Raw genomic sequence first — 140042 nt, 5'->3', positions numbered from 1 at the left:
CCACTGGCCATCGGGCGGTGCCATTGGTCCCACAGGCTGACCTCACTGCCCAGGCCCGCGGAGCCCTTCCTGGGGTCACATTCCGCGCTGAAGAGCCCCTCTCCAAGGTCTTGGTTGGCGCCAATGTCTTTTTAGGAACCAAGGGTCTAATTTTAGTGTCCCAGCCTTCGACACCTTCCCGAAATAGCTCCCTGTTTTCCCTCTTGTCCCTGCGCCTTCCTTGGAGAAGGTGAACCCCCTGCGTCCCCGTGATCTGGGCTGGTGAGCGCAGGCCCACAGCCTTGTATGGGTCTCGGTGGAGGGACTCATGTCCCGGTGGCCTGTTCCCGGTGACCCGACCCAGAGGGCTCTTCTCAAGCAGGGCAGCTCAGTGCCCACTAGGCCAGGGGTCCCACACTCAGGGGCCAAGCTTTGACATGATCAGAGGGACGAATGATCAAACACCTATAGGAGCCAGCTGGGTAGCGTAAGGAGGGAAGCAAGCCAGGTGACAAACAGGACCTGACCTTTGACCTAGGTGTTGAGGATGTCACAGGGCTGTGGGGACCCAGAGAAACTTGTCTGAAAGAGCAGTTCAGCCTGCCTGAGCGCTGTCTTGAGAGGGGCACCTCTACTGTCAGATGTGGAAGTAAATTCAAAATCTGCTGTAAAAACCTGATCTTTTAATCTTGGCCAAAAATTATTATTATTATTATTATTATTTTTTACTGCTGAGAGCTTCTAACAAAACATGTCTGCAGGCCATATCCAGCTATGGAGAGGGCTGGGGAGGCAGCATTTGCTGTGAGATTATGCTTTTCTTGTTTACAAAGTGCATTGTCTTGTGTAATTGTCACCCCGACCCTGTGAGCAGACTGGGCAGGTCTGCTGTGTCCATCTGACAGATTAGGGAAACTGAGGCCCACACGAGTGAAGCACTTGGTAAGTGTCACACAGCAATGGCAGAAGAAGGACTCAAACACAGGTCTCTCTGATTCCCAAGGGGTGCGGGCTGTGCGGGGAGGGAAGGGGTGCAGCTGCCTGTGGGAATGGGGGCGACTGTCTGCACTTTTGCACAGCTGACCCCACCCTGTTACCTGAACCCCCAGTTCCCTGCTCTCAGCACCCCGAGAAGAGCTAAAGGCGGAGATAAGGTTGCCGAGGTGCTGATGGGGCATGTGACACGAAGATTTTTGCAGCTTCAAAGATGGCTCCCACCCTCCCCATCTGGCTGGAGGAATGCAGAAGAGAAGGTCAGGTGATAGGGTGTCCGTGATGGGCAGATTCCAGTGTCAATCCCAGGGGCTCCATGCTGAGACCTGCCTCACTTCCAAGGCCACCTCCCCATCCGTGGGTTTTCTGGGTCTGACCAGCCCTGGCTCCTCACCCTCCAAAGGGTCCTACATCACTGGGTATTGCCTGCCTCTTGGGATCCCACAACCCTGAGATCCCAGGTGCCTTCAATTGGACTCATCCATTCCATAAGACAGGAGCAAACACGTTTGCTGTGAATCCTGTCTTTGAGACCAGATGGCATTTCTAGTGCCCTAAAGGAGACCCCAGAGAAGCTACTTGGGACCCCACCAGCTCAACCCACCAATACGAGAGGCTCCAGCCTCTGAATACCCAAGACACAAACACTTCGGAAACATCTGTTTCCCTGGCTCTGGACTCGTGGCTCTCTGCCCACTGCTCCCAAGGGTAATCACTCACTGCCGCTCCCCGGGCGAGGGTCTGTCACGGGTCCTGCCACTCTCCTGCTCTCCTCGCTGGGGGCTCTGGCCGGCCCCTGACATTCTGCTGTCCCTGCTGGGAAACATGCCCTAAGAACCACAGGTTTACCAGTGGGGCCAACCCAGCCTTTCCAAGGGAACTAAACTGAATCCCCACATCTAGGACTGGGTTTTGTTGTTTTTTAAAGAAATCCCTGATCTTTTATATATTTTAACTTCACATGTTAACATTATGATGTTTGCCTTGCCAGGCTTTTTCTAGAAAGCAATGATTTTTGAAGTAGCATTTTCCCTCCAGGCTGTTGTGAAAGAAGTAAGAGTTACTGGAAAATCAAGGTGATGCACCCAGGTCTCCCAAAGTGGGGACAGACGCTAGTGTGGCCGTTAGTGGGCTTGAGGAAGCAGTTTCTGGGACTTTCCTTGCCTGGCCCCTCAATTCTATCTTAGCAGGAGCCCAGTTCTATACTGGCTCAGGGGACAGCAATAGAGTAGTAAGAAATACAGGCCCATGCTGGGCTCTGACTGCTGACAGGGTCACCCACACGAGGCCTGCAGATGGAGAGAGAACCAGCACTCGCCGATGACCTATAACGATTTGGTGCTTTTACATGCTGACCCATTTAATCCTGATGCTAACCGGAGCATTATTACCCCATTTTACTGGTGACTAAACTGAGGCTCAGAGAGTTGAAGCAAGTTGCCCACAGTCACACAGCCCTTAACATCAGAGCTGGGATTTGAACTGAGGTCTGTGTAACTGCAAAGTCTATGCCTTTTCAAGGCACCGGGCATGACTCTCAGGGGAGACAGGGTGAGTTTGGCTCTGAGTGCTATGCAGCTGATCCCAGACCAGAAGGGAGACAAGCCCTCCTGCACTTTCTAGGAATGCCCACACAAGGACTAAAATTTCATATGAGAGTTTCCCTGCCTGGTCTGCTGGCCTGGGGCTGAGCCACTGCCCTGTGTTCTCACATCTGGCCGGCCTGCTACTTCCCGAAGCAAGGGCGAAACGGGCACCTCTGTCACCCAGGTGAAGAGAGACCTTTCAGCGCCACCTGCTGGAGATATGTAGCAGCATCTCCAGCGGACCCTGCATCCCCAAAGCATGTCATCATCCCTGGTCGCTTGAAGGAATTGAGGGTGAGATATGAAGGAAGGCAGGGAGTAGGGCCAGGCTGCCTCTCAGGAGATTAGTCCTATACTTGACCCTATAAACAGGTGTGGGTATTCCTCCTGCCAGAACTTCAGAAAGCTGCACCTGGAGCTAAAGGTAGGCGCCTGACCTTGCAAGGATAGATGGATGGATGGATGATAGATGGAGGCGTATCAGCTGCTGAGGGCCAGACTAGGAGGAAGGTTGGCTAATTGCTGTATCATGGAAACAAGGCAATTTTCTGCAATTTTCTGAACAATGCCCTGGCTTTTTGGGTCCAGAGAGAAGATTGGACAGGCCAGCTGGAGCCTCATGTCATCTCTATTTCTGATCAGCCTGAAATTTTCACAACAATCATGACTATTATTGAGCCTGTGGCCACTGCCACTATAAACCTCCCCTATCTTCCCTCTCCCAGCCTAAGTGTCCACAGAGCTTCCGCTGAGGGGGGTCTGGGGTGACTGGCCTCAGGAACCCAGGAGAAGCAGGCAGCTCAGCCCTAGGGAGGGAAAGGAAGAGATCCAGGCTGTTCCCCATAGCTAACATCTATCAAGCATGTCCTTTGTGTCAAATCCTGTGCCCACACACAACACACAGGGTCACATTGACCATGGCTGTGACCAGTGAGGGAGGAAGTTCATAACCAGAGTAAGACATCAGCGTCCACAGCCCTCTGCCTAGATGGAGGTCTCCAGGACCCAGTCCTCCTGACCACCTTCCGCTGTTCAGGCCACAAAAGGAGAAGCATGGTTGGAGTGGTTAAGCGGGCAGCCTCCAGAGCCAGACTGCCTGTCCTGGTCATCACCGATCAACAGTGTGATCTTGAGCAAGTTACTTAACCTCTCTGAGCCCCATTTTCCCTATCTCTGATATAGAGGTTGTAACAGCACATACCCAGGGCTCCTGATCCCCTAGCTGGCACAGCCAAGTGTCAATTCTGACTGGTGACTGTGTCATATGGTTGTTACATTATTTTTCTATTATAAAAATGTCAAACATCATAAAAGTGGAGAACATACTATATAAGAATGCCCACAAATCCATCATCATCATTCTGCCATATATCACCTGATCCTTTTGTTATTGTTAAAGCATTATACACATAGAAAATGTTCTTACTGAAAGAAACATACATAAAGTAGACATCTTGATGGATTTTTCAGTGAATCAGATCAAAATATAGACCATTTCCAGCTGCCCCACCTCCACCCTGAAGTCCCTCTCATGGCCCTTCCCAGACATGGGTAATCACCATACTGACCTCTGTCATCATTGATTAGTTTTGCCTATTGGGGGAATTTATAAAAATGGAATCACCCAGTGCGTACTCTTTTGTGCCTGTCTTCTTATTTTCGGCATCAAGTTGGGAAGATTCATCCACATAGTCGTGTGTTCTGTGGTTCTTTCTCATTGTGTTTACATTTATGAATGTATCACAATTTATCCATTCTAATGTTCACGGACATTTGGGATATTTTCTGTTATAATTCTGCTGTAGACGCTCTTGTCCATGTCTTTTGGTACATAGGTATACACACACTTTTTTTTGGTTATGCACCTAGGAGTGGAAATACTGGATCATAGGACATGTACATGTCCAGCCTCATTAGATGCTTCCATATAGTTTTTCTTTTACATAAATTTATTTTATTTATTTCTGGCTGCATTGGGTCTTCGGTGCTGTGCACAGGCTTTCTCTAGCTGCGGTGAGCGGGGTCTACTCTTTGTTGCGGTGTGTGGGCCTCTCGGGCCTCTCATTGTGGTGGCTTCTCCTGTTGTGGAGCATGAGCTCCAGGCGCACGGGCTTCAGCAGTTGTGGCACGCGGGCTCAGTAGTTGTGTCGCGGGCTCTAGAGTGCAGGCTCAGTAGCTGTGGCACACGGGCTTAGTTGCTCCGCGGCATGTGGGATCTTCCCGGACCAGGGCTCGAACCCGTGTCCCCTGCATTGGCAGGCAGATTCTCAACCACTGCGCCACCAGGGGAGCCCCATATAGTTTTTCAAAGTGATTGCATCCCTTGTCACTCTCTCCTGCAGTATATGAGACTTGTTCCACATTCTCACCAACACTTGGTTTTGTCAGTTTTTAAACATTTTATCAGGAATTCCCTGGCAGTCCAGTGGTTAGGACTCAGGGCTTTCACTGCTGGGTATAAATAAACAAACAAACAAACACACATTTTATCCATTCTGGTAGGCGCACAATGGTATCTCATTGCAAAATGATCTTAATTTGCGTATCTCTTATGACTAAAAACATTGAGCACTTTTCATATCCTCTTTTGTGAAGTACCTGTTCATGCTTTTTGCCCATCTTTCTAGTAGACTGTCATTTCCTTATTGATCGGTAGGAGTACTTTATATATTCTGGATAAAAATCCTTTGTTCAATATATGCATTGATGCATTGCAACTGTCTTCTCCCACTTAGTGGTTTACCTTGTAACTCTCTTAATGATGTCGAAGCAGATCTTAACTTTAATGTAGTCCAGTTTATTGCTCTTTTCCTTTACGGAAAAGTGTTTTTAGACTCCTGTTTGAGAAATCTTTCAAGGTCGTGAAATACTCTCCTAGTTTTTCTTTTCGAAGATTTATTGTTTTACCTTGACTTGTAAGTCTATGGTCCACTTGGAATTGGTCTCTGTGTATAGTGTAAGACAGGTGTCAAGGTTCTTTTTCTCCATTTGGATGTCCAGTTGACACAGCACCATCTATTAAAAAATAACATTAGTTGACTAATATATGTGACTCTTGTACATCAGGTGACTGTATATACGTGGTTCTATTTCTGGACTTACTATTTTGTTCCATTTGACCATCCTTGCTCCAATACCACACTATTTTAATTTCTGTCAGTGATAATAACTTTAACATAAAAAGCTTTACTTTAGCCAATACCATAGTCCTCACCAACATTTGGAGATGTAAATACTTTTTAATTTTAGTTATTCTAAAGGGTGCTATTTCATTGTGGTTTAATTTTCACTGTCCTGATGAGAGATGATGTTGAGCACATTTTACATGCTTACTGGGCATTCATATATCTTCTTTGGGGAAGTGTCCATCCAAGTCCTTTGCCCATTTTTTCTTGGGTTCTGCTTTTATACATGGATTTCTAGAATTTCCTTATATAGTCTGCATACAAGTGCTTTTCTAGATGTATGCATTGTGAATATTATCACCCTGTCTGTGGCTTGCTTTTTCATTTTCTTATTTTCATTTTCATTGACTTAATGAGCAGAAGTTTCACTGTTGGTGGAATACGAACTATCTATTTTCTTTTCTATTTAATGCTTTTTGCTTATCTCTACAAGTGGTTTTGCCTATGCCAAGGTCATGAAGATATTCTATGTTTTCTTCTGGAAATGTTATGGTTATACCTTTTATAGTTAAGTTTATAACCTATATTAATCCCCACTTTGGGGTTAATTTGCTCTTCTTTTTCTAGCTTCTTAAGATGGAAACATAGAATATTTATTTTTAAATGTTTCATTTAAAGCTACAAAATTCCTTCTAAGGACTACTTTAGCTTCATCCCACAAGTTTTGATGTGTTAGTTTTTATTATCACTGACATTGCAAAATAGCTCTTTTTTTTTTTTAAATGAAAGTTGGCTTGAAGCACAATACTTTTTTTTTTTTTATTTTTTTTTATTTTTGGCTGTGTTGGGTCTTCGTTTCTGTGCGAGGGCTTTCTCTAGTTGCAGCAAGCGGGGGCCACTCTTCATCGCGGTGTGTGGGCCTCTCACTATCGCGGCCTCTCTTGTTGGGAGCACAGGCTCCAGACGCGCAGGCTCAGTAGTTGTGGCTCACAGGCCTAGTTGCTCTGCGGCATGTGGGATCTTCCCAGACCAGGGCTCGAACCCGTGTCCCCTGCATTGGCAGGCAGACCCTCAACCACTGCGCCAGGGAAGCCCTGCAAAATAGCTCTTAATTTCCCTTTTGATTTCTTCTTTGGATCATGGGTTATTTAGAAGGATAATGTTTAATTATCAAATATTTAGGGCTTTTCTAGATAAGTTATTTGTTTTGATTTCTAATTTAATTCTCTTGTGGTCAGACAACATATTCTGTAAGATTTTAGTGTTCTTCCTTTAGTTCTGTCAGTTTTTGCTTCACTGTACTTTGAAACTCTGTTATTAGGTGCATAATCATTTAGGATTGTTATGTCTTCCAAATAAATTACACTTTTATCATTATGAACTATCCTACTTATCTCTGGTAATATTCCACGTCTTAAAATATACATTGTTTCATATTACTACAACCACACAAGCTTTATAATGCTTACTAATACATAATTTTCCATCCTTTTAGTTTCAACTATTTGTGTCCTTATATTTAAAGTATATTACTTACAGCAGCACGAAGCTGAGTCTTACTGTTTTTATCCTATTGGATAACCTCTGGCCTTTACTTGGAAGATTTCATTCATTTAGATTTAATGTGATTACTGATATGGTTGAGTTTAAGTGTAGCATCTTGCTATTTGTTTTCTATTTATTCTACTTCTTCTTTGTTACTCTTTTCCTGACTTCTTTTAGGCTAATTGAATAATTTTACATTGCATCTTATTTCTTTTGCTAGTTTTTTAGCTATACCTTTTTATATTAGGGATTATAATATGCATTATTGATTTTCCAGAGTGTACCTAGAATAAATATCTTACCACTTCAGGTAAAAAGTAAATACTTTAGGGCTTCCCTGGTGGCACAGTGGTTAAGAATCTGCCTGCCAATGCAGGGGACACAGGTTTGAGCCCTAGTCCGGGAAGATCCCACATGCCGCAGAGCAGCTAAGCCCATGCACCACAACTACTGAACCTGTGCTCTAGAGCCCGCGTGCCCCAACTACTGAAGCCCACACACCTAGAGCCCGTGCTCCACAACAAGAGAAGCCACCGCACCACAATGAAGAGTAGCCCTGCTCAACGCAACTAGAGAAAGCCCGCGTGCAGCAATGAAGACACACTGCAACCAAAACTAAAATAAATAAATAAATTTAAAATTTATTTAAAAAAAAAAAAGTAAATACTTTAAAACAGTATAATTCCATTTAACCTCCTCCTTTGTGCTATCAATGTTATATTCTACCTATGTTATAAACTCCCAAATACAAAATCACTATTTTTGTTTTAAACAGTAGTCTTTTAAAGAGATTAAGGAAATTAAAGATAGTTTTATATTTAGCCATGTGTTTACCATTTCTGGTGCTCTCCATTCCCCCATGAATGTCAGTTTCCACCTTGTATCATTCCTTTCAGCCTGAAGTACTTGCTTTAGAATATCTTGTCATGCAGTTCTGCTGGAGACAGATTGTCTCAACTCTTTTTTTGTGTGTCTGAAACAGTCTTTATTTCACCCCTGTATTTGAAGGATATCTTAGCTGGACATAGAATTTTACATTCACAGGTGTTTTTTTTTTCTTTCAGCACTTTAATGTGGACATTCCATTGTCTTCTAGCCTCTGTTGTTTCTGATGAGAAGCCAGTCATCAGTCTATATTCAAATTCCCCCAGTTATCTCCAGAATGACTTTTTATCATTGTTTAGTTCAAATCAAGACCCAAAAAGGACCCTCATATTGCATTTTGTAATAATGGATTTTTTTAGTCCCTTGTAATCAACGGCTTTTGTTTCCTGACACCGTGTGTATGATTGTGTGTGAGTGCGTGTGTGTGATTTTTGAAGGACTGGATCAATTGTCCTAAGGAATGTCCTCATAGTGAATGTGTCTGAATTCTCCCCTCATGGTAGGTACTGCTTCCTCCAAATTTAATTTGTTCTTATATCCCCTAAGCTTCTTGTAAACTGGACATCAGATCTGCAAGCCTGATTAGATTCAGGTGTGTCATTTTAGTATTTTATATTGTCTGACATTAATTATATTGAACAAAATCTCTCCATCTACCTCATAGGGGTGGCAGGGGGATTAAAGGATCATAAAGCGTTTCTCAGCACCTAGCTTAGAGCAAGTGAACATAAATGTTAGCTAGTGTCATTATTATCATTCAGTCAGTTATGCCACTGGTTATGCTGCTGACAGCCCATTGGTTACATCCAGACTACAGCTGTATCTGGTCTTATTTTTTAGTTTTGAATTAATCCTCAATGCTTTTTTTTTTTTTGGCTGCATCAGGTCTTAGTTGCAGCATGCAGGATCTTCATTGAGGCATGCAGGATCTTCCGTTGCAGCACCCGGGCTTCTCTCTAGTTGTGGTGTGCAGGTTTTCTCTTCTCTAGTTGTGGCGCGCAGGCTCCAGGGATCATGGGCTCTGTAGTTGTGGCGCGTGGGTTCTGGAGCTCACGGGCTCTGTAGTTTGTGGCACACAGTCTCTCTAGTTGTGGCGTGCGAGCTCAGTAGTTGTGGCACTTGGATTTACCTGCCCCGTGGCACGTGGGATCTTAGTTCCCTGACCAGGGATCCAACCCGCGTCCCCTGCATTGGAAGGCGGATTCTTTACCACTGGACCACCAGGGAAGTCCCTCTCAATGTTTTTTGAAGCACTGGAAATTTTATATAAAATTCTAAATTTATGGCTTCTCTGGGAAAATGAGACGTGGCAACGCTCGGTCTCTCTTTCTGCATAGCCTTGATCGGCTGGAGCTGAAGCACGGATGCTTCCCCCAGAGGGCGCCCACTCACCCCAGTTGATAGTCACTGCCTCTCAGTCTATGTGGGTTTGTAATTCCTGGTGCGAGCTCACCCCGTCTCTTGTCTGAAGAGCTGGGACCGTTTCTGAGGTCCTTCTCCTGTAGGTTCAGTACGCTGGTACTCTGGTCTTCAGAGAGGCTGTGACTCCACTGCTGAGAAGAGTTCCATTTCAATTCAGCAGATGTTCATTGGGTCCTTTAACCACCCAATTAAAACAGCAAAAGCCATTCTCAGCCCCCATTCTGTCAACATCCCAGGGCTCTCCAAAGGGTTCTACAATTACTATCAAGGGCCAAGTGAGCTAACCCTTGGGAAAAAAATTTGACTCCATGCTCGTGCTAAAAAATGGGCAAAACTACCGGTTGACCAAAGGTGGGGAAATAGGAAGGACTTGCTATGATTCATATAATTCATTCCTGTGTATAAAAGAAGACCAAGATAGAAGTGGCGTGAGCATCATGGTGGCGTGAGTTGCTCTCTCTGTCTCTCCCCTTCAATCTACAACCAGTAAAACATCCACAATTCAACACAGGTGTCTCTGCCCAACTCACCAGGATACCCGAGAACTCCACACATTTGTACATCTAACAGCGGGTGGGCTGGAACACACAGAGGAGGTGGAACTGGGGGAACAGTGGAGGTGACACCTGCAGTCCCAGACTCCCAGCTGCGGCAGCTGAGTCTGCAGCCCCCCGAGAACCCAGTAGCCAGAGGGGAGGTGGTGCACACAACTCCAGCCTCCTGGCTATAGCAGCTCCCATGGCCACAGATAACTGGGCAGCAGTGAGGTCTGTGAACCCATCTCTCTGGCTGTAGAGGCATCCATGACTCTGACCCCCTGTCCCCACCCACCGCGGTGAAGCCTGAACCCGACGGACAAGGTATATGCAACCCTGGCTCCCTCCTCCTTCCCCTTTCAACTGCAGTGTAGCCTGCAACTCAGGAGGTCCTGGACTAAACACCTACCGTCCTGGTGCCCCAGACAGTGATGCCAGTGACACCAGCAGCAGCAAGGCGCCAACAACCCCTAGAGGCACAAGCAGCACTAATGATGGCACTAGGTAACACCTATGACAGAGGCCGTGGAGGGTGGAAAGTGCTGACTCTCAAATATAACCAGAGGGAGCGTCGCTAAGAGAACCCAAAAAAGTGTGCTATAGCGCCACCTACTGGAAAACTAAAGAAAGGCCTCTAATTTCTAATCCATTGAATTGTTAGAATGAATTTTTTTTTTAAAGCTTTACTTTAAAAAGAAAGGTAGGGCTTCCCTGATGGTGCAGTGGATAAGAATCTGCCTGCCAATGCAGGGGACACAGGTTCTATCCCTGGTCTGGGAAGATCCCACATGCCGCGGAGCAACTAAGCCCGTGTGCCACAATTACTGAGCTTGTGCTCTAGAGCCCGTGAGCCACAACTACTGAGCCTGCGTGCCACAACTACTGAAGCCCACGTGCCTAGAGCCCGTGCTCCACAACAAGAGAAGCCACCGCAATGATAAGCCCGCGCACCGCAACGAAGAGTAGCCCCCGCTCTCCACAACTAGAGAAAGCCCGCGCGCAGCAAAGAAGACCCAAGGCAACCAAAAATAAATAAATAAATAAAAGAAAAGTATTCATTACTTCAAATGTGTCAGCAGAGGGACAACTCACCAAGTACCATGAAGAAGCACAGTAACTCTATGTCACGAAAAGAAAATGACAATTCTCCAGAAAACAAACGTAAAGCCACAGAATATTGTGATCTACCTGATAAAAAAGATATTCAATGGTGGCGCAGTGGTTAAGAATCCGCCTGCCAATGCAGGGGACACGGGTTCAAAGCCCTGGTCCGGGAAGATGCCGCATGCCGTGGAGCAACTAAGCCCGTGCGCCACAGCTACTGAGCCTGCGCTCTAGAGCCCGGGAGTCACAACTACTGAAGCCCGGGGGCTCGAGCACCTAGAGCCCGCGCTCTGCAACAAAAGAAGCCACTGCAATGAGAAACCTGCGCACCGCAACGAAGAGTAGCCCCCGCTGGCCGCAACTAGAAAAAGCTCGCATGCAGCAATGAAGACCCAACGCAGCCAAAAATAAATTTATTTTTTAAAAAACGATATTCAAAATACCTCTCATGAAGAAACTCAACAAACCACAAGAAAACTCAGAAAGGCAGTTCAGTGAGCTAAGAAATAAAATTAATGAACAGAAGTGATACTTTACTAAAGAGATTGAAACTCTAGGGAGTTCCCTGGCAGTCCAGTGGTTAGGACTCCGAGCTTTCACTGCTGAGAGCGCAGGTTCAATCCCTGGTCAGGGAACTAAGATCCCACAAGCCCTGTGGTGAGGCCAAAAGAGAGAGAGAGAGAGAGAGAGAGAGAGAGAGAGAGAGAGAGAATGAAACTCTGTAAAAGAACCAAACAGAAATTCTGGGGCTGAAGAACTCAATAAATGAGATGAAGAATGCATTAGAAAGCATTGGAAATAGAGCAGACCACATGGAAGAGAGAATTAGTGAGCTCAAAGATAGAAATTTAGAAATAACACCGGTAGAAGAGGAAAAAGTGGACCCACCAGGTCATCTGCCTGGAGGAGACACTGCTGGACGGCAGGGATATTGAATAATATCCTCTGAACTGAGAAGGAACTTCGAGACTGAAAAACAGAGCCGGTAACTCCATAAAGTGCAATTATGAAGTTTATTGTGGGTAACTGACATACAGGCAGGAGATGATCCAGAGGCATTTGCAGCTATACTCAGCACCGCCAAAAGGGATATTTAAAGGGGCCAAAGCTAAAAATAGAACCTGACCACTACGGAAGAAGCACGTCTGCACCAACAGGAACCAGGAGCTATTCCTCCCCCCGGGGACCATTATTCCTCGAGAGCCATCAACCACCTGCATCAGCAAAATGCATTCTTCCAGTTTTCGTAGCAGATGAAGGCAAGGATTAAAGTTGGTCAGGAACTTATCTGGCTCGGGTGCATTCCTGGTGAGTAGGTTAAATCTCAGTCATGCAGAAAGGGCACTGCGGTCCCAAGATGGAGCTGACAAAACGGAGTCAGTGTGATTCAGCCACACAGATAGCCACCGGCCATCCGGGGTGACAGGGCCAAGGAGGCTGGCCACCAGTACCACGCTGCCCTTCAGGCTGACAGAGACAGGAAGACAAGGCTGCCCCTAGACAGGGGCCAGGGGAGGGATAGGTTGACATCCACCCTCCAGAAAGCCTGAAGTTGCTCAGAAACTACCAAAGCATAGACACAGGGGGTGGCAGCATGGTACCAAGGCGCCACACCACTTGGGGGCAGCTGCCACTGCCAGGCCTGGAGGAGGAATGTCAGGGCCACCATGGCAGCCAAGTCAGGGCCGGTCTTCAGAGCTGTGAGCAATTCCTTCTGGTCTTTCAGGAGCCGAAGCAGCTCAGAGATGGCACCTGAGAAGAGCAAGCTGGGCTCAGGGGCCTGACTCCAAGGGCACGCTGGGGTGCCTGCTGCCGTCTCCACGTGTTGCTTGCAGACTAAGCCTGGTTTCCCCTCACACTAGGCATGGTGGGCCCATATCCTGCCCAGTTCCACCTGACAGAGGGCCTCCATCCTCTGAGCATCAACCCGTCCAGGACCAGGGCTCAGCATCACCCAGGGCATCCCAGCAGCAGAGGGCCTGCTCTGCTTGGAGGAAGCAGATCAGCAAGGCTCGGAGGACGTGCCTGCAGGACAGAGCCCTCACTGGCCTGGTCCATGGCTGCCATTGCCCAAGGCAGGTCCAATATGACAGCCCCCATCAAGGCCACCGGAGAAACTGCACAGGTGGCCAGAATCCTCCACATCTGGCTGGCTCCAGGGATGAAAAGGAGGCACTGGGGCTGGAAAGCCCCACCGAGATGCCCAGGGATGGGCTGCTGGACACCTCACTGAGGCCAGGGGTCCAGGAGTGGAAGGAGGGGGAGCTAACAATTTTACAGTAGTTTCCAGGGAGGACAAGGATTCATGGGAAAGTCAAGGCCCCACATGAGAGTCAGCAGGGGTCCTGGACCCAGGACTATATCCAAGGTGATGGCCCTGACCAAGTTATATTTCCTCATCTGCAAATCCCTAATGATGACAGCAGTTATCCCATTAAGTTGTGAGAATTAAATGAAAGGATGTGGGTAGAGCCCATGGGAGGGGCTCAATAAATGGGAATCTTTACATTATGACTGAGGGAGGGTAGTGTCATGGTTAGGGGCATGGACTCTGGAGAGAGTCTCCTGGGTTCAAATCCAGGCTCTGCTACTTACTACATGTGGGCTTTCACCCCTCTGTGCCTGTTTCCTCATTTGTTTGTTTGTTTGTTAATATTTATTTATTTGGCTGCGTCAGGTCTTAGTCGCAACATGCAGGATCTTTCATTGCAGCGTGCGGGCTCTTTGTTGCGGCGCATGGGCTTCTCTCTAGTTGTGGCTCCTGAGCTCAGTAGTTGTGGCACGCGGGCTTAGTTGCCCCGCGGCATGTGGGATATTAGTTCCCCGACCAGGGATCGAACCCATGTCCTCTGCATTGGAAGGCAGATTCTTTACCACTGGACCACCAGGGAAGTCCCCCGTTTCCTCATATGTAAAGTGAGGATGGTAAGAATAGTGACAAACACATAGGGTTGATTTAAGGATTATAAGAGTGAAAATAACTAAAGATAATTAACACTCATATGGTCATCCCAGTATCAGCTCTTCTCTCTTGGTCTGAGGGTGATTACCAGCAACAAATTTCTAGTATTAGCCCTTCCTTTTCTCAAGCCATCTTCTGAAAAATGCAGAGGAATTCTCTTATCTATGACTAAACCAAATATAAATAGGAAAGTAAATCTACTACAGAGTCACAGCATGCACCCCCAAGCCAAGCCAAAACGATGTAAATTCCCTGAAGTTTTTGTTTTGCCCACTCTATCACTGTGGATGATGAGAAGTTAACTGGGTTAGTAGGCAGGAGCTTGGGTGGGCGCCGGGAGTGAGAAAGCAATGAAGCAGGAGGAAGCCGCCTTCTCCTGGATGCCCAGGGTCTAAGCCCGACTGTGAGAAGCGCAGGGGCAGCTACGGAAGGAGGGCCACCCCCACCCCTTCCCTCACACCCAGCAGCGCAAGGTTCATTCCAGAGACTTGAACTCTGCAGATTTAGGGGCCACCTGGGGTGAGGGCTTCACCTAATTATCTGCAGCCAGCAGGTCTACGGGAGGGCTGACTGGGGGAATCTTGGCTGTCCTGGTCTATATTCTGGCTCAGAGCCCTGTGGAGCGATGGAAGCCGGGGAGAGCGTGGAAACTGGTCGAGGCTGCGCTTGAAAAAGGGGACACCTCTGGGAAGGACCAGGGAGGTTGGAGGCTCAAGGACTCCAGCCTCTCACCTGCTCTGGGCTCGGCTTCCCCTTAGGGTGTCCTTGACGCCCTCCTCTTCCCTCCGTTCTTCCTTCCTTGCCTCCCTCCCCGTCGGGCAGTGGAGACCCTTCGCTTCTGTCTGGGCTGGGCCAAGCGTGTCGGGGAGAGCGGGTCCTCCCCTGCCCTGACTCGAAACCGCACACCTGTCTTGGCCGCCGGGCGGCGGAAAATGAGGACCTGTCTGGATCCGAGGGCGGCTCCTGTCCGCGGTGCTGAAATGCGGCACCCGCTACAGGCCCGGCCAAAGCATCTGCCCTGCGCGCTCCCGGAGGCCCCCTGCCCTCCATGAAGCCCCCGTGTAGGATTTGTGGTGCGGAATTCATGGCTCGTCTCTCAGCCTCTGTCCTTACGTGATCAAATCCTGCTTTCTGTCCCCTAAAATTGTCCCTAGTGCTTTCTGGGGATCTCTCTGGGCAGACATCGCAGGCTGGCCCGTTTGCTCATTATTTGCACCTCTGTCTTACACTCCACGCCACCTCCCAACTCCGCCCCCCACTGTTTTTTTGGGGGGACACTGACGTTTCCCACCCTTAACCGGGCTTTTTTTCTGATTGTAAAAGTAACTCTTGGGACTTCCCTGATGGTGCAGTGGTTAAGACTCCTTGCTCCCAACGCAGGGGGCCTGGGTTCGATCCCTGGTCAGGGAACTAGATCCCACATGCATGCTGCAACTAAGAGTTCACATGCCACGACTAAGGAGGCCCCGTGCTGCAACTGAGGAGCCTGCCTGCTGCAACTAAGACCCAGTGTAACCAAATGGATAAATAAATAATTTTTTTTAAAAAAAATCATGTTATTTAAAAAACCCTCTTATTTATTGCCAGGAATAAATTGTTTATTATTAATATTTTTATGTTTACTCTTAAGCCTTTTATAGGCACACACATCTTTTTTTCTACCTAACTGGAATATACTTTTGTATCTTTCTTTTCTACCAAATAAATTGTAAACATATTCATACATCATTACACATTCTTTGGAGAAAAACATTTTAATGGCTTCAAAATAGTCCAATTTATGGAGCTACCACAATTTAGTTAATTGCTTATTGCTAGATGTTCATATCACTTCCAATTTTATTTTCATTGTAAAAAGTGCATTTTTCCACACATATATTTTTCTACATTTCTGTTCCCTTAAAATATATTCCCAAATGTGAAATTGTTGACTTGAAGTATATGAACTTTTAAAATACTCTTTTTAAGACTCTTGATAACCAAGTGACATTCTTTTTTAAAATTTATTTATTTATTTATTTTTGGCTGTGTTGGGTCTTCGTTGCTGCATGTAGGCTTTCTCTAGTTGCAGATTCTTAACTACTGCGCCACCAGGGAAGCCCACCTGTGCTTTCTTAATAGCCATTTTCTCTACCAGTTGTTGACTGCAAGGCCCTGGGTGAGCTACTTCATGTCTCTGTTCAAACGTTTTTTCTGCATCTATTGGTATGATGATGTGATTTTTCTTCTTTAGCCTGTCGATGTGATGGACTAAATGAATTGATTTTCAAATATTGAACCAGCCTTGCATACCTGGGATAAATCCCACTTGGTTGTGGCGTATAATTCTTTTTATATATTGTGGGATTCAATTTGCTATTTTTTTAATATTTATTTTTTATTATTATTATTTTTTGGTTGCGTCGGGTCTTACTTGAGGCAGGCGGGCTCCTTAGTTGCAGCTTGTGGGCTTCTTAGTTGTGGCATGTGAACTCAGTTGTGGCACACATGTGGGATCTAGTTCCCTGACCAGGGATCAAACCCGGGCCCCCTGCATTGGGAGCGTGGAGTCTTAACCATTGCGCCACCAGGGAAGTCCCAATTTGCTATTAATTTGTTGAGGATTTTTGCATCTATATTCATGAGACATATTTGCCTGTAGTTTTCTTTTCTTGTAGTGTCTTTGTCTGGTTTTAGTATTAGGGTAATTCTAGCCTCATAGAATGAATTAGGAAGAATTCTCATCTATCCTCTGAAAGAAATTGTAGAGAATTGGTATAATTTCTTCCTTAAATGTTTGGTAGAAGTCACCAGTGAATGTATCTGTGCCCTGTGCTTTCTGCTTTGGAAGGTTATTAATTATTGATTCCATTTCTTTAATAGATATAGACCTATTCAGATTGTCTACTTCTTCTTATGCAATTTTGGAGGATTGTATCTTTCAAGGAGTAGGTTCATTTCATCTAGGTTATCAAATTTGTGAGCACAGAGTTATTTATAATATTCCTTTATTATCCTTTTAATGTCCAAGGATAAAAGGAACTGTAATGGTGTCAAAAAATAGGATGTCCCATCTCCCAGCTGCTTTCAATATTGTACTGGGAGTCCTGGTTAGTGCAATATGATGAAAAGGAAATTAAAGGTATACAGATTTGAGAATTCCCTGGCAGTCCAGTGGTTCGGACTCTGTGCTTTCACTGCCGAGGGCATGGGTTCAATCCCTGGTCAGGAAACTAAGATCCCACAAGCCGTGAAGCATGGCCAAAAAAAAAAAAGGTATACAGATTTGGAATGAAGAAATAAAACTGTCCTTTTCCACAGATGACATGATTATCTATGAAGAAAATCCAAATAATTTACAAAAAAAATCACCTCCTGGAACTGAAAAGCAATTATAACAAGGTTGTGGGATAAAAGGTAAATATATTAATACAAAAGTCAATCAATTTCCTATATGCCAGCAATGAACAAGTGGAATCTGAAATTAAAAACACATTACCATCAAGAGAAAGAGAAGACAAGCCACAGACTTGGAGAGAATATTTGCAAAAGACATATCTGACAAAGAACTATTATCCAAAATATACAAAGAACTCTTCAAACACAATAAGAAAACAACCCCACAGGCAACAAAAGCAAACACAGACAAGTAGGACTACATCAAACTAAAAAGTTTCTGCATAGCAAAGGAAGCAATCAACAGAGTGAGAAGGCAACCTACAGAATGGGGAAAATATTTGCAAATTATATGTATATGATAAGGAATTAATATCCAAAATGTATAAGGAACTCCTATAACTCAATGGCAAAAAAACAAAAAAGATAAAAAATGAGCAAAGGACTTGAATAGACATTTCTCCAAAAACATACCAATGGCCAACAGGGGTATGAAAAGATGTTCAACATCTCTAATCATCAGGGAAATACAAATCAAAACCACAATGTGTGGGACTTCCCTGGCGGTACAGTGGTTAAGACTCTGCGCTACCAATGCAGGGGGTGAGGGTTCCATCCCTGGTTGAGGAACAAAGATCCCACATGCTGCACGGTGCGGCCAAAAAAAAAAAAAACCCACAATGTGATGTTATCACACACCTATTCAGATGGCTATTATCAAAAAATCAAAAAATAAGAAGTGTTGGCAATGAAAAACTGGAACCCTTGTACACTGTTGGTGGGAATGTAAAATGGTGCAGCCACTATGGGAAACAGGATGGATGTTCCTTAAAAAATTAAAAAGTAATACTATCATATGTTCCAGCAATCCCATTTCTGGGTATTTATTAAAAAAATTGAAATCAGGATATCAAAGAGTTATACACACTCCCATGTTCATTGCAGCATTACTCACAATAGCCAAAATGTGTAAACAACATAAATGTCCACTGATGGATGAATAGAGAAATGTGGCATATCCACACAATGGAATATTACTCAGCCTTTAAAAAGAAGGAAATCCTGCTAAATGTAACAACATGGCTGACCCTTAAGAACATTATGCTGAGTGAAATGAGTCAGTCATTGCATAATTCCTCTTATGTGAAGTATCTAATATAGTCAAATTCATAGAGGCAGAGAGTAGAATGGTGGTTGCTAGGGGTTGGGGGAGGGAGACATGGGGAGTTGTTATTCAATGGGTATAACATTTCATTGTGCAGGATGAATAAGTTCTAGAGATCTGCTGAGTAGCATTTTGCCTATAGTTTAAGTGTATTGTACACTTAAAATGTTTTAAGAGAGTGTATCTCACAATAACTGTTCCTACTGCAAAAGAAAGAGAGAGAGAGAAAAGGAAGGAAGGAAGGAAGGAAAGAAGGAAGGAAGGAAGGAAGGAAGGGGAGGAGGAAAAAGAAAGAAAAAAGAAAGAGAAAGAAAGACAGAAAGAAAGAGAGAGAGAGAAAAGGAAGGAAGGAAGGGGAGGAGGAAAAAGAAAAAAGAAAGAGAAAGAAAGACAGAAAGAAAGAAAGAAAATGAACATTCAGATTAAAAAATGGGCAAAAGACTTGAACAGACACCTCACCAAAGAAGATATACAGACAGAAAGTAAGCATATGAAAAGATGTTCAATATCATATGTCATCAGAGTTGCAAATTAAAACAAAGAAATATCACTACAACCTATTAAAATGGTCAAAATTCAGAACACTGACAACACCAAATGATGGTGAGGATGTGGAGCAATAGGAACTTTCATTCGTTATTGGTGGGAATGTAAAATTTTACAAACACTTCGGAAGTCAGTTTGGTAGTTTCTTACAAAACTAAATAAAGTCTTACCATGTGATCCAGCAGCTGCACTCCTTGGTGTCTACCCAAAGGAGTTAAGAACTTATTTCCACACAAAAATCTTCCTGTGAGTGTTTATAGCAGCTTTATTCATAGTTGCCAAAATCTGGAAGTAACCAAGATGTTTTTCAATAGTTGAGTGTATAAATAAACCACGGTACATCTGACAATGGAATATTATTCGGCACTAAAAAGAAATGAGCTAGCAAGCCATTAAAAGACATGGAAGAAACTTAAATGCACATTGTTAAGTTTTAAAAAGTCAATCTGAAAGTCTACATCCTGCAAAATTCCAACTGTATGACATCGTGGAAAAGGAAAAACTATAGAGACCGTAAAAAGGTCAGTGCTTGCCAGGGGTTAAGGAGGAAGGAAGGATGAATAGGTAGAGCACAGGGGATTTTTAGGGTGGTAAAACTACCCTGTATGATACTACGATGGTAGATAAGTGTCCTTATACTTTCGTCAAAACCCATAGAATATACAACACCAAGAGTGAACCCTGATGTAAACTAGGGGTTTTCGATGGTAATGATGTGTCAGCGTAGGTTCATAGATCATAACAAATGTGCCACTCTGCTTGGAGACGTTGATAGTGGGGAAGGTTGCAGGGAGGTGGGCAAGGGTCTATAGGAACTCTCCGTACTTCCTGCTCAGTTTTGCTGTGAGCCTAAAACTGCTCTAAAAAATAAAGTTTGTTAATTTTTAAAAATCTAACGAACAATTTCACACCAATAAATTTAAGAACATAGACAAAATGGATACATTTCTAGAAAAATATAAAGTGCTGAAACTGGCATAAGAAAAATTAATACGTTTCTGTACATTAATAGCCAATAAAAAAATTGATATGAGGATCAAAAACCTTCCATCCCCAAAGCCTCAAGCCAAAATGGTCATAGATAAGTTCCACCAAACTTTTCAGGAGTATTTATCTCCTATCTTATACCAGCTGTTCCAGTCATTTGGAAAAATACAAAATTAGATTCATACCTGACACCATACACCAGAATAAACTTCAAACACACCAAAGATCTAAATGTTTAAAAAAATGAAACCATATAAGTACTAGAAGAAACTATGAGCGAATTCTTTTTATAATATGCATGAGGAAGCCCTTTCTAACTATGACTCAAAATCTAGAAAAAAAATAAATGATTGATAATTTGACTCCATTTTTAAAAAATACTTTTGCTCTGCAAAAATGAAAATCAGAAAGAAAATATTAGCAACTTACCTGGCAGATAGAGGACTAATATCCTTAATATATAAAGAGCTCTTTAAACTTACGGGGAAAATCTTTCCCTTCTGCGATATGCAGCTGCAAGATGGTAGTGCAAGTTTCCAAGAAAAATTAACTGAAAATGCACGCAAAAAGGGGTAGACAAATGGCCCTTAAACATATGAAAAGATGCTCATCTTTACTTTAAGAAAGAGAAATGAAAATTAGAACTATATTGGGGGACTTCCCTGGTGGCACAGTGGTTAAGAATCTGCCTGCCAATGCAGGGGACACGGGTTCGACCCCTCGTCCGGGAAGATCCCACATGCCATGGAGCAACTAAGCCCGTGCGCCACAACTACTGAGCCTGCACTCTAGAGCCCACGAGCCACAACTACTGAGCCCACGTGCCACAACTACTGAAGCCCATGAGTCTAGAGCCCGTGCTCCGCAAGAAGAGAAGCCACCGAAATGAGAAGCCCGCACACGGCAACCAAGAGTAGCCCCCGCTCGCCGCAGCTACAGAAAGCTGGCGCGCAGCAACGAAGACCCAATGCAGCCATAAATAAATAAATAAATAAATTTTTAAAAATAAATAAATAAAATAAAGGCCTTTCTATCACTTAAAAAAATGTATGGAATCTAAAAGATTAAAAAAAAAAACAAAACATCAAGATACCATTTCTCACCTATTAAACGGGCAGAACTTCTCGACAATGTCCTATTGGCAGCTCCTAGTGGCCACCTGCACTTCTTGGCTCATGGCCCCTTCCTCCATCTTCAGAGCACATCACTGCAATCTCTGCTTCTACGTTCTCCTGTTCTGTGGTCAAATCCCACTCTGATGCCTCCTTATAAGGACCATCTCAAGATGTTTAGTGTAAGCACATCTGCAAAGTCTCTTTTGCCACATAAGGAATTAGGACCTAGGTATCTTTGGGGGCCATTATTCAGCCTCCCACACCCACAACTGTCCATTCTAGAGTCAAAATCAGGGTACAGGGATTGGAAGATGTAATGGAGGCTGCTAATTTTCTACCTTGAGCCGCTTGCCCTACTTTTACCTGGGCACTGTGGTGTACTCAAAAAATGGGTTGTGGGACTTCCCTGGTGGCACAGTGGTTAAGAATCCGCCTGCCAACGCAGGGGACATGTGTTCAAGCCTTGATCCGGGAAGATCCCACATGCCGCAGAGCAACTAAGCCCGTGCGCCACAACTACTGAGCCTGCACTCTAGAGCCTGTGAGCCACAATTACTGAAGCCCGCGTGCCTAGAGCCCGTGCTCCGCAACAAGTGAAGCCACCGCAATGAGAAGCCCGCGCACCTCAACGAAGAGTAGCCCCCGCTCGCTGCAACTAGAGAAAGCCTGTGCGCAGCAACGAAGACCCAATGCAGCCAAAAATTTAAATAATTAATTAACTAATTAATTAATTTAAAAATGGGTTGTTATACAGCAGATAAAATGCATGACCTGGAAATAGGTCTACAGATATACCCGCACAAATCAATATTGAAAACATAAATGTTGCATGAAAAAGGCATGTTGCAGAAGGATGGATCAAATATATTATAAACCTGAATTTTAAAAACACAAGATCAAAGTTTTTTGTGTTTGGAGGACCCACCTCAGCTTTACTGGAGAGGAAGCAAATGCAGGTTTCAACTGTATAAAAACAGACCTAAAGCATATTTGGAGAAATGTTGACATCTCTTAAATTCAGGTGTCAGATGCACCTTCATTTGTTACAATTTTCTGTGGAGTTAGAAGTATTTCGTGATTTTTTTTAGTACTACTGTTGTTAATTTGTTTCCGCTTTATTGATGTATAATTGACAAATAAAATTGTAAGATATCTAAAGTGTATGTTGCATTAATTTGAAATACATATACATTGCTAAAGGATTCCTCCCATCCAGTTAATTAACAAATCTATCAACTTACATATTTATATTTTCTTGCATGTGTGAGAACATTTAAGTTCTACTCTCTTAGCAAATTTCCATTATACAATACAGTGTTATCAACTATAGTCACCATGTTATACCTTATTTTTTTTACAGCTGAAAGTTTATAACCTTTTACCAAACTCTCCCTATTTCCCCCACCTCCCAGCCCTGGCAACCACTTTTCTACTCTCTGTTTCTATGAGTTTGACTTTATTTTTTTAAGATTCCACATATAAATGATACCATGCAGTATGTATTATATCTGTCTGTCTCTGACTGGCTTATGTCACTTATCATAATGCCTTCAAGTTTCACCCATGCTGTTGCAAATGGGAAGATTTCACTCTTCTTTATGTCTGAGTAGTATTCCACTATCTCTCTCTCTCTCTCTCTCTCTCTCTCTCTCTCTCTCTCTCTCTCTCTCTATCTATCTATATTCCATTATATATATATATATAAAACACATCCTTTTTATCCATTCATCTGTTGGTGGACACTTAGGTTGTTTCCATGTCTTGGCTATTGTAATAATGCTGCGATGAACATAACGGTGTATATATCTTTTCAAATGAGTGATTTAGTCTTCCTCAGATAAATACCCAGAAGTGGAATTGCTGGGTCATGTGGTAGTTTTCATTTTCATTTTTTGATTTAATTTTGGCCTCTCCTCCTACCTCTTTGGAGCAGGTCCTCAGAGCTATCTGAGGAGCTATTTCCCAGGCTGCAGTCCTCAGTAAGGTCCCTGAATAACGCTGAAAACCACAACTCTTTTTGTTTTTTGGTTTTGGGGATTTTTTTGGCCATGCCGTATGTGGGATCTCAGTTCCCCTGAAAATCGCAACCCTCGATTGTGCATTTTTCATTCTGTTGACAAGGGGCAGATACTGACCAGCTGGTAGATTTGGGGGTGGGAAGATAAGGCTCCTGCTCTCTCAGTGAAACCCTTGGGAGGTCATGGGCTGAGAGTGAGTCAGGGATGGGGGGCGTGAAGGTGAGAGGAGAAAGTTTAAAAGGGGCATACTGGGGGTGGGACAGCCAGAGAAATGTCCAGAAAAACTGAGGCCCTCCTCCGAGTTTTGTTCAATCGTCTGACATTTCCAGCAGTTCAGCCGCCCCAGAGCAGATGCTGAAAAGGCAGAGGGTGGGGTCTTCCCAGCTGAGGACGTTGGAGGGAACTTGGGGCAGGCAGGAGGAGGAGGTTGGAGGAACGGGCTCCATCAACGCCAGTCTTTGGGGTGGAGGGATCACCATGCTCCCCCTTCCCTCCTTTCCTTCTGCTACCTAGGACTTGGGGTCCTTCCTCTAACCGGAAGTCAGCTACCGCCCCCTCCCCATTTCCCACCCCAACCTCATCTATTGTTTTTCTTTTTCTTTTTAAAATGTTTATTGAAGTATAGTTGATTTTCCATGTTGTTTAATTTCTGCTGTACATCAAAGCGACTCAGTTATACATATATATATTCTTGTTCATCTTCTTTTCCATTATGGTTTATCACGGGATATTGGATATAGTTCCCTGCGCTGTACAGTAGGACCTTGTTTACTTCCCCTCTCCTGCGTCTTCATCCTCTCCCTCTGCGCTGCCTCCTCCCCAGCAAAGTTTGAACCCCTTTAACACTCTCCTGATGCCGAAGAAAGAAAAAGTCCTCCTCTAACCTCACACGCCTTCCGGCCGGTCTCCCTGGAACCTTCACTCTCCACCCCACTCACTCCCTCATCAACTCCCCACAGTGGGGCTTCTATCACTTCCACTCCCTGAAAACGCCTCTGGTCAAGGTCACTGATTTCCGTCCCGTGACATCCACTGGCCCTTACAGTCCCCACCTTAATTGACCTCGGGTGGACCTTTAACACAACTGACTGCTCCCTTCTGCCCTTGATTTCTCGGTGGTCCCCACTCCTGGTCTTCCTTCTGCCTCCCTGGCCTCTTCCTAATGACCTTCACATGCTTCTCCTGCTGCATCACCTCCCCTCAATGCCACCACCCACTAAGGATTTCCTTAGAATTTTTTCTCTCCTCGACTTTGACCCTTTCCCAGGCCTTGCCCCCCATCCAGGCCACTGTACTTCTCTCTGCTTTAATTCTCAGGCTCCTAATTAGCTTCCCCAAACCTCCTTGCTTTCCAACAATAGCCACACTTTAACCAGAGTGGTTGTCCAACAGTGTTTCTCAACCCAGCTGGCATCACACTCACCTGGAGGGCTTGTTAAAACCCAGCTGCTGGGCCCTACTCTCAGTTTCAGATTCAGTGGGTCTTGGAGTAGGACCCAAGAACCTGCATCTCTAACATGTACCCAGGTGACACTGATCTGCTGGTCCCAGGACCACTGTGTTAAAAAGCTAATCTGATCATGTATTCATTTTTAAAGCTCTTCACTGCCTCCCCACTGTCCTCAGGGTAAATCCAAGCTCTTAGCTGGCACTGATGGCCATCTGGTTACTTGCCCTCTCAGCACTGTGCCTCCCTGCCCGGAATACCCTCACCATCCAGCTCCTGTTCTGTCCAGATGTCATCTTCTGCTATCAGCGCTCATCACTGACACCTGGCTCCCCATCACACTGAGCACGCCTTGAAGATGAAATATTACAGTTACCCCTCTATCCCTAGAGGCCGGCACAGGGTTGAACACAGTGTTCAATAAATTTTTGTTGAATGAATGAAGATAATTATTTCAAGCTTTTAAATTTTTATTTTATTTTATTCTATTTTATTTTATTTAACTCCAAGAGAAATTTTTACTTGTAATGCCACCTGTAAAACAGACTTTTTCTAGCTGGATCAGCCTCACCTCACTATCCCTGTTAAGTCTCGCCTCCGTTCTGCCCCCTGGCGGTAGTCTCGGTCCCAGCACAAGATGAATGAACTATTTGAGGTATTTCCGGAAACCGGAGCGTATAGACTGAGATTTTCATTTGCATATCCAGAATGCATTGCACCCAGGACAAATATTCGACTTAAAAATGACTAGAGTCTCCTTCTTTCTTTAACTATTTTTTCCCAGAAGTGAGAATTCTTTCATAGAATTGTCTGGGAAAAAAGCAGATGTGAATAACTCTTTCAGTTAAATAATCACCGTTACTGTGTTGGGGGTAGCAGTTACCCGAGGAATGCGTGCCGCCTAAGGAGAAACATACTCTGGTTTCTCTTCAGATCGTATAAATCTTTCGCCTTTTACTAAAGATTTCCGTGGAGAGGAACAATTCTGAGTTTTTATCCAATTTTTTGAGGTCTTGCATTAGCAAGGCCAATGATGATGTTTAAAAATAGAATTTCAGTTTTGGTTTCATTAGTTGGGTAGTTTCACGTTTGTTACATTTCGTGCACTGTCTTTTTTTTCTATGCCGTAGTTGGTTGTTATTTTTTAAACAAGTACTAGTCTCAGAACATTGGTTTTAGTATACGTCTGAAAATAAATAGGGTAAGAGAGGTGTCCAAGTTCTGAAAGTGGAGTAGTTGCTTTGTTGAAGTCAAAGGACTGTTTCTGTTTGCGTTCCTTAGTTGCTTATGAGTGTTTAGTGCTCCTAGCGGGAGAAAGAGTTTCTTTGAAGTTGTGGTGTTAAGGCGAATCGACGCCCCGGAATTCAATAATGGCCGTCAGCGGGGTTAGTTGCCCCACGTTACATAGAATTTTAGTGTCGCGACCAAGAACCTAAGCCGCTGTACCCCGCATTAAAAGGGAGATTCTTAGCCGCTGGACAGCGAAAAAAATCTTTTAAAAATTTTGTTCAGAAATAAGTGTAAGCGCGGATTCGTTTTTGTTCCTACACCGTGTTTGTAAGTGTTGCTGTTCTATTCTCATGAGATAATTTAGCTCTGGAACAGACACTTTCTCATTTGCTAAAAATACCACTCAAGAAGGACGTTTGCTCACGGTTGTAACGGATTGGATGAAACTCTAGCGGAAATGACCATTTCAACCGACCAGAGTGGCCAGAACTCAGCTTTCTGAGCACGCGTAGCTGCGAAGTAGGCTGGGAAATGTAGTATTTTCTCTAGGCAGCCGTGACTTTTGCGTAGATCGTAAGAGGGAGAAACTGAATACGGCGGGAAGGAAACTAGCAGTGTCTGCCCTAGTAAAGAAGGGAGGGAATCCATTCGCACGTTTCTTTCTTACAAGTTCCTTCCTTGGGTTTCGTTTTCTTGCCTCCCAGGCTGCTCCCTGTGGCCAGCTGTCCCATCCGTGTACAAGGAACTTCTCGGAGGCTGTAACGCGGCTGTGGGACCACCTCTTCCCAGGCCCTTTTGATGTTCTCTTGTGTAGAGAACCAGAACCCCAGGCTCCAGCAGTTGTCCACCGTCTACCCCTGCCCACTGGGGCGGCTAGCGTTCTTGTCCCCCTAGAAACGGTGCTTTCTTCACGACGAGACCTGGTCACTGAGAACGAAATACTGGTGACAGTGCTTTCTTGCACTCTGAAGGCTGAGTGTGTATCTAAAGTAGGGGTTTTAACTTGTTTGTTGTTCACTTTCGGCAAAAGCAGCAATCCAGAGTAACGAGCACGCCGAGCAGCCAGAGAACTAGATATTATGTGCTTCCGGGTGAAAGAGCACGCTGCTTCCGTGAAGTAGTCTGGCCGGGGAAAATCGAACTTGAATCTGCTTAAGACTAGATCTGACCACTAGTTGACAGAACAGCAGAGCACAGTCGAGCTTGTCTGCATTTCTGCGGGGATGGATGCACTTAGCAAGTCCTGGCTGCGAGGAGCTTTTCAGGGCAAACCACCAGATTTCTTCAACAAATAAATTACTGGAAGAAATGAGAGAGGGAGATAAAAAGGGAATCTATATATTGAAAGAGAGTTAAAAGAACCCATCTCACCAAGCAGAACTTACTGGGATCCTGGTTTAAACAGACACTATTTTCAGAACTTCTTACATTTATAAGATGTCTTCTTTTTTCAATCTGACCAGATATTTGATGATATTAAGGAATTACTGAAGGGTTTGGGGTATGATTATCATATTGTGGTAATGTTTTTTGTTTTAACCTCCTTATACTTAAAAGTACCTACAGGCATATCTACAATATAAACTTTTTTGGGGGGGGCACACCACACAGCTTGTGGGATCTTGGTTCCCTGACCAGGGATGGAACCCACGCTTTCAGCAGTGAGAGCGTGGAGTCCTAACCACTGGACTGCCAGGGAATTCCCCGGAAATATCTACAGATGAAATGCTATTATATCTTGGATTTGCTTCAAAATAATGAGTGCAAAAAAAAGCCCCACCCCCAAATAAAAAAACAAAGACAAAAATAAAATTTTGTTTATGTGATGGTTGTTGGACTCGGTAACCAGCACACGGAGGTTCTTTATACTATTAGGTCTACTTTTGTGTATGTTAAACATGGTTCATAATTTAAAAGTTTTGAATATATATATTTATTTATTTATTTATTTATTTTAATTTTTTGGCCTCACCACTCGGCTTGTGAGATCCTAATTCCCCGACCAGGGATCGAACCCAGGCCCCCTACAGTGGAAGCATGGAGTCCTAACCACTGGACCGCCAGGGAATTCCCTGAATACATTTTAAAAACAACTTTGCGGTTGGTAACATATGCACTTCTTCATTAATAGATCAAATATTGGTATCTAGTCACGACGAACGTGAGCAATATTTCAAGATGCCTGCCACCACTGGGCGTGTCATGACTGCATCTGTAATTTCTATTTGTGACAATGATGCAAATGCCAAAGTTAATCATGGAAGGAAATGCTGAATTTCAGTTGGAGGTTAACGAAAATAAAGATTTTTTCCAATCCAATTTCGCAGACCCCCTGAATTCTGTTCAGGGACCCAAGGTTTAGAAGTCCTGATCTGCATTCCCTTGCCTCCAGGCACATAATACAAACAATTCCCCCTTGCATGGGGAGAAGGTTTTGAATTTATCAAAGCACCTTCACACAGAGTCATTTATTTCATGGGAATTCCTAACCATCTTTCTGAAGTTGGAAGGTGTTACTAGACCCATTTTACAGGTGGGAACCTAGAGTGTAACACTTAACCCACTTGTTTGAGGTTACACAATGATAATGACAGAGCTGGAGACAGAACCCAGGTCCCCTAACTCCCAGCCCACTCCCCACTCTTTCGCATCCAGCTCCCAGCTCCAGAAATGCTGCTTAGTTAACTTTTCTTGAAGTTTTCTTTTGAGAGAAGCCACAGCCTTTCTCCTGAGCTCACCTGTCCTGCGTTTGGTCATCTCTCAGGACCCCCTTGAACAGTCACATTGATTCCTGTGGTGCTCGCGGGCAACCAGGAGCTCTGATTTCCAGCACTCTCCTTCACATACTAGCAGAGGTGATAATTAACCTGCCACTGGGAGAGTGTCAGTCCTGCAAGGTGGTCAGTGACCTCTGGCAAGTCTCTTTCACTGTGTCTCAGTTTCTACTTTTGTAAAACAGGATGATTAACTGTCCTCCTTGGTCTTGGAGGAAGCTGTAAAGATTGGCTAAAATTATGACAGTAACTAGGGGAGAGTAAGTGATTAATCCTCGGGAGAAATTATTACCTATAATGTTATCATTGCCATGAGTTAGGGCCAGAGCCCACCTACCCCTTGCCTTTACAGGTCAATGAGGTGGAACCATAAATCCCAACTCTCTAAGCTTATTACCTACTTTTTTTCCCTTCCTGGATTCTATGCTCCAGACAAACTGAAGTATTACTGTCCATTGCCTCTTTAAACTTCCCCGTTTCTGTATGTCTACTCGTGTTCTGCCCACTGCCTGGACGGTCCTCTCCCACACCTTAACCTAGGGAACACTCATCATCCTCCAGGAAGCCATCCCTGACCCTCCAGTGGAGGTTAGATGTGCCAGCCCCATACTCCACAGCCCCGATCGCAGTATAATTGTCCATTTTCTTATCTGTCTGTCTCCCCTTTAGACTGTGCATTCCTCCAGCTCAGGGTCTGTATCTGACCTCTTTCCAGTCAACAAGGTTACTAAGGGGATTTGGTCAAATACAGGGACTGAGAACCCCACATCAGATAAATGGGTTTGGAAATAAGTACAGTCCACCTAAAGTCCTGCCCAGAGAGACTTCTGGATGAAAAAACAACAACATTCCTGATCAGAAGAGATTGGTGCAGGACTACCCTGGTGATGCAGTGGTTAAGAATCCGCCTGCCAATGCAGGGGACACGGGTTCGAGCCCTGGTCCGGGAAGATCCCACATGCCGCGGAGCAACTAAGCCCATGCGCCACAACTACTGAGCCTGCGCTCTAGAGCCTGCAAGCCACAACTACTGAGACTGCATGCCACAACTACTGAAGCCCGCGCACCTAGAGCCCGTGCTCCGCAACAAGAGAAGCCACCGCAATGAGAGGCCCGCACACCGCAATGAAGACCCAACGCAGCCCAAAAATAAATAAATAAAATTTAAAAAAAAAAAGAAAAAGAAGAGACTGGTGCAGCTCTGGGCAAATAGGCGAGTGGCTATTTCCAAAATGTGTCCACCGTGACTTGGGCAAGTAGTGGGAGCCTCTAGTTTTGGAGCTAGCAGACCTGGGACACATCCCAGACTCCACAAATTGTGTGACTTTCGCCTAGTGCCTTATCACCTCGGAGCCTCACTTTCCTCATCTGTAAAATGGGAATAAAGCTTGCCCTACAGGGTATACTGGAGAGCTGTGCTTTGCTGCCAAGCATCTACTTCCCCTCCTTCCTGACAAGAGTACCCCAAATTTCCTTTGGGGAACCACTCCTCTCCTATTATTCTCTGTTCAATGGTTTGAGATTGACCCAATGCCTAGCTCTGAGGTGGCCTGAATGGTCTAACCTAATTAATATATCCCTTGCACCCTGGTCACCGTGATTGGCTCAGGGATGGGCTGTCCAATCAGAGGTGAACCTCGGCACTTTGGGTAGGAATGCTGGGACTCAGACTCTGATGTCCTGGTTAGGAGGGCAAAAGGCTTATGATAACTGTGGCCATTTTGTTTCCACAAGGGTAGCCAATCTGAGGATGGAAGCCAATCTATAGGAAGCAGAGCTAAGAGATGGATCCTACTGAAATTATTTGAGTCCTGGATCAGGCCATTCCTGAAGCTCTTCCTGGACTATACTGTTATGGAACCAGTACTTTTCCTTTTGTTTAAGCCAGTTATAATTAAGTTTTCTGTCACTTGCAACCCCCTTTGTTTTAACTGAAACACAAGGATTGAATGACATAATGCATACAGACACAATTCAACATCTTTAAACATCTACCCTGTGCCAGGCATTGTAGTCTCTGGCCATCCAGAGTCAAAGACAGGTATAGCCACTGCCTTCACAGAACCTGAGCTAGTGGGGAAGTGCCAAGAACACAGACGATGTTCATCAATCGTAACCATTCCCCCTTTGTCACCCAAGGGCTGGACGGATGCATGGCCTGCTAGAAGATTCGCAATGAACTTTTTTTTTTTTTTTTTTTTGGCCTCGCTGCGCGGCATGCAGGATGTGAAATGTGGGATCTTAGTTCCCTGACCAGGGATCAAACCCATGCCCCCTGCAGTGGAAGCGCAGAGTCTTAACCACTGGACCGCCAGGGAAATCCCAAAGATTCACAATGAACATTTACTGAGTCAAATGATTTATTTGAAGCTTCCATCAGCCAAAGTCCAGAGGAGAGGCTCCCAGGAAGCACGATTTTGAGACTAGGTAGCTTGTTCATGGCGAGGCTGTTTGCTCAGCTCAGCTGAGATGGGCCTCCTTTCTGCAAGGGAACAAGTGCCCCTCAGCAAGTGAGGTGATCCACCCAATCACCAGACCCCTAAGCAGATGGCCAGAGGTCAGACCACTGCTGCTTCTTGGGGGTGGGGTGGGGGGCTGAAAACAAGACCCCAAAGTCTTATCTTCTTCTTAAGGGGTTTTTTAAAGGTCAGGAATCCTGTTAAGAATCTGAGGAAAGCTACAGAAACTCTCCTCATGGAAAAAAAAGTACATACATTTTGCAATTCCAGGGGTTCATAAGTCACTTGAAGCCAGGTTACGGACCCTTGAGCAAAAAAAACTCTAAGGTTTTTTTAATCTAAGACACTACGAATGTCTGGATTTTTGGCTTATCACCCTTGAAAAGTTCCATTCCTCCACTGGAAGAATATGACTGTCTTAGTCCGTTTGGGCTCCTACAGCAGAATACCACACACTGGGTGGCCTATAAACAACAGAAATCTATTTCTCACAGTTCTGGAGGCTGGAAGTCTGCGAACAGGGTGCCGGCGTGGTCAGATTCTGATGAGAGCCCTCTTCTGGGCTGGAGATAGCTGTCGTCTCTCTGCGTCCTCACACGGCAGGGAGAGGACTAGAGAGCTCCCTGGGGTCTCTTGTATAACGGCACTAATCCCATTCATGAGGGCTCCACCCTCATAATCTATTCACCTCCCAGAGGCCCCACCTTCAAACACCATCACATTGGGGGTTAGGCTTCAACATGTGAATCAGTCCGTAACAACACCCACAGGAGAATCCAACTTCCTCTTGGAAAAACCCTCCAGAGGAGCCACAGACCTCCTGGTTAGTGTCTTAACCCGAAGCAAAACTTGTGTGCAGGTAGTTTATTTAGGAAGAAATCCCAGGGGACAGCAGAGGGAGGCTGGGGGAGGGTAAAATGGAGGGAGGGAAATTGAATCAAGGGTGTCTTCCCAAGTTCTTCACCACTGTGGGCAGTGGGGGGCCTGATCTTCCCGTCTGAGGAGCCGTGTAGAATGTGTCACAGAACTGTCCGCCCAGGGGATGGTGGAGGGAGCACTGGTCCACTGGCTCCATCTCTCATGGGAGAAGGGCTGCCCCTAGCAGTGATATCCTTGGCCTGCTTTGAGGCTACACACATGCTGAGTGCAGAGCAGCTTCCTGAAGGTCAGAGAGAAGGTGAGGTCAGATGCTGCCAGGAACCCGCACCTGGAAAGAGCTGGTGGCTGCAACCACGGCAGGAGTGAAAGGTGGCCTGAGAGGACATGAGATGGGGCACGAGAGGCCAAGGTGCCCGTAGGTTTTCAGGGAGTTAATACATTTCCAAACCAACTTTTCAGCTGTTGGGAAGTGCTGGGTAGTATGCAATTCCATACCAGGTGTCTACCCCTGAAAAGCAACTTGACCAAGCCTCTTTGTGCATCCAGCCCAAGAAGAAAGCTCCAGTGCATTACTGGACCGTGAGAGGCAGACCCACTGGAGTTAGTGCATGGCCTGCTCCCAAATGAGGCTGAACTGGAGGCACTGCAGAGGCTCACGGCAGACGCCCAGCCACTTTCAGAGTGGGCTGATGTCATCCCAGAGGGCAGGAGCAAATGCATTACCCACCCCATCCTGCGGGACCCATCAGAGAAGTGTGTGGGGAGAGAGCATGGGGAGAAACAGAGTGTAGGGGCTGAGAGAGAGGCTGGGCTGACAGCGAGCCCCAGTTTGCATCCCAGCCTGGGCTGCTCGGCCTTGAGCACGTTTCCTCATCTCTCAAATTGGAATCTTAACCCTTAGCGACCTCCTCCCTGCATGAGGCCATGTTGATGTAAAATACCTAACACACGTGCTCGCTTCAATGACCTATAATTTGCAAGTATTCGTCTACTGAAATTCTAGTCGTTGGCTCGGTATTCTCCAGGCACAGGTACGTGGGTTTGTGTTTACATGTACGGGAGCCCACACCATGCCTGGTTCCAAGTTAACAGGGTGAGTGGGAGCCATGAAGCGCCGCTCCTGTGGTCAAGTAACTTCCAGTTGAATGCAATGACTAGAGGGCATGTCACGCCATACACCACAGCCCACCTCACCCCCTGCCAGCCAAGGGCCCCTGGCCAGAAGGGTGAGGCACCCTCAGAGCAGGGGTGGAAGGCGCACAGGACTGGAGCGACAGCAAACCAGAGCAACTTGTAGAAGAGCCTGAAACCCTTGTGTACTTTCTCTCCCAGCCACCTGCGGGGGCCGGACACTCGGCAACTTGGCAAGCAAACCTGGCTTCCTGCTGAGTCAGGCTGCCCATCTGGGAAGCCAGGGAAACCACCAAGACACTAAGGTGATGGTGCACACTCAGCCTGGCCCCTCTTTGCTCCATTCTCCCCACAAAGGAAGGACTCAGACCTTAGCTTCGAGAACAATCTGCAGGAGGTCCACTCAGGGTTTTTCCTGCCCCCAGTCCTATGGGCAGCAAAACCGGGGCAGGCAACTCTCTTTAGGGCAGGCAGGGGGAGAGGCACTGCAGCAGGAAGGGGCCAGGGTAATGCTCCTCGAGCAGCCCACTCAGCTGGGACATGCAGCAATCCCCCAGGTGGGCAGCACGGGGGCCACCTCCACAGCCTCTGAGTGGGCTCCTCTGAAGAGGAGAGGACATGGGAAAAGAATATTGTCACCACGGTGGGGTCTTTGCTTCGGACTCTACCCAAAAGCCTGGTGACCGAGGAAGGTCCGATGTCTCCAGAGGTCTCAACCACACGCAAACCGGTCGTGGAGGTTTGAAAGAGATTTATTTAAAAACAGAACACACAAAAAAGCTTTGGTATTCCAAAACCCAACAATCATCATCACTAGAAAGTTAAACACCTCCCCTAAAGCCCAGAGGTACAAAACCACAGATCTCCATAGGCTCATGATAAGAAAGACGCAATGTGCAAACCCGAGGGTGACGGAGACCCACCCCCTCCACGGAGGCGGCATGCGGGCCTCCAAACCTCCCGAGGTGGTGCATATTGGAAATCACTGCCAAGATTCACTACCGAGAGTGGATGCAAAAGCCATCCAGCAAAATCTCAACAATAAATTAAAAATTCATTCAAGAAAGAACACATTAAATTAGGAAAAGAACACATTTTTTCCTAGACAAGTCTTTTCAAAAGAGGGTCTATTTCCTGGGACAGAAGAAAGGGGGAAAGTGGAAAGAGTGAGTTCAATTTCAAGTATTTTCCGTATAGGTTCATTTTATTGAGTCGAAAGCTTACAAAAAGTCCACCAGCCCCTCCCCTCCCGCTCCCCGATGCAAACTCCTGAACATCCACACGCACTTCCGAGTCACTGGTGTCCCCCAACAAGGCACAAAAGGCTGGGTGCTTTCCAAGGATCCCTTGTTCGCAGCAGCAGGACTTTCAGTGCTGGGTGTCTTGTGCAAGTGGTGACTGAAAGCAGGACTGATGCCACTCAGACACTGGGATCTTCCTGTTCAATCAACAAGACAGGTCGTTACTGCTCACGCCAACCCCGGTAGACAGCTACAGCAATCTCAAGGGAAGCAGGCGATGGAGACACCCTGCTGGCACCCCACCCAGGCTCCGAGCCCGCCTTGCTGACAGCGCTTGGCCCAGGGACGGGCTAGAGCTGCCACAGACTCGGGGGCCCAGGTGCCTCCTTAGGCGGGTGCGGCGAGTTCACGGGCTCTGCTCTGGCCAGGCCCGGCTGGAGGGGCGGGCAGACGACACTGGGCAGGACCTGCGAAGGCAGCTTGGCCTGTACCCCTGATCATCTGGGAACCACGGGTGAATGGGGATACGCCAGATTAAGAGCAGAGAAGCCCACCACCTAGCAGGGAGAAGCGGCTCGCCCGCCTGCTTAGCAGAGGCTGCCAGATCCATGCGATGCAAATGCAGCCCCTGCCCTGTGACGGCCACCCGGGAAGGCGGCCTGCACATTTCCCTTTGATCTGACTTTCCGGGTTCTTCACGCTTGAGGAGCTCAGACCTGCCTCTGGCCCTTCTCCCACTCCTTCAGGTCAAGTGCTACTTCCTTCTCCAAACCAGAAGCCACAGAGCCCATTTCTCCTGAGTCCTGGCTCTTTAAAGAGTGGGAGCACAGAGCTGGAGCTTAACGTACCCTCCACCCCACTACACTAGACTCGGGACAGAACGCAAGGCCAGGGTCCCGGGCTCTGGAGGCGCAGTGGCTTTATACCTTACTCCTGAAGAGGGGCTTGGCGCCAGGCCCACAGTACTCGTTGTAGATGAGCTTGAATAGGAAGAGGTGGAAGAGGGTGATGAGGGAGGCCACGCTGAACCAGAAGAGGAAGGGCAGCCCGGGGTCCTGCTGGGCCATGTGCTCGTCGTGGGCCAGGATGGCCTTGAGGTGCAGCGTGTGCCGCAGGTCCTGCAGGTGCGTGAGGTCGGTGGAGATGTAGAGCAGCGGTGTGATGGGCTGCGTCACCATGACCGAGAAGGTGTGGCCCTGGGGCGCCGAGGTCAGCTCCACAGGCTCGTCCAGGCAGCCCGCTTCGCAGGCATAGATCTTGACGAGCTGGCCGCGGGACTCCACAGACACGTGCAGGTACGGCTTGCCCTCGGGGTCCGCGAGCACGGCCAGGTTGATGTGGTCATTCTTGTAGCGGATGCCATGCAGGGCGTAGCTGTTGTGCAGCACGTCGGGGTCGGCCTGGAACTGGAGGTGGTTCTCGGTGAACTGCAGGCCGCCGAAGCTGAGCACCATGCCCTGCAGGATGCCCGGGGCGCCCGCCCGCACCAGCCCCTTGCAGCCGCGCTTCTGCAGGGTCAGCCTCCACAGGTCCCAGAGCTGCAGGATCTGCTGGATGGAGGACAGGCGGCCCGGCCAGAGGTTCCCGGCGTGCATGGTGGCGTGGCCGCTGAAGCAGTGATCTTCGTAGTTGAGTGTCGACTCCATCTGGTCCCGCTCCCTGTGGCTCAGGTCGGGGCTGAGCAACGGTGCTGGGGAGCAGGAGAGCATGTAGTACAGCGTCAGGTTCACGGTCAGGCCTGATGGAGTGTGGGCATCGGTGATCTTCTTCATTTCCACACCTGTAACACCACAGAGGTTGTACATTAAGGAGGAACGGCATGACCAAGAGGCTGAGGTTATGAAACAAAGCCCAAGAGCAGCAGAGACACGAAGCTTTTGTCCTTAGGGATGAAAACAGCAGCTCCAGTCTCCCACGAGTACGGGAGAACGGCATCCTGCCTGGCTTCCTCACGTGACCACCTTGAGCCCTCTGGGCCTGAAACTGAAAATCCTGCCAGTGGGGCTCCTGCCAGAGCCCAGAAGAACACAGATTTAGTCAAGCCTAGGGCGCCAAGTAAAAAAGCCAGTTCCCCGACTCCAAGAACTGTCATCAACGCCCTGGCCAGTCGTGGGCTGCTTCTCTCTCACCGGGCCTGCAGCTTTAAACAACATTTGAGCACAGGATTGCCCAGATTTGTATGAGCTCTCGACTCAGCTCACCGCCCACGTGGTGTCTCAAGCTGGATGTCTGACAGGCATTTGGAAACTGACAAGGTTTGAATCCTTGCAGCCCCATGCTAATCCTTCCCTAAATCATCTCCAGACACCCGCTGGAGCCCTCCCCGCAAATCCAGGAGTCACCCTCAAGTTCTCACTCCCCACAGCCAGTCCACAGAACGCCCCGGTGGCTCCAGCTGCAAAAGTATCCGACTCATCCACCTCTGCTTCCACGGTCACAGCTCTGGTCCCAGCCACCGTCCTCTCACCTGGGCTCCGGCCAAAACCTCTTATCTGGTCTCCCCACTCTACCTCCCCCTCTCCCCCACACTGTCTACACTCTGACACAGCGGCACCGGGACCTTTAAAAATGTGCACCGGGTAGTGCCTCCACCCTGCCTCCCACCTCACTTAGAATAAAATTCACTGTCCTCACCAAGGCCCCAAGGCCCTTTACTCTCTCTCTGGCCACTGCCACCCTCCCCTTGCTCACTACCTGCCAGCCACAGTGGCCACTCAACCAAGCCCGCCCCTGCCTCAGGGCCTCTGCCCTGCTGGCTCCCTCCAGACCACCACACAGCGCTTCTTCTAGCTGTGTAGGCCTCAGCTTCTGCGATTCCTGCTCAGAGAGGCCTCCCTGACACTCTTAGCCCCACCCACTGCAGTCACTCACCCCCAAGCACATATTCTTATCTTTTCTCCTTAAAACGCTTGTGCCTAAAAAGCTATCTCGCTTTTTTTATCCAAATTTTCGCTTTCTAATGTCTGTCTTCCGCCCGCCCAGAATTTAAGGACCATGAGAACAGGGACTTTGTTCTGTTTGCTTCCGTATGCCCCATGTGAAGAACACTTTCTGGCAGAAGCATTCGATAAATACTTGACTAAATTAAAGACTCTTTGAGCAACTAAGTTTAGGATTTAGACAACTAGAACCCTGGAAACCAAAATCTCTTAATCTCTCTCTCCTCTACACTAGGATTTCCTTTTCTTAAGCAGTCAACGGGGCGAAGGAGTTTTCATTTGACAGGAGCATCCCACCTGCTGAAGAGATTCCACTACCCCCACCCCCCATGAAAAAGCTGCAGCCACAACAGCGAGGCCACAGCTCAGGCTACCGGGAGTCATGTCAAGAAGCCCATGCCTGTCACCAGCCAGAACTGTGGGGAACTGAGTTAAGAATCCCGGGATCGGGCTTCCCTCGTGGCTCAGTGGTTAAGAATCCGCCTGCCAATGCAAGGGACACGGGTTCGAGCCCTGGTCCCGGAAGATCCCACATGCCGCGGAGTAACTAAGTCCGTACGCCAGAACTACTGAGCCTACACTCTAGAGTCCGCGAGCCACAACTACTGAGCCCACGTGCCACAACTACTGAAGCCCGCGCGCCTAGAGACCGTGCTCTGCAACAAGAGAAACCCGTGCACCGCAATGAAGAGTAGCCCTCGCTCACCACAACTAGAGAAAGCACGCGTGCAGCAGCGAAGACCCAACGCAGCCAAAAATAAATAAGCACATTTAAAAAAAAAAAAAAAAAAAGAATCCCGAGATCGGCCAGGCCTCTGGCTTATCTTTTACCAATTGACCTCCCAAACCACGCTGCTCAAATAAGGCTTCAGCCACAAGAACGAGTAACAATAAGACCTGCCCTTCACACTCCTCTTTCACGACAATCTCATAAAAGTCCTCTGAGGTAGGTGCTACTGTTATTATTGAACACAAGCCCAGAGAGAGTAGGGTTCAAGGTCACACAGCTACTAAGTGGTGGAGCAAGAGTCAGCCCCAGATCAAACGCCAAGCCCAAGTTTGAACCACCCCGGGACCCCGCCCTTCAGTGTCACCTCTGCAGACTTTGCAGGGGCATCTCCAGGGTGGACCGTGCTCACCCTGGTGCAAGGTGTGGACGGTGGACCAAGCACTCGCCAGGCCTCACCTGGGCTGAAGAGCTGGGCCCAGAGGCGCTGGTGGTCCTGAAGCAGCTCTGCCGCCGGCATCTCCAAGAGCTCCAGCATTTCCTTCCGTGCCAAGTCCTGGAGCACCTTGAGCTCCTTGCCTGCTTTGCTTTTGAGCACCTGGGGGTTAAGAGGGCCGGAGACGTGCACCACCCACAGCACAGTCTCGTCCAGCTGCGTCTTGGGAGCCACTTGGAGACGGTTCACTAACTTCTTGGCGGCCACCACCAGCAGGTGCACCAGCCCCGTGGGAAAAGGCGGGGACCGGCCCGAGTAGAGGAGAAATTGATGGTCTCCGACCTTCTCCAGGGTGCTGGTGAAAGCCTTGGGGACCGGGCCGGCAGTGGGCCCGACAGTCTGCAGCGCGGCCACGCGTTCCGTGGGGTTGTTGAGCTGGATGCGCTGCAGATAGACGTGGGGTCGGCCCCGGTGCGCCAGGAAGTCCTCTTGCAGCAGCACGCAGTCTCGGCCGGATCCCGTGACGAGGCCGGAGGCCGAGGCGGGGCCCGGGCCGGCGGCCGCAGGGCCGGGACCCGGAGTCCCGAGCTGCAGGCAGCGCACCCGCCGCAGCAGCCCTTCCCGCAGCAGCAACACTGACTCTCCAGCTTCAGAGAGCGCGCTCAGCGGGCGCAGCTGCACGAAGGGCACGAAGTCCGGCGCCACGGCGGGCTCCCGCTCCCCAGGGGTCACCCACAGCCGGTTGGCGACCACGTCCAGGGCCAGGAAGCCGTTGGCCACCAGGGCCGGCACTCCGGGGCCCAGCGGTACAGCCTCGCCCCGCTCCCGCAGGCCGCGCCACGCGCGGGTGGCTGCCTCCAGACAGGCAGAGGGCTCGGCGGCGCCCGGCTCACCGCGGGGCCAAGGCAGCAGCTGCAGACCGCCCGCCGCCCGCCGCGCCCCGGAGCCCGCGAACCACAGAAGCAGCACCAGGAGGCCGAGCAGGCAGAGTAGGCGGCGGGCCCAGCTGCTCGACAGCAGTCCCGGCAGCCCCTTAAGCCGCTGCTGCAGCCACATCGGGCCGCCAGGCGCGGGCGCGGCGCGGGGGCGGCCGCCGGGCCCGCCGCCCAGCCCACCGGCCCGGCCGCCCGCGCCTCACTCCCGGGCCCGGACCGCGGCGCCCACCCCAGCCCCCGTCACAGGCGCCGCGGCAGCCGCCACAGCCGCTTCCTCCTCCTTCTCGATTGCCTCCGGCCGTCAAACGACGCGGGCCGTCAAGCGCCGCCTACTCTTTTGCGACAGATGGAAAAGGGGAGGGCGGAGGGAGGGGAGAGGGGCGGGCCCGGGAGAAGGAGGCGGGGCCACAGCGAGGAGGGGGCGGGCACCGCCGGGGTTTGGACCACCAGTTCTCGCGCCTGCAAAGTCCAGTCCAGAAGAGGAGAGGGGTCTGCGGAGCACTGGAAGCGGCCAATTCATGGAAAACAAAAACAAAAACGAAAAAACCCACCGCGCTAGCTAAACCGAACACGTGTTGGGCCCCATTCGCTACTAATGGATTCAACAGCCCCAAGATTTTTTAAAAATAATTTTAAAACTTTTTTTCTGTGAAAATGATCCTCACTGCAAAAAAAATAAAAGACTTAGAACTGTACACAACAGTACCCCCCAAAAAAAGAAAGAAAGAAAAAGAAAAGAAAGTAAGCACTGTCAACCAGACTTCCTAGGATATATTTTGTTGACAACTCTTCCAGACCTGTCTGGCTGCATGTACAGCATATGGGACACAAATCAGGCCCAGGACTGTCCATTTCTCTACCACACCAAGTCGTCTTCTTGATGTCAACCGTGAGTCTTAACTTATTAAATAACATAAAACTCCAAAGTCTCATGCTTTGAAAATGCTTTTAAATTGTGTATTATCAATGCAAAAGACAAATTTTGTTTTGTTTCTGGGGAAAAAATTCAATCTGAGCACAGGGGCAGACAATGGGGCGATTGTTTCCACTTTAGTTTCAGGACATTCCAAAGCCAGACAGACAGTGCTTCCCAGTTGTTGAAAATTAAACGGTCATTTGAGGTGGCTTCTTGTGGGCTGTGAGCAGACACATGTGTGTTTGCCAAGTCTTAGGGCCAGCACCCTATAAGAAGGCAGCTGTCCAGGTGATCCTACAGTATGCTTACCTTCTTTTTTTTCTTTTTTAAGATCATTATCAAAACATACACACAAAATTTTTAATTTCCCCAGGATTTCACAAACCCCACAGAATAACTTCATGGATGTGCAGGAATCCATAACCTACAGTTAGAGAGATAGGATCCATCCAAGCCCCTCAGGGAGGGAGAAACACTTGGGAGGCACAGTGAGATGAGAGCAAAGGACTAAACCAGGCTTGATCCCACCTGTGAAATGGGGATGACCAGAGAAACTGCCTCTCAGGTTTCTGAGGAATAAGTAAGTTAAGGCAAAGCAAGCAAGGTGCAAGCAAGGCAAAGCAAGCGAGGTGCATGACATGGGGTAAGTACACAGTAAATGTAAACCCACATAATTATTTTTCGCTATTACGAATGTCTGTGTAATAGACATATACCTTGGCCTACTTCTGAGACTGCTTCTGGGGGAGGAATTCCTGGAAGTCGATTCCTACGTTAAAGAGAAGTTTCATGCTGGTGCTCTTAACTCCCTTACCACTCTCAAAAGCCCCAGGGGAGGGAATCACAGCCCACGATCAGCAACACAGCCACAACAAAACCAGGAGGTCAAGAGTAAGGACACTGGCGTGAGGCTGCCGGGGTTTTGAATCTTGGCCTTGCTGCTTGCTAGCAAGTCAGCTAACTTCCTTGGGCCTTGGTTTCTCCATCCATAAAATGGGGATCATGAGACAGAGTAGGATTACTCTGAGACTTAAGTTAGATAAACAAGTTAAACATTTAGCATACTGCCTGGCTTAAAATAACCATTCATTATTTAATTTATTTTTACTAGGAAACAGGAAACACATGTACATGACACAAAATTCAACCTATACGAAAGGGTGAAGAGCGGCCATTAAGTCTTCCTCTTTCCTGGAGCCCCAGCTAGTCAGTTCCTCTTCCCAGATGCAACCACTGCTTCCTGTTCCTTGGATGCTCTTCCAGAAATTCTATTCACTTACAGATATATAGCCATATAGACAGAGACCTATATTTTTCCCTTCACAGAAATTGTAGCATATTATATACTCTTGCATATTACTTTTTTCATTTAAGGGAACAGCTTGGAAATTCCATTATTATTATTATTATTATTATCATCATCATCAAAGGGGATAGGTGCCGGTGGGACTAGCTGATGGGTGTAAAGGGGGAGGAGGCTGAGAATCGGCTGGCAGCACAGAACGTGGCTGTCCACTGAGGCCATCGCTCTTCCTCGGGTCAAGAAAGGAAATGGTAAAAATGGAGAAAAGCAGAGGATGAAAGGGAGAAAAGCCCCTTGTGGCACCAGACCACTACCCTCCAGTCCAGCTATCCTTTCTGCTTCCCAGAAAAGCAGAGTCCTGTGCCTTTAACTGTGCACAACACGTGCAGCACGTACCCTGAGTAATATCTAGGCAGCAGCCACCCCTGGTTAAAGAGACAAGTCCTCCTTTTGGATGAAGCTTGGACCGAGTTCAAGTTCCAGCAATTTGGTGAAGGGTGGCAGGCAGGCTTCACCAGGGTGAATCCTTTCTCCAGGGGAGGCCAGCAGCCTCCAAGATTGATTCCCCCTCCTGATTTGCAATGACTCTGGGAACTCCACTGCCCAAGGATTTTTTTCCATCCATAGTATGTCACCATTGAGGTTCTCCTTGGGCCCGAGCAAAAGGGAAGTTAGAGCCGGTTTCCAAAGTCGCCTCCCTTACTGTGGTCCCCCATCAGCTGTGTGACTTCGAGGAAGTTGCTTCACATCTCTGAGCCCCGGTTTCCTTATTTCACAAATGGGGGCAATACTGCCTAACTGGCAGGGCTGTGGGGAGCATGGCATAAGCCAGAGCTTTGAAAATTGAGCCAGTCAACACATGCTCCTTCTCTTCCCCTCTGCTTATCCCTCCATTTCCTCCTCAAAGGAGCTGAAATTTCAGTCTGCATCCTCCTGAATTCAAAAACATCCGGTGGATTCTGGCACCATGTCCTGTCCCCAGCTGCATAAACACCCCGCCCTAGGTCCCAGGTCCCAGCTGGGTGGCAGAGGCCCTGGATTGCACTCATGCCTCTTCCCTTTACTTGCCTTTCGAATTTGAGCTTGCTGTTGGGTCCCCCTGGGCCTTACTTCTACCATCTTTACCATGAGTAAATCTCTGTTCAGTGAGATGATTTCCCAGGTTCCCAGGGATTGTACCTATCAACTAAAAAGAACATGTGTTGGCTTTGTTTGGATTGTACAAATAGTATATATTCATTGTAAAATGATAGTAAAAACAATGAAAAATATAAATAAGAAAATAAAAACTACCTGGCAATAACACACACACACACATTCCCACAAGTTGGAAATAATGACTGTAAATATTTGGCTGTCATTTTCTTTTAGCATCATCTCTATGCATTGTATCTGTAAGGATATATTTTTGCTGAGTGGCGTCATACAGTATATACTGCTTTTCCCATGTAACATCATGTCAGTAGTGCATTACCCTGGCTGAAGCAGTCTTCAGAGTACTGCTGATTTCTCTTTTCCCCAGGACCTAGCATGGCCTGCTTTATGTTGTTCATTGATAATCATGACATTCCTCCTCCCTCTGCCCTTTCCCCCTGTGAGTGGGGAACCCCCTGCCCACCCAGGGTTGTACCCACTACCCACTCCTCTGGAGCCTAACCTCCTGGAAAGGATCTCCCTTTGAGGGTCTCTTCCAAGGATGAAAATTGTTGTTGTTGTTTTCCCAGAGATGGCTGCCTCTAGCTGACATCTGCTCCAGGAACCCTTGTTCTAGAAACCCTTGATTTGTTTTTTGAAGACCCACATCTGTGAAGAGACCTTAAACAACTTCTTTCTTCCTTCCTTCCTTCCTTCATCCCTCCTTCCTTCATCCCTCCTTCCCTCCCTCCCTCACTTTCTTCTCTCTCTCTCTTATTCATTCATTCATCCATTCACTCAACAATGCGACCTCAGGAACAAGACCTTCCTTGTCTCAGAGGTTCCCTTTGCCTCCCAGGGACAAAAAGGCAGATTAAGTGAGTCCCTTTTTGCGGGGCGGTGATGCGCTTTCTGCACTTGCAGCAGCCAGGAGGGTCTCGGCAGGCATGTGGATGCCTCTGAACACATTCCTGCCAGGCCTCGCCTGCTCCAGGCTCAGACCCTCACGCCCAAGGCTTTGGACAAGGGCGAATGAAATCTGAATAGCTGAGATTTACTGAGGGCTTATCAAGGGGCTGTTCTAAGGGCACTGCAGGTAACAATGTCATTAACCCGTGCAAGGCCCAACGCATAGATACCATTATAAACCCCACTTTCCAGAGAGGAAACCGAGGCTCACGTTTATTGATACCATCAAGGCTTGGCGCGGGGTCCGGGGTATAGAAATTGTTGCCTCGCCCCCGTCTCCCCTCCTCTTTCCGGTCGGAGTGAAGCCCCCGGAGACGGGAGGGAGGAGGACGGCGGCGGAAGGACCCGGGAGCCGCAGGGACGGGCCCGCAGGGAGCTGCCCGGACTCGGAGAGGCCGCGGGTTCGGGCGAGTCTGCAGGAAACCCTTCCCCCCGGCAGCGCGGCGCGACACCGCCCCCGGGGCGGGCCCAGTGCGTGGCAGCGGGATCAGCGGCCCCGTCGGGAAGTTTCCAGTCTGCGAGCGAGCGCCGCTGGACACGCCGGACGTTCCCAGACCCGGACCATGCGGCTCCAGTTGCTCCTGGCCCCGCTGGGCTGGCTGCTGCTGGTCGAAACGAAGGGTGATGCCAAGCCGGAGGGTGAGGGCTCCGGGCCGGGGGCGGGAGGGGGGGATCCGGGGCCGGAGGTGGGGCGGGGGGGATGGGGGCAGGTGGGCTGGTCTGGGGGCTGCCTCCGTTAGGACCGGCCTGTAGGGGAGGCCTGGGCTTCCGAGGGGTTCTGGGTTCAGGCCAGTTGTCCACTGAATCAGTGGTGACTTGGACAAGGCACTTCCCCTCTTAGTGTTGCGTTTCCCACTTTTCGGGCAGCTGGAGGGGAGGAACGGCCCAAGTCCCGTTCAGTACCCAGAGGGTCAAATAATAATAGCACTCATAATAATAAGGACCATAACTACCCTTTGTGGAGCACTGGCTATGAGTCAGACGTCAATTAAGCAGGATCCTAACCTTCGGAAGTGCATCCTTCTATCATTTCCATTTTCCAGCTGGGCAAACTGAGGCTCCAGAGTTGATTCACTTGCCCAAGGTCACACCGCTTGTGGGCTTTGAAATCAGGATTCACACCTAGGCCTCATAACTATGGAGTGAGGGGCACCTGGGCGGGGTGGGGGCCAGAAGGGGTGGCTCACATCACAGAGCCGTTTGTACTTTCACCCGTGTCCTCAGTGGTCTGCTCTGCCCCTGCCAGGTGGGTCTTACTCTCCCCGGGTTGCACATGAGGAAACTGAGGCCCAGACAGGTGTAGTGACTGCCCAGGGGGATCCAGCTTTGGAGTGGTGGTTCTCAGATCTGCTGGACTCCGGGTCTAGTGCTTTTTCTACAACCCCAAGGCAGATTGGATTTCAAAGTGTGTCCCACTATGCTGAGCGGGTGCTACTCTCCTCCCCAGCCCTCCCTGGACCACCTGCAGGTCCGCCCAGTCAGCATCTGAGAGCCCCAGGAGGACACAGACCACTGGCAGTCCCAGCGAAGCAGGGCCAGACTGACCACACCCTCCATCATCCCCCGTTCCCCTTGGCCCACTCTTCTAGAGAAACTGGGAACCAGAGTGGGGCAGGATGGTAGTTTAGCAGACCCTTGGGCCAGGAAAAGGGATGGGAACCACCATTTCTTGAGTACTTCCTTTGTGCCAGGTTCTGCCCAAGGCCATGCGTCTCCCGTGGTAAAGCAGTGGTGCTTAATCTCCATGAGGCTTGGTGTTCTAGCCTGCAAAACAGGCGTGATGATACCTCCGTCCTAGAGCTCTTGACAAGGATTCCGTGGGATGAGGCCTGTTGGTGAGAGTTCAGCTCAATGCCCAGCCCATAAAGGCATTTTCTTTCTTGGCCCAGCGCTGCCAGCTTTCCCGGAGTATCCCAGCAGGGCAGTAAGACAGGTCAAAAAATCCAGTGAGGGAGGTGCTAAGCACAGGGCTGGGCTGGTGGTGTGTGCAAAGGTCCTGTGGCCTGGGTCCAGTTGCTGGCCTTTTTTCCCCCTGGGCCTCTCTTCCCTCTGCTTCTGCTGATGTAGGCTCCCTCCACCCCAGACCATCCCAGGAGAGAAACTCCAGCTGCCCAGGGAGGTGATGAAGCCCAGGGAGGTGAGTTGGAGGGACCAAACTGATGACAAGGCTTCAGGTGCCCTGACCCCTAGCAGGCGATGGGAGGGGACAGAGTAGACACAAGGCAGCCCCCACAGAGGGTACAGGATTCAGGGTGTTGCTCAGATAATCCAGGTAAAGTACCTAGTAGATAGTAAGCGGGTCCCCAGGCATGTGGCGAAAGTCAGGCCGCTCTCAAGTTTGAGGCCCTGTGCTTCCCTTGCTCCATTCAGACCCTTTTGATACATAAGGAATCATTAGCCTCATTTTGCAGATAGGAAGCCTGAGACCCTAAACGGTTAAACACCTGGTCTCAGGTTGCCACAGCTGATTGGAAGTGGCATCACTGACTGGGACTCAGACCCTCTGCTCATTCCTGCTGACCCCTACCTCCAGATGGGGGGGCAGGTGTTGCTGGGAGATGCTGCCTGGGGAAGTCTGCCCACCTGTCCCAGACCCAGGTGGTTGGGACCCCTCAGCCTGCTGGCCAAGGAGGCAGCATAGGATGGTAGTTTTTCCTACAGGCCTTGCCCAAGCTGCCCACTGGCGTCAGTGCCCTGCCCTGGGGGGCCCCCAGACTGATGTGGGGGACAGAAAAAGGCCTTCAACAAAGCAGCATCCAAACAAGCAAATTTGCACAGAGCTGAGGGGGCGGGAGAGTCCAGGTGCAACATGGTCCGTCCTTCTTTTTGTAGTTGCTTCTAGCTGAGCCCCCCCTCTCTCCCTGGGCCCATGCCTTTCTCTGCAGGCCTTCATCTGGCCACGGAGAGGGAAGGACCAGCCTGAGCCCGATGGCCGCTGAGATCTGAGACTCCAGGGATGCCGGCCGGGCTTGGGTGGGAGCTTCAGGTCGTGCTGTTCCGCCGCAGGAAATGGAGAAGCAGGCAGACCCAGCTGGTTGTGTGTGTGTCAGGGCGGGGGAGTCTGAGGAGACCTGAGGTGGCAGAAATGAGTGGGAGGCCAGACCTGGGGAAGAGGCAGGGTTGGCTCCAGCCCTGGGAATCCCCATCTCCTGGCTTCCGTTCCAGCCCCAGATGGGTGTGGGGGATGGGAGAGGAGCTTCATTCATTCCCACCTCCCCAGAGAGCAGACTGGGTGTGTCATGACCGTGCCTTGGGAGCCAAGGCCACACACTGACCATCCACCCCCTTGCCTGGACCGGCACTGCTTGGGGAGAGGAGGTGGCATCTGAAGGAGCACGGCCGAACAGGGCCTGAGTCCTCAGCCTTCTCTTAGGATCCCAGAGAGATGTCTGCACTCCCCGCAAGGCCCCCGTGCCCCACCCCCCCGACTCCCCATCATTCTCACTCTCAGGAAGGCAGCTCCTCTCCATCCCTGCCCTCCAGGGCAGCACTTTAGTTCCCCGACCAGGGATTGAACCCGGGCCCTTGTCAGTAAAAGCGCAGAGTCCTAACCACTCCTGGACCCCCAAGGAATTCCCTGGTACTATTGTTATTACTCCCATTTTACAGATAAGAAAACAGAGGCACAGAGAGGCTAAGTTACTCTCCCAGCAATCTGTGGCAGTTTGCCACTCCACTCTGCTCTGTGGTTTGTCTCTGCTGACCCCGGATCATGGGTCATCCATCTGGGGAAACCACTGCTGGACTTTGAGCAGCAGGTCAGGGGGACCAAGAGCCCTGTATGTCGGGCCTCACGTGGGCCCTGGCCTCAGCCCAAGGCAGCTGGCTGGACCAGACAGAAAGCAGGTGGGCGGGGCCCTGGGCCACGTTGTCACCCTGTAGGCTGCCCAGAGCTCTGGCTGTGCAGTGAGTTGGGAAGAGACCTCACCCAGTGACTGGAGCGGGTGCCCACACTGGGGAGGCCTGAGAGAAGGTGGCTGGAAATGCTGGATTCAGTCTACAGCTGGGATTCCCAGCATTCCGGGATGTTGGACGGGGAAACAGTGCGGTGAAGGGCATGGGCATTTGGAATTCCAGCTCATTTCCTTCTCACTTCGAGGTCCTGTGACCTCGAGGTTATATAGCCTCTCTGTGCCTCAGTTTCCTCACCTGTAGAAGGGGGGGTAGAAATATCACCTATCACACAGGGTGTTGATGGTTAAATTTGACAATGAATGTAACACGCTTCACAAGGTGCATGGCATCTAGATAAGGCTCAACAGTGCTAGCGCTTACTAGTCATCTCCACAGGGCTCCTGAAGGCCAGACACTGCACCTGAGGCCCAAGTCACACTCAGTCCGAGTCCTGGGGAGGGGGAGGGACACCAAGGAAATAGAGACGTGGGCCTGGCCTGGCAAAGGGAGGAGCAAGTTTGTACTGGTACTTCACCTGCTGTGCACACGGAGACGGGCCGAGGACTGACTGGGTAAGGGGATGAGATTGAGGAGGGCTTCCTGGAGGAAGTGGCCTGGGGCCTTTTCAGGGGAAGGAGCAAGTTTTGCAGGCAGGACAAAGGAATGGGGTGCCGGCTGGGTTCAGCGACGCAGTTTCATGGGGGTGTTGAGGGGTGATGCCAGGGTCCCTTAGGGGAGGGACCTGCCTTGAGTTCTTTTGCTGTGAACCACCTCCCAGGCCCCTGCATTGGAGCCCAGAGTCAGAGGACCAAGGGATGTGTTGGACCAGCGGTTTCTAAATGTGGCTGACATCAGAAATCACCAGGGAAATGTAGGACAAATCCAGACTCCTGGGTCCATCTCAGATCTCTGGTCCTGGGGCCCAAGAATGTGGATTTCACAACCTCCCCTGTGATGCGGATATGCAGGCAGGTTTGGGGCCCTCTGCGCTGGGGGATTTTGTGGGGTCCTTGGCTAGGAGAGTGGGCGTTGTGTTGCCCAAGGAACCCAGGATATGTTAAGGCGCCATTGCAAGCACCTGGCAGGAAAACTGAGCGGAGACAGGCTGGGCAGGAGGAAGGGGGCATGTGGGGAGGGTCCAGCATGGCCTGAGCTGGTCAGTCTCATTAGACAGATGGAGACGGACGCCTGGCCACGTCCCAGGCCTGAGCGGTGCATGCAGAGGTTAAGAGAGGGGATTCTGGGTCCAGGTGTCTGTGTCCAAATCATGGTGCTGCCACTTCATGGCTCCCTTGGGCAGGTTACCGTGTCAGAGTCTTGGGTTCCTCACTTCCCCTCCCCCACTTCCTGACTTCAGGAGCCCTGGTCCAATGGAGAATCCAGAATCTCACATAGATACACACGCTGGCTTTTTCCATCCATGAAATGTGACACTCTTCCTGTCCCCAGCAGCCCCTGTTGTCGACAAGAGGGCCTCAGAGCTGGGGCTCTGGCTCTCCTTGCCTGAGGGCAGACTTAACCATCCTGGCAGGAGTTGGGGGGAGCCCTTCCCCAAGTGTGAGCAGCACCCCTCTTTCCTGGACCCCAGGGTCAGATGGTGAGGCCTCCCCTCTCCACATCTGCCTAGTGAATCCACCCGCTTCTGCCCCAGGTCTCTGGACCCACCCGCAGCGGATTCTTGCCAATCCTGGCTGGGCCACCTGGCACCAACCCCTTGCTCTGGGACCAGCAGCCTGCCCCTCGGCTCAGCCAGCTCTGTCAGGCTGGACTCCTTTGTTCTTTTACCCCAGGCTCCTCCTGACTTCCTGGGGAGGTCGAGGTGGGAGGGCCTTACCTGCCTGTGCTAGCCTGGCCACTTGGTGAGTCTGTTCACCCAGAAAAGTGTTAAGACCTGGACCCCAGGGAAGTAAGGCTCACCCAGTGAAACAATGATGGGCGCTGCAAAGTGGGGTCCTGCCCTCTGCCCAGAGAGAGGTCAGGAGAAATCCAAGAAGGCTTCATAGAGGTGGTGGCAGGGAAGAAGTGTCACTGGCCCTGGGACCTGGAGGAAGGTTAGAGAAAGAGCAGAGAGAGGGAGCCCTGGCAGGAGGGAGGAGCCCTGGCAGGAGGGAGGAGCCCAGCCAGGAGGAGGGCCCACTCAATGGAGGGAATGAGTGTGTCACCAGGCCAATCAGTGGAGGCCTTGAATGCCAGAGCAAGGCGTTTGCCTCTCAGTAATAAGCACCAATAATAGCTTAGTGTGTGCCAGCATCCCAACAAGGATTTTACAGGCCTGATCTCATTTAATTAGTCCAGCAGCCCTGGGAAGTAGGTACTACTACTATCCCTATTTTACAAGGGGGAAACCAGCTAAGAAGGGTCAAGGACTTGCCCAAGGTCACATAGTTGGTGAGGAGTAGAGCTAGGAGCCTAACCAGGCCAGCTACAGGGAATTTTTTTTTTTTCCTCTCCTGTGCAGCGCAGCTTGTGGGATCTCAGGTCCCCGACCAGGGATTGAACCAGGGCCTCAGCAGTGAAAGCCCGAAATCCTAACCACTAGGCCACCAGGGGACTCCCAGAGCCTTCACTTCTCATAGAACACAGCCTCAAAGTATGGTCTGGGAGGGGCTTCTTCAGGGCTCCCAGAGATGGCATCTGGGAGTGTTTCCAGCAGGTTCTGTTGCAGAGGCGAAGCCACACTACAGAGCCCAGAGAGGTCCCTTGTTAAAAAGGTAGCATAGCCACTCTGGCCAAAGGCCAGGATTTCAAGTCAGTTTCCACTGCAGGCCAGCTCTTATTGGTTCTCACAGTGCTGGGAGAATCCAAGGCCAAGTGAGGCTCAGCAAGAAAGTCTGTTGGGATTGATTAGCAATGTCTTCCCTGAGTGCAGGCATGGAGAGCTGTGATTGTTGCCAGGCTAATGTCTGATATTGGCCAGAGAGGTCCTCCTGTTGTTCAGCATTCAGAGCGAATCCCTTCCTCTGCTCCTAAATCCAGAGAGACCGAGTCTCACGATGCGAGGTGCAGACACCTCTGCTCTGGGTACTTCCTGCCACATTGGTCAGTTACCAGATGAACGGAGCCCTGAAGGAGAATTGGGAGACGCAGGTTATGTCCCAGCTCTGTCATTAACCAGCTGAGTGATCTTAGGTGTGTCTCTTCCTACCTGGGCCCTGGGCCCTTGTCTATAATGGGTTGACATGAAGATACATCCTGTGGGATTTGACACATCCCGCTGGGCACGGTCATCCACTCCTGCTGTCACCTCTCTTCATCCTTCATTCCCTTCTCTGTCCCTAGACAACCTTTTGGTCCTCACGGTGGCCACAAAGGAGACTGAGGGGTTCCGACGCTTCAAGCGCTCAGCCCAGTTCTTCAACTACAAGATCCAGGTAAGGGGCTCCCCAGGTGGGGCAGAGATAGCCGATGGGTGGTGGGAGAGTCCAGGAGCTGGATGTCTGCCTTTCCCAAACTGACTTGGACCCAAAGGGAAATCTTCTGGAAAAGTAAGATGGGAAGAACATAAGCAAAGTCTAGGAGGTGCTGGAGATAGAGGGTGTGTGGAAGGTGAGACTCGAGAGGTATGTGGGAGTGCTCACGTTAGTGCATAAGACTCACCGGGGGACCTGTGGCTAGTTTAGAGAGTAGGGCCTGGGGATCAGCATTTCCACAAGGCCTCCCAGGTGATTTGGGGATGCCCTTGTCTGGATATCTTACCTGTATAAACACTGCTGTAAAGAAACACAAGCTAACGCCATGTCCATCGGTGGCATGGATTTCATGTCCTGTGCATGCAGTCTGTGGGGCTGAGCCCTGCAGGGAGAGATTTCTCCATTTCACTGAGTGTGCTGAGTGCCTCCTTGTGTCGGGTACCGTGGTTGGCACTGGGGACAGAATGATGGACGAGACAGACCAGGGCACTGCCTACACAGCTTGCAATCTAGTGGCTTTAAGCCAGAAAGAAAGTGTATTAGTTTGTGGCTTCCCTGGTGGCGCAGTGGTTAAGAATTCGCCTGCCAATGGACGGGACAGGGGTTCAAGCCCCAGTCCAGGAAGATCCCACATGTCGCGGAGCAGCTAAGCCCGTGCGCCACAACTACTGGAGCCTGCGCACCTAGAGCCCATGCTTCGCAACAAGAGAAGCCACTGCAATGAGAAGCCCGCATACCGCAATGAAGAGTTGCCCCCGCTCGCCACAACTAGAGAAAGCCCGTGCGCAGGAACAAAGACCCAACGCAGCCAAAAATAAATAAATTAAATAAATAAAATTTAAAAAATTCATTATAAGAAAGTGTATTAGTTTACATAAATGGGACTTGAGGCAGAGGGTTGCTTCAGGCATAGCTGGATCTAGGAGTTCAAGCAGCATGGTAAGGGCCTTGTCTTTCCATCTCTAGGCCCTGTTCGTTTTCATTTGCAGACATGCTCTCTCTACATGGTGGCAGGATGACAACCAGCCATAGACCCACATGCCCCAGCTTCACAACCTCAGCAGAACAAGACAACCTTTCCTTACCTTTAACAGAACAGTCCCAGGGAAGACTCTGATAGGCCCTACTTGGGTTACATGCTCAAACTCATGGCTCTGGGAGAGATGGGAGACTGATTGGCCAGCCATGGTCACATGACCACACCAGGAGCCTGCTCAGCCACACATATGTCTTAGAATGGTTTCCCACGGGGAGGGGAGGAGGTGCTGGACACAGACAGAAGCAAAGATGTGCACTGCCCAGGTGGGGTTGGAAATTGAGCTGGCCAGATTTTTCTTTACCAAAAGCTCATGTTAAGGGGCCTTTCTCTGCAGGCGCTGGGGCTGGGGGAGGACTGGCATGGGGAGAAGGAGATGTCGGCAGGTGGAGGGCTGAAGGTTCGACTACTGAAGAAAGCCCTGGAGAAGCACGCAGACAAGGAGAACCTGGTCATTCTCTTCACAGACAGGTAGGCAGCTGGGAGGTAGAAGAATATTCTAGAATGAGGCCCTGCCAGGACATCAGGGATGAGGGGGGGTTACTCTAGCTAAGGTTGCCTGCAGTTTTAAGGGGTCTATGAACCCCAGAAAAGACCCATGTCCACTCTTGGTGAAAAGATGGGTGGGGGGACCTGCCCAGGTATGGTGAACTATGCTTTGAGTGTGAGATGGGCATAGATTATGGGGACCACGTCTCTGCCCAGGAAGGGGGTGGAAATGTGGTGGGCAGGGGCAAAGGCAACAGGGCAGATCCATCTCCCAGATGTGGCCTGGGGCTGGCGTGGGAGGAGGGGGAGAGCCTTGATCCCTGGTCTCCTCCTGCCTGTACCCTCCTGAGCCCCTGCCTCCCTCTCCCCCGCCCCTTCTCCCCCCTGTTCACCTTTGCCCTGCCCTGTCTTCTCCCGGCTCTGGCCACAGCTACGACGTGCTGTTTGCCTCGGGGCCCCGAGAGCTCCTGAAGAAGTTCCGGCAGGCCAGGAGCCAGGTGGTCTTCTCTGCCGAGGAGCTCATCTACCCAGACCGCAGGCTGGAGGCCAAGTACCCGGTGGTATCTGACGGCAAGAGGTTCCTGGGCTCTGGAGGTGAGGAGCCCGGGTGCGGAGTGTGTGGCAGGCTGGGCAGGCTCCAGAGGGGTCCATCTGCTGCCTGGGTGAGGATCCCCCCTGGCTTGACATCCCATGCGGATGGCTCACAGGTCCTGAATGCAGAATGTCCTCAGTAGAACTCCTGATTTTTTAACTCTTAAATCAGCTTCTCTGCAATCTTCCTTGTCTCATTCAATAGCCCCCCATCTGCACAGGGCAAAACAGGGAGTCACCCCTGATTCCTCCCTTGCCTTCCCGCACCGTAGTCCATCAGCAGGTCACATCACTCCCAATTCAAAAGATCTCTGGAATCTGCCCTCTCATGTCCATGCCCCTTGCCGCTGCCTCATGGGGCCCCTGGCATAGGCAGTAGTCTCCTAACTGCTCTGCCAGCCTCCACCCTCGCCCCTTGCAGTCCATTCTCCACCCAGCAGCCAGATGCGAGTCTACACACATCACTCAGTGACTTCCTACTGCACGGAGAATAAAATCCATATTTTATTCTGGATTCCTCTGTCCAGCCACAGAAGGGGGATCCGCCCCCAGGGACCACGTTTCCCCATCGGCCAAGAGAGTTAGCACAGTCCAGATGGCCTGGCCCTGGCCCAGGGGTAGAGGTGTCTCCTAGGGCAGGGCCCTCCCTGGCTGCCCACCTTCTCCTTTTTCTCTTCCCTTCTCACCAGTCTGCACTGTAGCCTGGGGGCTGTGTGGGCCTTACCCTCTAAGCCCTCCTGTACTGTGTGACCTTGTCTCAGCCTCTGCCCTTCTCTGGGTCAAGTTTCTCAGATAACTGTAGAAAAGGGGCTCCAAGCCTATGCCCCACCAACCCTGCTCTCCTGGGCTTCTGATCTAATTCATTTATTCACCACCAGTGTGGTGCCCAGGACCTGAGCTGGTGCAGCTTAATGGACAGCACTGATTTTTCTCTCTGGGCTCAGTGGGAACTTGTCACCAAGTGGCATTAACTGGCAGGCTGTTTCCAACCTGTAGACATCACCTCTTCTCAATCCAGGAGGGCTTCTGAGAGGAAGCAGGGCTTATGGGTAAGGCAGTGGGAGGTGGATGAGAGGGGAGGCTGGGAAGAGGCCCCTGGCTTAGAGGCCGGAAGCTAAGTGTCTGTCTCTGTGTGTCCCCCACCCCCAGGCTTTATCGGTTATGCCCCGAACCTCAGCAAACTGGTGGCCGAGTGGGAGGGTCAAGACAGTGACAGTGACCAGCTCTTTTACACCAAGATCTTCTTGGACCCGGAGAAGAGGGTAAGAGGCAGTGGGTGGGACTGTGGGATCTTGACGCTGGATTCCCCCAGACCAGGCTGCACTGGGAGCAGCCCCTGCCCCCGAGGCCTGACCCCCTGGGTTGGGCATTGACACTCCATTTGTCTATTCTTCGATTCACTCATTTATTCAGCAGGTATTTATTGAGTGCCTGTGGTGTGTGAGACACTGTCAGGTGTAGGGCAGGGATATGGCAATGAACAAGACAGCTGGGGTCTCTGCCCTCATGGACCTTCAAGCTGGGGACACAAGGAATTTACAGCCTCGTGTCAGGTGGTGAGGATGGTCATGAAAGGAACTGACAGGCTGAGCTGCCCCTGCCCAACCCTACCTGGAGGGTTTCTAGGGGGCTGATGTGATCTTGGCTGGACCTGGGCCCCAGAAGCTAGGCCTCTCAGCCTGTCTCAAGGCAGGGATCATTGGGGAATTCCCTGGTGGTCCAGTGGTTAGGACTCTGCACTTTCATTGCCGAGGGTGTGGGTTCAATCCCTGGTTGGGGAACTAAGATCCCTCAAGCCACGTGGCAAGGCCAAAAAAAAAAACGCAGAGATCACTGAGGGGAATGGAAGCAGTAGAACTGGGCCAGTGTAGCCCCAAAGCCAGCCAGTGTCCTCTGGGCAGGCAGGAAATTTAGGGAGCCCTTGAGGGGGGTCAATATTCCTGGATTCTTCCCTGCTTACCCCCCCAACCCCTGTTTATTCTGTGCTGCGTGATGTAGGGTAACTCACTTTCCCTCTCTGGGCCTCCATTTTTGTTATCCATGAAATAATGAAATGAAGCAATTGGACTTGTGCAGTGGAAACTGTGAACTTGATCTTTAGTTAGCTCAGTCCTTCCTCCTCCTTCCCCTTTGCCTCCAGTGACATTGCTAGCAGAAGCCCATGGTCGAAAACAAAACAGTGGACCTGTTCTCTGCGGGATGAAGGCTGAGCCTAGAGTGTCACTTGGCCTGGCCTAGGGCTCCATGAGACACAGTCAGATCTCGAAGAGGCAGCATTATTCAGTGAACGTGGACCTCAGGGCCAGGCTGCCAGGCTCAGATGCCAGCTTAGCCAATTACTAAGTGTGTGACCTTGAGCAAGTTATCCAACCTCTCTGTGCCTTGTTTGTTTGTTTTAAAATTTTATTTATTTATTTACTTATTTGGCTGCGTTGGGTCTTCACTGCTGCACACGGGCTTTCTCTAGTTGCGGCGAGCGGGGGCTACTCTTCGTTGTGGTGCGAGGGCTTCTCATTGCCGTGGCTTCTCTTATTGTGGAGCATGGGCTCTAGGCACGCAGGCTCCAGTAGTTGTGGCACGCGGGCTCAGTAGTTGTGGCTCACGGGCTCTAGAGCGCAGGCTCAGTAGTTGTGGTGCACGGGCTTAGTTGCTCCGCGGCATGTGGGATCTTCCTGGAGCGGGACTCAAACCCGTGTCCCCTGCGTTGGCAGGCGGATTCTTAACCACTGCGCCACCAGGGAAGTCCGTGTGCCTTGTTTTTAAATCTATGAGGGTGTTGTGTGGATTAAATTAATGTACATATAATACTTAGGATGTGATTGGCACATAGTAAAGTGCTAAACAAGCATTTGTTATTACTGTGGTTGTTGTAGTTGAACCAGCTGTTTCCTTAGATTCCTTCCAGTTCTGAGGGTCCCTGGTTCTCTGTGAATAGAGCCACTAGACTAGTAGATCCCAGGGGCTTGGCCACTGGCTGGCCTTCCCAGGGCTCCCAGCTGCCCTGATGTGACAGGGCACATCAGTGGGTGTGGGGAAAGGAAGTGGTAGAAGTGGGAGGACAGACTCCCCACACTGGGTGATGGAGCCTTGTCCTCTGCCAGGGCCTGTCCCTGCTGCAGCCTGGTGCCCTCTTTCCTGCAGGAGGGGATCAATATCACCCTGGACCACCGTTGCCGTATCTTCCAGAATCTGGATGGAGCCTTGGGTGAGCAGCCCCGACGGGGAGGGGGATCCTGAGAGGAGTGGTAAGGAGATGAGGGTTCCAGGCAGGGCCTGAGCTGAGGAGGTTCCTCTCGGGTTGTTGTGCTGGGATGTCGCCCACGTCATCCCCAGGTCCCCAGAGACCACCTGGATGTCCTCTGGGGGCAGAGCTGTGTCTCTCTGGGGGTGGAGAAAGGAGGGCTAGGAGGTCATTCCAGAGAGCCTGCCGGACACCAAGGCTCAGCCTGGGAGGAGCTGGGTGATGCACTCAGCGGGTACCTGATCCCTGCCCTGCATACCTGGTCTTTAGAGGTGAGCCTGCTTCACCTCCTTCCCGTGCCCTCCCACCTCCCAGGTGAAGACTTCCTGGGCTGGGGGCAGGGAGTTGATGGATGACAGAGGCCAGAAGCAGAGAGGCCACTTGGCCCTTGAAACCACAAATGCTCTTGGCCTGGTTCTGTCGGTGGCTGGTGATGACATTGCTTTGCCACTATCTTGCTGGGTGACCTCAGGCAGGACACACACACACACCCCTCAGGCCTCAGTTTTCCCATGCTTAGAAAAGAGAATTTGGGCCAGATCATTGACTGGTGATTTAATGGGGTAAATGGACCCCTTTGAGAATCTGAGGAGAGCTCTAGCTCCCCTCCCAGGGAGGTGCAGAAGCATTGCACGCTTTGGCCTGTGGGTTCTGGGAGTTTGTGAACCTAGGTTAAGAAGCTGGGTTCAGACCACCTCTTAGGTGGATCAGGAGCTTGCACAGAGGGGCTCCCATCACATGATCACCCACCACAAAAGGCCTCCCAGCCCGGTATCTTCTCAGGCCTCTGGGTAAAGGCCCTTCTGCCTTTCATAACTGTCAGGCAAGGCAGCGTCCTACCCGCTGTCTTACGTGCAGACTGACCAGGTCAGAGCTTGGGTATTGGGACCCTACTGCAGGGGCTTTTTCCACCGGGACAGGATCTGTCCCTGCCCGACCCAGGCCTCCCTGCTGGTTGAAGTACACCTGGAGCTGGGACGTTTCAGGTCTTTGCTTGCTCCCATCCTCTGCTTCCGGCTCTAATAAGTAATCACAACAAACAGTAGGGGTTGCCATGGATTCCATGCTTACCACGTGCCAGGCGTGGTGCTAAGTACTCGCAGGACACGGAATCCTCCCGCTCTAACCCCCATTTTACAGATGAGGAAACTGAGGCTCAGAGAGGTGAAGTGACTAGCCCAGGGCCTCACTGGGGGAGACTTCAGATTCTAGCCCATCCTGTCAGCCCTGGAGCTTGGCCTGTGGGCCTGATGCTGGACAGGTCTCTGCTTTCTGCCCCCCAGATGAGGTGGTGCTCAAGTTTGAAATGGGCCAAGTGAGAGCAAGGAACCTGGCTTACGACACCCTCCCAGTCCTGATTCATGGCAATGGGCCTACCAAGGTAGGGAGGGGCCCCAGCTCCCGGGGGAGAGTGGGATGGGGGTCCAGAATCCCAATTGTGCTCCCACTGTGACACCACCGCTTCTCCTTGGGGTCAGGGCCACCCACCTGGGACCCACTCATTGCCTCTGACCTCACATCTGAGTGCAGTGTGGTGCCTTCTCTCCTTACTCTGGTGGTTGGTGGTGCCCTGTCCATCTCTGCTGGACCACAAAGGAGGCTCCTGTCCCTATCCAGGCCCAGACTGGGCTGCCCTGAGTCATCTGTACTCTGCCACTCCCAGGCAGGCTTGTTTCTACATTCAACAAACATCGATTGAATGTCTGTACCAGGGCATGAGACCTCGCCAGCCCTGAACAGGACAGACTGTTCCCTGCGCTCCCAGAGCTACAGAAGGGGCGGGGGAGCAGGCCAGACCCAGCTGGCCCCTGGGGAACGGGCCCCGGGATCACAGCACATTTCTTGGAGTGTGGTCCTTGACCACCCTGGTCAGAATCACATGGGCGGGAGGGGAAGGAGAGGGTGTTAAAATGCAGATTTCCTGATGCCACCCAAGAGCTGCTCATTTGGAGTGTCTGCAGGGGTGGGGCTCAGGAATCTGCATTTTACAAGCTCCCAGGAGATCCAAAGACAAAGAAGCACCAGAGTGCTGAATCCTCCCGCGGAGCAGCTTTGGTGATCTCCAGGGGGACGGACATGCTCTCCAAGTCCCACCCCAAATAAAGCCACATTCCTGGCCCCTTAGGGGAGGCTGGGGTGCAGGCCCACAAGGGGCCCAGGGAGATGTGACTTGTTGGTTGGGGGGGGCGGGGTGGGGGCTGAGTCTGTTTCCTCTCAGACCCCCCCGTCTCCCCACAGCTGCAGCTGAACTACCTGGGCAACTACATCCCACGCTTCTGGACCTTTGAGACGGGATGTGCTGTGTGTGATGAGGGCCTGCACAGCCTCAAGGGCATCGGGGTGAGGCTGCTGGACCCCGGGGTTCCGTCCCTCGGGGAGGGGAGGATGGTGGATTCTGGAGACTCTGTTGTCTTTGGTGGGAGGTAAAGGAGTCAACTCCCTGTCTGGGGTTCCATCCTCCTCCTCCTCACCCACACACCTCCTCCTGGAAACCTTCTCAGACTACACGCTCCAGCTTCCCCCAGATGCCTGTGTTCCAGTTTCTTCTGCCTGGTCCTTCAGGTGCTCCTGCAGCCTTCTCCCCATCCCACGAAACTTACTCCTCATTTAAGGCCCGCTTCAGACCCCATGCCAGCCAAGCTCTCCCGACGGCGTGCTGTCAACCCGTCCTCGCTCCAAGTCTGGGCTCACGCTGCTCTCTTCCCCGGCAGGGACAGCCTCCTGCTTCTTCCCTGCCGGTCCCTGCCTCTGCCATCTGCACATCCTGCTCGGAGCGCCCCGGCCCAGGCCCCTTTCCTGCTAAGTCCGCAAGCGTCTGCCTGTGTGGCTCCAGATCCCTCAGGCCATCCTCGGGGCTCAGTGATGGCGCAGTGGCTGGACATCGCCGGACTCTTGTGCCGCCCTCTCCCCATGCAGGATGAAGCTCTGCCCACGGTCCTGGTTGGCGTGTTCATCGAACAGCCCACGCCGTTCCTGTCCCTGTTCTTCCAGCGGCTCCTGCGCCTCCATTACCCCCGGAAACGGCTGCGGCTTTTCATTCACAGCCATGTGAGTAGCAGGCACTTGGTGGGGTCGCCGTGTGGCTTGGGTCAAGGGCTCAGCCTCATAAGACCTGAGACCTCTGAGGAACTGACTGAACCAGGGTTGTCTGGGCCAAACGGAAGTGGGCAGTGGGCTGTATCCCCAGTCGCTGGGTTGACTCTGGAGTCAGACTGGCTGGGTTTGAACCCCAACATCACTGCTTATATTAGCTGTGTGACCTTGGGCATGTTATTCAACCTCTCTGGGCTTCAGTTTTCTCATCTCTTAGGTCTATTAGATAGGGATGATGTTAGTGCAGGCCACGGAGAATTGCTGCAAGGGTTAAACAAGTTGCATAGTAGGTGCTCTCAGCTGATGTCATTGTCATTGTTTCCCTTCCTGCTCCTGGCTGTCTTTCCTGATTTGATCTGGTGATAGTCAAATTGGTTTTCATTCTTTGAGTACCTTCTGAGGAATCGGGGAGGGCCTGGAGGCCTGCTACTTTGTGGCTAGCAGGACTAGCTCCCTCCCTTGCCTCCCTCTCCTTCCCAGCCAGTTAAAGTCCCACCTCTCAGCTTTTGCTGAGAGAAGCCAGATACGCTCTCCAAATTCTACCTGCTGTTAAGGCTCCTTGTCTTCCCTAGAGTCTTCTCAGCTGCCCCGTCTAGGGTCACCCCTTTCCGAGACCTCTCGGCCCTGTCTGCACCCCACCCCCAGGGACCTGTGGTCCCCCACTCAGATCAGCTCTGCGTGGGTCACAGACATTCATTCAACTGTGCCACCTGGAAACAGGAGGAGGGTGTAGGCCCTGCCCTGGGGAGGCTCCCAGCTTCCCTGGAGACATCAAACCTCACACGCATGAACTGTGACTTTGTATAGGAAAAGAGAACTGTTCCAGGCAGTCTTTGAGGACCTACTTTGTGCTCTGACTTGTTGACTCCTTGCAGTGACCCCGTGAGGGAGCCATGATCGCCCTCCCATTTTACAAAGGAGGAAACTGAAGCTGAGACGGGTGAAGTGACTTGTCCAAGTTCATGCAGCTAATCAGAGCAGAGCTGGACTTCTCTCTGAACCCTGGGTTTGTTTTTAAACACCCTGCTCTTTCCGCTTCCCGGTGCAGGGGCTCCAGGTATAAAGTGTTTTTCAAAGTGCACTTTGAAGATCGCCTGGAGCGTTTTAGAGCAAAGCAGACCCCTGGGCCACACCCTGGGCCAGCGGAATCAGCGACTATGGCTGTGCGGCTTGTGGGGTGAGGGGCACTGTCCTGGTGACAGAGGCTCTTAAGAGGCCTGTGGGCCTGGCCTGGTCAGAGGAGGATGGTCAAAGGATGGTCCAGGAAGGGCACTCCGGGCAGAAGGTCTGGCGTGGGCAGAGTTCTGGGGATAGGAAAGCAGATGGCCAGGGATGCTCCAGGCATGACGGAGAGCAGCCTGCAATAGCAGAAGGTGCTGTGGTCCCTGGGGTGAAGCCTCACCCTCCCCCTCCATCCCCTCACCCCCAGGAGCAGCAACATGAGACTCAGGTGGAGCAGTTCCTGGCAGAGCATGGCAGCGAGTACCAGTCTGTGAAACTGCTGGGCCCCGAGGTGCGGGTGGCGAACGCGGACGCCAGGAACATGGGCGTGTGAGTTGGGGGTCGCGGCAGAGGGGCTGCAGTATCAGGAGCACCAGGCGGGGAGACAGGTTCAGAAGGCTGTGTGGTCTCCAGCAAGTCCTGCCCCTCTCTGGGCCTCAGTGTTCCCATCTCTCAAATGGGGAAATAGTTGAGCCAACCTCGGTGCTCCTGGGAGGGGCTGAGCACTGTCATTTGGATTCAGGAAGCAAATGACAGAAAGAGGAAGGACTGGAGGGCCAGAGTAGATAAATGCTGACAATTAGAGAAACAATCTCTGATTTTTTTTTTCCTTTATCATTAAAACGAACAAGTAATTTGTGTTGACTATAAAAGAATTAGAAAGTCCAGATCCGAGACTGGCAATTTTTTTATAAAGGACTAGCTAGTAAGTCTGTGTAAATTGGCTTTGTGGGCTCGGCCGTGACCACTCAGCCCGGCTATTGGAGCACGAATGAGCGTGGCAGTGCTCCAATAACATTTTATTTATCAACACTGAAATTAGAATTTCATAGGATTTTCACGTGACTTCTTTTGATTTTTGTTTTCCCCAACCATTTAAAAATGTAAAACTGTTCTTACAGACTTGTGGGATGGGGTGGGGAGGGATGGATTGGGAGTTTGGGATTAGCAGATGCAAGCTATTATCTATAAGATGGATAAACAACAAGGTCCTACTGTATAGCACAGGGAACTATATTCAATATCCTGCGATAAACCATAATGGAAAAGAATATGAAAAAGAATGTGTGTGTGTATGTATATATATGTATATATATGTATAACTGAATGACATTGCTGTATAGCAGGAATTAACACAACATTGTAAATCAACTATACTTCAATAAAATAAATTTAAAAAACCCAGCAAACCGTTCTTAGCTCATGAGCTAACCAGGCAGTGGGCTAGATTTGGACTGTGGCCCGTAGTTTGCTGAGCCCGGCACCAGATAAACAAAAAGAACATAGATTTTTTTTTTTTTTAATTTAACTATTGTTGACTTAACAATATTGTGGTAATTTCAGGTGTACAGCTTCAGATTCTTTTCCATTATAGGTTATTATAAGATAGCGAATATCGTTCTCTGTGCTGGACAGTAAATCCTTGTTGTTTATTTTATATGTAGTGGTTTGTATCTGTTAATCCCATACGCCTAATCTATCTCTCCCCCTCCCCTTTCCCCTTTGGTAACCATAAATTTGTTTTCTATGTCTGTGAGTCTATTTCTGTTTTGTAAATAAGTTGGTTTGTATTATTTTTTTGGAATCCACGCATAAGTGATATCCTATCACATTTGTCTTTCTCTGTCTGAGTTACTTTACTTAGTATGAGATTTTTAAGGCTTTGGGTACAAGTTGCCAAACTATCCTCCAGAAAGGCAGAACCGGTTTACCCATAGCCCCGGGCAGTGTAGGCACCTGTCTGTGGGCCTGCTCTCGCCAGTAGCAAGGTTTTCAGGGCACTAGACACCACTTGCCAGGCGCTGGGCCTTGTCTTGACAGCTCCGCAGCCCAGGGGTTGGGTCTCGGAGTTGGGAGGGACCTGGAGGTGGCTGGTCCCAGCCTGCAGCGGGGCCGGCCTGAGCTCCCTAAAGACCCTTGGCTGGTACCTGGTGATCACAGATATGGGCAATGGTTGGGGACTGCAGCCTCGGGGTAGCTCTGGGATCCTGGGTGGGGAGGCTGGCGCCAGAACCCTGTCCCTGCTGACCCTGTGTCCCCCTCCCTGCAGGGACTTGTGCCGGCAGGACCGTGGCTGCACCTACTACTTCAGCGTGGATGCCGATGTGGCCCTGACCGAGCCCCAAACCCTGCAGCTGCTAATTGAGCAGAACAGGTGAGGCTTGGGTGGGCTGTGCCTGCTGGAAAAGCAGGCCCTCGGAGCCAGGGCTCACGATGCCCCTGGGCCTGGGGTGGGAGCCCCTCCCCTGCCTTTCTCCTCCTCCCCCGCCTTGGCCTCACCTATGACCCCAGGCTTTTCCCAGCCTGGCTACCTTGGTCTAGGACGTTCCCCACCTCCCGGCTACAAGACCCCAGCCTCACCCCCCAACTCCCATCCCCGCAACCCCCCACCCCAGCCTTTCCTGGCTGCCCTGTGGGAGGGAGCTGGCACCAGATGGGCCAGACCCGGCTCCAGGCCCTACCCTAGAGAGGTGCTTGCAGGGTGAAGGCACTCTCCCTCCCCTTCCCCATACCTGGGTCTGCCCCAACCTCCCCGTGGCAGAGGGACTCCCTCTGAGGTGCTTCCTTCCCCAGGAATGTCATCGCCCCATTGATGACCCGCCACGGGAGGCTGTGGTCGAACTTCTGGGGGACACTGAGTGCAGATGGCTACTACGCCCGCTCCGAGGACTACGTGGACATTGTGCAGGGGCGGCGTGTGTGAGTACCTGCAGGATGGGGGGGACCCTCATCTGTCTTCCTCTTAGCCTCACAGCACTGCCCTCCCCAGTATTCCTGTCCTGTTGCTCTCAAATTCCTGTTTAACTGAAGAAAGGAAGACTGCAGTCAGACACACAGAAGGACTTCCTGATAGTTATCCTGGGCCCATGTGCCCAGGGTAGGGGAATCAAATCACCACCATCGTGCCCTCCCAGCCTGTGACTTCCCCTTCCTCCTCCCCCTGACCCCCAGACTATGACCCCTCGCCATCGCCTGTGGCCCCCTCCATCTTCCTTTCTTTCCCTTAGCGGTGTCTGGAACGTGCCCTACATCTCAAACATCTACCTGATCAAGGGCAGTGCCCTGCGGGCTGAGCTGCAGGAGATGGACCTATTCCACCACAGCAAGCTGGACCCGGACATGGCCTTCTGTGCCAACATCCGGCAGCAGGTTGGCCCGGGCTGGGCAGTCAGAAGAGGCCCTGTTGACGGGGAAGATGGGCCACCTTGTCACCATAGGCCCTGCAGCTTCTGAGATCCCAGCAGGGCTGCTTCAAGGCTGCCAGGCCCTGGTGGGGGCAGTTGGGGCCCCGGGCATGAGGGCTGGTCCTCGGGATCTGCAGGATCATTTTTTCACACCACCTGTTTTCACACCACCTCTTTTATTTACATTTTCGACAGAGCCTAAAGAAAACTTTCTACCTAAAACTTTCCACCTTTACTCCAAGTAATGTGCCCGAGATGCCCTTACCCTATCCCTGTGCCCCACCCAATATTATTTTGTGGTTATTTTAAAAACTATGACGGCAGGGTAATGTTTCCCCTGTGCCCACAACTAACTCCAGGATCAGAACACCATCCTTTTCTTTTGCACATTCATTCTTTCATTCCTGTTCAGTCCTCCAGGAAGTCTTCTTTGATTGCATCCCCAGTGTCAGGCCTCATCCAGGCACTGGGGAGATGGGGTGAACTCGAATTTGGTGGGCAGAGGAGGCTGCAGTCGTGCCCCCCACCCCGCCCCTGGGGGCGTGCAGGGGAGGGGGAGGGTGTCTTCCATCCGGCCGTTCTCCCCAGGATGTGTTCCTGTTCCTGACCAACCGGCACGCCTTCGGCCACCTGCTGTCCCTGGACAGCTACCAAACCACCCACCTCCATAACGACCTCTGGGAGGTGTTCAGCAACCCCGAGGTGAGGCCCTTCGTGGGTGGGCAGGGGTGGGAGCGGAGGGGACCCCAGTGATCCTGTGGCCTGAGGAGCCTCCCTCTCACAGCCCGACCTTGGCTGGGACCCCAAGCCACCCCCACCCCCACCGCCTCCCTCTGCCCCAGGGGGCTTGTTGGGCAGGATTTCAGTGGGGAGAGGAGAATATCTCCAGAGGCAGCACCATCTGGTGGAGGAAGGACCAGGAGTCAGAGGCCGAGGTTTGTGGTCTATCAGCTGTGACTTAGTTGAGCCTCTCCACCTTTGGGGCCTCAGTTATCTTAGCTCTAAAATGGGCGTACTATCCCAGCCTGCCTCACCTCTGAGGGTGTTGTGATGATCAGAGGAAGAGAAAGTTGTGACAGCATCCCTAGACGTTGCAAGCTTGTGGCTGATGTGGGCACATGTACATACCTGCAGGCAGACCTGTACACCCACGCACACACGTGTACACGCACATGCAGACACGCCCTCCTGCAGGCACACTTGTGCGCCCATCAGCTCACATGACCCAGTGGCATAGGCACATACCGGCTCCCCCCCCCACCGTGCCCCACCCCCCAGGGGGCTTGCGGGGCAGAACTCCATCTTGGAGCAGCGCATGCAGTGGAACAAGGGGTGAGCCCCAGCGGGCCCAGGCAGGCCCGAGAACCCCACCTCTCCCGCTCCCCACAGGACTGGAAGGAGAAGTACATCCACGAGAACTACACCAAGGCCCTGGCGGGGAAGATGGTGGAGATGGTAAGGACTGGAGACCCTTTGGGAACAAAGCTGCTGGATTCACATCCGGCACCTGCTGTGGGGGGGGGACAGACAGCAGAGGAACAAAGCCAGCCGACCCGGGCGGGGAGAAGGCACCTTTCTATGCTCTGGCACTGCTTGGGGTGAGGGAATGGACAGTGGGATGGGCCCCCTCCTCTTGCTGGCACTTTGCAACTGGAGTCTGCAGGGGCCTGGGGGTGCCTGACGCTTCTTCCCTGGCCTGAACAAGAAAGGAGAAAATATCCCCAAATGTGGTCTCAACTGTGGACCGCGGGCCTAGGATGAGAAACAAATGCTTCTCTGCTTCTCCCGGAGCCTGCGGGCCTCTGCTCCCTGGGGGCACTGGGGATACGCATGTCCCTTTCCTGGACCTGGCCCTGGCTGCTCTTGGCTGAGAAGGGCCAGCTCTGAGCTCTGCTTCCTTCTCCCTTCAGCAGCTCCCTGAGCCCCTGCTCCCTGGGGACACTCGTGGGGACATGGAGGGTTCACAGACTGGAGTGTGTGGGACCGGGCATAGACCACATGAGGGGCCTTGCCTGCGGCGGGTTCTGCAGAGGGCCACGGGGGCAGGGGGAGAATGCGGTAAGGCCACTCTGGACCCTGTGACCGAGTCCCCGCCCTCCTCAGCCTTGCCCAGACGTCTACTGGTTCCCCATCTTCACGGAGACGGCCTGTGATGAGCTGGTGGAGGAGATGGAGCACTACGGCCAGTGGTCTCTGGGAGATAACAGGGTAACAAGATAACAAGGGGTCCCAGACGCCTGGACTGCCACTGGGGGAGGCTGCCCCTCCCCCATGCCTGCCCGCTGGGCTCTTTTCCTGGCAAGCCAGCCAACCTCTCTGGGACTCTTGGAGATGGGGGCACTGGCAGGGGTGCCTGCAGGCACTTAGGAGTAGAGGGATTGAGAAATGGGATGGGGCGTTGGTCCTCAAGCTGCCATTGCCACTGGGTGACTTTGAGCTGCCTTGAGCTTAAATTGCAAGTTTTCCAGTTCCTGGTTTCTCATTGGAATGATTTAGCTTCCTTCCCCAGATCAGGCGTGGATGGAGATGGGGGAGGAATGAGCAAGTGTGGGACGCAGAAGAATTAGGAAGCGACAGCAGTGCCAAGTTCACCAGACAGCAGAAGCAAGGGGCGTGGTGGATGTGACAGGCTGTGCATTCCCCGAAGGAGGAATTCATACGTCTTGGAAAGTTCAGGAACCATTTTTAAAGGCACATGAGCTCCTGGGCCTATGTGCCTCAGAGACCAGCTAACCTTTGGGCTGGCAGCTTGACTAAGCAGTGGTTCTGGTTACTGCCTAATCTACATGCTTGGTGGCAGAGCTCATCTGCACAACCCAGTAACTCGCATAGCCCATGTGTGGGGTCTGGTGAACCCTTGTGCTACCCTGACCGGGCCAGCCCTGGGATGCTAGTGCCCCAGCTAACCTGTGGCCTTCTGCATTGGTTTTCTGTGCTGTGTAACAAATCACCACAAAGTTTATCAGCTTAAAACAACACCCATTTACTATGTCCCAGTTTCTGTGGGTCAGGAGTCCAGCTCAGGGCCTCACAAGGCTGCAGTCATGGTATCAGCCGGGATTGGGGTCTCATCTGAGGCTTGGGGTCCTTTTCCAAGCTCATGTGGCAGAACTCATTTCTTTGCAGCTGTAGAATTTCAGGCAGCTTGCTCCTTCCAGGCCAGCAGGACACAGAGTCTCCCTCTTCAAGATCCTCCTTGAAGGGCCCACCCAGGATGAGTTCCTTTTTGATTAACCCAAAGTCAGTAGACTGGTTACATTAATTACATCTGCTAAACCCCTTCACTTTTGTCCTGTAACCTAACCTTATCCCATCTGGTTCACAGGTCAAAGGGAGGGGATTAGACAGAGCCTGTACACCAGGGGGCTGGAATTCCGGGGTGGGGGGGCCCATCTTAGAGTTCTGCTTACCACACTCTCCTTGGTCACTTCCAGGACAACCGCATCCAGGGTGGCTACGAAAACGTGCCGACCATAGACATCCACATGAACCAGATCAATTTTGAGCGGGAGTGGCACAAGTTCCTGGTGGAGTACATCGCCCCCATGACGGAGAAACTCTACCCGGGCTACTACACCAGGGTGGGCGTGCCTGGGGTGCAGCCAGGATGAGGGCTTGGGGTGGAGTGGCTGGGGCTTGTTGGGGGGAGGGTGTTCCTGGCTTGGGGGAGAAGTGACGGAATATTTGGTCTCCAGGACTGAAGTCTCCTCCCATCAGGTGTGAGGCGGGGCCCCGGGAGGCGTCTCGGGTAATGGAAGGCCACTGGGCCTCTAGCCTCTGACTCACCCCTTTGCATCTTTCTCTGTGTACTTAAATCCTGCCTCAGTGACTCCTATGCTAGCCCACCAAACAAGCCCCCAGTTAGCTGGCCAGCGTGCCCATTCCTTTAGCTCCTGCCTCGTGTGTCTTTTGACTGTCTCCTGGGCTTTTGCACTCCTTCTCTCAGTCACCTCCTCTTTAAATGGTTTTCTCCAAATACCTGCTTTGAGTGTGCCTGGGCCTTACCCTCAAGGAATCACCAGCCAGAACGGGTCGTGAGGATTAAGTTCATTTCCTCCTTTCTTTTTCTCCCCTCCTCTCCTCTCCATCCTCTCTTTCTCCCTCTCTTCCCTCCTTTCCTCCATGTCCTCCCCTTCTTTCCCTTCCTCCCCACATTTTAACTGAGAACCTTTTCTGTGCCACGCACTGGAGAACACAGCATAAACAGACCTGCCCTCCCGGCCAACGTTCCAGCGACTGGATGAGGGGTCCTTTCTGTGCACCCCTGCCTTTCCCGGCCTTCGGGGGCCTCTCTCTAACTCCAGTTCTCTTGTCCCGCTTCCTCGACGCAGGCCCAGTTCGACCTGGCCTTTGTTGTCCGCTACAAGCCTGACGAGCAACCCTCGCTGATGCCACACCATGACGCCTCCACCTTCACCATTAACATTGCCCTGAACCGGGTTGGGGTGGATTACGAGGTGAGCGGCGGCCACCTTGGGCCGGGGGCAGGCCGGGGGGAGGGCTGGCTGGGGAGCACTCACAAGGTGGTCGGGCAGAGGGGCCCAGGGTATGCCGGTGCCAGAGAACCCGAGAGAAAGGGTTCCAGGTCCATGGGGACGGCTTCTTGGAAGGGGTGGGTTCAGAGCACAATTTGGTGGGAGGGAGAAGGCTTTAGACATAATAGAGCAGTGGCACAGGAGGACCGGGACCAGACTGCCTGGACCTGGGTCCTGCCTCTCCCCTCACCAGCTCTCTGTAACATATAACCAGGCACGTTTCTTAGCATCTCAGTTTCCTCACGTCTTAGATGGGAAAACCTAGAGAGGCCCCCGTAGAATCATGAGAATTAAATGAGTTCATCCAGGTAATTGCTTACATGGACCCATAATGAGTACTCAAGGAATGATAGCTATTAGTAATCAAAAGCTTAGGGTTTTCATCATTCTTGAAAGTAAGATGCAGCTTTGGGAATGACAGGACAGAGTTAGTGCAGGTGCGGGGCACAAGCTAGAGGCCAGAGGGGAGGGCTGGGGAAACCAGGAAGACATGAGGGTTTGGAAGGAGCAGTTGAGGGCCTCAGGGCCCCAGGGAAGGCCTCTAGGTGTGATCAGCTAGGGAGCCAGCCATTCATTCATTCATTTACTCCTTAAGCTACTATTTTCTAAGAGCTTTTTGGGACTCAGTCCTGAGCAGGCACTGTGAAGGACACCCATAAAAACACCTATCATTTTTTTTGAGAGTTTACAGTGTATCAAGGTTCTCATAGGGGATGATGTTGCCCCCCTCCCTGGGGGGGACATTGGTAATACCTGAAGTTGTCACAACTATGGGGGTGCTACTGGCATCTAGTGGGTAGAGGCCAGGAATGCCCAGGACACCCCCCGTAAGAAAGAATTATCTGGCCCATGGTGGTGATAGCTGTACAGCAGTGTGAATGTACTTAATACCACTGTACACTTAAAAATGCTTATGATGGTAAAGTTTATGTTATGTGTATTTATCCCAATTAAAAAAAAGAAAGGGGGGGGAATTATCTGGCCCAAAATGTCCGTAGTGCTGAGGTTGAGAAACTGAGCCCTAAGCTCTTACTTGTATCATCTCATTTAATTCTTACCTCCCTGTACAGTTTAATGCCCATTTTCCGGAAGGGGAAACTGAGGTTCATGTTGGTCACAGAGTTAGTTGGCACTGCCCAGTGCTGCCTACCTGCAAGGCCAGTGCTCTTGACCCCTTGCTCTTTGCTGAGTGTCTTGCTTAGGCAGCTCATGGCCGTCGCTCTGCAAGGCATCCCCAGGCAGGCTGTGCTGAGAGCCCCTTGGCTGTGATGGCTCAGATGGGAGAACGGGGGTAGTAGGGGAAGGGCCCAGCGTCCCATTGGGGAACTGGTGCTTCCTGTTGGGGAACTGACACCTCCTGTCTCCCAGGGCGGGGGCTGTCGGTTCCTGCGCTACAACTGCTCCGTCCGAGCCCCACGGAAGGGCTGGACTCTCATGCACCCCGGGCGACTCACGCACTACCACGAGGGGCTTCCCACCACCAAAGGCACCCGCTACATCGCAGTCTCCTTCGTCGATCCCTAATTGGCCCGGCCCGGCCACCACAGACCTTTTCCTCTTTGTCAACAACCACTGCCCAGCAGCCTCTGGGACCTCGGGGTCCCAGGGAACCAGATCCAGCCTCCAGGCTCTTGACCTCTCATTGCTCTTGGAGCTGCCATCAGAGAGACTGGGCCACAGGCTAGAGGCAGAACACACCTCCTTGGCTGGGACTTTCCTGGTGCTCCGGACACAGCCCCGGGAGAAACTGTTCACTTTCACTGCTTTGTAGCAACTCATCCTTTCCCATTTCTCTTCCTGAAAAACCTCTTCCGGCAACACTTGAGCAGAAGAGGGGCTGACCCAGCTGCCCAGAGAGACTCTCGGGGTGAGAAGCCACGCCCCAGAGCTTCTCCCCGGCAGAGCTGCAGCCCTGGGGAATTCTGCTTCAAGCTTCAGGGTTGACACCGAGACCTGGATCAGACTCAAGTCCCCACCCTGACCGTGGGACTGCTGAAGCCCCATCCTCCCTGGCTCCTATCATGAGAGCAAAACTCTGTCCCTTGGAGACGGTGACTCAGAAAACCTCCTGGGAGACAGGAAATTCACGGATGCCACAGCTCCATCCTCTACTTGACCCTTGCTGGGGGCGCAGAGCAGGGAGTGCTATGTCCACACACTGCACTGTGTCACCCTGTCTTGAATGCCTCCAGAGAGAGGGACAGACAGTCAGAAACAGGAGAGTTTCTACTAAAGGTCATTCAAACCACTGAGTGGGAGATGCTGGGGTGGGCAGGTGTATACATGTCAGGGCGGGTGTCTGCAGGGAGAAGCTTTAACAGCTCACGATTGGCAAGGAAGGCCGGCCGTGGGTGACTTGGCAGATTGGGTCAGGCAGATTGGGTGACTTGTGTTTCCCACACCCAGTCACATGTGATCTCCATGTCATTTGTATATTCCATAAACCCTCCATATAAGCCAGGCACTGCTACCTGGGGCATACTGTGTCATCTCTTAAGATCTGAATCTGGTGTCACCCTCCTCCGAAGCCTTCGCTGACCACCCTTCTTGCAAACATGAATGTCAGGGAACAGTGAACTTCTGCCCCACCATACCCTGGGCAGATCTGTAGCACCAATAACACTTCAGGGCATTTATTAATAATAAGCAGTAACCTCTATCCGTCCCTGCTCTGGGCTGGGCATCGTGCATGTCAGGCCGGCTCAGCACGCAGTCCTCTGGGGTAGGGGCCAGCATCACCTTTTTATAGATGAGGAAATGTAGGCTTGGAGAGGCCAAGTGATTGGCCTAAAGTCACACAAGTGGTAAGGACAGGGATTTGAATATGATTTCAGCAGAAATCTGGTCCCTGCCCTAACCCCCCCCCCCCACCCCAGGCATCCTGTAATCAGTGGTGAGGACAAAAAACCAAATGCAGTTCACTGTGGACCCGGTATGATAAATGCCACAATGGTTGTAAGAACTGCTGTGGGGAGCAGGAGGGACCAGCAGCGTGTGTAACAATGCTTCTCACCTGACGTGATTTTGCCCCCAAGGGCATTTGGCAATGTCTGAAGGGATTTGAGGTTGTCACACCCTGGGAAGGGGGGTGGAATGCTGCTGGCACTAGTGAGTAGGGGCCGGGGATGCTCCTAAACATCCTGCAAGGCACCCCTGCCCCCCAACAAAGAATTACCCAGCCCCAAGTATCAGTAGTGCTGAGGCTAAGAAGCCTGCTAGCAGATGCCATTTAAGCTGGGCCTTGGAGGGGCAGGAGGTATCCAATAGGCAGAGACACTCTTTAGGTCAAGGGCTAGAGCCGGGAAGGCACAGGTGGGATCTGAGAAGCAGGTTGGCTCGTGTGGGTGGGGTGGAGGGGCTCAGATTGCAAAACCCATTTTCCCCGGCTAAGGAGAGTTGGACTTTATTTAATTGGAGTCATTCAGGGGTTTTGCATATATATACTAAAGATAAGTTTTTAAAAAAATTTTTTTTAAATTGAAGAATAATTGATTTACAATGTTTCAGGTATACAGCAAAGTGATTCAGTTATGTGTATATTCTTTTCCATTATAGGTTACTACAAGATATTGAATATAGTTCCCTGTGCGATACATTAGGTCTTTGTTGCTTATGTATTTTATTTACAGTAGTTGTGTATGTGTCAATCCCAAATCCCTAATTTATCCCTTCCCTCTAAAGATAAGTTTTTGTGTTTAAAAAACCCATGGTGAATTCAAACAGTGCAAATCTTAATCTCTTTCCCATCTCTCACCCCCGGCTTCCCAGTTCTCCCCAGAAGTGACCATGCCTTATCAGTTTCTTGGGTGTCCTTTCTGAGATGGTCTGCGCTATACGTGTGTGTGTGTGTGTGTGTGTGTGTGCGTGTGTGTCTTAGGGTTGTTTTTCATTGTTAACCTTTTTCTGTTGACAAATGCAATTCATGTCCACCATGGAAAAGAATGACAAATGCAATTCTATGTCCACCATAGAAATAGGTAATGTGGAAAAGATGTCCTGCGAATGCACCCCACCCCTGCCCTGCAGCCCCACAATCACACCACCAGCCAAGCTACGGGAGCCTTGTCATTGGAGGCCTCACAGCTTGAGGCAGTGCTTCAGAGAGAAAGCAGGGTGCTGGGTGGACAGTCATACTAGAGGCTGGGGAGGGATTCCAAGGCTCCTGCAGCAGCCCAGGCAAGTGACCAGCGCCTAGGCCAGAGCTCGCAGGAGGGAATGGACAGGACAGATGTTTAAGGGGGAGAACCTCCAGGCCTCCTCCTGACTTGGGCAAGATTCTGCCGAGGAAGGGAAATGGAATTCACTTCGTGCCCTTGGAGTATTGACAGTCCCCTTAGGGAGGCCAGGGAGCTTGGAGGAGGAAAACAGCTGCTCTACAAGGCGGCAAGTACAGGCCCCCGTGTGTGCCACATCCAGAGGCCTGGCCACACCCTGAGGCAGGGTCTGAGTGTGGCTGCACAGTCTGGGGTCTGACTCTTAGGATGGGAGGCTACTAGCTCACTTAGCACAGAAAGGGCGGGACAGCTACCTCTGACCAACCTCACTGGGAACTGATAAGCTGGTTGGTCCAGAGGCTAACGATTTGCCTCTTGAGGTGTCCGTAGGCAAGATTCTACCATGGTTATAAAGCAGTGCAGTCCAGTAGGAATAATGTTGGCCTTCCTTATCCAAATACGTATTTGCATGTGGAGGGGCTGTTCTACGCCATTTTATGTAAGGGACCTGAGCACTGGAGGATTTTGGTGTCCCGGGAGGGTCCTGGAACCAATGCCCTGCAGATACTGAGGTACAACTGTATAATGTGAACCACAAATCCGAGTGTAGAGGAAAAACTCTATTGTTTTTCCTTATACTCCACACAATACTCCACTTAATGACACTTCTGGTCACCAAATGTGTCTGGGTTTTTCCCACACCAAGCAGTCCTCCAATTCTGAGTGAAAACAGAAAGGCTGTCTTGGGGATAGCATCAGATCCCATAGGTTAAGGGCTCAGTCCCACAAGACCGTCCCCACTTCAAATGCCAATTGCAAGTCCAGGTTGTCACCTGTGCTTCTGAAGAACCGTTTATAAATTGGAGAGTCCCATGAGCCCCTCCTGAAGTTTGATTAATTTACTAGAGTGGCTCACAGAACTCAGGAAAACAGTTTACTTACTAGATTACCAGTTTATTATAAAGGGATACCACTTAGGAACAGCTAGATGGAGGAGATGCATAGGACAAGGCATGTGGGAAGGAGTGAGGAGTTTCCATGCTCTTTCGTTTCTTTTTTTATAAACTTATTTATTTATTTTTGGCTGCATTGGGTCTTTGTTGCTGCGCGCGGGCTTTCTCTAGTTGCGGCGAGCGGGGGCTACTCTTCGTTGCGGTGCTCAGGCTTCTCACTGCAGTGGCTTCTCTTGTTGCGGAGCACGGGCTCTAGGCGCGCGGGCTTCAGTAGTTGTGGCACATGGGCTCAGTAGTTGTGGCTCGTGGGCTCTAGAGCACAGGCTCAGTAGTTGTGGCGCACGGGCTTAGCTGCTCCACGGCATGTGGGATCTTCCCGGACCAGGGCTCAAACCCATGTCGCTTGCATTGGCAGGCAGATTCTTAACCACTGTGCCACCAGGGAAGCCCTCCATGCTCTTTCTGGGCACGCCACCCTCCCAGCACCTCCACTTGTTTACCAGCCTGGAAGCTCTCTGGACCATAGTTCAGGGCTTTTTATGAGGACTTCATTACATAGGTGTTAAAACAGGCAGGTAGGGCTTCCCTGGTGGCGCAGTGGTTAAGAATCTGCCTGCCAATGCAGGGGACATGGGCTTGAGCCCTGGTCCGGGAAGATCCCACATGCCACGGAGCAACTGAGCCCGTGAGCCACAACTACTGAGCCTGCGCTCTAGAGCCCACGAGCCACAACTACTGAGCCCACGTGCCACAACTACTGAAGTCCATGCACCTAGAGCCCGTGCTCCACAACAAGAGAAGCCACCACAATGAGAAGCCCACGCACCGCAACGAAGAGTAGCCCCTGCTCGCCGCAACTAGCGAAAGCCCACACGCAGCGACGAAGACCCAACGCAGCCAAAAATAAAATTAATCAATTAATTAATTATTTTTTAAAAAATACACCAAAAAAACAGGCAGGTAGCTAGATGTGAGCAGAGAAAGGGGAGCACAGGCCAGATGGCAGGAAACCATGCATCTTGGGGTCCACAGGCAGACAGAGAAAAGCAGGAACCTCCAGACTGACAGGAAACCACATATCCTGGGGTGGCAGACAAAGAAAGGTGGGAAAAGGTGGGAATCTCCGGTGTCCAGATGTAACCTTTTGCTCATTATGCTCTCATTACAATAAAAATTAGCCTTGCAGATAAGAAATGCCCATCATACACTGGCGCCATGACACTTCCAATCAAGGGTAAATAAGGACAAAAATCCCTCCTCCCAAAAAAAAAAAAAAAAAATCCCTCCTCCCCTCGGGAAGGTGGAGCTGGAATGAAAATCAGGGAACACGATCCCCAAGCCTGCCTTCTGCAATGAATATTCCGCCCCTTCATTTGTACACCTCACATAACAGGCTTGCCAAGAAAACTCGGGGCAGCTACTCACCTGTCTGCCCACTCTCCCTTTGAGAGCGTACTTTTGCTTAAATAAATAAATACTCAATTTACTTTCTTGACCTCCCTGTCTCATCTCTGAATTCTTTCTGCCATGGGACAAGAACATTTCTTTCACTGAGAATATAGGCATGGTTAATTAAATCATTGGCCATTAGTGATCAAGTCAATCTCCAACTCCTCTCTCAGGAGGTTGAGAGGGGTGGTGAGGCTGAAAGTTGCAACCCTCTAATCACGTGGTTGGGTTCCCCTGGCAACCGGCCCCAATCTTTAGGAGTTTCCCAAAAGTTGTCTCATTAACATAAACTCAGGTGTGGTTGAAAGCTGTGAATAACAAAAAGACACTCATTTCACCTTTATTTGAATAGCTCTGAAGCTGTTTCAGAAACTGAGGACAAAACTAAATATTATGACAAAAGATGCCCCTATGGCTCTTATATAGGTAATTACCAGGGCTTTAGGAGCTCTGTGCCAGGCACAGTGGACAAAGACCAAATATATAGTTCTTATTATAAACCACAATATCACAGCGAGCCATTTATGTAATTTTAGATTTTTTAGTAGCCACATTTTAAACAGTAAAATGGACAGGTGAACTTCATTTTAGTAATATATTTTATTTAACACAATTTATCCAAAATACTATCATTTTACAATACAAAAATATCAATGAGATTGTTTACATTCCTTTTCTTACCAAGTCTTACACATCTCAGCTTGCACTGGCCACATTTCAGGAGCTCGTAGCACACATGGCTGGGGGGTACCATACCTGAGAGCGCACGCTTGGAGCCTTCCCTGCTGTTGTTGAGGCCCTCAGGAGCCTGTTTACTGTGGTGTCCCAGTGCCTGGCACATAATGAGGCCTAGTAAGCTGCCATATGTGAGCTGGGGTAATCTCCCCTCTGAGCCAACTGGGACCGCTGTGAAGGTCAAAACGATGTATGTTAGGTAGCCTACTCAGGGACTGTTGCTGTTCTTACTTCCTCAAAGTCAGTTGAAGGGCGGCAGGCCCAGGCTTGCTTCCTGTCTTCCTCTTGAGAGCTCTTGTTTAAAATTACCAAACGCAAGCTTGGATTCCAGAGCAGACAGGGTCCTTGGGGTCAGGCTCTGGGGCAACAAACGAAAGAGCGGGAACCTCTAATCCACGCCCTTGGTTTCTTTTCCCCTTGACAGCTCGTGGCCCCGCCCACCCCAGCCCTTACAGGCGCCTGGCGGAACTACAGCCCCCATGATGCAGCGGGAGTCCCGAAATTTACGTCATCGGCCTGGGACGCCTGGGCGGTGAATAAGATCGCTGAGGCGCCTCTCCAGGGGCTGAGACAGCTGACCCCTGACCCATAAGGGTTAGTAGGGTGGAACCTGCTGAGCTCGGAGTCCACCGACTCACTGGGACCAGAACGGCGAACCTGCGGCGGCTGGTGACGCGCGCGTCCTGCCTCCTCCTCCCGCCTGTCCCCGGGGGGAGCGTGTTGGTGACGTAGGGGTTATGATGGCCGCCGGGAGACCGGGAAGGTGAAGGTGAGAGGGCGAGCGCGTCCGGTGGTGGGGCCCGGCCCGGGCCAGCACGGCGAGTCCTGAGTACCCCGGCGTGGGCCTGTGGGACGCCGGGTTCCCGGGGACTCAGGATCCGGGCCGGCGGGCGTCCCCACGCTCCGGCCTCGCCGCCGGGCCCTCAGCGGCCCTGACAGGAGGGGGCGGGACGCGGGACTCGGGAGTGGGGTCCCCTGAGGCTTCTTGTCACCCCCGCTTTCTCACCCTTCACCACCACATCCCACCCCTGCTCTTTCCCCATTTCTCATCCAGTTCTCTGTATTTGCCAGCACTTATTCAGCACATGATAGGTGCCTACGTTCATCACCGTAGGCGCCCTGCTCTGACTTCCCCAAATTTGGGCATTTCTTGCTCTCGCACAGTTGTCTCTTGTTTGGCGTCTCAGTGGACGGTAAGCCCCCTTGAGGGCAGGGACTGTTTTTTATCCATCTCTAACTCTAGCGCCTAGCACACACACACAGAGGGTAGACAGAAAATGTCGAATAATTAGCTGCTTGGATGCTTGAAGCCAAAACTGCCCATTCCCGTCTGTTGTAAGCCTTGATTGCCCTGTTTCTTTAATTTCTCTATTTACTCTCTTTCTCTCCTCCCAGAAAAGGGCTCTGACTGTCACCCTTCCCATCCCCAAGGGTCGGGTAAGGCAGCTTCCCATAATTGAAAATAAGTGAGCTTTACAGTCAACGGGAGGTGATATCTCAGTTCCCAGCTTGGCCACTTAACTAGCAGTCCATTAATCTCATAAGTATTCCAAGCCTCTCTTTGCACCATGGAATTGAGAATTAAGTAAGATATTTTACAGCATCTGGCAGATAGAGGCTTTCAGTAAGTTCCACTTCTCTCTCTCAACTCCACCTTCCCGTCTCTAATCCTCCGTGCCACAGTCCTCAAGCCCAGTCCTTGACTTCGTTCTGCCCCCTCCTCTCACCCCTCTGGATGTGCCTTTACCAGGGTCCCTGCTTCTCACCAGCACATGTCTGAACACGTGTTTGTGCACACCCGGGCTTGGCCTCACACCTGTGTGTTGTGTTTTTCCCCAGGGCACTTCCTCACATACCACTCCAATACCTCAGTGAGTAAGCTTCCCTCAGGGATGAGTTTGTTTGGCTTTTAAACCTGATTAGACTTCTTTGGCATCTTTTTTTTTTTTTTTTTTTTCCTGCCCTGTTGACATGTCCCTTTTCCTTTCCAATAACTCAGAATTGGTGGAGTCAACACAATCAGAAGCCAATCTCAACCTGAGACAGGACAGAGGAGAACTCAGATTCTTTTCGTCTTTTTGACCCCAGCCATGTCCATGATGCCCACCCTGTGAAGGTCTCTCACCATCCATAAAGTAAGTGGGGTGGCTGTGACATCTGGCACCCTGGATCTGGGTGGAGTGGAAAGGGGTGTACTCTGCTGGCCATCCAGCAGCAAGTCTCTTGGATGGGGTCATCGCTGCGCAGAGCTGGAGCGTTCCAGCCCATGTTGGAAAGAACTGTAGTTCCTTTCACCTTCCATGGAGGATTTCACTGGTTGCCGAGAGAGCCCGTTTAAAGATTGACTGTTCAGAAAGTGGCTGGGATCTCTGGGCTCCCTGAAGAATGAGTCTCTATCTCCCTCGTCTGTTCTCTGCTGTGCCGGCTCCTCCCTCCCCCTCTCTGCCCAGCAGAAGTTGGTTCGTTGGCTCCTTATCACAACTCTTCTAAGAGTCTACTCTGCCCCTTTACCCTGCATACTCTTTTTTTTTTTTTTTAACAGTTGCCATTTTTTAAACCTGTGATTTTACTTTTAAATTTATTTATTTATTTATTTATTTTTATGGCTGTGTTGGGTCTTCGTTTCTGTGCGAGGGCTTTCTCTAGTTGTGGTGAGTGGGGGCCACTCTTCATCGTGGTGCACGGGCCTCTCACTATCGCGGCCTCTCTTGTTGTGGAGCACAGGCTCCAGACGCGCAGGCTCAGTAGTTGTGGCTCACGGGCCCAGCTGCTCCGTGGCATGTGGGATCTTCCCGGAGCAGGGCTCGAACCCGTGTCCCCTGCACTGGCAGGCAGATTCTCAACCACTGCGCCACCAGGGAAGCCCACCCTGCATACTCTTTTGTTTCAGTTTCTCAGCTTTTCCTCTGTTCCAGTTGTGCCAGCAGACAGTCCGTGGATCCATTTTATTTTCCCTGCTAGGAGTTGCTGTGCATGAAACTGGGTAAAGAGGTGGTGTGGATTCAGGGACTGTGCCTGGGATCCAGACACACCTTGTGGTGAATTTTGCTGTTGCTATCCCTATACCCAAGGCACTTAATCCTCCTTAACTAATAGCCTAGGTTGAGGCAGAGCTTTTCAGTACCTGGGAGTGCTAATAGCTGTTTAATTTTTTTTTTTTTTGGCTGCATTATGCAGGATCTTAGTTCCCTGACCAGGGATTGAACCCATGCCCCTGCGCTGGGAGCATGGAGTCTTAACCACTGGACCGCCAGGAAAGTCCCTGATGGGTTCAGTTTAGAATTAGGTTTGGTTCTGGTCTTAGGTTAATATCTGTTAATATTGTGCCCCCAGCACTTTTTTGGGGTGGGAGTGGGAGACTACTAGGATGAATGAGGCTTTTCCCAAAGTATGACCGTCAGAGTTTTAAAAACTGTGACGTAGAAGAAGGGTTTCTTCAGATAAATTTGTGAAATGCTGCGTTAAATACAGTTAAACAGGCCTTCCTTCCCAAAGTCTTTGCTGTGCTCGTGTACTCCAGTGTAGGGGGACTGTAGCATATAGTGTTTTACAAATTGATTCTGCTATGGAATCATTTTTGTCCACTGCAGTTTTGTGGACCACGCTTTGGGAAATGCTGCCGTAAACTCTCTGAAACCATGACCTCAAGAGCACTTTGAGGCGGTCACAACAGCTTGAAGCGTGCCACTTAGTGTATAGCTGATACCGGAGCTCAACTCTGCCCCAGCTGTGCTTGGGGGACTGGCTCTGCATGCCTGCTGTGAGCCCTGCGGTGAAGTAGGGGCTGTCAGGGCTTTCCAGAGGAGGAACAGGAACCAGCTGTTTCCCCCAGCTCTAGAAGCATAGGAAGCCAGCAGGTGGAACCCCAAGATAGCTGGGGCCCTATCTTGGCTTGTGTGTGTGTATTTGCAACTGTGGTCCGTTTGTGCACGTATGTATGCCCAGCTTGCTCTTTGGAAGCATTACATTCTGGAATCTGAAAGATTTGTTTAACTCTCTTGACTCACTGAACTCCAAATACTAAGAAGCAGATGCTTAGCCAAAGGCTGCTTTTTAAGAAAAAAGTAAATATATGTATTCCAGGATTGGAAGAGTAGGAAGGTAATCCCCTTTAGGGGCATTCACTATCTCAAACCATGTCTCTTACTGTTGTAGAGGAGGAAAGTAGAAATGGAAATAGGTCACTGCTCTGTATTAGAGACTGGCTTTCTAGAAGCTCACAGATTAGACAGGGAGAAAGTATGACAAAAAAAAAAAAGCCAAAAGTCTGGTAAGGTTGCATGGCCTCCACAGAGATGTCAAGGAAGGCTTCATGGAGGGGGTGACACTAGAGTTGGGTCTAGAAGGACAGGAGGAATAGGCCAAACGGGAGAATAAGGAAAGATGATTCCAGGCTGAAAGCAGCATGTGTAACACAAACATGGAATCTCAGCTCAGGCACGAACAGAGGCAGAGAAAGCAGTTTGGAGGGGTTGGCGGTTCGGGACGTGCAGCCGCAGGCTGGGGAGTGTGAGAGCAGGGCAGCGCCTGGATGGGCTGCACTCTGAGCAGACCAGGTAACCTTGAAGCACTAAGCTTTAACTAGTGTGTATGCTTTTAAATCTTGCATTTACTGAACACTAACGTCTTTGGTGTCATACCCTTTGGACTTGAAAACAATGACCAGAATTTGAAAGCACTTGCTTCTAAAAGCCCAGCTGATCTCTGAGAACTTGCTGCCTGCAAGCAAGTCACTTCTGGGGCGGGGCACTGCTGAGCCTCACCCCTGAGCTGACCTGTGTCCTCGATCCCCATGGCAGCCGTCGGGCAGCTGTGGGGTGGTGGAGTTGCCTCTGCCCTCCCCTGAAGGCTGGCTATTCCAAGGGAAAGTCTTGTGATCTTGCTGGTGGAGTTTATTACTCTTGTTGTTTTATAACATGTAAAACTACCTTAGAGTTCGTGCCATGTCATCTTTAATCTTCTCACGGTCTACGTGATATCATGCTTGTACATGTGACGAATCCAAGCATCTGAGGTTTAAACAGCTGAGAAATAGTACAGTCACGATTTGAACCCAGCTCTGTCTGATTCCAGAATCTATCTATAATGCTAGCTACATCATGCCATCCCAGACCCAGTTCTCCTTTCGGTGACTTTCCTCTTCTGCTTACACACATCCCTTGTTTCTCTAAGAGTCTTTCCTGCTGGGCCACAGTAAGCCTGATTTCAATGTACTCTCCTTTTCTGCTTTGGAGGAGCCAGTGGTATTTTCTTCCTAGTTCCCCTTCTCAGAGCTCTGCTGTCTTTCTTATTTCAGCCCTTGACACATGGGCTCCATGCTTAGAAAATCTCCCATCTGTGGCATATTCCTGGGGAGGAAGGACACACACTCACTTTCCTCTCTCATCTCCCCAGAAATCATGAACAGTGCAAAATAATTGGTAGGTTTAGGCAAAACCTGTGGGTCCCCCTTTCCCTGTGGGCCTCTGTTTCTGCCCACCCTTTGGGATGGTTAGTTCCTAAGGGCCACTTTTCAGTTGTTATGCATTTGTTCCAGATGTTCTTTCTGCTTCTCAGGAACTGGTTCAACACGCTTTGGCAGTTTCTCGTGTATGTTCACTTGTGGGCAGTGCGCTGTCATTTCCCAGCTAGAGCGAGTGCCGGGTCTGGTGGAGAGCGGTGTGATTAGGGTGGCTGGGGGGGAGGGGCCGACAAGAAATTGCTGAGTGTTGAGGAGGGCAGAACCGGGCACACACAGCTGTGCACACTCCCCTCATCCTCAGAAAGGCCTTTTCCCTGTGACGTCCCAGCGTCTGAGGGCTCTGCTGAAGAAATGGCACTGTGCGAGCTGGGAACTCTGAGGAACGATCCAGGGATGCGCAGCCACATCTGGGGACTGCCTTCTCTGGTCTGTCTCCCTCTTTTGACTTTGAGCAAAGATCTCTAGGGCTTTGGAGTTAAGCCTCATGGCCCCTCGCATGTTATTGCCATGTGAAGAAAAAGAGCCTGCAAAGATGTGCGTGGGATTGAATAAGAGCAGGAGAGCTACCCACACAAAAACAGACCGTGATGATAAGCAAATGTTAATAGTGCCTGTCACAGAATGGTGGGGTTGTGGATTTTTTTTTCCTGTAGTTTCCACATTTTCTACAGTGTACACATTTATAATGAAAGAGAACAGTAAACGTTTTTAAGTAAATTGTAGAAGTAGACCTCTCTCATTTGAAGATCACCCTTCCTTGCCATCCACTCCTCCACCCCTCCCCAGCAACCATAAATAAAAACAAAAAACGAAAACCTGTTAGGAATTAGGGCCATCAGGACTGGGCAGCAGAGTAGCCAGGGCAGGGTGGTGGGAGTGCCTGACCTTGAGTGTCACTATGCTTTCACTGCTTTCAATATTCAGTGCTTTTTCTCAGGAGGCTGATGTATAGGAAATAAGTGAGATTTCTGTCACTCTTTTCTGCATAAGGCTAGGAGGAGGGCTTCTCTATGTGTTACCTTGTGGTTCCCCTCTGTCTCCCTCTGAGATGGGGAGGGCAGGCCTGTCCCTGTTCACCAGGCAGGGAACAGCCAGCGCTAGGCCTGAGCTCAGGGCCCTGGGTGCCCACACTGTGTGACATGGAGACTGGCCCAAGTGGTCCCTTCCTACTCTTGAGGTGCTGGTTCTGATCTTGCTGTCCCTGATCTAGTCCTGGAGGGCCCATGTTCTGGATGGACCCTTGAGCTGGTGCCCGTCCCCCTGCTGCACCCCGCTACACCCCAGCAGAATGTCCTGAGCTGGGTGTCCCTGGGTTCACTCACGTGTCTTCTTTCTCTTGCAGCGCAATGTCCCTGCTCTTCTCTCGATGCAACTCCATCATCACAGTCAAGAAGGATAAGAGACACATGGCTGAAGTGAATGCTTCCCCGCTCAAGCACTTTGTCACCGCCAAGAAGAAGATCAATGGCATTTTTGAGCAGCTGGGGGCCTACATCCAGGAGAGCGCTGCCTTCCTTGAAGGTGAGACAGGCAACGCACTCAGCCAGGCCCACTCCTGTCAGCTTCAGTATTTAGGTGGCAGGATTTGGGGATGGGGAGGTACAGCCCTGCTCTTGAGGAGCTCATGACCAGATGGGTTGTCACCTTCAGCGGTGCTCTGCTCTCGGAATCATGCGGAATTGGACTCCGGGGAGATTGGGCCAGGAAAACAAGGGACCTATCATTGAAGAATTCTACGAACTCTGTTCCATTTAGTCACGAGGGGTAGGTGAATCGTATCCTCATCTAAGAGACAAGCAGATTGAGGTTTTGAGAGTTGTTTGATACCTTGTAAGTGACACAGTAGCCTTTACCCAGGTGTCTCTGACTCCAAAGCCCAGGTGTTTTCCTTGGCCCGGTCTGGCTGCCATCAGTCCCGGCACTGTCCGGGTGTTGGTTGTTCCTGACCAGGGTGTTCTCTCACTGATATTTTTAGACAACAGGACTATGAATAAGAAACTTGTGTCACCAGTACCTTTTCCTCTAGTTACTAATTTGAGCCCAACCTCTAATCCCTGCTCTGTCAGCAGGGAAGGACTGGTTCCCAGGGCCCCACTAGGTCTGAGCGCCAACTCCAGCCACTGGCTTCTCAGACTCCCTCTCTAGAAGGCACACCTTGGCTCCAGGTCCTGGGATTGTCAGTGAAGACCCAGTAGTTGAATCTTATCTGTCCTTGGTTTCCTCATTTGTGAAAGAGGGGCTCAGGTGAGACCAGGGGTTTCCAAATTCTAGTCTGCAGAACCCTAAAAGTTCAATGGGAATGCCCCTGGGACACACTGCTCTCCACTCTCTGCTTTCCACTGGAGCACCTTGGCTTCTGGTTGGGTTACATGTCAGGCTGCTACTTTAGGCTCCCTTTAAAGAAAGGCAATAGTTCCAGTACTATGGTGTAAATGTTTGTCCCTCCATGTTCACATGTTGGAATCCTGAGGCCCAAAGTGTTGGTGTTAGGATGTAGGGCCTTTGGGAGGGGATTATATCATGAGGGTGGAGCCCTCATGAATGAGATTAATGCTCTTATAAAAGAGACCCCACAAAGCTCCCTCGCCCCCTTCCGCCACGTGAGGATACAACAAGAAATCTGCCACCTGGAAGAGGGCCCTCACCTGACCAGGCTGGCACCCTGATCCGAGACTTCCAGCCACCTGCACCGTGAGCGATACATTTCTGTTGTGTCTAAGCCACCCAGTCATGGTATTTTGTTCGAGCAGCCCGAATGGACTAAGAATGGACTCTTTATGCCCTGCCCTCAGCGTGGTGCTTGAAGCAAGAGAGGCGTTCCCAAAGTATTTGTTAAATTTAAAAATCTGAATTTCAAGGTTATCAGATTGGTGGTTGTAATTATTCCAGTTTATTATCTGTTTGTTTAGCAATAGTTCTGGTGTGCCTGGCCCTGTGCCTGCAGAGATGGGACAGACCACGGCCCTGTCCCGCCGGAGCCCAGACTAACCCTCTGTGATGCTCTGACTCACTCAGATGGTTCTGTGGACGAACACCGGCTTAATTAATAATGAAGGTGTTTGTGTGACGGCATCCGGAGTGGGTGTTTTGGTTTCCCTTTTGGGGAAATATGAAGCCTCTCGTATTGGGGGACTAGGAGGGAAAGCACTGGAGCAATCCTGATATGTATTTGGGGTTGTCCTGGCTAGGGAAGGGGATGGCTACTGCCTTGGGACTGTTCTCTAAAGGGCAGGTAACAAGAGCTTGTTGGCGTACTGCCTGTTTCTTTTGAATGTAGCCACAGGCTTAAGAGCCAGCTTCCTCCGGGGCGCATTCCAAAGGCCACACCCAGGTGCCCACATAAGGGAAGAATGTTGATGGGTCTGAGTAGGGGGTGGCCAGTGGATGGGGGAGGTCTTGTTGGTTTGCTCACTTCCTTTCGTGGCAACAGCTGCAGGGGAAGCTCACTGGGCATCTCTGAAATGCACTTGTCGTGTTCTGGATGCTGTGGGAGTGCTCTCAGTGCTGGGGCCTATCAGCCCAGTGGTTCACAAGTGCCTTAGTCTGTTTGGGAGGCTGTAACAGAAATACCATAGACTGGGTGGCTTGTAAACAACAAAAATTTATTTCTCACAGTTCGGGAGGCTGGGAAGCCCAAGATCAAGGTACCGGCAGATTTGGTGTCTGGTGAGGGCCAGCTTCCTAGACTGCTGTCTTTTCTCTGTATCATCACATGTAACCACACGGCAGGAGTGGCTGGCTAGCTCCTTGGGTCTCTTTTGTAAGGGCACTAATCTCAGGCATGGGGTCTCCATCTCTATATACAGTTGACTCTCGAATAACATGAGTTTGAACTGCGCGGATCCACTTATATGTGGATTGTTTTCAATAGCAAATACTGTAGTAGTACAGAATCCATGGGTGAATCTGTGGATGCAGAACCGTGGATACGGAGGGCTGACTAAATTACATGCTGAGTTTTGACTGTGTGGAGAGTCGGCGCCCTAACCCCCGTGTTGTTCAAGGGTCAGCTGTACCATCATACCGTCATCACATGGGGGCACATAAACATTTAGTCTATTGCAGCAAGAGTGTGCTGAAGGGCAAACACCCGTCTGCTGTCCAGCCAGCTCATGACCTTCCTCGTGTAAGTACTAGATGGGATGGGGTCAGGATCTTGCTCAGTTGCCCCCATCTGTCATAGTATGTTATCCATCTGCCTGTCAAGGGCCCTGGGGAGAAGCAATGCAGTGATCCTAGTATCTGTTTGCTTAGCGAACATTGTGCACCTGCTGAGCGCTGGGTGCTGGAATCAGACAGCTTGGACCTCACTTGGTAGGTGGTGCAGACAGGTGAGCTAGGCGGTTACCCTGTGGTGAGATAAGGGCTAAGATAGGAGAAGTACAGGGTGCTGTGGGAGCATAAACAAGGGGACCTGACTCAGGGGTGGTCAGGGCAGGCTAAGTGGGAAAGAGCCAGAGCACCCCGAGGCGGTGCATTAGTTCTTCAGAGTGGGGGAGGGGCGTGGGGAAGCACTGAGCAAAGCCCAGAGCAGTGGCGAGTATGGGGATGTGGTGAGGCAGCATGCGAGGCAGCGGGTGCCCAAGACCTGGCTGGAGCAGTGAGCGGGGCCAGAACAGGCAGGGCCTCGTGAAGGTGCACAGGGACCCGGTCCCAATCCCGGCTCTGCCATCTGCTAACTCTGATGGGTACATGCCGTGGATTAAATGAGACCGTATTTGAAAAGTGATCAGGGACTTCCCTGGTGGCGCAGTGGTTAAGAACCCGCCTGCCAATACAACGGACACGGGTTTGAGCCCTGATCCAGGAAGATCCCGCATGCCGCGGAGCAACTAAGCCCCTGAGCCACAACTACTGAGCCCGTGCTCTAGAGCCCACGAGCCACAACTACTGAAGCCCGTGTGCCACAACTGCTGAAGCCAGCTTGCCTAGAGCGCATGCTCTGCCACAAGAGAAGCCACTACAATGAGAAGCCTGTGCACCACAACAGGGTAGCCCCCGCTCGCTGCAACTAGAGAACGCCCGCACGCAGCAACGAAGACCCAACACAGCCAAAAATAAATAAAATAAAAATTAAAAAAAAAAAAAGAAAAGTGATCAGAACAGTGTCTGGCATATAGTGAGAACTTGGTAAGTATTTGTTAAGTAAAAAACATATAACTTCATTAGGTACCGGCCCCCATTCTTAGCGATTTTGTGTTTTAATCCATTTAATCCTTTCACTAGTCACATGAAGTAGGTACTGTTGTTATCTGTGTTTTAAGGGTGAGGAAACTAAGACCAGGAAGGTTCATTTGCCTGGGGTCACAAAGAGTCAGGAAGAGGTAAGAGCCAGCGCTTCTTGCACTGGAACCCAGGCAGTCTTGCTCCCAAGCTGTGTTCTTTTTTTTTTTTTGGCTGCGCGGCCTGCGGGATCTTAGTCCTCCCACCAAGGATCGAACCCACACCCCCTGCAGTGGAAGCTTGGAGTCTTAACCACTGGACCGCCAGGGAAGTCCCCCAAGCCGTGTTCTTAACTGCACTGTGGCCCACAGTAGGGAGTAGCAGGGAGCCGTGGTGGTGGACTCTGCCTTCTAGACTTGTGACTGTGGAACTCTGACCATGGGGTGAGCCATTTTCAATCTCCACCTCCAGACACCTACAGGAATGCGGAACTGGACCCTGTTACGACAGAAGAACAGGTTCTGGACGTCAGAGGTTACCTGTCCAAAGTGAGGGGCATCAGCGAGGTGCTGGCCCGGCGGCACATGAAAGTGGCTTTTTTTGGCCGGTGAGTCTCAAAGCCCTCATACCTTCTTTCTTCCCAGCTGGGGGCAGGCAGGGAGGCAGGCACTTTGTGTGGGATCGCAGCCTGAGGGCCCCAAGGCAGAGAAGCAGCTGGCATGCTTCAGAGTTCAGTGCTGTCCTTCTTATTTCTTTATTTTTAACTGTGGTTAAATACACATAACGTAAAATTTACCATCGTAACCATTCTTAAGTGTACGGTTCAGTTTTGTTAAATACATTCACATTGTTGTACAACCATCGCCACCATCGATCTCCAGAACTTCTTCCCCTTGGAAAATTGAGACTCTGCCCGTTAAGTAACAACTCCTGTTCCCCTCTCCACCCCCCCCGGCAACCACCATTCTCCTTCCTGTCTCTATGAGTCTGACTACTTGAGGTGCCTCAGGTAACTGGGATCACACAGTATTTGTCTTTTTGTGACTGGCTTCTTTCACTCAGCATAATGTCCTCTAGAATCATCCATGTTGCAGCATTTGTCAGAATACCTTCCTTTTTAAGGCTGAGCAGTATTCCATTGTACGTATATACCATATCGTGTTTATCCATTCATCCATGATGGACACTTGTTGCTTCCACTTTCTGGCTTTTGTGAATAATGCTGCTATGAACGTGGGTGTACAAATATCTGTTTGAGACCCTGCTTTCAATTCTTTTGGGAATATACCCAGAGGTGGAATTGCTGGACCATATGATCATTCTGTTTAAAAAAAATTTTTTTTTTGGCCGTGCTGCACGGCATGCGGGATCTTAGTTCCCCGACCAGGGATTGAACCCGTGCCAACCTGTGCTCCTTGCAGTGGAAGCTCAGAGTCCTAACCACTGGACTGCCAGGGAAGTCCCCTGTTTTTAATTTTTTGAGGAACTACCCACCATATTGTTTCCCATAGTGACTGCACCATTTTAATTCCTACCAGCAGTGCACAAGGGTTCCAGTTTTTCCATATCCTCCCAATACTTGTTTTCTGTTTTTTTGATAGTAGCCGTCCTAATGCGTGTGAGGTAGTATCTCTTGTAGTTTCGATTCGCATTTCCCTAGTGATTAGTGATGTTGAGCATCTTTTCATGTGTTAGTTGGCCATTTGTATATCTTCCTTGGAGAAATGTCTATTCAAGTCCTTTGCCTACTTTTAAATTGGGTTGTTTGGGGTTTTTTTTTAATGTCGTTTTGGTGTGGTTTTTTTGTTTTTTGTTTTTGAGTTGTAAGAGTTCTGGATTTAATTCCTTATCAGACATATGATTTGGAAATATTTTCTCTCATTCTATAGGTCGCCTTTTCACTCTGTTAACTGTGTCCTGTGATGCACAGAAATATTTTATTTTGATATAGTCCAATTTATGTATACTTTTTTGCCTATACTTTTGATGTCCTGTCTAAGAAATTGCCAAACCCAGTGTCATGAGGCTTTTCCCCTATGTCTTCTTCTAAATGCTTTATATTTTTAGCCCTCAGATATCCTTCTTGTTACACTTTGAGGTCTGGTAGGCACCTCTGGAATGTTTGCTACAGTACCAAGGACTTCTCCAGTTCTCGGTGGGCACTGACTGGGTGGCCTACACAGTGAACTCAATTCTGACATGCTGCCTGGAGGTGGCGGCAGACCCCCCAGGTTAAGAGCCCGGTCCCTCAAGACGCCCCCGCTTCAGGTGCCATTCGGAAACCTGGGCGTCTGACCCACTGGCTATAGATCAGAGGTTCCCACGACCTCCTCCTCTTAATTTGCTAGAGCGGCTCACAGAGCTCAGGGAAACATTTACTTACATTTACTGGTTAGTATATAAATATGGGATACTGTAAGGGATACAGGTGAAGAGGTACACAGGGTGAGGTCTGGGAGGGTCCTGAGCACAGGAGCTTCTGTCCCTGTGGAACTGAGGTGCACTGCCTTCCACCCTGAAGCTCATCAGTTCTCATTGTTCAGAGATTTTATGGAGCTTAATCCACAGCGCCCTCCTTCCTTTTCCTGGAGGTCAGTGGGTGGGGCTGAAAGTCCCAACCCTCTTATCACTTGGTCTTTCTGGTGACCAGCCCATCCTGAGGCTGCCTGGGGGCCCCACCTCAGTCACCTCACTAGCATAAACAGGTGTGCTCAACAGGGGCTCCTTATGAGTAACTAAAGGCACTCCTACCACTCAGGAAATTCCAAGGGTTTTAGGAGCTCTGTGCCAGGAACTAGGGACAAAGACCAAACATATTTCTTGTTATACCACAGCACCTTTAAAAAAAGTAAAGCTCAATACAGGAAAAAATAAAGACACCCAGACGGGTGGATGCTGTGTGCACAGTGGTAGCCTGAGGAATTGGCACTCTGCCACCCCTGCCCCTGGTCACCTCAGGGGTGGCCCTCAGACCTCTGGGCTGTCATTTTGCATCCTCCCCTCAGAGCTGTGGCCCTGGCTTTGGTGAGCTGGAGAGATGAGTCTGCAGACTAGAGCTGTTTTCAAGAACCAGAATGTCGGAAAGGGGTGTGATGGGCAGGAATGCTACAGTAATCTGCCCTGTAGCAGGCCCTTATCAGCTGGGACTGACAGGTGGGGCTTCATGTTTGGGAGGAGCGTGATGGGAGAAGAGCAGCAAAATTGGCCTTTTGTAGAAAACCAGGGACTTTGGGGTCATTCAGCTGAGGTCACTCAGACTGAGGAAGACACCCTGGGGGTGAGTCAGTGGTTCCAAGTAGAAGAGGAGGGGTGGGTTATCCCTCGGAGTCAGACAGGTGGTCTCCAGAGTGATGCTGAGAGCCTCAAGCTCGGTGGTGGGCTCCCTTGAGGGCAGAGAGCGTCTGCATGCTGGCGCCACACCGAGGGAGCCCCTTGTAGCCTGGTTTGCCGTGATGAACCAGGAGCACATCACAGACACGGGTCACGGGTGTTTGTCCAGCATTTTCATAAACACAGAGAGCCCTCTCTGCCTGTCTGGGCACACGCCGCATCACTGTGGAGGACAAGACTTTGGACTTCCAGGCTGTAACTTCTTAGTGACAGCCTGAGACGCAGATAGCGGTAGCTTCACTGACAGCCAGGATTTCCCCGTAGGACGAGCAACGGGAAGAGCACTGTGATCAATGCCATGCTCTGGGACAAAGTGCTGCCCTCCGGGATTGGCCACACCACCAACTGCTTCCTGCGGGTGGAGGGCACAGATGGCCACGAGGCCTTCCTCCTCACGGAGGGCTCAGAGGAGAAGAGGAATGTCAAGGTGAGGGGGCAGCGCCGGCTCGGCTTTCAGCCCTGGGCATGCTGGCGGGTTAAATCCGGGCTTACACCAGCCAGCGCATCCACTGTGCCAGGACCACTGGAAGCTCTAAGGAGAAGGCAGTGCCCTCCACTGTGGTGGAGTCTGGGGGGCCCTGTCCTAGCCTGGCTGCTTGGGAGTTGCGAGAGCTTCAGGGAGGGTCTGAAACCCGGAGCGCCTGAAGTCCGGATTCACAGTCCTTGTGAATTGCTGGGCAGGCCTTTTCTCTTTGTGATGAAGAGCATATGTGCCTTGTTCTTTGGCGTGTTGCCAGAGAGCGATCCCTGCATTTGCTCTGTGATTCTGACACGTCAGCTTGTGGCTTGCGTGTTTTCATCTTTCCGAGAGCCAGCTGCATTCTTGGTTGGGGCCAGATGCTCATTTTGGTTCATAAAGAATTAATTAATGCAGAAAACCCTCTGCTTTAGGACAACATCCAAGAAAGAAACTCAAAAGAGGAGTGAAGAATAGTTGGTTCTTATTGACAGCTCCCAGCTCTTGACTTTTTTATGTGTGAAATGAAAGAAAAAGGGGTAGCAGATCAGGCAGCAGTCTCAGGCCATCGTGCTATGGCCACATGGCACTGGAAGTCTCCAGGCTGGAGGCTCTTCCTCGGCCCTGATCTTTCTTTCCCTGCTGCCCCATCAGACTGTGAACCAGCTGGCCCACGCCCTTCACCAGGACGAGCAGCTGCATGCCGGCAGCCTGGTGAGTGTGATGTGGCCCAACTCCAAGTGTCCGCTTCTCAAGGATGACCTTGTGCTAATGGACAGGTAAGAGGGAAGATGCCTCCCCAGGAGGTCCAAGCTGGGAGGGCACCAGCTTTCCATTTCTGGATCATCCAGGCCAGGATCCCCTAGGTCCTGTTGTTGCTCTGCTTAGGTATATTGCTTTTCAGACTGGCTCAGCCAAATCTTCCTGCCTCTTGGATTTCCTCCGGGGTCTGGTTACTGTATCCCTGCGCAGGTGTCAGGGCCCTGAAGATGTCCCACTGATGGTCTGTGAAGAGGGATAGGGAGGTGCTCAAAAGTTGGGAAGGTTCTCAGCCTCAACCCAACATTAGCCTGTTTACTGGGGGCGGGGGGTGGAGCTTGCGGTGGTGAGGTCCATGTTGTATTTTATTTTTCCCAAAGGAACACTTTGCTCCTGCTTTGTGGACAGGCTGTAACCATACCAAGAAATGCAGTGCTAGGGTGCTTGCCAGACTCACATAAATACAGAACTTCACCTTAATCGTATACCCCCAAAGTAAAGTTCAGATCATTAGGTTTTTATAAAAGTGATAGGTGCGTATGGCAAAAACCACATTTTCAGACAGTCTGGAAGGATATGAGATGAAAAGTAAAAATCCCTCCAATAAGGGCCAGGCCCAATTTCTCTCCCTTCTGTAGCTTTCTCCTCCTTTGCCTGGCTGCCTCAGGTCTGTTCAGAGCAGGAAGAATGGGGCCCATGGTCTGTGTGTCTGGTGACAGTTTATCCTTGTCACCTCTAGCCCTGGCATCGATGTCACCACAGAGCTGGACAGCTGGATTGACAAGTTTTGCCTGGACGCTGATGTGTTCGTGCTGGTGGCCAACTCAGAGTCCACCCTGATGCAGACGGTAACCCCTCTTCCGCCTTTTTCCCCACTCCGAGGACCCAGCTCGGGGGGCGGGCTGGCAGGGCCTCGGCTGGCACAGCTCCTCCCCCACTGAGGTCTTCCCCCCCTTCCAGGAAAAGCAGTTCTTCCACAAGGTGAGCGAGCGCTTGTCCCGCCCTAACATCTTCATCCTGAACAACCGCTGGGACGCGTCCGCCTCGGAGCCTGAGTACATGGAGGAGGTGGGTGCCTCTTTACCCAGCAGTTTGGGGAATGCCACCCCATGTGTCTACCCAGACCCTCTTTATGCTCTCCCAGGCCACATCCCTGAATGAATTTCAGCACCGGAGAAGTCCCGGTGTTCCTTGGGGTCGCTGATGGCTTTAAAAATACCCCTTCGTGGGAGTTCCCTGGCGGTCCAGTGGTTAGGACTTAGTGCTTTCACTGCTGAGGTCCCAGGTTCAATCCCTGGTCAGGGAACTAAGACGCCACAAGCCGTGCAGTGTGTCAAAAACAAAACCAAACAAAAACAAAACGAAAAAACAAAAACAACTCTTTGGGACTTTCCTGGAGGTCCAGTGGTTAAGAATCCGTGCTTCCACTGCAGGGAGCACGGGTTCAATCCCTGGTCCGGGAACTAAGATCCTGCCTGCTGCGTGGTGCGGCAAAAAAAAACAACAGCAGCAACAAAACGCAAACCCTTCACTTCTCCCATTCGCTTTCCCAGACCCCTCTACTCTTCAAAAGGCTTTCTTCCAGGTCTGAGAAGCATCCCTACCACGTTAGCTGCTGCACCCTTGCTTGCTCTCTTTAGTTCATAAAGAATTAATCATTATAGAACAGGCTTAGCTTTAGAAAGACATCCAGGAAAGAAGCTTAAAAGAGGAGTGAAGAATAATTGGTTCTTACTGACAGCTCAGAATGCTTTACTTTCTATGCGTGAAATGAAGGAAAAAGGAGTAACAGACAGGTGATATGGGGTGATGATAAAGCACGTAGTCAGCAGGCTGACGCTGGGCAGTGTGACTGGTAAATTCCCTAACCCCTCCGGTAAATCCTCACCTGTGAGTTGGATATAATAGATAGAGTTGTTGAGAGGATGAAATCTGTTAACTTTGAGAAAAGGCCTGGCACGTGGCAGGTGTCCGCAAGAGGCTGTCATCACTTTTAAGTTCCAGCAGTAGAACCCTAGGGCTTCAGAGCTAGGAGGGATTTTGGGGTGCAGCCACTCATGTAATAAACGAGGCCCAGGGAAGACTCAGCTTGTCAGTACAGAGTCCAGGTGTAGGTTTCTTGACCAATCACCCCCCCTCCCCAGGTTCCTTTCCTTCTGGAGCGCCAAAGTGAGACACTCTGTAGGCTCTAACAAGACAATTTGGGGCACGTGTAAGCATTTCAGCTTGTTGATGCACCAGCTGTCTTTGACAGGCTGTACCCCAGGGAACCCCTGTGACCTGGGTTCTGGGGAGCCTGGTGGCTGGAGAACAGATGGTGGGAGATGGTCGCTGCATGTGTGTTTGTACCTTTTGAACCCTGAGCTGTGTGAACAGATTATCTGTGTTTTAGAAAAGAAGCAGTTGGGGGCCGCGGGCTCCATCAGGAGGGGCCCACCCACACCCTGCCTGCTCACGTAACGCCCGTCTGCTTGGGCTCCAGGTACGGCGGCAGCACATGGAGCGCTGTACCAGCTTCCTGGTGGACGAGCTGGCCGTGGTGGATCGAGGCCAGGCTGGAGACCGCATCTTCTTTGTGTCTGCCAAGGAGGTGCTCAACGCCAGGATCCAGAAGGCCCAGGGCATGCCCGAAGGAGGTGACGATGGAACCAGCTTCTTGCTTTTCCCTAACATTTGAGTCGTTGGGTCTCATACTAAGTCAGCCAGTAGAAACAGTTCTGAGAACGAGGTGGTGAGAAGAGCCCTGAGTGAGAAGCTCTCGGCTGCGAGTTATTTCTGGACTAATGTGGTGCAATTCTCCTAGGGGGCGCTCTTGCAGAAGGCTTTCAAGTGAGGATGCTTGAGTTTCAGAATTTTGAGAGGAGATTTGAGGTGAGCACAAGCCTTTGATCCTGGTGTCTGGCGATTCTGTGCCTCCCCGGCCCTTTCCAGCCGTGTCCCTGGCAGTGGATGCCGGAGCCTGGCCCTTGGCCGGTGGCCTCTGCCTCCCTCTGTGCCTCTTGTCTCTTCCAGGAGTGCATCTCCCAGTCGGCTGTGAAGACCAAGTTTGAGCAGCACACGGTCCGGGCCAAGCAGATCGCGGAGGCTGTTCGCCTCATCATGGACTCTCTGCACGTCGCGGCGCAGGAGCAGCGGTAAGAGCCCCGGAGGTGACAGGAGGGAGCGTGGCAGTGACCGCCTCACCCCTGCCTGGACCCGGCCCAGGGCCAGAGCCTGGCCGCCAGATCGGAGTCTCAGGGCTCCCTCCAGGCCCCGTTCGAGCCACGAGGAGCAGCCTGGTGAGGAGGCCGTGGGGCGTCTGTCCGTCCCACCTGGCCTGTGCAGTGAGGTTCCCCACAAGCCCGCGTTGGCGGCCTTGGCCCAGCGCTGCGCCGAGCACTGCAGCCGTTCTCAGAGCCTGAAGCACGACATACTTCTTTTTTTTTTTTTTTTAATTTTTATTTATTTATTTATTTATTTATTTTTGGCTGTGTTGGGTCTTCGTTTCTGTGCGAGGGCTTTCTCTAGTTGTGGCAAGTGGGGGCCACTCTTCATCGCGGTGCGCGGGCCTCTCACTATCGCGGCCTCTCTTGTTGCGGAGCACAGGATCCAGACGCGCAGGCTCAGTAGTTGTGGCTCACGGGCCTAGCTGCTCCGCGGCATGTGGGATCCTCCCAGACCAGGGCTCGAACCCATGTCCCCTGCATTGGCAGGCAGATTCTCAACCACTGCGCCACCAGGGAAGCCCCAGGACATACTTCTTAAAAATACCCTTTTTTTGGGAGAAATTAAAATATAGGAAAGATATACAGAGAATAACATACCGTGCTTCCATTGCACAGAATTGACAACATTTACTTTATTTTTAAGTTAAAATAAAAGACATACAGCAGAAACTAACACAACATCGTAAAGCAATTATACTCCAATAAAGATGTTAAAAAAAACCCACAACAACAACACAGAAAAAAATGTTGAATACCCTTTGATTCTTCAGCCCCTGTCCCAGTGTCCCTCTGCCTACTCCTCAGAGGCAACTGCAATCCTGAATTTGGTGTGTAGTCCTGTCATTCATTAAGCAGTACTTTTTATGTAAGTTCTGAAGAATACATAATGTTGCTCTGCAAGTGCTTTAAATGTACAGACACAGGATCATGCTGCACCTGGCTTCTCTTTCCACTCAGCATTGTTTTTACCCTTTGTCCTTGTTGATACCTATAGATGGAGTTTAGGACTATTAGCTGCTATAGAGTAGTCCACTGTGAATGTACCTCCTTTTCCTGTAGATTGATTTTTAGATTTCATTATTTTGCTATTGCAAACCCTGCTGCAGTGGATGCCAGTCTGTGTGTCCACTTGTGCACATCTGCAAGAGTCTTTGTAGCATTAATTCCTGGAGGTGGAACGTTTCGTCTTAGGGTATATGCATTTCAGTTTTACCCAGTTTTACTTGTGGCTTTCTGAAACATCTGAACCCATCCGAGGTCCCACCAGCAGTGTATGCTGGAACTCCCGTTTCCCTGACCCCATCAGTAATTCAGACTTGGGGCATTTGGCCAGGCTTCTGGGTAGCGTAGTACCTCTTTTTTCTTTTTCTTGATTATACTAGTGATTTTTTTCTATATTAATTGACAGAGCTTGTTCTAAAGCCCCTGAAAGCGCCCTCCCCTGTCTGTCACCACCACGTCTTCCAAATTTGGAAAACTTGAGTGAGTTTTTGGCGCCGTCTCTCCCTCATACCTGGGAAGGGGAAGAGCAGGCCTCCGGGGACATGCGTGGAACCGCCAGGATCGCCGCTGGGGCCCACACAGGCTTCCCCGCGTCCCCTCTTGCTTCTCTGCTTAGTCACGTGGGGACCTGCGTCGCGTAACCAGAGCTCTTTCTTTCAGGGTTTACTGCCTGGAAATGCGAGAAGAGCGGCAGGAGCGGCTGAAATTTATTGACAAGCAGCTGGAGCTCTTGGCGCAAGACTACAAACTGCGAATTAAGCAGATTACGGAGGAAGTTGAGAGGCAGGTGAGACGCGGGAGAGGAAGCACACTGGGGAGATTTGGACTCCGAGTAGAGGCTGGGGAGCTAGAAAAGTGAAAACGCAGACATCCTATTCCTTGGGGGCTCCTCAGCCTTCCAGGAGGAAGTCGTGGCCCTGATTCAAGAACGTGGCGCCTCCCTGGGTTTGCTCTTCTATCGTGTGACCCTGGGCAAGTCCCCCCTCCTCTGGGCCTCCTCCTCCATATCTTACCGGGGTGTTTGGTCAGCCAGTCTCTCATATCCCCTCTACCTCAAAAACTTTAATTCCGTAGATCAGCTGAGGACACTGCATGGGTGAGGGGAAAGATATCCAGTGTGTTAGAGTCTGTTAGACTCTCTCCTGGTGCTGCAGAATTGAACCACGTTCCTCCTTGACACTTAACCAGCACGCTGCTTCTGCTGTAGGTGTCCACCGCGATGGCTGAGGAGATCCGGCGCCTCTCTGTGCTGGTGGACGAGTACCAGATGGACTTCCACCCTTCCCCAGTGGTCCTCAAGGTTTATAAGAATGTGAGTCATTAAGCGGCAGGTGCTCTGGGCAGGGGCTCCCCTTATTTCCTGTCGGCTACTGGAAGGAATCACCAAGCAGACAGCAGTTCAGCCCCTGCTGCTCTGAGTCAGGGCCCCTCAGCCAGGGACACGAGCCCCAGGCTCCCATGTGGCCTGCCTGCCGCCGTTGCCTTGTGGGCCTGGGCTGACCAGCCTCGGATTTCCCTGTCCCTGGGCTCCCCAGAGGGAACCGCTGGCAGAGGGCGCCACTTCCCTTCACCTCTCTTCTGGCTGCAGGAACTGCACCGCCATATAGAGGAAGGACTGGGCCGAAACATGTCGGACCGCTGCTCCACGGCCATCACCGGCTCCCTGCAGACCATGCAGCAGGAGATGATAGGTCAGTGCTGCGGGGGCCTCGGGACCTGCTCCCTGGGCTGCCCAAAGGTCAGTTTCAGGCCAGTCTACAGAAGTAAGGGCCTTTCCTTGTCTGTCACCTTTTATGATGAGTCAGCTCCATACCTTGGGGTTCTGGGCATGTGTCATGAGTTCATTCTACACATAGACTTGGGGGGTTGGTGGTGGGGGGTCCTTTTTTTTTTTTTTAAAATAAATTTATTTATTTATTTTTGGCTGCGTTGGGTCTCTGTTGCTGCGCGCGGGCTTTCTCTAGTTGTGGCGAGCTGGGGCTACTCCTCGCTGTGGTACGTGTTCTCATTGCCGTGGCTTCTCCCGCTGTGGAGCACGGGCTCTAGGCGCACGGGCTTCAGTAGTTGTGGCGCGTGGGCTCAGTAGTTGTGGCTCACGGGCTCTAGAGTGCAGGCTCAGCAGTTGTGGCGCACGGGCTTAGTTGCTCCGCGGCATGTGGGGTCTTCCCGGAGCAGGTCTCGAACCCGTGTGCCCTGCATTGGCAGGTGGAGTCTTAACCACCGCACCACCAGGGAAGCCCCCGTGGGGGTGTCTTGTGTTACCACATGGGACTAGCAGAGGCTGAGAGTTCGGCCTGCTTCTTAAATCGCACGTTAGCCGGTGTGGAGCCTTGGTTTGCATCCCCCCGCCCACTGGCCCGCTCTTCCGGGCCTGGTTCCTGGGCCTCACCGTCAGCATCCTGGGCCGCAGCGAGTGTTCTGAGGCTCGGCCCTGGCGTGGCACGGGGCTGAGCTGCTGTGCTTTCTCCGCATTTCTGTTCCTGACAGACGGCTTGAAACCCCTCCTTCCTGTGTCTATGCGGAGTCAGATAGACTTGCTGGTCCCTCGGCAGTGCTTCTCCCTCAGCTACGACCTGAACTGTGACAAGCTGTGTGCCGACTTTCAGGAGGACATCGAGTTCCATTTTTCTCTCGGGTGGACCATGCTGGTGAATAGGTTCCTGGGCCCCAAGAACAGCCGCCGGGCCTTGATGGGCTACAACGACCAGGCAAGCGAAGTCTCGCACCCTCGGGCATCAAGGGAGGTCAGTCTGCACCCCAGGCACACAAACTGTTCTGAAAGGGGTGCCCTGAGGTCACAGCCGTGGCATGTGGGCCACCACCACGGTCAGGTTTTTGCCACAAATCAACCTAGCTTTATCCTAAGCACTAATATTTGTGAAATTACAAACGCAAGCCGCATTTTTTTTTCTATTACACGTTAAAGTGAGCATGTAACTATTAAATATAGATGACCTATCTGTCCACATACCACCATTTTCATGTTTAGATGTTGAACCCCCCATCTCTGTACCACTGGAGTTACTGCCCGGGCTGCTCTTGGGCCACGTCCCACACCTGGGGGCCTGTGCTGAAGCGTTCCAGGGCGGCCACTGCTCCCGTTCTGTGGTACCCCACGGTGCTCACCTTTGGGCCGGCAGGTCTGTTAGGAGCTTAAATTCTCCTCTGCTACATGTGAAGCTCGTTTTCCCTTTTGGAAATTGAAGAGCCACTCCCCGTGCCCCTGTTCTGGACCCTAGAATGAGAGACTGGCCGGTATCTTCTCAGCCCCTCCTCGTTTCTCTCTGCAGGTGCAGCGGCCCATGCCCCTGACCCCGGCCAACCCCAGCATGCCCCCACTGCCCCAGGGCTCCCTCACCCAGGAGGAGCTCATGGTTTCCATGGTCACAGGCCTGGCCTCCCTGACCTCCAGGACCTCCATGGGCATTCTCGTCGTTGGAGGAGTGGTCAGTGACAAGCCCTGCTCGGGGAGGAGGCGGGGCAGGCGGGTGGGGACCGAGAGGCACAGTCTGGTGGGTGTCCCCGCATCGGCCCTGCACTTCACATCCGTGACGACTTTTTGCTGTGATCTCAGGAGCCGTGCAGCCTTAGCCCTTTAACATACATTCATTGACTTATTTAAGTCTCACTCAACTAACGTGACATTTAGGTTCCCGTTTTACAGAAGAACATCTGCAGTTGGCTTGCCAAGGACACACAGCTAGGATTTGAGCCCTGGCCCCATCTGACTCCAGGACCATATTCTTTCCCCTGTAGGGCCAGTAGGGTAGGGAAGTGACCCGAGAAATTGACGAACCTGGCTGGGTTCTAGAGAGGTGGGTATGACCAGGAGTTTCTCACTGGTAGGGGCGGAAACCGAGAGCAAAACTTGCAAGGGCTTGAGACAGAAATAGGCCAGGCTGGGCCTTGAACCCTTGTCTCTCCAGCTGCAGTTTTATTGCCCTTTCTTTCTGCCCCAAGGCCTGAGATCACAGGCTGCCTTCTTGATTACTGGGGTACTCCCCATGTCTTGACCCAAGACACACCGCAGCTAGAGTTATTCATGCCTTGAATTTTCTTGATGATGTGGGCAAGTTCTCTTTGTCATGGTCGTTTGAGTTGTGGAGTGGTGGCAGAACGCAACTGTAACAAAACTGCCAGGAATTGCATTCTCAGCTTGTAAGACTAGGGCGGGCTGGAGCTGAGGCCCCCTCCTTCCTGGCCTGTAGACGGTACATGCTCTGGTTTTTTTTTCACAGATGGTGACCTGGCAGAGGGTCATGATCTGAGAAGCTGACACTTGACGGTTATGTAACCCTTTTTACAGTCAGTGTCTCATTTTACCCAAACAACCCTGAGAATTGGGTAGAGGCCATTATCCTATTTTGGGAGGAAACAGGTGTAAACAAATTTGCCCAAGGTCACACAGCCAAGGAAGAGCTTCACACTAGAGCCTCGATTTCTGGCTCCAAGTCCGGTGCTCTTTGACTGTAACTACACTGCCTCCAACCAAAGTGTTACAAACCAGACCAAAAGAAGCTGTCTACTGGGGACTGATGTGCAGAATTCTGCTTGTCCGTGTCACCAGAATGGAGTGTCCCTTCAGAGTACTCGAACGTTTACCTTTAAGGTTCCTCTGTGCCTGGATCTGTGCTTCTGGTGCTCACAACCAGAGGTGGCCTCTGCACAAGTCATGTTGTGTGGCCCACACTAAGTTTCCCTTGTCTCCAAACTAGACATGGTCCCTGCCCTTCTGGCCTCAGTGAGACCAAGGAAGACATTGAAAGGAGTGTTCTGAGTAGAAGCACAAAGGCTCTTTGAGGCTCTTGGGAAAGTCCTGGCTGAGAGGATGGGCGGTGGGATGGCAGAGGGATTGTGCCAGCTGACCACTGTGCCTCTGCAGGTGTGGAAGGCTGTGGGCTGGCGACTCATCGCCCTCTCCCTTGGCCTCTATGGCCTCTTGTACGTCTACGAGCGTCTGACCTGGACCGCCAAGGCCAAGGAAAGGGCCTTCAAGCGCCAGTTTGTAGAGTACGCCAGCGAGAAGCTGCAGCTCATCATCAGCTATACCGGCTCCAATTGCAGCCACCAAGTCCAGCAGTGAGTGGCCCCGTCAGCCCTGAGGGGCCAGTGCCGGCTCCCGTGGTTCAGGACTGCCCTCTAGGTTTCCTCCTAACCTGGCCTGGAAACCACTGGGCCCTGAGCGCTGTCGGACTCTGGCCTTCAGCTGTGCAGTGCCAGCGTGGAGGCTAGGGATGGGGGAGGAGTCTCCAAGGACACCTTACGTCCTGGGCTGGGACCAGGTAGGCCTCTGGTCTCCCAAGAAAGGAAGACATGGGAAGACGAGGGCTGTTACCTGTAGCCATCTTTTAAAGGTTACCTCGAAGGGCTTGGGTTGTGGGTGTAGCTTTGACGTTCTGAGCCACAGCCCATTCTTCATGGCGTATCTTAGGGCAGGTGGGAATGGATGGCTTGATCTGGGTGGTGGTCAGGAAGGCGCTGGCTGCCTGCCTTTTATTGCTATGTGGCAGGCCCTCTGCTAGGCATTTTGCACCTAACTCTTCATTTTCTCCCCAAGCCCTTTGAGGTAGACGTTTTTACTGGCACCTTGTTTTTCAAAATGAGGAAATTGAGATTTGAAGAGGAGTCATGTGTCTCCTGCACTCGACTGACTAGCAGCAGAGCCGGGATCTGAATCCTGGTCTCTTGTGCCCAGGCCGGGGCATCTTGCTCTGTGCTCCTGGTTGTCGCCCTGTGCTGATGCTAGTGTGTGTGGTGGCTGTGATGTCCGCGGTCTCAGCAGCGGGCGGGGACGATTCTGACAAACCGGGACAGGCGCAGGTGACAGATAGGCTGGCTGCTTCACCACCGACGTGGCCTGGTTGATCCTGACTCTCCCCCCTCAGGGAACTGTCCGGGACCTTTGCTCATCTGTGCCAGCAAGTTGATGTCACCCGGGAGAACCTGGAGCAGGAAATTGCCGCCATGAACAAGAAAATTGAGGTTCTTGATTCACTTCAGAGCAAAGCCAAACTGCTCAGGTGAGGTTGGCCATGTGGCAGCAGAGGAAGTCCAGTCCCTGGGGTTACAGCTCACAGGCACGTCCTTAACCGCAGTGTCTCAGGCACTTGACACGTGCTGTCCCATCTTCAGCGTCCCTTTAAGAACGTATCATCACCTTCACTTTATAAAATGGAGGATCGAGGCCTAGAGAGGTTAAGTAACTTATCTGGGATCCCGCAGTAAGTGGTCAAGCCAGGAGTAGAAGAATCCAGGCGTGCTGGGCTCCAGCACTCTCTGACACTCCGCACGTTGATTGTCCTTTATTGTCGGCGGGAATAGTGGGCTACGCCCGGCCCCCACCCCCCGCCATTTCACCGTGCGGCACATCAGCATCCGTGTCCACAGGGGAGCTGGCCAGGTAGCCAGTGACCGGCAGAACCCGGATCGGAACCCAGGTCCGCGTAGGGTCTCTGTTGAAAGTCAGAGCTTCCAGCAGCAGGTTGCCGGGGAGAGGATGGGTCTCAGGAGTCAGGAGTCCTGGCTTCTGGTCCTGGCACCCCCGTTTGGGCAAATCACTGAGCTTTCCTATGTCTCATTGCTTTCATCTGTAAAATGGAGTAAGGTTTCATGACACAGTCACAGAGCTGCATGTGAAAGTGCTCTGCAGAAGTCCTCGGCCCACTCAGGCCGGGATAACATCAGCACACGGGACTCTGTTCTTCCTGACCCGCCCTGACGTCAGCACAGAGGGAGCTGCATCAGAGGGCGTCAGTGGGCCTTGCCCTCCCCGCCCACTGCCCTGGGACGGCTGTGTTCTAGAGACACGCTGCGCATCCCCGGGGAAGTCTCACGCGGCGGGTGGGTTCGGGGTGGGTGTCTCTGCTGCTCGTCACCTGCAGCGACAGGTGCAGCCCTGAAAAGGGCTGCGTGTGAGCAGCCCAGCCTCCTGCTGACAAGCAGGAAGACCGTGTTCCCAACAGTCCAGGGACTTGCCCGTGGTCCCGGCACGAAGCAAACACAGGGCTTGAGGGTCAGAAAAACCTGATTTTATTTCCACCACTGATTGGTCGCGTGACCGTAGGAAGTTATTGAACCTCTCTGGGCCTCATTTTCCTCCTCGGTGAAGTGGAGGTTATTGGAGGGATAATGAGTAAATGAGTCTGTACAAGTCAAGTGTCCGGTAGAACAGCACTTGGCCTTGGCACATCGTGCCGTTACTTGTTATCAGCTATTACTGCTACAAGGTAACCGTTTCTCTGCAGGAATAAAGCTGGTTGGTTGGACAGCGAACTCAACATGTTCACGCACCAGTACCTGCAGCCCAGCAGATAGTGGGCAGCCCGGAGCCGGAGCCTGCGTAGGGAGGGGCAGCGCTGCCAGCCGCGAGGGGCCTCCCACCAGGGCCACGCGCAGCTCCCGTCCGTTGCCGCCACCGTGAGAATGAAAGCACCCACTGTCTCCCACCGTTTTGAGCCCTGAGACGCTAGTTATTTTCCCCCTCCTTTGCCTGCTGTTGCAGGAAGATATTCCGGCTCATACCCCTAAAGGAGACTTTTTTTTTTTCAGTGATGACTCTGGACAGCATGATACTGAGGAGTGAAGTCTAGTCTTTTCTCTGTTTTGTCAGGCTCTGTTGATTGAGAATCATCTGATTGCTTGATGAGGTCTTGGGATCAGCCAGCATTGCAGAAGGCCTGGTTGGGCCTTTAAGGATATCAGGCAGACACCCCCTCCTCCAGCCAACGCTAACACTGACCCACACGCACCTGCCTACCACGCACCCCAGGGCACCCGCAGAGAAAGGCCACCTTAGGGGGTGGTTGCACTTTCTTCCCGGATTGCGCTGCGAACAGTTCCAGGAAGGCCAAGGCCGTCCCAGGAGGGTTGTGGCTTACGTGTCAGTTTGGTCCTTCGGCTTTCATACTTCGTCCCATCTGCAGAGCCTTCCAGACCAGCCTTTCGGTCTTGGTGGTGGGGCTGAGAGTGCAGAGGTAGCTGGAACACTGAGTGGCGTAGGGGAGGGGGCGTGTGGAGGGTGTGTCCCAATGCCCCTGCTGTCACGGGTGGCCGGTGCCGTGACGGGGAGAGACTTGCCTCCTTCTCCTCATTCTGTCCCTTGTTCTGGTTTCGGTCCTTAGCCTATTAGTCTGGTGTCTTATTCATGAAAGATGGTTTGGTCCAGATAGTTAAAGGATGTAGTAGAAGGAAAGATGGCGGAAGGAGGGAACCTTGGCGGCAGGCTGAGAGGAGTGAGCCCCTCCCAGGACAGCTAGAGAATCTGGAGTTGATGCAGAACAGGACCTTGCATCTGACCTCGCTCTGTGAGGGGCTCGTGGGGTCTGAGAGCCCACTCTACTAGCTTGATGTTCCATAAGAGACATGTTCCTACCCCTCACCCCGCCTCGGCCCAAGCTGCCCTTGGCCACCAGACCTCTGGATGAAGTCTCCTGTGCCAGCGATGCTGCACGTGGCCAAGAGACAGTGCGGGGAACCCAGCACCCAGCCTCCCACCCTCCCTGATCCCAGAGCCTCCAGCTGACACATGGGGCCTCGTGTTGATTTTGAGAATTGTTTCCTGTTGTTGAGTTTGGGGATTGTTACCGGTCAAAGTGGGGGCAGGTTCCTGTCTCCAAGGTGTTAACTGTCTGGGGCAAACAGCCTTCGGGTGACAGCCTTTGCAGGGCAGGTCAGAGAACTTCCTAGAAACCAGCGGCATGTCTCTCCCAGAAAGAGGCTCAGGCAGAGAGGTGGGGCTTGTCCTGCTCTCTTGAATCCACCCGCCCTCCGACTTTGGGGAAATGACTTGGTGGCCTCTGCTCACTGGTGGGTGGCACGCAGGTGGCGTGCTCTCCAGGTGCCCGCTTGTCCTTCAAACTCTCAGTCTACCCTGGTGCGTGGAACAAAGTGATGGACTTCGCCGAGGCCGCCGTGCGGCGGGAGGGCACTCTGAGCTTTTTGCCAGCCTGGATGGTGGTTACCTCCCAGTGTGTCTGGAGAAACCAGTGTCACACAATTCCAATGAATCTTGTGCTTTTGTGGGGGGGGGGGGGGTGGTTATTATTTAGAATAACTAAACATGAATTTTTTTTTGAATGTAGCCTCTGGGCAATGAATGAGATTTTGAGCTTCTTATACAATAAGTAAAATTGAAATTACACCACTGAGGGCGAGACTCTGAAAGAACTGTGGCAAAAAGCACTTTAATTTAATGCTGCTGACTTTGTTCTCTGTTTTTATGTTCATTTGCTGGAGTGCAAGACGTGCTTGACATGGTGGGTTTTTTCTCTGATGTATTTAAGGTGATATATTTGCCTGAATTATTCCTGTATCATTGCTGATAATATTGAACACTAAAATAAAACCTAGTTGGAAACCATTTGTGTTTTGTGTGTCTCCTCAGCTTACTGTTCCTATGCAAACTCTCTTTGACATGACAAAGTCTGCAGGCTGTATTTTGAAATGACCTTAACTTCGTTTAGGGGAAGTTCCCACTGTAATCTGCCTGTGGGTTCCTCCTGACTCTGGAAGGAATCTGATACTCTCAGAAGAACAAAAGGCGTAACTGATCTTTAAGAACCAGGAAATCTAGAGTGATTTCTTTACAGATTTCACCATAACTCTAAACCATTCATTTTTCACTTAAAAAGTAATGACTCAGACTGGTTCACCCTAGTTGGCCTTCTGAGAAATTGGTTGTGACCTTTTCTTTCTTTTTTTTTTTTTTAAAGGGCCCTCAGCAGTGGCTCCGGCATGACTAGTCAGTTTCGCTGGCCCTGCACACCTGTCCCCTGGGCTCTGCACTGCCCGCGCGCTGTGCTGCTCATCCATTTCAGAGGCCTCCACACCTCAGCGGATGGCATCCTCGTCCCTGCAGATTCCCAGGTCACAAACCTGGGGCGTGATCCTGGGCTCCCCTGTCACACGTGCTGCGTCCAACCTGTCAGTTTCTGTCTTCAAAATACACCTCACCCCTGACCATTTCATCCACTCCATTCACAGTCACGGCTCTGACCCATGTTACTGCCTCTAACTCAGCCCCTCCTCCCACCCTGGCACCTCTCACACTTGTTTCAAAGCAGCAGCCAGAGTGACCTTGACGTAGGCTGGAAATAGAACTCAGCTCGTATTACTCCTTTGCTCGAAATACGGCTCTGGCTCCCTGTCCCACCCAGAATCGAGGCCCAAGTCCTTGTGGTGGCCTTTCAGGATCCACTGCCTCTGATTGCCCCTCCCTCTTCGGCTCCCTCTGTTTCGGCCACACTGGTCCTTGCTCTTCCTTGAAACTGCTGTCCACACTCTACCGTACGGCCTTTGCCTGGCTGACCCTCTGCCCGTGGTCCAGAATGCACCACAGCTGACTAACTCCTTTACCTCCAAGTCTGCTGAGACGTCACCTCATTGAGGTCCATGCACACCCCTCCCTATTAAAATCCCTCTCTCCCCTCTTCCCTGGCACTTCTGAGTACCCTCCTACCTAGTCATCATCTGAGCAATATTGTTTGTGTCTGCGCCTGCTAGAGCATAAGCTCTAAGAACATAAGCAAAATATGAGATTTTTACATGTTTTGTTCATTGGTAAGCGCCCAGGGTCTAGACCAGTGCCTGGCACAGAATCAGAACTCAGTAAATACTTGCTGAATTAACAAATCCTGTCCTGATAACACAGTCGCACCATTTATCAACCCTCTAGCGCTGGGGGACAGAAGTAACAAATGCTACTGGAAACTTCCTATAGGTAGGCATGGCACCTAGGGGCTTTCAAGTGTGTTGTATGTTTAGTAATTAACATTTTCCACTCCACTGTGGAAACTGAGGCTCAGAGAGGTTGGGACTAGTTCAGACAGCAGCAGCTGGAGGGTGATGGAGCCTGGATTGGAGCCCAAGTCCAAATTCCCCAAAGCCCAGTGGCTTTTGAACATTTTTTTACCCTGACCCATTATTAGAAATCTATCACGATTGAGTACACACATATATGTGCAAGTGAAACCAAAAAAAAGTCAATCATTACCCCTTTTCTGCAATACACAGGTATTTTCTCATGAAGAAGCTGCTGTTTGCAACCCACTAAACTGCTCACCAGCCACTCCTGGGTCATGACCAGTCGTTTGAAAAAAGGTGTTCTACCCTCTTTGCCTCACTCAACACCTCCTAGTTCTTTATTCCCAGTCAAGGCCAGACTCATTCCTGTGGTTCCTTAGACTACCTCATCTGCCCACTGAGAGTCCTGGGGAATCAAGAGCCTGAGATTTTGGGCCCTTCAGTAACAGTGTCGCCATTTAATCACAGAATATGTAGCCAGGAATGTACCTCCCTGTTCCAAGCACTGGGCCCTGCTCACAGATGTCAGCTAGGTTCACTCTGACCTCCAGGACAGGGTTTTCTGTCTCTGAGTCAGACTCAGAGGTTAGAACAGGCAACTTTTATAGAGGGCTTGGCTTGTGTCAGACATGCATACGCGTGACTTCCAATCCTCTCAAAAACCTACTGATCGATTTTCCCCTTTGTACAAACCAAGAAGTCTATTCATCAAAATATTTGAGTGCCTGCTCTGTGCTGAGCATGGTTCTGGGCATTGGAGACGCAGCAGTGAATAAGGTGGATAAAAATCCCTGCCTTTATGGCGCTTACATACTTGTGGGGGAAGGCAGACAGCAGGCAAAACCACTGAGTAAAAGAGTATGTCAGAAGATAAGGGCTATGGGGGAAAATGAGGCAGGGAAGGTCAGGGAGGGGGTAACAACAATGTGGCTGGGGTAGGCCTGGCTGAGAAGATGACGTTTGAAGAAAGAGCTGAATGAATTCGGTGGGGAATGAAGCCCTGTGGACATCTGGGGCAGGGCATTCCAGGCAGAGCCGCATGTGTAAAGGCCCTGAGGTACAAGCATGCCAGTATCTTCAAGGAACAAAATGAGACTAATGTGGCTGGAGCAGAGCGAGGGGGGCGGAGAGCAGTTGGACTTCAGTTGCAAAAGGAACCAGGGGAGACTGGGGTCTTGCCGGCCACTGTGAGGACCTTGGCTTCGCCGCGAGCGAGGTAGATGCCATGGAGAGTTCCGAGCCAAGGAGTGACGTGAGCTGACATACTTCCACTCGAGGGGTCCCGGGCTGCTATAGGGAGAGTAGACAAGAGAGTAAGGATGGAAGCAGGGGGGACCAGTCAGGAGGCAAGTGCAGTATTCCAGGGAGGAGAGGATGGTGCCTTGTACCGGGCGGTTGTGATGGAGGCTGTGAAAAGTGGTCAGTTCTGGAGACCTTTTGAAGACAGAAACAATGCGATGTGCTGATAGACTGGGTGAGTCATGGCTGACTCGGGTTTTGTCCTGGGTCGGTGGCAGGATGGGGAGCTTCCTGGTGGAGCAGGTGTGGGAGAGAAGATCGGGAGTTTTGTTTTGGACATGTTGAACTTAGGGTCCCTCTTCCATAGTTGGATATGTGAACTTGGAGTTCAGGTGATGTCTGGTGCAGAGACGCACACTGGGGAGTCAGCATGTCACGGTGGCAATCACAGCTTAGGGTTCCCGGAATGCAGAGCCTAAAGCAGAAGGCTTGTGCACCCTCGTTTTAATCGGCAGAACAACCCCAGAGAAACACAGTGAGGGCAGGGGGCAGTCAGAAGGAGAGAGAGCCAGCAGGAGTGTGCGTGGTGGAGTTGGCCGCCACCAAATGTGACCTTGAGGAGCCATGTAATGAGTCCCGGCACCCTTTCCTGGTGGAGAGGAAGGGGGCAGAATTTATTCACCGTCTCCCTCTTCCAGCTGGTGAAGATTTGCCCCATGGGACATTGACTCTGTGCATTTCTGGGTCGCATATTGAAATGCTTGAGCACCAAGTGGGGCCCACGGCGCTGGTGGAGGTGAGAGGGCCAGGACTCAGGCAGGGGGTGTGGCTGGGCGAGTTGCGTTTCCATCAGACCACTCAGCCGAGGCAGAGTCGGAACAAAAGGCAGGTAAGGCCAAGAGGGTCTGAAGCGTTCACCCGTCCAATCACTCAGATCTGCTCTTGCCTTCCTGCCCTTCTTCCCCGAGAGGGGAGGTCTAAGTCCCATTGAACCGAGTCCCCTTCGCGGTGATACGGTCGGTCCCTCGTCCATGGCCAAAGCTGCAGCTAGTCTGGTTATTTCCTGGTGGGGTCATCCAGATCTTCATCCCCGAGGGATCCGAGCCCTTGGCTGTCTTGCCCTGGGTGGGCTGTGATTGCCACAGTTGCCACTTACTATTATCAGTGGGTGTGGAGACACCGAGAGACACCAGAGGAGGTTCTGGAAACACCTCTGGCTCATTTTGTACACGCTGTCCTGACCCCTCATGGTGATGGGAATCTACTACCCCCAGCAGTACAGTAATTCTCTTTGCCTGCTGGTCCACCAGCAGAGAGGCCCGAAGACCAGGTGATGGTCACGTCTTCAAGTTCATTGGGACTGTGGGACCCTATCGCGTCCCCTGGCAGAAGTTTCCCAGCCCCGGGCACTGGGACCTCCAACCTGGCAGAGCCAATGTTTGCAGGGATAGGAAACACAAGTTCCACAAGTGCTTCACTGCGAGCAGTAGGGAGAGGGTCCACCCTCTGCTTCCCGTTGCCATGTAATCTAGCCTCAGGGGACACAGCTGCATATGTCAACTTCCTGGAGAACAGAGCTGTAGCGTATGGTCCCTGAGCTATGTCTTTAGCAGGCCATGCCACTCGGGTGTTGGGGTCCCCGGTAAGATCAGTGGATCCTTTAGTCAGATGCCCATTGTCCCACCTGTTCTGCCAAAAAATGGGTCCCTTGGTGTGAGACAATGTGGTGTGGCACACCACGTCACTACATCAGGCAGCCTAAAGCCCTCAGATGGTGGCGCGGGCAATAGCCCTGACGGCAGGTCAGGCGAACCCTTACATGGAGTAGCATCAATTTCAATAAGTACAAATCGCTCCCTTTAGGGTCAAAGGGGACCTGATGTAATTGATCTGCCACCAGGTCAATGGCTGGCTGGTCTCTTGGAGATGCCGTATCAAGGGCTCAGCTTTGGTCCTGCAGACTAGGGGTCTAGCAGCAGCAGGACCGAGCCTTTAGGAAAGGAGCCCAGGCTACTTCACCCCCGTCCTCTTGGCTGCTCTGTTCCTGGGCCCATCGCACCTGCACTGGGGTGGCTGAGCAGAGAGGGGGGCTGACATTTACCAGCTGCATCGTCCGTTCCAGCTGGTCGTGGACCGTCTCCCCGGCAGCAGACGTCCTCTGGTGGATTCAAAACATGAGACACCAAGATGTAATCCCATGCACCCCCATGTACTGGACATCATTGGTTCATCTTCCCCCTTTCCCCAGTTCTTGGCGCTAGTCTTCTGATCTCTTTCTCCTGAGCTCTGACCTCCAGCCACACCATTTGCCACCACCCAGGAGATTGTGTATGATCTCTTCCTTAGACTGTTCATCCGTCCTCATGAATGGATGACCAAGTGTACAGCTCACAGCTCTGACCACCAGGAGGATTAACCTTCATCCCTGAGGCGGCGTCATGGCATAAGAGTGGAAGTGGTCCATTTCCAGTGAGGGCAAACATACTGCGCCCAGCTAGGCCAAGTTCTTTATTGTTTGCTTACTTGCTTCATACCTTTTAATAGCTTTATGGAGATACAGTTAACATACAATAACTGCCCATGTTTAAAGTGTACAATTTGATAAGTTTTGGCAGATGTATGCACCTATGAAAGCGTCACCACAATCAAGACAGTGAACAAACCCATCATCCCCCAAGTTTCCTCGTGCCCCGTCATCATCCCTCACGCCCACCCCATCTCCAAGCAACCCCTCATCTTTCTGTCACTATAGATGAGTTTACATCTTCTTAAGTTTTATATAGATGGAAGATACAGTGTGTACTCTTTTTCCACTCAGCATAACTTTGTTTTTTTACTTTTTTTTTTTTTTTTTGGCCGTGCAGCTTGCGGGATCCTAGTTCCCTGAGCATGGATTGAACCCACGCCCTCAGCAGTGAAAGTGCAGAGTCCTAACTGCTGGACTGCCAGGGAATTCCCAGCATAATTATTTTGAGATGCATCCATATTGTGTGTGGACCAGTAGTTTGTTCATTTTTATTGCTGAGTAGTATCCATTGTATGGATGGATGTACCACAATTTGTTTATCCATTCTGCCCTTGATGGACATTTGGATTTACAATATAGCTGCTATGAACATTCATATACAAGTCTTCATATAGATTATATTTTTCCCTTAGATAAATGCCTAGAAGTAGAACAAATGGGTCACGTATGTTTAACTTAAAAAAAAAAAAAAAACAGCTTTACTGAGGTACAATATATGTATCATAAAATTCACTCTTTTTAAGTGTACAATTCAATCATTTCAGCAAATTTACAAAGTTCTGCAGCCCTCATCACCACAATCCAATTTTAGGATATTTTCATTACCTCACAGCGATCCCTCCTGCCCATTTGCAGTAAATCTCTGTTCCCACCCAGACCCATGGAACCACTAATCTTATTTTCTGTCTCCATAGATTTGCCTTCTCTGGACATTTCATATAATTGGAGTCATCAATATGTGGTCTTTTTTGTATGGCTTCTTTCACTTAGCATAATGTTTATGAGGTTCGTCCATGTTGTAGCACGTGTCAGTACTTCATTTCTTTTTATTGCCATTTTCTATTGTATGGATACCACATTTAGTTTGTCCATTTATAAGTTGATGGACATTTGGATTATTTCCCCTTTTTTGTGGCTATAATGAACAATGCTGCCAGGAACATTCTTGTACAAGTCTTTGCGTGGACATGTTTTCATTTCTCTTGGGTAGATACCTAGCACTGGAATTTCTGGGTCATATGGTCAATTTATATTTAACTTTTTAAGATACCGTCAAACTGTTTTCTGAAGTGATTTTACCTTTTTACATTCCCACCAGCAGAGCACGTGGGTTCCAGTTTTTCCCTGTCCTCGCCAACACTGGTATAGTGAGTCTTTGATTTTACATGCCATCATTTTAGACATAGAAATAGTTATGCGGTGGTGTCTCATTCTGGTTTTATTTTACATTTGCCTAGCAAATGGAGCTTAGAGCAAGAGAAGACTCTAGAAAGCCAGACTGGGATAAAAGCTGGTGCTAGGTGTATTAATGGTGGGTAAGGATGCTGAGCTGAGTCTCTGACCAGCCTCAATAGGAGAATTCTGTGATGTGGAGCATCTTTTTTGTGCTTATTCACCATCTGTGTGTATCTCTTCTTTGGTGTTCAATTCTTTTAATCATTTTAAAAATTGGGTTGTTTGTTAGCCAAGACATGGAAGCAACCTAAGTATCCATCAACAGATGAATGGATGCCAATGAGGAAAGCAAGCATCCTGTCTTACCCATGTTCTAGCCCCAGAGCCTGTAATGGTGAACCCACTGGAGCTAACTGGGAGAGAGGATGAGAACTTGTTCCATAAGGAACTGTCTAAGATACAGCAAATGTCTGTGGATAGCATTTGCTTAGCTTTTCTTGGCTATTCATAGCGAGAATAGTTTTGGCTATTTTAGATACTTTGCTAATTACATGATCTTCTCATTCAGGAGCAGCTTGTTCCTTGTTCCTGTATACTCCTGGAAAGCCTCCCGAGTTAAAAGGTACCATTGTCAGTTACCTGCTTGTTCACCCAAAGTTCCAGCTCCTTGTCTGGAGCCTGAGAATGATTTGAGGGGAAAGGAGTAAGCCGTATTTCTGCTCAACTCCAGTCTGAAGTTAAGAGGTCTGAAGAAAGAACAAAGCACACATAATGGAATCCAATTCTTGGAAGATAACAAAAATGGAATTTTCTTGGGAATTCCCTGGTGGTCCAGTGGTTAGGACTCTGTGCTTTCACAGCTGAGGCCTGGGTTCAATCATCCCTGGTCAGGGAACTAGGACCCCACAAGCCATGAGGCACAGCCAAAAAAAAAAAAAAAAAAGGAACTTTCTTATACAACCTAGCTGTTCAAATTAGCATACAATCATTTCAGCCTTTCTAAATAAAAATTTTGGTTTTTTTAACCTTAAAACAAACAAACAAACAAAAAACCAGATGAATGGATAAAGAATATGTGATTGATATATACATATATATATATATATATATATATATATATACAATGGAATATTACTCAGCCATAAAAAGAATGAAATATTGCCATTTGCAGCAACATGAATGGATCTAGAGAATATCATACTAAGTGAAGTAAGGCAGACAGAGAAAGACAAACATTATATGTGGAATCTAAAAAATAATACAAATGGACTTATTTACAGAACAGAAACAGACTCAGAGACATAGAAAACAAACTTATGGTTCGGGGGGAGGGATAAATTAGGAGTATGGGATTAACAGATATACACTACTATATATAAAATAGATAAACAACAAGGATTTACTGTATAGGGAACTATAGTCAATATCTTGTAATAACCTATAATGGAAAATAATATGAAAAATATGTATATTTAACTAAATCACTTTGCTATACACCTGAAAATAACACAATATTATAAATAAACTATACTTCAATAAAAAAAATTGGGCTGTTTTCTTATGAGTTGGGAGAGTTATTTATATAATCTGGATACAAATTCTTTATTAGACATGTGATCTGCAATTATTTTCTCCAATCTTGTGGCTTGTATTTCCACTCTCTTAACAATGTCTTTCAAAGAGCAGAAGTTATTAATTTTGACAAAGTCCAATTTATCCATTCTTCTTTTAGAGATTGTACTTTTGGTGTCGTATCTAAGAAATTTCTGCTTAATGCAAGGTCACAAAGATTTTATTCTCGGTTTTCTTCTAGAAGTTTTATAGTTTTAGGTTTTACAATTAGGTCTATGATACATTTTGAGTTAATTTTTACATATGGTACAGATATGGTACAGATAGAGGGTTTTTAAAATTTTGTTTTGTTTTGTGGTGTGTGTGTCTTTAGCATATGAACATCCAATTGTTCTTGTACCATTTGCTGAAAAGGCGGTCCTTTCTCCACTGAGTTGCCTCTGCATCTTTGTCAAAAATTAAATGATCATGTATGTGTGAGACAATTTCTGGACTTTCTATTCTATTCCATTCATTTATTTGTCTACCTTGATGCCAATACTACACTCTCTTGATTACTGTAGCTTTATAATAAATCTTAAAGCAGGTAGCGTAGGTCATCTGAATTTGTTGTTTTCAAAATTGTTTTGGCTCTCTAAGTCCTTTGCATTTCCATATGAATTTTAGAAATTGTCAGTTTATACACAGAAACTTACTGGGATTTTATTTGGGATTGTATTGAGTCTATAGGTCAATTTGGGGAGAACTGATATCTTAAAAATTTGAGTTTTTCAAGCCATGAACACAGTATATCTCTCCAATTATTTAATCTCCTTTAATTTCTCTCAACACTGTTTTATAACTTTAATGTATAGGTCTTGTATTTTTTGGGTCAGATTTATCCTTAAGTATTTAATTTTTATATTTCTTGATGTATTTTAAATGGTTCTTTAAAAATTTCAGTTTCTGTTTGTTTATTGCTAATATATAGAAATATGACTGATTTTTGTATATTGATCTTGTATCTTGCAACTGCAAAACCCATTAACGATTCTAGTAGCTTTTTTGTAGAGTCCATGAGATTTTCTGTTATCATGCTGTCTGTGAATAAAGAGAGTTTTACTTCTTCCTCTCTGCTCCAGATGCCTTTGATTTTTCTTATTGCACTGGCTAGAACTCTAGCGTAATATTGAATTGAACTGGTGATAGCAGACATCCTTACCTTTTCCTAATTGTAGGGAGAAAGCATTCAGTCTTTTATTATGAAATATGCTGTTAAATGTAGGTGTTTCATAGATGCCTTTTATCAAGATGAGAAAGTTCCCTTCCAGTCCTAGTTTGCCGGAAGATTTTTTTTTTTAATTTTTATTTTTTATAAATTTATTTATTTTATTTATTTATTTTTGGCTGCATTGGGTCTTCGTTGCTGTGTGCAGGCTTTCTCTAGTTGTGGTGAGCGGGGGCCACTCTTCGTTGCGGTGCGAGGGCTTCTCATTGCGGTGACTTCTCTTGTTGTAGAGCACGGGCTCTAGGTGCGTGGGCTTCAGTAGTTGTGGCACATGGGCTCAGTAGTTGTGGCTTGTGGGCTCTAGAGCGCAGGCTCAGTAGTTGTGGTGCATGGACTCAGTTGCTCCGAGGCATGTGGGATCCTCCTGGACCAGGGCTCGAACCTGTGTCCCCTGCATTAGCTGGTGGACTCTTAACCACTGCGCCACCAGGGAGGCCCCAAGATTTTTATTTTTAAAGATTTTTATTAATTTAGTTAAACTAAAAAAAACCCCACTTCACCCATTTCTCCTACTCCCTGCCTCTTGCAGCCACCAATCTGTTTTCTGTATCTATGAGCTTGCTTTTTGTTTTTGTTTTGTTTTTTTAGATTCCACATATAAGAGAGAAATATAGTATTTGTCTTTCTCTATCTGACTTATTTCACTTAGCATAATGCCTGCAAGTTCCATCCGTGATATTGAAAATGGCAAGATCTCCCCTTTTTTACGGCTGAATAATAGTCCATTATAGATATATACCACACTTTCTGTATCCATTCATCCATTGCTGGACACTTAGGTTGTTTCCATATCTTGGCTATTATAAATAATGCTGCAATGAATATGGGGGTGCATCTAGCTTTTCAAATCAGTGTTTTTGCTTTCTTCAGATAAATACCCAAAAGTGGAATTGCTGGATAATAAGGTAGTTCTATTTAAATTCTGAGGAAATTTCAAACCTCCATACTCTTTTCCAGAGTGGTTGCACCGATTTACATTCCCACCAACAGTGCACAAATGTTCCCCTTTCTCCACATCCTTGCCAACACTTGTTATTTCTTGCCTTTTTAGTAATAGTCATTCTAACACATGTGAGGTGATAACTCATTGTGGTTTTGTTTTGCATTTCCCTGATAATTATTGATATTGAGCATCTTTTCATGTACCTATTGGCCATCTGTCTTCTTTGGGAAAATGTCTGTTCAGATCCTCTGCCCATTTTTAAGTTGGATTGTTTGGGGTCTTTTTTGCTATTGAGTTGTATGAAGCTGGAAGATTTTTTTAAAAATCAGAAATGAGTGTTGGATTTTGTCAAATGCCGGAACATCTCTTTAAGTTAAAAGATTGTGGCACTCCAATTGCAACTACTAAGAAAAAGGGACAGTGCTTGGTGGATTTTTCTGTATCTACTGAGATGGCTTTTCTTTCTTTCCTTTCGTCTGTTAATTTGGGAATTATACTGACTGCCTCTAAAAGGTTCTGGTCAAGTCACTTCATCTCTCATGACCTCGTTTTTTGCTTTGTCTGTAAAACGGGATAATAATATTCATCTTAAAGCACATTTATGAGGCTGGCATGCATTGGTATATGGAAAATACATGGCGCAAAGTAGGCACTCCATATAAACTTGCCTATATTTTACAGACTGGATCACAGCTACCTGTGTTCATATCTTACCCGCTGCCTCTCTCCCCCTCCTCCAGGAAGGGACCCTTCTTAATTCTTTCCTGCCTCCTAGTGCTTAGTACAGTGCCTCTTGGCACAAAATAGGCATAAGTACTCGAAAGAAAGTATGAAAGCATGGGTCACTGGCCGCCGCCTACCCACAGCTGCACCCCTTGGCTCTGCGGAAGCATCAGGTGCAGACTCTAACACTGCCGTCACCAAACGCGAAATAGCCCGCGGCCTTGTCCTGACCAATCGGAGCCCGTCTTCTGGGGGCCCGCCCCATTCCGACTATCGACCGCTAGACCTGGGAACTTGACCAATCAGATGTTGAGCGCCGTCGTTATCCCCGCCTCAATGTTGAAACGGCAGCTTCTGAAGGCGAAGTAAAGCTCGCAAGAGCGTCCCGGCTCCGCCCCACATCTGACCAATCAGGGCTCCCGGATCAGGCCCCGCCCCCGGCCGCCGAAGCGTAGGGCGGGCTGGGCGGAACTCCCAGCAGCGCAGGTGGTGGTGGGCTGCGCGGTTCCGGGGCTTCCTGGCGGTGAGTGAGGGAGTGGCGGGGCCGGGGATGGAGAGGAAGGGCTGGACGGGTTGCCCCACGTACACCCCCACGGAGGTCCGGGGCCCGCGAAGGGAAAGAAGAGGGAGGCTGAGTCTCCCTATCCCGGGGGTCCCGCCCCTTTGTTCCGCGGCACCGCAGCTGGTACTCTTGCTGCCCCAGTTTCTCTTTTGAACGTCGCCTTCCCGTTACCTTGGTGCAGGTTTAGCTTTCCAGAGCGCCGCCGGGAGTCGGAGGTGTTCTCTTTAACACCGTGCGAAAACGGAGATCCTCGGACTATAGGTCTGGCCCAGAGTCAGATAAGGACAGGGGCCGGGAGTCCCTGTCCTGCGGATGAGGCTTTTTACCCCGCTTGTCTGCCCCCCCCCACAGTCGTCTGTACTCGCATCTCCGCTGCCCCCCCTTCCCTGCATGGGTATATGTGGGGACGGCTCCAGGGTAGCCTGGCTTCTCTCTGCTTTAGCCCCTGCAACCGGGCCCTGAGGAGGCGCCCCGGGTGTGGGCGGTCCACAGGTGAGGCGTGTGGGTGGGAGGGCTGGGGGCAGGGCAGGGGTTCTGAGAGTAGGGTGTCTGTCTGGACGCAGTGTTAGAAAGGGATCGTGTGTACTGGGGGAGACTCAGTTTCTGGTTGGAGGCATCTGGGCTTGGGACTCTGAGGGAAGAGGAAACCTCTTCCCCTAGTCTGCAGAAATCCCTTCCAGAGGCATCACTGTGTCCCTGAGCCTGGATCCCTGGGGGGCCAAAGGCTGGGAGAAGGAGGAGGCAGCTTCCCAGGCCCCCCTCCACATTGTTTGGGGAAAGGCTGGCATAACCATGTACCCCGGAGCCCGATTTTGGTTCAAATCCTGGCTTTGCCACCTACAAGCTGTGTGACTTGGGTGTAGTAGCTTAACTTCTCTGAACTTTGGTTTCTTCATTTGTAAAAAAGAAAGGGAAGAAGGAGGGAGTTCAGGAGAGAGGGAAGAGTCCCTTCAGAAATCTGATTTGTGTTGAATTTGAAAGTTATAATGCTTTACATCTGTGGACTTGCCCCAGTTGTCTTCTACAAATTAATCTAGTAATTTCATAGTTAAGGTTGTTAAAGAGGGATTGATCTCTTTTGACATGTTAGGAAACACTGTGGCCAGTGTAATAATAATAGGCATTTATTGAGTGCTTACTGTGTGTGCCAGGCACTGTACTAACATTTAATATACATTATCTCCTTTAATCCTTACAACAGTCTTATGAGGTCAATGCTGTTATCATCTGTTTGGCAGATGAGGAAACTGAGACACAGAGAGGTTAAATAACTTGTCTGAGGCTGCACAGTTAGGGAGTATCAAAGTGGGGATTTGAACCCCGGCCTCTGGCTCCGCAGGGCGGCCTCCTCAGCGCTATGTCATGCTGTCTGTCTCGGCTTCAGGTAGGAGAACCCGGCCGTGAGGGCACTCTGTGGCCCAGGAGTCGGTGACACCTGTCGTGGGAAGCCAGCGGATACGCCTGGGATGGTGGAGATCAGAGATCTGGCACAGCTGCGGCAGCTCAACCTGGAGCTCCTGAGGCAGCTGTGGGTCGGACAGGATGCCGTGCGGCGGTCCGTGGCCAAGGCAGCCTCAGAGGTGAGCGCCTTGGCCAAGTCCCAGGAGTGAGGGAGGGGCTGCCTAACCCTCAGGCCAGAATCCAGGGCTTCCGGGTCCTCTCGTGCTGCATGCCCATTTTACTGATGATGAGAAACCCGAGTGAGGCCCAGCGTGGGAAGGGACTGGCCTGGGACATGCAGAGGCTGGAGCAAGGATGAGGACCAGGCCTTCATGCCTAGGGCAGGCCAGCTGGGTAGATGGCTGGGTGACCTGGCCTCTCTGTTCCAGTCAAGCCTGGACTCCAGCAGCAGCTACGACTCAGAGATGCCGTCATCCCAAGAGACGTCCTCAGTGGCCTCGAGAGCCTCCTGCCCACAAGATGCCCACCAGGGTGACCCCTGTGATAGGGACGGGGCCAGCTCCGGGGTGATCTCTCTCCCACCTGCCAAGTGCCTCCACCAGGAGTCCCTGGGCCCACTGAGGCCCCACTCGGCTCCCTTGCTGGCCACCTCAGGCTTGAGCGACCCAGAGCTTTCAGCAGAGCTGGACAGTCTAGACACCCAGGAGGCACAGGCCCTGAAGTCCATCCTGGCTCAGCGGAGCAAGCTGTCCGAGGTAATGCGGGAGAGCGGAGCATCCACTGATGGGTGCTTCCCTGAGCCTCAGTTTCCCCCCTGACAGATGCACTCATGGGCAGCCTCCCTTCCAGGGTGAGGCTCCTGGGAGGTACCATGAGTCAAGTCCAGCTCAGCCTAAGTGCTTGATAAGTTGTGGCCATTAGTTTCTCAGCACTTTGGGAAGAAGGTGACCAGCCCCATTATGCAGATGGGAAGACGGGGGTTCAGAGGACAGACTTGTTCAAAGTCACACATGGAGGGGGGTGGGGGCCAAACTCTTGTCCTCCAGCCCCCAAGCCCTCGGCTGAGCCCTGGGGCCCATGTCAGGGTATGAGTTAAGACACAGCCCCTTTCCTCCCTGCAAGGTGGGACCTCTTTTGGGCCAAGCCTGCTGGCCTAGCCCTTGCCCCTCTTTGCCTCCCTCGTCAGCCGAGAGTGACCAACAAGGAGTCTCCAGTGCCTGAGAAGAGCTGGCGCCTCAGACCGTGCCTGGGCCACGACTGGATTGCAGGTGTGGCTAGCCCCCCTGCCCCGGGGGTGCGGGTGGAGGCCCCAGCTTGCTTATGCACCTGCCTGCGCCCCCGGCGGGCGCTGCTGCTCTTTCTCCGACTGTTCCGCCCCCCTCGGTGAGCACCTTCGGTACCGCGTCTACTGTCTCGGCCCTTGGCACAGTGACAGGCACAGAGACGGTGCTCACCGAGTGTTTGTTGAATGAATGAACGAATCAGAGCTGCCATATTTTTTTGGCATTTATTGTGTGCCAGGCCCCTGTGAAACTCTGTATGCGTGTCATCTCTTTATGTTTTACTGCCCATCCCCCCACTCCCCCAGCAACCTCAGCGGCTTCCTGGCTGGTCTCCCTCTGGCCTCTTTCACCCCCATTATCATCCATTTTCGGCACAGCAGCCAGAACGAATTTTTTTTTTTTTTTTATAAATTTATTTATTTTTTATTTATTTACGGCTGTGTTGGGTCTTCGTTTCTGTGCGAGGGCTTTCTCTAGTTGTGGCAAGTGGGGGCCACTCTTCATCGCGGTGCGCGGGCCTCTTACTATCGTGGCCTCTCTTGTTGCGGAGCACAGGCTCCAGATGCGCAGGCTCAGTAATTGTGGCTCACGGGCCCAGTTGCTCCGCGGCATGTGGGATCTTCCCAGACCAGGGCTCAAACCCGTGTCCCCTGCATTGGCAGGCAGATTCTCAACCACTGCGCCACCAGGGAAGCCCCCAGAAGGAATTTTTAAACACGGAATCAGATCACGTCACTCAGAGTACTTAGCACTTAGAGTAAAATCTAAAATCCTTATCTAGAGTTTTGAGGTGTGATCTGGCTTCTGCTTGGCCCCGTGACATGGCCTCTAACCATCTACCTTCTGACTCCTCACGCCGGCCTCCTTGCTGGTCCTTGAACCTGCCATGCTCACGGCCACCTTGGGGCCTTTGCACTTGCTGTGCCCTTTGCTTTGAACACACTTCCCCAGGTTCACACCTGCTGGTTCCTTTTCGTCACTGAGTGCTCAGCTCAAATGGTAGGCCTTCCACGAGCACAACGTTGTAGGGCCACCACGCCTGCATCCTTGCCTATTGCATCAGCCGTTTGTATGTTCCTCGTATCATTCATTCATTCTCAGAAGTCATCTTGTTTGCTTGTTTCTTGTCTCACTCCTCCGGTGGACTGTAAGCTCTGTTGGAGCAGGGGCCTGGCCGTCTTTTCGTTGCTGTGCTCCCCGAGTCTGAGCCTAGAACGGTGCCTGGCACGTAGTAGGCCCTCAGCCAACGCTGGCTGAGTGAGTGAGTGGGCGGCCCTAGGAGGTTGGTGCTGTCGGACCCTCACTTTCACAAAGGAGGAAACTGGTGTACAGAGAAGTTGAGTTGCTGCCCCAAGGGAGGTGCTCCGTGGGGCTGCTGAGACCCTGTGGTGGTGGGGACACAGGCCCCATCCCAAGGACTTCTCTGACTGCCAGCGCACTGCTTTGCTTCATGTCTCTAGGAAAGCAGAGGCGGCTGCCCCCTGCCTGCCGTGTGTGTGTGTGTGTGTGTGTGTGTGTGTGTGTGTGTGTGTGTGTGTGCGCGCGCGCCTCTCTCCCCCCTTTCCGAGCCCCTGTCCTGTCCCTGCATTTGTGTGCTCGAGCCCCATCCCTTCTTGGCTCCCAGAGGGTTTTTTTTAAATTAATTAATTAATTAATTTTTGGCCGCGTTGGGTCTTTGCTGCTGCGTGCGGGCTCTCTAGTTGCGGCGAGCGGGGGCTACTCTTCGTTGCGGTGCGCGGACTTCTCACTGCGGTGGCTTCTCTTGCGGAGCGCGGGCTCTAGGCGCATGGGCTTCAGTAGTTGTGACACACGGGCTCAGTAGTTGTGGCTCGCGGGCTCAGTAGTCGTGGCGCATGGCTTAGTTGCTCTGTGGCATGTGCGATGTTCCCGGACCAGGGCTCAAAACAGTGTCCCCTGCATTGACAGGCGGATTCTTAACCACTGCGCCACCAGGGAAGTCCCTCCCAGAGGGTTTTTTCCCTGTGATTCTCTCCTCTCCTTCCTCCACCATCACTCTGCCCCGTCAGCCTACGAACGCCAGGGAATATTAATGACAGTTGATTTCAGTGAGTGCTTATCATGTGCCGGGCCCTGTCCCAAGAGCTTTCCTCTGCTTCGCTCCCATTCACTCCTTGATTCCTCACAATAATCTGACTAGGTGGATGCTGTTACTGTCCCCACTGGCAGATGAGAAGGCTGAGGCATCAAGAGACTGAAAAACTTAACAAAGTCTCACATCTGGTCAGGGGTAAAGCTGCAGTCTGTGATTTCCCATCCTGAGGAAGCATCGCTCCCTTTATATCCTGCCTTTGCTTCTAGTTACTGCCTGTGTTCTCTGCTTTTCTTTATAACAAAACTCCTCAAAAGGGCCATCTAGACTCGCTGTCTCCAGTTTCTCTCCCCGACTTTTTCTTAAACTGGGCTTCAGCCCCTGACACCCTCCGACGCTGTCTTCGGCCGGGTCAGCAGTGACCTCTGCGTTGCCAGCTCCCGGCTCAGTGCTCAGGCCAGAGCTTTCTTGGCCCCTGGGTAGCGTGGACACAGCAGCCACTCCCTCCTCCCCAAAGCTCTTTCTTCTTCTGACTTCCAGGCCCGGGCACCCCCGCTGGCTCTTCCCCACCTCCCTGGCTGCTCTGTCCAGTCTCTGCTGGATCCACTTCCTTGTTCCAAATTCCAGAGGCCCCCCCCTCAGTGCCGAGGCTCTCCATGCTCTCTTCTCCCTGACTTTATCTCTACCCATGCTGCTCCTCTGAATTCCAGACTTGTATATCTGGCTTTCTTCTCTGCAGAGCTCATTAGGTGTGTTAGACTAATCTCAGGTCCAAAATCAAGGTCCTGATTTCCGCCCCACCTGGTCCTCCTGCAGTCTGTCCTATCTCTGTTAGTGGCAACTCCATTTATGGAGCTAATGGCCATAATCTTGAGATCAGCCTTGAGCTTTTCCTCTCCTTTTCACACACTGTGCATCCTGGTAGTCCTGCCTTCCACATATTTCTAGAATTTTACTGTTTGTCTCCACCAGGATGCCTGCAGTAGCCTCCTAACTGGTGCCCCTGCTTCCCCTCACCTTGCAGCAGCCAGAAGGGGGGTCCTGTAAAAGTACATGGCTGATCTGATTGCGTCACTCCTTGTCCCCAAACCCACCGCTGGCTTCCCAGCCTCATCCCCTCCACCCTCACCCCTACACCTATTTTACCTCCTGGGTGTTCCTCAAATGTACCAACCACACCTGCCCCAGGGCCTTTGCGTTTGCTCTTCTGTCTGCCTGGGATGTCACCCACGACTCCCTCCCTCCATCAGGTCTCTGCTCAGGTGTCACCTCCTCAGGGAAACTTCCTCTGGCTCCCCTGCCCTACCAAGTTCAGTTTTCTGACTCTCTTTTCTTTCTTTCTTTATTATTTTGGGCTGCGTCAGGTCTTAGTTTTGGCACGCGGGCTCTTCATTGTGGCGCACAGACTTCTCTCTCTCTAGTTGTGGCGTGCAGGCTCAGTAGTTGCGGCACGTGGGCTTAGTTGCCCCGTGACATGTGGGATCTTAGTTCCCTGACCAGGGATCAAACCTGCGTCCCTTGCGTTGGAAGGCAGATTCTCAACCACTTGACCACCAGGGAAGTCCCTCCTGACTCTCTTTTATTTCCTGGCAGGTGTCACCTCTCAATGTTGTATTACAGGTTTCTTTGGTGACTAGTTCGTCTGTTGCCACATTAGAATGTAAGCCTCACGAGGGCAGGGGCTTTGTCCAGATCGCTGTTCTTTCCCCAGCATGTAAAACAGCATCTGGCCCATAGTAAGGGCTCTGTAAATATTTTTTGCGTGGATGATTGGATATGCATGAGGGTAGACAGACACGAGACAAAACCAACAGTCACATGAGTGGAGGGTCCCCTCCAGGTCTGTACGAGGTATGGTGGGGTCAAAGCAGGTGGCCTGGGGTGCCAGTGCCGAGCATCCCCTGAGTCTTGGCCACACAGCAGCTCCTTTGTGTGTTGCCCACTCCAGGGTCTCTGGACAACAGCTCTCCCGTCACCAGCAAGCCCGAGGCCTTCTTCTCGAAGCTGCAGAAGTTCCGGGAAGCCAACAAGGAGGAGTGTATTTGCAGTGACCCCGAGTGAGCAGGGGCAGGCGCAGGGTGGGCGGGGCGGCTGGCTCAGGGACTGTGTCACCCTGGCCTGCTCACCCTCTCGCCCCCACAGATCCCAGTTCCTAGGCCTGCAGGAGAGTGGTGCTGTGGAGGGGGACCACGAATGTGAGTGTAAACGCTCGGTGGCCGCCCCGTAGCCCAGCTAAGGCCTGGGGACCTGGGGAGGCAGCTGAGGTGTTGAGGAGGGGGGAGGGAGGCCTGGGGTCCGGGCAGGGGGCCGCGAGCCTGGGGTGAGCTGAGGCCTGGCCTCATGGGGAACAGGGCCAGCCGTGTGCTACCCACCTCGGCCCTCGCCCGCGCCTTCCGTTTCCTCCCAGCTGCCTCATTTTCCCATGTGTCCCCACTCCCTCCCCCTCCTCTCTGCCCAGGGGTCGTCCGGGTGGGCAGTGGGGGGGGCGGTGCCAGCTCAGTCACGTGAGCACCCAAGTCTTTGCTGTGGGTTTGGACGAGCAGCATACAGTATATACATGTGTGGTACATATGTGTGTGAGGCGTGTTCCTATGGATGTATGTGTGTGTGCACCCTGTGTGTGTGATTACAAGTGTAGGCACGTTCATGTGTGTCCACAGATATGACTGTATGAAGCCGTGCTTTGTGTTTGCACGGATGACATTTGCACGTGTGAAGTTGCCAGCATGTGCACGTGTGTGTCACACTTGAGTAGAAGGCGGTGCTCAGTGTTGTTGCATGTGAACACGTGTGCGTGTGCATGCTCTTGTCTGTGTACACGTGGGTGGGCCTGTGTGGTTGGGGTCCAGGGACCTAGGTTCCCTGGCTGAGGGGGGCTTCTGCTTTTCACGGGTCTCACAGGTGTGTATTGTTACCATGTCAACCGGCGCCTGTTTCTGGTGCCTTCGGATCCTGGCACCCCCTGCCGCCTGTGCCGGACACCACGGGACCAGCGGGGTCCGGAGACCCTGGCAGAGCCAGCGCAGGTCAGGTGAGTGGCCAGAGCAGGCAGGACACCGGGGGGAGCTGTAGGGGCAGCCGCAGCTGAGGACGAGAGCAGAGCCTGGAGCCTGTGGTTTTGAGGGAGGGCAGGATGGGCCACAGCAGCCTGGAGGCGCCTGCAGCAATGCCCCCACTGTCACCCCCGCCCAGGGTGAGCATCCCACTGTCTGTCCTGGACCCCCCGCACCGGTACCGCATCCACCGGCGGAAGAGCTTCGACGCCTCCGACACGTTGGCGCTGCCCCGGGTGAGGATGGCCTTGGGGCTGCCCCCTGTCTGGCCCAGGTCTCTGGACGTGTCCTGAGGCCCAGAGGGTCAGGGACTGTCCCAAGGCCACACAGCAAGGCTGGGCTCAAGGACCCAAGTCTCTGGAGTTCGGGCTGGGTCACTCATGTCATGTGTACCGTGCTTGTTCCCTGAGGGAGGCTGGGCTCCTCACCCAGCCCCTGGCTTCCAGGAGGACTGTCTGCCCGTGCAGTGCGTTGGCCTAGTGCACACGGGCCCCATTTCTTGTGCTCTTGTGGCCACATGCACAGTCCTTAGGGCAATTATCTCGTGGAGCCACAGCAACCGAGAGTGCAGGTCCTACTGTTATCCCACTTTACAGATGAGGAGACTGAGGCAGAGGGGAAGTGACTTGTCCAAGGTCAGCCGGATGGAAGAGCCAGGATTTGAACCCAGGTCCTTTGTGTCTCCTGGGTAGGACAGGGGTCACTGGGGACCCCACTCATTCCCAGTTGAGGCCGGGGGTGCTGGGGTTGCAGGGAGGAGAAGGGATACCGAGGAAAGTCAGTTTGCTCATCTGTAAAATGGGTACAACATACTGTCCTCAGGCTCATGGGGTGGGCAAGGGGCAGGTCAGTGAGTCAATACCTGTCAGGGGCTTGGGGCAGAACCTGGCACACAGGACGTGCTCCATCAGCGTCCACGGCCTTCCCTCCACCCATCTGTGGTCGGGGCCCAAGGCCTGGGTCAGCAGGGTTAGGAAAGGGAGGCCTGGGGTAACAGTGGTGGATAAGACCCCTGCCCTCGGGGAGCCTCAGTCCATGGGGGACACTGTGATTGTTTGGGGGGCCCCTTCACCCTCATGGGGGACACAGCCCTGTCCTAGAGGATGCTGCCAAGAGGAGAGATACAGCCCCTCCCTGGGGTGTGCCCAGTCAGCGGGGAGCCCCGCTCCAGGCCAGGCACCTTAACCCTTTGCTCTCCACAGCACTGCCTGCTGGGCTGGGACATTCTTCCTCCGAAGTCTGAGAAAAGCTCAGCCCCCAAGAGCCTGGACCTCTGGTCTAGTGTCTCTTCTGAGGCCCAACGTCGGAAGCTGTCAGCCACCAGCCTTTCTCACCGGGTACGGTCCAGGGTGCCCTGGGAGAGACAGATGCCTTGGAGCAGCCTGGGGACCGCAGAGTCCTGGGGGGCAGGATTGGGGTAGGAGTGCAGAGCCTGGAAACGTCTCTCTGTGGGGTTCCCTGGCCCTAGCCCTGGCCCTGACCCTGACCCACGGCACCTCTCCAGGCACCACTGCTCCCCGCTGGCTACCCCACCCCACCCTGGAAGGTGACCCCAACTCTGAGATCCAGAAGGGGATGAGGCTGCCCCCAAAGAGGCCCCCCTGACACCCTTCCCTTCACTCTCCAGGCCGTGCCAATGCGGGTCCCAGCCCCCACCCCGATCTGGTCAGAACCCTCCGTGCCCCAGCCCTGCGCCCCCCGGCCGAAGCCCTGAGAACTGGCCACTGGGAGGTGGACAGTGCCCCTACCGTCGTTTCAGCCTCTCCCCTCCGGCAGGGGCGCCCACGAGAGGGGAGCTTTGCCCAGCCTCAGCTGGAGGTGGACTCAGGCCCCATCTTCCTAGGCTGGGCCGGTGGGTGGCCTCAGGCCTGTCTCCTTCCTGGGGACAGAGGAGACCCTGGGGTTGGAAGAGGGGACTCTGTGACACGTTTGTAAATAAAGCTCAGCACTCCCTGCAGCTCCAGATTCCCACATGTGCCGGGTCTGTCCTGCTGATGCCCTCAGAGCCCTGGAGGTGCCCTGGCCTCGGCCTGCCCCCCCTCACTTGCAGAAGGACACCTCTGACAACCTGTGCTGGGCGGGGTGGATCCAGCGCCCTGAGTGTGGCTCTTTGTGCAGCTTCTAACTCTGGGTAGGTGGCCTCCCCACCAGACAGGTGGGGGTGAGGCTCCCCAAAGTAGGCTGAGGCCAAGGTCAGCATTAAAAATCCATCTCAGTAAGGGGCTTGGGGTCTCGGGCTGTTCCCTGTGGATGAGGCTGAAGCTGGCGACAGTGGGGAATGAGTGAGCTCTCCCCTTATTCTTGGCCCCTGACACTGGGGTCCAGTGATGGAGGGATTCTCTTGAAGTTCCTGGGCCAGGTGGCTCCTTCACTCCCATCTCTAGCCCAGCCCTAGAAGCCACGGGTGATCTAGAACCCCATCAGGGACACATGGGGAAACAGGGCCAGGAGGGTTGGAGTCAGAGGCAAGGTTGGCCGAGAGCCCAGATCTGCCCTCCTGGATTAGTAAGCAGCACCTGTCTTTATACTCCCGTAGGTTGAACAATATGAAATTCCTGATTTTTAGGGTACAAATGGAATAGTTGGGGAACCTAAGCCCAGGGAAGGCATGTGCTTTTTCTGAGGTTTCTAGCTTAGAGCGGTGGAACTATGGCTGTGGTCCGTGGCTCCCACCTGGAGCTTGTGAACCTGAGAAAACCTTTCCCCATCCAGCACAGCACATATATTAGGATAAGCGAGGTTATGCCATGGTAACAAATTAACCCCCAAATCCCAGTGGTTTGACATAAAGGCCTATTTCTTGCTGACTTGCTCATACTACCTGTCTGTCATGGGTCACATGGGGCCTCTGTTTTGACATCGTCTTTCGGGGACCCAGGCCAATGGAGCCTCCACTGTGGGGGACATCACCAGTTGCTTCAGCCCAGAAATGACACACAGGTCACTTCTGCTCATGGTTCATTGGCCAGAACTAGTCACAAGGAGTTGGGACATGGAGGGGGCTCATGGGGTACTGGGTGAGCGTTACTGTCCTCCACATCCTGACTTCACCAGCTCTGTCCCTGCAAGGCAGGCCTCCTGCGCAGCAAAGGCCATTCGCAAAAATAACAGATACTACGAGCTCTCGCCTAAACGTCTTCCCTTGCTTCATCTGGGGTTCCAGCCTCCAACGCCTTCAGTAGCCAGGCAAGTAAGGTGACTGGGAGTGGGGGGCTCAGGGCCACCTGGCAAGCACGCATCCCCTCCAGAGGCTTTCAAGTTCAAATGCCTCTGATCCAAAGTACGTGTCTGGGCAGATTTCAGCAGCAGGTCATGGTTTGCCACTTGATTCTAGCACCTGAAGAAACAAAGTCTCTTCCACATGTAAGTTTTAAAATTAATTTTTAAAAATTTATTTTCAGTAGTATAAAACATAACAAAATTTACCACTTTTATATGTGCGGTTCAGTGGCCCTAAGTCCATTTACGTTGCTGTGCAACCATCCCCAGAATTTTTTTCTTCTTGCAAAACTGGAACTCAGTACAGACTAAACACTAACTCCCTATTTTCCCCTCCCAGCTTTTGGCAGCCACCATTCTACTTGGTCTATGAACGTGACTACCCTAGGGACCTCATACAAGTGGAATCATACAGTGTGTCTTTTGTTTCTTATTTGGCTTCTTTCATTTAGCATAATGCCCTCAGGGTTTATGTTGTAAAGTGCCAGAATTTCCTTCCTTTTTAAGACTGGAAAGTATTTCCGGGGCTTCCCTGGTGGCGCAGTGGTTAAGAATCCGCCTGCCAATGTAGGGGACGTGGGTTCGAGTCCTGGTCCGGGAAGATCCCACGTGCCGCGGAGCACCTAAGCCCGTGCTCCACAACTACTGAGCCTGCCCTCTAGAGCCTGCATGGCGCAACTACGGAAGCCCGCGCGCCTAGAGCCCGTGCTCCCAACAAGAGAAGCCACTGCAGTGAGAAGCCCGTGCTCACCACAACTAGAGAAAGCCAGGGCGCAGCAACGAAGACCTAACGCAGCCAAAAAAATAAATTAAATAAACGTATTTTTTTTTCAAAAAAAAAGGGCTTCCCTGGTGGCGCAGTGGTTGAGAATCTGCCTGCCAATGCAGGGGACATGGGTTCGAGCCCTGGTCTGGGAAGATCCCACATGCCGCAGAGCAGCTAGGCCCGTGAGCCACAACTACTGAGCCTGCGCTTCTGGAACCTGTGCTCCGCAACAAGAGAGGCCGCGACAGTGAGAGGCCCGCGCACCGCGATGAAGAGTGGCCCCTGCTCGCCACAACTAGAGAAAGCCCTCGCACAGAAACGAAGACCCAACACAGCCAAAAATAAATAAATAAATAAATACATTTACAAAGCTCAGCTCCCTAGCTCCTCTGGGGGCAAATGCTTTAAAAAAAAAAAATTTCCTTGTATGGATCTACTGCATCTTGTTTATCCATTCATCTGCCGATGGACCTTTGGGTCAATTCCACCTTTTGTTATTGTACATAATGCTGCTATGAACATGGGTCTACAAATATCTGTTTGAATCCTTGCTTTCAGTTGTTTGGTTTTTTTTTTTGGAGTATAATTGCTTTACAATGTTGTGTTACTTTCTGCTGTACAATGAAGTGAATCAGCTATATGTATACATATATCCCCTCCCTCTTGGACCTCCCTCCCATCCGTCCCCCCCATCCCCGCAGCTAGGTCATCTCAGAGCACTGAGCTGAGCTCCCTGTGCTATACTGCAGGTTCCCACTAGCTCTCTATTTTACACATGGTAGTGTATTTATGTCAGTCTGATCTCCCAATTCATCCCACCCTCCCCTAACCCCGCCCTGTGTCCACACGTCCGTTCTCTACATCTGTGTCTCTATTCCTGCCCTGGAAATAGGTTCATCTGTACTATTTTTCTAGATCCCACATATATGTGATAATATACGGTATTTTTCTCTTTCTGACTTAACTTCACTCTGTATGACAGACTCTAGGTCCATCCACATCTCTACAGATGACCCAATTTCATTCCTTTTTATGACTGAGTAATATTCCATTGCATATATGTACCACATCTTTATCCATTCATCTGCCGATGGACATTTAGGTTGTTTCTGTGACCTGGCTATTGTAAATAGTGCTGCAATGAACATTGGGGCACATCTGTCTTTTTGAATTATGGTTTTCTCAGGGTATATGCCCAGTAGTGGGATTGCTTGGTCATATGGTAGTTCTATTTTTTGTTTTTTACAGAACCTCCATACTGTTCTCCACAGTGGCTGTATCAGTTTACATTCCCACCAACAATGTAAGAGGGTTCCCTTTTCTCCACACCCTCTCCAACATTTATTGTTTGTAGATTTTTTGATGATGGCCATTCTGACCAGTGTGAGATGATCCTCATTGTAGTTTTGATTTGCATTTCTCTAATAATTAGTGATGTTGAGCATCTTTTCATGTGCCACTTGGCCATCTGTATGTCTTTTTTGGAGAAATGACTATTTAGGTTTTCCACCCATTTTTTGATTGGGTTGTTTGTTTTTTGACATTGAGCTGCATGAGCTATTTGTATATTTTGGAGATTAATCCTTTGTCAGTTGCTTCATTTGCAAGTATTTTCTCCCATTCTGAGGGTTATCTTTTCATCTTGTTTATGGTTTCCTTTGCTGTGCAAAAGCTTTTAAGTTTCATTAGGTCCCATTTGTTTATTTTTGGTTTTATTTTCATTATTCTAGGTGGTGGGTCAAAAAGATCTTGCTGTGATTTATGTCAAAGTGTGTTCTTCCTATGTTTTCCTCTAAGAGTTTTATAGTGTCCAGTCTTAACATTTAGGTCTTTAATCCATTTTGAGTTTATTTTTGTGTATGGTGTTTAGGTAGTGTTCTATTTTCATTCCTTTACATGTAGTCCACTTTTTCCAGTACCACTTATTGAAGAGGCTGTCTTTTCTCCATTGTATATTCTTGCCTCCTTTGTCATAGATTAGGTGACCATAGGTGCGTGGGTTTATCTCTGGGCTTTCTATCCTGTTCCATTGATCTATATTTCTGTTTTTGTGCCAGTACCATACTGTCTTGATTACTGTAGCTTTGTAGTATAGTCTGAAGTAAAGGTCCCCGATGCCTCCAGCTCTGTTTTGGTTTCTCAAGATTGCTTTGGCTATTTGGGGTCTTTTGTGTTTCCATACAAACTGTAAAATTTTTTTCTAATTCTGTGAAAAATGCCATTGGTAATTTGATAGGGATTGCACTGAATCTGTAGATTGCTTTGGGAAGTATAGTCATTTTCACAATATTGATTTTTCCAATCCAAGAACATGGTATATCTCTCTATCTGTTTGTGTCATCTTTGATTTCTTTCATCAGTTTCTTATAGTTTTCTGAGTACAGGTCTTTTACTTCCTTAGGTAGGTTTATTTCTAGGTATTTTATTCTTTTGTTGCAATGGTAAATGGGATTGTTTCCTTAATTTCTCTTTCTGATCTTTCGTTGTTAGTGTATGGGAATGCAAGAGATTTCTGTGCATTAATTTTGTATCCTGCAACTTTACCAAATTCATTGATTAGCTCTAGTAGTTTTCTGGTGGCATCTTTAGGATTCTTTATGTATAGTATCATGTCATCTGCAAACAGTGACAGTTTTACTTCTTCTTTTCCAATTTGTGTTCCTTTTATTTCTTTTTCTTCTCTGATTGCTGTGGTCAGGACTTCCAAAACTATGTTGAATAAGAGTGGTGAGAGTGGACATCCTTGTCTTGTTCCTGATCTTAGAGGAAATGCTTTCAGTTTTTTACCCTTGAGAATGATGCTTGTTGTGGGTTTTGTCACATACGGCCTTTATTATGTTGAGGTAGGTTCCCTCTATGCCCACTTTCTGGAGAGTTTTTATCATAAATGGGTGTTGAATTTTGTCAAAAGTTTTTTTCTGCATCTATTGAGATGATCATATGGTTTTTATTCTTTAATTTGTTAATATGGTGTATCACATTGATTGATTTGCCTATATTGAAGAATCCTTGCATCCCTGGGATAAATCCCACTTGATCATGGTGTATGATCCTTTTAATGTGTTCTTGGATTCTGTTTGTTAGTATTTTGTTGAGGATTTTTGCATGTATGTTGGTCAGTAATATTGGTTTGTAATTTTCTTTTTTTGTGTGATTTCTTTGTCTGGTTTTGGTATCAGGGTGATGGTGGCCTCGTAGAATGAGTTTGGGAGTGTTCCTCCCTCGGCAATTTTTTGGAAGAGTTTGAGAAAGATAGGTGTTAGCTCTTCTCTAAATGTTTGATGGAATTCACCTGTGAAGCCATCTGGTCTTGGACTTTTGTTTGTTAGAAGATTTTTAATTACAGTTTCAATTTCATTACTTATGATTGGTCTGTTTATATTTTCTAATTCTTCCTGGTTCAGTCTTGGAAAGTTGCACCTTTCCAAGAATTTGTCCATTTCTTCCAGGTTGTCCATTTTATTGGCATGTAGTTGCTTGTAGTTGTCTCTTAAGATCCTTTGTATTTCTGCAGTGTCAGTTGTAATCTCTCCTTTTTCATTTCTAATTTTATTGATTTGAATCCTCTCCCTTTTTTTCTTGATGAGTCTGGCTAAAGGTTTATCAGTTTTATCTTCTCAAAGAACCAACTTTTAGTTTTATTGATTTTTGCTATTGTTTTCTTTGTTTCTATTTGATTTATTTCTGCTCTGATCTTTATGATTTCTTTCCTTGTACTAACTTTGGGTTTTCTTTGTTCTTCTTTCTCTAGTTGTTTTAGGTATAAGGTTAGATTGTTTATTTGAGATTTTTCTTGAGGTGAGATTGAATTGCTATATACTTCCCTCTTAGAACTGCTTTTGCTGCCTCCCCATAGGTTTGGGTTGTCGTGTTTTTGTTGTCATTTGTTTCTATGTATTTTTAAATTTCCTCTTTGATTTCTTCAGTGATCTCTTGGTTATTTAGCAGTGCACCATTTAGCCTCCATGTGTTTGTATTTTTTACAGTTTTTTTTTCTTTTTTAAATTTATTTATTTATTTATTTTTGGCTGTGTTGGGTCTTTGTTGCTGCACGCGGGCTTTCTCTAGTTGCGGCAAGTGGGGGCTTCGTTGCAGTGCATGGGCTTCTCATTGTAGTGGCTTCTCTTGTTGTGGAGCACGGGCTCTAGATGTGCGGGCTTCAGTAGTTGTGGCACACGGGCTTAGTTGCTCCGCGGCATGTGGGATCTTCCCTGCAGGGATCAAACCCGTGTCCCCTGCGTTGGCAGGCAGATTCTCCACGACTGCGCCACCAGGGAAGCCCCCCTTTTTTTTTTCTTGTAATTGATTTCTAATCTCATAACGTTTTGGTCGGAAAAGATGCTTGATACGATTTCAGTTTTCTTAAATTTTCTGAGGGGTGTACAAATATCTGTTTGAACCCCTGCTTTCAGTTCTTTTGGGTATAAACCTAGAAGAGGAATTTCTGGATCATATGGTCATTCTATGTTTAATCTTTTGAAGACCCACCGTCCTGTTTTCCATAGGAGCTGCTACACCATTTTATGTTCCTACCAGTAATGCAGAAAGGTTCCAATTTCTCTACATCCTCACCAACATTTATTTCCTGCTTTTTTTGATAATAGCCATCCTAATGGGTGTGACGTGGTATCTTATGGATTGTAGTTTTGATTGCATTTCCCTGATGATGGTTAGTGATGTTGAGCATCTTTTCACTTGCTTATAGGCCATTTATATATCTTCTTTGGAGAAAGGTCTATTCAACTCCTTTGCCCATTTTTGAGTCGGGTTGTTTGGTTTTCTGTTGTTGTTCCACATGTGATTTTAAGTCAGAGAGCCTGTGGGAATCAGCAGTTTTGTTAGAAATTCTTTGGCCAGAAGGAGAAGAGAATCTGGAAGCCTTCTGTCAAACAAAATGATGAAATTTACAGCTGAGATCACCTTCTAAGTTTAGCTGACCCAGAAGAGCAACAGCTTGAACAAGATAGAAATGTTTCTTTCCCACAAAAGTGTAGACTGCAGTGCTGGGTCCCTTAAATCATCAGGGCAAGTGGTTTCTCTGGAAGGACCTGTTCTTTTGAAAATTTAGAGGGTTTCCAGCTTCTGTCTTGCCCATGCTGCCTCTCTAGGGCCACTCCGAATGAATAGGCTCTTTGGAGAATAGGCTTTTTCAAACCTGAGGGGCCCCGAGAATGAAGGTCATGGGCAGAGAGGCCCCTGCACAGAGCTTCCAGTCTCCAGCCCTGCCTCACTCACCTGTACGCTCCCCACTGTTCCAGGACTGTCACTGCTGTCCTCCCAGGTACCTGCAAGCCATTCATAATTCTTCCCGGCCTTCCCTCTCTCACTTGGGGTTGCCCAGATCTCTTCTTGTCCCCCACCTTCACCCCTTCCAGCTGCACATCTCAGCTGGAGGGTCTCTTCTTCCAAGAGGGCCTTCCCTGAACCCCTGGGCCCCTCAGATGCACCCACCGCATTGCACACTGCACTTCCCTGCCGTTCTCCATCCCAGCCCTCACGTGTTATTAAATTACTAACCATGAGGCTCACTGCTTTAGTGTCTCCCTATCCCCTGCCAGAATTTAAGCAGAGGTGGTGTTTTTCTCTTAGTTGGAATTTTTTTTTTCCTCCTATTTTCTCAAAAGTAGTGACGAAACTGTATTTCAGGACTTGGCTTTTCCCTCTAGCCTGATTTCCCACCTGCATCATGAACGTGCTGGGAAGGATGCTTTAATTTCTCTGAACCCAAGGGCCCTTGTGGTTGGATACCTTACATGCTTAATAATAGTGGTGTTTTTTGTTTGTTAGCATACGTCCCAAAGGAAAAAAACAAGATTCACTTACGTCTGACAAAATTGATATGCCAGTCATTTAGAAATAGGAACAGAGGATCTGACTCTGTCACTTGTGTCACAGCAGAGACACAGCCCCGCACAGGTCGTTCATTCATTCGTTCTCTCATTCATTCATTCACCGCATACGCATTGGGCCCCTCCTGTGCCAGCCTCTGTGCCAGGCTCTGCGGGCGCAGTGGTAAACCACACAATGGCAACAACAGGAACAGTCCTCATGAGCCCCATGTTCAGCTGTAATGTTTCTCAAGGGCAGGAACCAGGCCTGCCTTGTCCTCGGCTCTGTTCTAGCACGGCACGTGGCATATGACGGGTGCGCAGTAAATAGATGTTGGATGAACAGGTGAATGAGCCCCTAGGTCTTGGGAAGATACAGGCCACACAGCTCAGGGACCTGAAGTGAGTGTGTCCTAGGAATGTGACGCCGGGGGTGCGCGGTAGCTGCTGCAGCTGTTCCTGGTTTTCAGTACATCATGTTGTCCTATGTCTCAGGCAGATCATCATGGGTCTTGCTCCCATGGGGTGTCTGGCCTTCTGGGATGGGAGGTGGGGAGTGACTGGGGACAGCTGTGACAACTCCCTCACCCAACAGCAGCCGTGGGTTCCAGGCCCTTGCTGAGCAGATTGGGGAGTGTGTGAAGACAAATGAACCCCAGCTGGCTTCTCAAGGGACCCTTCCAGCTTCCCAAAGAACAGAATCATCTCCTGATTGCCATCTAGGAGGTGGTTCTCCCTGGAGGGGTTGAGAGACCATTCAACTCCTGCTTCTATGACCTCATGGAGGTGGACCGTGCATGGCCCAGGAAACACAAAGCACAGGATTTTCCAGAATCATTTCCCCAGGTGCCTTTTGAACATAGCATCCTGATTTCTGAGGATGTACATTTTGTTGCAACAAAAGTTCCTGCTGGGCTTGCACCAGCCTTGCCAGTCCAACTGGTCCAAATGGGGAGCCACACTGAAAGCCTGACCTGGGGGAGGGGCGCAGAACGTGGCTTCAAAGAGACCGGAGTTCAGACCCCCTCCCCCCCCTCCCCCCCCCGTTTGGGGCATCTAAATTGGAAGGGAAGAAGTAAAACTCTCTGTTTGCAGATTATATGACATATATAGAAAACCCTAAAGCCCTCACAAAAATGCTGTTAGAATGATAAACCAATTCATTAAAGTTGCAGGATAGAAAATCCTGCTTCCTGACTATGTGACCTTGGGCACGTCCCCTCACCCCTCTAGCTCAGTGACATCACCTGTGCAGGGTGATAGTGCCAGGGAGAGAGAGGTACAGGAGATCAGACAGGCGGAGCGCTCCCATGGGCTGGCCCGAGAAGAGGGCGATAAGACACCATGATTGTCATCAGCTCTTCCTGTCCCCCCACCCCATCCTGTCATGACACCAATGTCACCCTAACAGGCACAGGGGCCTGCCCTCTCTGAATTCACTCGGTCGAGCTCACACCTTCCCTGGGGAGATAAAAGGGAACCAGAAATAATGTATCAAGTCAATTGATTTAAAGCCTGGCTCTCCCTGCTACTCCTTCCTTCCTTCTGGGCTAAGAGCAAGTGCAGCAAACGTGCCAGCGGTCAGCTCACCAGGTTTAGGGCTTTGCCCACAGGGAGGCAGAGAGGTTAAGGCAGCCGGCGGGGCTGTGGTGACCAGCGCCCTGCCTGTGGCCAGCGCCCCAGGTGGTTAGGGTGGCCGGCCGGGGCTGTGTAGGAAGTCGGGAGGAGAAACCCGGGCCCAGTGGGACCATGCTGTGGCATGAGGTTGGGCCCCAGTGATGACTAGGTGCCTGATGGTGGCTTAGGTGGCCTTTGGGGATATCCCCCTGTCGTGGCACCGGGCTGAGCCCTGACCACACGGTGTTCTCCCTCAGGCCCTCTTTGTGGCCAGAGGCCATGAGGCTTCTCCCTCCCTCCCCAGGAGCAACCCCCCCGACAGCCCCTGAAATTCAACAGAGACCCCCAGGCCCCGTGTTGGGCAGGGCGCCAGAAGGACCCAGGCGCGCTAGGCTCCAGCTCCCAAGGTGAAGAGACCGTTCTCAGCTGGCCAGGGCTCAGGAACCGTGGCGTCTCAGCAGAGAGGGAAGGCGAGGCGGGGGCTTTGAGAATTTTCCAGGTCCCAGATCTGGTGCGGGGGACCCTTCCTGCACCAGAAGGCTCAGAAGACCCCAGCCCAGACGGAGGCCCAGCTGCCCATCCTTCCCGCTTCCAAAGAACTCTGACAAACTTCCCCTGGATCCTCTCACCCAAGTCTGCCAGCAGCATGAAGGAACACCCTCCTGGATCTGTCTGGGGCCGGTGCCAGCTGTGTGAGCAGAGCACTGGACCTGGAGCTGAGGCCTGGGGTTGAGGGCAAGCCAGTGGGCCTCTCTGAACCTCAGTTTCCTCATCTGTAAGATGGAGGTTATAATGCTACCTACATCATATGGGTATTTTGAGGAGTAAATGAGACAGTCAGGTAATGAAATGCTTAGAGCTGTAACTGGCACTTAGTAAGTGCTTAATAAATATGAGATATTATTATTTGAAAACAAGGGCTCATGTGCATATTGCAGGATGGGGGTCCTGTTTTGGGGGCAGTCTCCCTCATCTGGCCTGAAACACAGGAATGAGAGAGGGTGAAGGGAAAAGTTCTAGGTAGTTTCTCCAGTAAATGACTGATGAAGGACTCTGGCTCGGTGTCCCTGCTGGGCTGGGCTCCCGTAGGCCTGCAGGTCTGGGAGAGTTGGGTGGGTGAGAATAATTCTGTTGGGCTGAGGTGGAAGGGTCAGAGGCCTGGAAAGCACTAAGGCCCTTCCAGGAATCCTTGGGTTCAAAGTCTGGGGGCGTGGGACAGTGTGAGACACAGCCTGGAAGATGGCAGCTGTGGGCGTGGAGGTTACATAAGCCTCCATCTGTCTCCTCCTCCGGGGACTATTGCCCAAACTTGTCCTCGGCCTCCCTGCCCAGCCCAGCCGCTCCCCGACACCCATCACCCAACCCAGGCCACAGCCTGGATCTCAGACTCCAGTCCCCAGCACTGTGAGACAATACATTTCTGTTGTCTAAGCTGCTCGGTTTGTAGGGCTTTGTCATGGCAGCCCGAGCAGACCAAGACACGCTTCGTGCTGGGAGATTCCTCGTGGGGCTTGAGGAGGTGGAAGGGAGCTGGGGGAACACGTACAGCCCCCGCCTGTGAACCCTGCACCCCAGAGCTGCCCTGGCCTGAGCCTTGTTTTTTCTGCCTGGAAATTCAGTCACCTTCCCAGACAAACCAGCGTCTTTCGGACGATGTGTGGAGGAGAGGAGATCTGGGGCAGGTGGCGGAGGTTTGGGGGGTGAGCAGCAGACAGGCCTGGGGACAAGGTGCCTCACCACACCTGCCTCTGCCCCGGTCACCACCACGCTGGGACTCAGCCTGGCCGCTCTTGGTGTCCTGTCACTCCAGCATCTGATGCATTTTGGGATTTTTATAATCCCGGGATTCACCTGTCCCAGGAGCTCATTGCTATGATATTAACAAGGAAGATTCATGCAGCGCTTGTTATGTGCCAGGTGCTGTTCTAAGAGCTCTGCATCTCTTAACCCTTCGAGTCCTCAAAACCACCCTATGAGGTAAAGTTATTATCCCCATTTATAGGTGGAGACGTTGAGGCACAGAGAGGTTAAGTGACATACCGAAGGCCACACAGCTAGCCCATGACCAAGTCAGGATTTGAACTCAGACCACCATGAACTCCAGAGTTCATGTGTCTAACCTGCACCACACACCCACAGGGACAACCATCCTGGTATGTCTTGCCTCCGGGGGCTGGCTTGGGGTTGGACTCCAGTTTTCCTTGGGAGGCCGCTCAGCAGGGAGCCGTGGCAAAGCCTGGGTCCTGAGTGTGGTCCCCGGGCCGGGGAACACTGGCGCGTGACCTTGCTGCCCTGCGCTTCACCTTCCTCCCCGGGTGACGGGGGCGTCTCTGCCCGGGCCGCTGTGCAGCCGGGGAGGATCCTGAATGCTCTGCTGACTGCACGGCCTCACACGTGTGCGGGCACACGGGCTCCCTCTCACACACGCACCCTGTGTCTACACACTTCATGCATCCATGGGCACACACATAATCTTTTTCTGGATCATATGATACTCCTATTTTTAATTTTTTGAGGAGTCTCCATACTGCTTTCCATAGTGGCCGCACCAATTCACACTCCCACCAGCAGCGCACAAGAGTTTCCTTTACTCCACAGCCTACCCGACACTTGTTACCCCTTGTCTTTTTTTTTCAATTAAAAATTTTTTTATTTTTATACAATTTTTAAAGGTTACTTTCCATTTACAGTTACTACAAAATATTGGCTATCTTCCCGGTGTTGTACAGTACATCCCTATAGCCTATCTTACACCCCCTAGACTGTACCTCTCACTCTCGCCCCCGTATTGCCCCTCCACCCCACTGGTAATCACTAGTTTGTTCTCTGTACCTGTGCACACGTAATCTCGAGGGCACACGCCCTCTCACCCTTGTGGGCACACAGCCTCATGCACACACCCTCACACTAACCCTTACACACACACGTGCCACAGGAGGCCCCGTCCCTGTCACTGTGGCCCCAGCACTTAGTCATTTAACAACCCGCTGGGCCGCGTCCTTTCATGGAAGCCGACGTTTGGCTTTTCTTTTGCTGAAATCTTCTCACTCAGTTTCTCTCAGTCTCACTTTTCACTCTGACTGGGAAGGATTTTTTTCTTTTTCAATCTCTCTCGTGGGTTTTTTTTTTTTTTTACTTTTTTTATTTTTGGCTGTGTTGGGTCTTCGTTGCTGCGCGCGGGCTTCCTCTACTTGCGGCGAGCAGGGGCTACTGTTTGTTGTGGTGCGCGGGCTTCTCATCGCGGTGGCTCCTCTTGTTGCAGAGCATGGGCTCCAGGCGCGTGGGCTTCAGTAGTTGTGGCTCGCGGGCTCTAGAGCGCAGGCTCGGTAGCTGTGGCGCACGGGCAATCGAGATTTTCAGACCCCAAGTCCCATGACTCCCTCTTCCTTTGGAGGTATTTGGAGTTGTGGGGGGAGGGGCAGGGAGAAGTGTATTATTCACCTGAACGGCAGGAAATTGCGCTTGTATCTTTTTTCCTGATGCGTTGTTGGACATTCACCTCTCAACTCAATTTCATATCTATAAATTAGCTATTATAATGCCTACCTTGTGGGATACAGGGGAGAATAAATGCGCTCATGCAGGGAAGCAGGACTGAGTTATGTTCCCCCAAAATTCACATGTTGAAGCCCTAACTCCCAGTGTGACTGTATTTGGAGCCAGGCCTATTAAAGAGGTAAATTAAGGTTAAATGAGGTCATAAGGGTGGGGCCCATATTCAGTAGGACTGGTGTCCTTAAAAGAAGAGGAAAGGGGGAGTTCCTTGGTGGCCTAGGGGTTAGGATTCCCGGCTTTCACTGCCATGGCCTGGGTTCAATCCCTGGTCGGGGAACTAAGATCCTGCAAGCTGCGCGGCGTGGCCAAAAAAAAAAAAAAAAAGAGGAAAGGATGCCACGGATGTGCACACACAGAGAAAAGGCCATGTGAGGACACGGCAAGAAGGTGGCTGACTGCAAGCCGAGGAGAGAGGCCTCAGGAGCAACCAAAGCTGCTGACACCTTGATCTTGGTCTTCCAGCTTTCAGAACTGTTAGAAATAAATGCCTGTTGTTTAAGTCACCCAGTCTGTGGTATTTTGTTGCAGCAGCAGCAGCAAACTAATCCAAGGGCCAGTATGGTGAGCTCTGGTGAGTACATAGTAACTGCTCAGTAAATGGTAGTCAATATTATTGTTGAGAGATAATTCTCTCTGGTGTTTCTACACATCTTATGTCAGCTTTTGGCCTGGACAATCTTTTCAAGGACGTTTGCACAGAGATAGTGTCTTCCAGCAGAGGTCCTGAGACGCCAGGGGCAGGTGCTCCAGCGTTCCGGCCCAGAGGACCCGGGAGGCCTGTGGAAAGAATGGCGGCCCTTTCTGTTCATGTGGTTGGGCCCTGACTAGGTGGCCACATATTTAGAAGAGATCCTTGTCTTTGTAGTAGTTGGGCAATGAGTATTCGAGAGCTTCC

General features: G+C 50.6%; 4 protein-coding genes and 2 non-coding genes across 8 annotated transcripts; 5 read left to right on the top strand and 1 right to left on the bottom strand.

The window, feature by feature from the left end:
* The first annotated feature begins 25703 nt into the window (after window positions 1-25703).
* LOC133089333 (U5 spliceosomal RNA) lies at window positions 25704-25819 on the top strand. Its single transcript, XR_009700696.1, has one exon. It is a non-coding gene; the product is annotated as a U5 spliceosomal RNA (small nuclear RNA).
* An 8180-nt stretch (window positions 25820-33999) lies between these two features.
* Window positions 34000-39701, bottom strand: KIAA2013 (KIAA2013 ortholog). The gene is made up of 3 exons (XM_061187090.1): window positions 38630-39701; window positions 35431-36284; window positions 34000-34701 (listed from the first exon to the last, which is right to left on the bottom strand). Exons 1-3 carry the CDS (start codon window positions 39660-39662, stop codon window positions 34684-34686), a joined length of 1905 nt encoding a protein of 634 aa, XP_061043073.1. The 5' UTR covers window positions 39663-39701; the 3' UTR covers window positions 34000-34683.
* A 4640-nt stretch (window positions 39702-44341) lies between these two features.
* On the top strand, window positions 44342-71020 carry PLOD1 (procollagen-lysine,2-oxoglutarate 5-dioxygenase 1). Its single transcript, XM_061184943.1, has 19 exons — window positions 44342-44502; window positions 51037-51128; window positions 52541-52674; window positions 53123-53286; window positions 54433-54545; window positions 56425-56488; window positions 57808-57905; window positions 58763-58864; window positions 59441-59572; window positions 61047-61168; window positions 62889-62993; window positions 63413-63538; window positions 63847-63988; window positions 64612-64725; window positions 65413-65478; window positions 66127-66231; window positions 67458-67604; window positions 68355-68480; window positions 69927-71020. Exons 1-19 carry the CDS (start codon window positions 44427-44429, stop codon window positions 70080-70082), a joined length of 2184 nt encoding a protein of 727 aa, XP_061040926.1. The 5' UTR covers window positions 44342-44426; the 3' UTR covers window positions 70083-71020.
* Window positions 71021-76444: 5424 nt separating this feature from the next.
* On the top strand, window positions 76445-104697 carry MFN2 (mitofusin 2). Of its 2 annotated transcripts, none has more exons than XM_061184942.1 (19): window positions 76445-76678; window positions 77909-78044; window positions 82713-82891; window positions 87005-87140; window positions 90188-90350; window positions 91035-91159; window positions 91879-91987; window positions 92100-92207; window positions 93622-93775; window positions 93943-94010; window positions 94152-94273; window positions 96008-96134; window positions 96555-96659; window positions 96936-97038; window positions 97835-98055; window positions 98638-98793; window positions 100230-100426; window positions 101233-101367; window positions 102592-104697. In XM_061184942.1, exons 3-19 carry the CDS (start codon window positions 82717-82719, stop codon window positions 102659-102661), a joined length of 2274 nt encoding a protein of 757 aa, XP_061040925.1. In that variant the 5' UTR covers window positions 76445-76678; window positions 77909-78044; window positions 82713-82716; the 3' UTR covers window positions 102662-104697. The 2 variants fall into 2 exon arrangements, with proteins under 2 accessions (XP_061040925.1, XP_061040924.1); XM_061184941.1 differs by having other exon boundaries at window positions 97835-98091.
* A 6945-nt stretch (window positions 104698-111642) lies between these two features.
* Window positions 111643-111769, top strand: LOC133089257 (small nucleolar RNA SNORD22). Its single transcript, XR_009700635.1, has one exon. It is a non-coding gene; the product is annotated as a small nucleolar RNA SNORD22 (small nucleolar RNA).
* Window positions 111770-116622: 4853 nt separating this feature from the next.
* MIIP (migration and invasion inhibitory protein) lies at window positions 116623-127514 on the top strand. Of its 2 annotated transcripts, XM_061187088.1 has the most exons (10): window positions 116623-116867; window positions 117760-117955; window positions 118205-118531; window positions 118963-119044; window positions 123058-123166; window positions 123252-123304; window positions 124011-124140; window positions 124302-124398; window positions 125365-125499; window positions 125790-127514. In XM_061187088.1, the coding sequence occupies exons 2-10, from the start codon at window positions 117842-117844 to the stop codon at window positions 125874-125876; spliced, it is 1134 nt and encodes a 377-aa protein (XP_061043071.1). In that variant the 5' UTR covers window positions 116623-116867; window positions 117760-117841; the 3' UTR covers window positions 125877-127514. The 2 variants fall into 2 exon arrangements, with proteins under 2 accessions (XP_061043071.1, XP_061043072.1); XM_061187089.1 differs by lacking the exons at window positions 125365-125499; window positions 125790-127514 and adding an exon at window positions 124759-124937.
* The last annotated feature ends 12528 nt before the right edge of the window (window positions 127515-140042 follow it).

This window comes from Eubalaena glacialis, chromosome 3 (genome assembly GCF_028564815.1).
Source record: "Eubalaena glacialis isolate mEubGla1 chromosome 3, mEubGla1.1.hap2.+ XY, whole genome shotgun sequence".
NCBI lineage: Eukaryota > Metazoa > Chordata > Mammalia > Artiodactyla > Balaenidae > Eubalaena > Eubalaena glacialis.
The sequence above is the reverse complement of the archived record's forward strand: the minus strand, read 5'-3'. Positions and strand labels throughout refer to the sequence as shown.

Bases quoted from the DNA above. Each gene is read 5' to 3' on its own strand.
- KIAA2013 (XM_061187090.1), bottom strand. From the start codon at position 39,662: ATGTGGCTGCAGCAGCGGCTTAAGGGGCTGCCGGGACTGCTGTCGAGC. The intron at 36,285-38,629 runs GTGAGGCCTGGC...GTGGTGTTACAG, and splicing joins GGCCCAGCTCTTCAGCCCAG to GTGTGGAAATGAAGAAGATC.
- PLOD1 (XM_061184943.1), top strand. From the start codon at position 44,427: ATGCGGCTCCAGTTGCTCCTGGCCCCGCTGGGCTGGCTGCTGCTGGTC. The intron at 52,675-53,122 runs GTAGGCAGCTGG...CTCTGGCCACAG, and splicing joins GTCATTCTCTTCACAGACAG to CTACGACGTGCTGTTTGCCT. The intron at 62,994-63,412 runs GTGAGGCTTGGG...TTCCTTCCCCAG, and splicing joins CTGCTAATTGAGCAGAACAG to GAATGTCATCGCCCCATTGA.
- MFN2 (XM_061184941.1), top strand. From the start codon at position 82,717: ATGTCCCTGCTCTTCTCTCGATGCAACTCCATCATCACAGTCAAGAAG. The intron at 98,092-98,637 runs GTCAGTCTGCAC...TTCTCTCTGCAG, and splicing joins ACCCTCGGGCATCAAGGGAG to GTGCAGCGGCCCATGCCCCT. The intron at 101,368-102,591 runs GTGAGGTTGGCC...GTTTCTCTGCAG, and splicing joins AGCAAAGCCAAACTGCTCAG to GAATAAAGCTGGTTGGTTGG.
- MIIP (XM_061187088.1), top strand. From the start codon at position 117,842: ATGGTGGAGATCAGAGATCTGGCACAGCTGCGGCAGCTCAACCTGGAG. The intron at 117,956-118,204 runs GTGAGCGCCTTG...TCTCTGTTCCAG, and splicing joins TGGCCAAGGCAGCCTCAGAG to TCAAGCCTGGACTCCAGCAG. The intron at 124,141-124,301 runs GTGAGTGGCCAG...ACCCCCGCCCAG, and splicing joins GCAGAGCCAGCGCAGGTCAG to GGTGAGCATCCCACTGTCTG.